General features: G+C 37.8%; 1 protein-coding gene and 2 pseudogenes across 3 annotated transcripts; 1 reads left to right on the top strand and 2 right to left on the bottom strand.

The window, feature by feature from the left end:
- The first annotated feature begins 49,155 nt into the window (after nt 1-49,155).
- On the top strand, nt 49,156-143,945 carry SCAMP1 (secretory carrier membrane protein 1). 3 transcript variants are annotated; one of them, XM_045197910.3, is made up of 9 exons: nt 49,158-49,361; nt 76,432-76,509; nt 98,055-98,153; nt 98,701-98,809; nt 100,985-101,113; nt 107,554-107,713; nt 121,490-121,591; nt 124,907-125,024; nt 140,096-143,945. In XM_045197910.3, exons 1-9 carry the CDS (start codon nt 49,305-49,307, stop codon nt 140,258-140,260), a joined length of 1,017 nt encoding a protein of 338 aa, XP_045053845.1. In that variant the 5' UTR covers nt 49,158-49,304; the 3' UTR covers nt 140,261-143,945. The 3 variants fall into 3 exon arrangements, with proteins under 3 accessions (XP_045053846.1, XP_045053847.1, XP_045053845.1); XM_045197911.3 differs by lacking the exon at nt 76,432-76,509 and having other exon boundaries at nt 49,156-49,361; XM_045197912.3 differs by lacking the exon at nt 121,490-121,591 and having other exon boundaries at nt 49,157-49,361.
- LOC112307591 (small nucleolar RNA U13) lies at nt 107,890-107,979 on the bottom strand (annotated as a pseudogene).
- LOC139440439 (DNA primase small subunit pseudogene) lies at nt 133,935-137,793 on the bottom strand (annotated as a pseudogene).
- Nucleotides 143,946-144,179: the final 234 nt, after the last annotated feature.

The raw sequence follows: 144,179 nt of genomic DNA, 5'->3' as shown, positions 1-144,179 counted from the left end.
TAGAGCATCATCTTGATATGCCAGGGTTGTGGGTTTGACCTTTGGCCAGGGCACACACAAGAATCAACCAATGAACGCCTAAGTAAGTTGAACAACAAATTGGCATGTCTCTCTCTCTCTCTATCAAAACAATAAATTTTCAAAAATGTATCTATGCTATGATTACAACTACATTAAGTTTTGAATTCATAGTGACCATAAGTAAAAGGAAAGTTAAGAAGTAAAATAAGAACCACTGCCAGAATAAGAAGCAATAGTTTTCAAGCATGTACAACTTTGCCCCACAGGGAACATTTGGCAATGTCCAGAGACATTTTCGGTTGTCACAAATGGAGGAGTGCTACTGGTATCAAATGAGCAGAATCCAAGGATGCTGCTAAATACCCTACAATGCACAGGACAACAAAAAGTGTTTTGGCACTCCTCCCAAAAACAAAGAATTACCTAACCCAGAATGTCAATAATGCTACCACTGAGAAACTCTGGCAGAAGTGAAACAGAAAAAAAAAAAAAAGCCCAGAATTTTTTCTTTCAAAAGATCCGTTGTTTGCTTAATAAAAGGAAGAAATAGGAAGGAAAGAAAGAAATGGAAAAGCCCCTGCTGGTGTGGCTCAGTAGTTGGGGTGTCGTCCCACAAAACAAATGTTCATCGGTTTGATTCCTGGCAGGGGCATGTGGCTGGGTTGCAACTTCTGTCCCCAATTGATGTTTCTCTCCCTCCCTTTCTCTTTCTCTCCCCCTCTCTCTAAAAAAATAAAAGAAAGACATGGAAAAGAAAGCAAATAAATGTGATGGACGGTGATCTCAGAGAAGATGATGAAAGAATTAGAGGCACAAGTATGTTGGAAATCAAGACACCTCATTTCTAGTCCCATCTCCACGTTTAACTGGCAGTGTGACTTTGGCAAATCACAGACTCTTTGAGACTCAGCTTCCTCACTGAGTGATATAGGGAATATAAGGAATATAAGGAATTGATCTAGCTAACTTGTCTAGTTACCTTGTCTTGTCCCCGAAAAGATTCTACAGTGTCATCTTGGATAGTTAAGCAGACTCAGAAAAAAGATAATTAAGCTTTAATGATCTACATGTTCTGGCTACTTTTAAATCTTGGACTTCCTTGCTATTATGGGCATTTTATAGGATTTCTCCTTTTGTTAACACTTTTTAAAAGATTTTATTTATTTATTTTTAGACCGAGGGGAAGGGAGGGAGAAAGAGAGGGAGAGAAACATCAATGTGTAGTTGCCTCCCACGCGTCCCCAACTGGGGACTCGGCCGCAACCCAGGCATGTGCCCTGTCTGGGAATCGAACCAGCAACCCTGTGGTTCGCAGGTCAGCACTCAATCCACTGAACCACACCAGCCAGGGCCTTTTGTTAACATTTTTGGTATAAAATGAGTTATGTTGCCAGTCTAAAGAACTTTCAGACCAAATAGGCTTTTTCTCAGACATTGGCAACAGAAAAAAATAACACACAGTCAATTTATCAGTGCTCCTCTTTACAAATTTTAAATTTTTTTTAATAAGAAAGAACACATAAGACTGGACTCTGAAAAATTCTGTGTTATGTGTCTAAAAAGGCAGGAGAATTATGTTAGAATAAAAGAGACATAAAAACCAAATGTAATATGTGAAACTTGATTGGATCCTGGATTTTAAAAAAACAATATAAAAGATATATTCTGAACACATAGGGAAATGTGAATATGAAATGTATATTAGATGACATTATTGAATTAATGTCACCTTTTAAGGTATTATAATGATATTGTGGTTATGTAAGATAAAGTCCTTATTTTTAGGAGATGCATACTGAAATATTTATGGGTAAAGTGTTGCCCTGGCTGGGTAGCTCAGGTTGTGGGTTCAATCCCCAGTCAGGGCACATCAAGAATTAACCAATGAATGCATAAATAAGTGGAACAACACATCAATGTTTTTCTGTTTCTCTCTCTCTGCCTCTCTTCCTCTCTACAATCAATAAAAAGAAAGTATCACAATACTGCAACTTACTTTCAAGTGGATCAGGAAGAAAAAGTCTCCTTAAAACATAAAAAATATACAAATATACCTTTTTTATACATGATGTCTACATCGCAGAAATGTCAAATAAGTTTTCACACATAAAACTGATCTAGAAACACATCAGAGGCATAGAGTCCATTACAATTGCAGCATGATGTGTTGACCAGGTTGGTTTTGAGGGGAAGAAGGTGAGACTCTATGGTCTACCGATATGCCATCTTATTCAACGATATGGGATTTCTCAGGGACATTGAAACCCTGCCCATTGGCATAGCAGCTAGAGCAGTAATGTGTTACAAGTGATAGTCACTACCAATTGGTTGCAGAGGTGGGACTTGAACTCCTTTCCCAAGTCAATCAAATAAAATGCTCATAGAATTAGTGTTTTATCTTTTAGGGATCAACAGGTTTTATTCTCTCTGCAGAAAGATAACTAATGACATCTACATTATCTTTCAAAACCTATCTCATATCTTAGCAAAGGCAGGAGGTAGAACTTAGAGATGCGAAGTCCAATATTACTCCCATAAGTGTCCCCACTGAATGATTCTAATAAATCACAGGAGTAGATAAATTATTTCGGGCCAATGTTAACCAATCTATATATCTCCATTTAGAATATAAATTTCTCAAGAGTAGTGACTGTATCTTACACTTCTCAGTGTCTCTCTATCACAGTGCCCCTATAGATTCAGTAAATGCTACTGGTGTTACTTTTTTAAAAAAGATTTTATTTATTTTTATTTTTGGACAGAGGGGAAGGGAAGGAGAAAGAGAGGGAGAGAAACATCAATGTGTGGAAACTCATGGGCCCCATACTGGAGACCTCACCCACAACCCAGGCATGTGCCCTGACTGGAAATCCAACCAGAGACCCTTTGGTTCACAGGCCAGCACTCAATCCACTGAGCCACACCAGCCAGGGCCTATTGGTGTTTCCTGCAATGAAAGTAAAAGAAACTGCTAAGTCTATCAACCCAGTGGAATTTTTGAGAGATAATAAAGTTCTTCATAATTGTTTGATCTTGCCTGGGTGAGATTCTATTGTTTGAAGAGTTTAGCAAAGGTTATAAAATTTAATTAACTCAGAGAGAGTGAAGAATACTTGAGAAGATTTTATTTTCTCTTCATAATTGCAATCGATGTGATAAAATTGTCCTCAAGCAGTCATTCCTGTCACATTAGCATATTCAGTTAGTTTGAATTCCCAAATGATGTATTCTCTCGTAGTTTCATGTTTCTTGACTGTTAAGGTTAATAAAAAGGGCCTACATTTATTAGAATAAAATTGTACTAAAAATATAATCTGACCCAATTAATAAAAGAAGCTCTTGTCTGAGGTGAGTGGTAATTCCAGTTGTAGGCAGCAGAGGTAGTTGTTTTCACAGAAAACATGAGGTACTAATTCCTCGTATTTGAGTTTCTCTCCTAATTATAATTTTAAATGTGAAAATCTTATAAATTATTGATCTCAAGTATTATAACTCTTCTTCTTTTTCCTCCAGCCCCTCTTTTCTAGCAAGTATGTTTTGCTATACATGTCAATACTACCAATAATTTTTTATTTACTCGGTTCTTAACGCTCCAATTGGGTCCTCAATTATTATGACAAGCATGAATATCCTAGGTTGGACACTAACATAATTATACTACTATTAAAAAATGACTATTTTTTTTGTTGATCCTGTAGGAGGACTTTAAATTAAATTTAACAAATATTTATTAACTAATCATAATGTAAAGGTACTGTGGAGGGTGGCATGGGAAAAATAAAGATGAACAAATGTCTACTTTAGCACAGGGGGTTTAAAGCAAGAGTCTGGGGGTAATGAATATAAGACATTTACCTCTGAAAACTATTTCATTCCAAATCCTCTTATGCAACTATCTTAGGACCGTAGTGACCTCAGATGAGACTAGTGTCAACGTTCAAAAGGACAGGAGCAAATCCATGTTGACCTATTTGGTCCTATCTTTCTTCCCATTACAGAGCCATTAGCTCTGTTTACTGCATAATGTGTGCGACCCTGGGTTTCTTAACTGCTCTCAACTTCAGTATCACCAACAGTACAATGAAGATAATCATGAATTTTAGAGGATTATAGTGGTGGCCAAATGAGATATGGAATGTGAAAGTATCTCTGCAGCATCTGTCACCTGCAGGCCCTCCGTGAATATTAGTTCTTTTTCTCTTTCTCAGTGTCTCCCTGTGACACATGAACGCAGTTGGACTATCTAGACGTTCGGAACCACAAGGGAGTACGGCAAAGATAAATGAGAACACTAGGCCAGTGATAATACTGTTGAGGCGCTGACTTCAAAATTTCCATGCAGGATAATTTTCTCTTATCTAATTTGTGTTCATTCCCCCTGCTCTCCTTACTCCTCGACCCCTACTTCCCCTCTGAGAGTCTCAACAAACATTCCAAGGCTCATCTCCAACTGGGTACCCTACTTTTGTAAAGTTTCGCTGTTAAGAAAAATAGTAATTTGGAGATAAAACACAGCAAAGCACATAAACGTTGATAGAAGGATAATGATTTAGATGGTACCATGAGAACTAAGACAGGAATAATAGAAATGTATTTCATTTTTCTGATATGTGGAAAATTGGGCATTTCCTAAGAGAGAATGAGAAACTCCCATCAGTTTAAGTACGGTAAAACTGATTTTTACCTGCGTCAATGAGTCAACGAGATAAAGCCGTACACAAATAGAATGATTTGTTTTTATTGCCCCAAAGTAGATATGAGAGTGTGCTGTCATATATTTGAAGCCTTAGGCAAGTCAATAAAAATAGCATATTGTTTTTACCCTCTTTAAACAGGGCGCAAATAAATAATTCAACCAAAATCTAGTGTCTGCTGCACTGATCATGCATTTAATTCAAAATAAATAGAGAAAATCCCTGGAATGTTATGCAACATGGACATTATATTGGGACTATATTGGAGAAAGCCTTTGTTTGTCTTGATGAAAGAAATTCTACAAAAGTTGAAGTAGCAAGTGCTAACATAACAATAACATTTTGGAATATGTTCACCAAAAACATACTTTCCTGGAGTATTTTTATTCAGTCCATTTTTTGTCTAACCAGATAATACTTCACAGTAAAAAGTATATGACCTGATTTTTTTTCCTGAACTCAAGAAAATACAATGAAACCAGCAAGTACTAGAGTTCAACAATATTAAAATAGTTAAATAGCTGGACTGGTATTGATTAATTATTCATGAAAATATGATTTTGTTGATGGTTTCACATTATTTAGTATAGAGTTTAGTTTCCTGTCTGAAAGTTACTATTTCCAATTAGAAAATCTCACTCCAAATATGTTTGTATTTTTGTTATATAGTAGCAAAAATTACCTGAAATGGCTGGAGGCAAAAACAGAATAACTCTCTGACCCCAGAAAGTCATGACATTTCAATATAATCTAATGAGTACAGTGAATCAGTAATGCAGAATCATTGTCGACTATTTTTGCTCTTCTCCCTGGCACTAGAGTGAAGAGCAGAGCATTTGTGGAATACTGAGTATTTCCAGCAAGAGCCAAGATAATTTAAATTTTTATTGCTACATTTAGTTCTTGGCTTTAAACAAACTGAAAAAGAAGAAACCTCACAAAAAGTAATTTACTAAATCATAGTATAAACCAAACCATGAACAATCCAACTGCAATATTTGGCTTTCCTTGGGCTCCATTTGTGTTGCTAAGACATTGGACAAGTCTAACTGACAAGCAATATTTTGCCGAATACAGTTCCAAATGTTCGGTTGGCAAGGCTGAAATAGGAAGATAGAGCCTGAAGCTATCTCCTTATTTTGTAACTAAGATGCTTTTGCTGGACTTACTTCCCTATTGCTATTAATTGACCTTGGGGTAATTGACATTGGTTCCAAATTCCTAGTTCACAGGCTAATCAGTCTGGTAAGGCTCCAATAAATCTGTCAGACAGTTTAGGTCAAGGACCACAAAAAATTCTATGGCTCCTTAAAGGAGCAATCAGTGACCCAACATGTTGGTCATCAGGGTAAACACACGCATACACGCACACACACACACACACGCACACACAAACCCAACAGTGGTTTTAAATATATCATAACCTTTTCTTCGTGTAGTTAAATCTTACATTTGACTCCTCTTCAATGAGCATCTAAAATACCAAAGAATATAGTAAATCTATTATTTTAAAAATCCCTTAAAATGTGTTGAATTTTTTTTTGCTATATATAACAGAGTGCTTGCTGTGTACAGTGAATATAAACTATAATAGCATCAGATAAATATTTACTGAGTGATTACCCTATGCCAAGCACTATTTTAAGTTTTTCTTCATATGAATTAGTCCAAGTAATATTTACCACAATCCTACAAGCATGTAAGGTATGGTTCCTTCTCTTAGGGTTGGGCAAGAAAGGTCCCACTCTGTTCTTCATATGGCTGTGCCACTCTCCTCGGGACAAGGCAATGTGCTCACCTAGAACTTGCTACCTCCTTTCTTAACCACTTTGGATACGCGAGGTCTTGGCATTGCCTGACTAAATGACTATGACCACTTCAGGGACTGTGTGACCCTTTCCCCTTTGTTTATCCTGCTTAGAGTGGACTATACTACCTTCACAGTAACTGTAAGACCTTTGATAAACTTTGAGAGTTTGTCACTCACTTCTCTTTGATGCACTTTCTTCACGCGGCTTTTGGCCCACCATTATCTCTTGGTTTTTCACTGAATGAACCTGCTTTCTCTCATTTGCTATTTCCTCCTCCTACCACCAACATCTGAAATTTCGGGGACCTCAGGGCTCAGCCATCAGTCTTTTGTCTTTGCAGTCCGTTACTAACAGACCCTGTAAATACAGGCAGAGGCCTCTAATAAGTCTGTGTGTAGACAAACCAGAGTCCCCTTAGAAGAGTCCTAAAGTGAAGGGCTCAAAAACATAGCTTAGGAGAGCACTTAAAGAAACTAGGTATATTTTTAGTCCGGACGAGAAGTGGCATTGGGTGATATAATGATTGTATGTGTTTAAATACCACTTTTAAAGGCTTCAAGGTAGAAAAGGGACTAAGGTTTTTTTCTGCATGTCCACAGTGGGGAGAATCAGGACAAGTGAGTGGGAGTTGGCGAGTGGAAAGATCAGATAGATACAGGGCTTTCTAGACATCAGAGCAGGAACGGCTTGTCTTGACAAAGAAAAAGTGTCCTGGCCCTCAGATCATGTGGTCATGGGTCAGAGATGTGGAGCTGGGGCGAGGGGCGGGAGTAATCAGTAAAAATCCATTTCAAGCATCAGAAGGACAGTTAGACTATATAATGTTTGAGTCTGCTCTAGTTTGAGGAATCAAAGATTAATTCTTACCTTAATAAAAATAACCCTGACAGTCATCACAATTCCAGAAGAGAAAATTAAATCTGGCTTATGGTAAGTTAAACCCAATGAAAATACAGAAGTTTTGTCATTGCTTTAACATTCACATTTTATTCTGTCCTCTTTCATTTTCAGGAATGAATTCATATGACACAAATCTATAAAGGAGTGCAGTAGAGGTGAAAATATCACAGGACAGCCAAGTAGTTTGACTAGTAAACTCATTGAGTTGAGACAAGTATGAAAACTCATTACAATCTGAATTTCTCACACACCTTAGTTTCTCCTCCCCTTTAAACTTTCTAATAGAAAAAGTTGAATTCACATTATTGGCGACTCCTCTATTTGTCCTTGCTTCAATAAAAACAAACAAATTAGAAATACCTCCTTTTCCACATTTATATTAATCTAGAATGGTGTGATCCCTCAGAGTTTACTTTCTGGTTTCTCAAAAGACCAAACCTTGAAAATCTCACTCTTAAAGCCATAGGGAATATGTCTATTTCTACATTATTTGGGCAGGTAAATTGAAAAGGAATGGGTTTTGATTTAACACCTGTTAAATTCTGTAGACTATATATCAAAGGTGTTGCAGAAAAAGTAAATACAGCAATAAATTTCTATTTCATTTCATATTTTAAGATAATTTTGCTGATCATTGTATTATTTGTTCATTAATAAAATTGAACAAATTTAGAAACTCACCTGCTTTTATCTTGTGCATAAGATAAGTGTGCATAAAAAAGTGGTGCATTTTTCTTTCTCTAATGCAACAGTCTTGCTAACCCATTAAAGACAGAAAAAAAAATTTTTTAAGTCATCAAATCTCAAATAAGTCACAGGTAAAATAACAGTGATTGTTGAGCACCCCTTATGGTGTGCCTGGTGCTTTATATACATTATTTTCTGTTATTAGAAAACTGCTTTTATTTACAGATGGTGCTTAAAGAGTTTTAGTTACTACTTTTCCAAGGTCATGTAACTAGTAAGTTGCAGGGCCCAGATTCAAAGTCTGGTTTCTGTTACCCCATCCAGCACTCTTACCTACTATGTTGCACTCCCTATGAAGCATGATGGGGCAGGGGCGGTTTTTGCCTATCAAATATCCATTTTCTCCCTCTTTCTTATTGTAACAGAACACTGAATTTTAACTGAGCATGTTGCTCAGCCAAGGCTGCTTTTCAGCCTCCCTTGCAGCTGACAATGAGCATGTGACTAGAAAATATGTAAAATATGTGATCTGTAAATGGAATGTTTTCTGGAACTTCTCTCTCCCTACCCCACCTTTGCTTTGAGAAATGTGGATGTGATGGCTAGAGCTTTAGCAGCCATTTTGACCCATCTGAGGACTTTGAGGGTGGATGCCAAAGCTGGAGGTGGAAGAGAATATCCTAATGCTCCCTCGGTACATCATGCCAATGTCATGTCATCTCTGGTTTGCCCACTCAACTGCTTTTACACAGTCAAAAAACAAACTTCCATTTCCTTGTAGCCAGATAATTTTACTTCTGTTACGCATCTTATATCATGCTTGGCATCTTTTCATGAAATTAAATTTGAGTCCTGCTGCCTCCTTCACACTCTTGTGCCTCATCTCTAATCTCCTTCCTTTAAAATTTCACTTATAATCCAAGTTGTCTATAAAGCCTTCGCAAACCACATTTCCTCTATGGTGAATCTCAAATGCGTTGACAGATATTTATAATTGTTTTTAACTTTATTATGAAAAATTTCTAACATGTACGAACTTAATATAATGAAGAACTTTTTAAATAAAGAGTGTTTCCTTATTAATTATTAGGGTTGATTTGGCTTCACAGACTGAGTTCCCCACATCTTTCCATGAGCATCTTTGTGCAGCTCTGGGCTCATATTAAGAGGAGGCCTCTTCTAGATATTTAGAGATAGACAGTTTTAATGTATTTTGGAAATATGCTATTGTTTTATGCATATATACCATATACATGTGCATATATGTATATATATGTGTGTGTGTATGTGTGTGTGTAATTAAATAGTTCCTACTATCCAGTTTAATGGTACCAAAAATGTTAGATGAAGTAAGATATTATGAAAATCGGCCCTCATTAAACCCAACTGGGTGTGGGTCAATCACATCTGAATATAAGAGTACTATTTTAGAAAATGCTCATGTTGGTGAATAAGTAGAGGTAGCGTGATATTGTCAAGATACCACATGAATTAGAGTTGAAGAAATGCTTCCAAATCCTAATGTGGCCACTTCACTTTCCTGGGCCTTCATCCCCTCACCAAAAAGACAAGAGAGCTGGACTGGGCCACACTGTGTTGTGTGATTCTTGTTTGAATTTCTGCAAGCGGAGAAAAATATCAGTGATTCCAACTCCACTGATTCTACATTTACAAACCGGTATGGGTCACAAGATCTTGCTTGTAAAATGGAGGCTTCAGTTTAGCTAATTTCTAATGTTGTTTTCAGTTTTGCGTTATGTGGTTGCACCTACTTTTGTGTACGTTGATGTTACTTTATAATTTAAGTCAAGAGAGGTAATTGGTCTTGTAGAAGGACAGTTAGGGGATCTCATAGAAGAGACACTTAACACTGCTGTAGATAATGCTGTTAGGTGTTTCCTTCCCCTTCTTGCTCTGAGAGCCTTTTCAAACATCACCTACTGCCCTTGCATTAGTCTAACATGAGATTAGCCATCAGGACTGAGGTGACGTGGGGAGATCACTGAGTCTGATGCTGGGGAAACAATGATAAACCTGGGGGACCAGCCCATGTCTTCATGGAGCTAGGAGTCCTGAAGTTGTCCCCATGTAATTTCCTTCAATGTCAGGCTAGACCCACATGCTTTTTAAAGGGTGACAGGCCTGTGGAATTTCTTCACAGACAAAACTTAGAAGTTAAGGTAACTAATATGAAGCATAGTGTTAACTATTAGTTTTTTAAAATCTTTCTGTGTACTGTATTATGCCAAAACTGCTTCCATTTTTGCAGGTGGAAGAATAACATAGAGACTTCTTTAAAATGTAGGATGCTGGGCTTAAGACTCGCAGAGTCTGACTAAGTTGGTCTGAGGAGTCTTTGTTTTCAGCTAGCACTACCAGACATTCTACTGTTGATGCTCTGTATTCTAAAACTTTGGTAGAAACTGCTATCAACTTTTTTGTGCCACATATTTTTGTTATGGATTTATCTTTTGTTAAATAAATTTGAATTTGATTACATATAAACCATGTTCATAACAGTAAATATTATTTAGTTACTTCCTTAAAATATACCCTCTTAATGTGGGGACATGTGGGGTACTCCCAGATCAGCCAACAAAACAAATGGCAACTCTCGTTACCACATGTTCTACAAAAATTGTTTAAATTTTATTCTGAATAGATAATACATTTTCCTGATTTAAAAATCAAAACAATGTTAAAAGATGTGTATGAGAAACAATGTGCTCACTCCTTGCCCGTGTACCCCTCATTCTCTCAGTTCTTTGGGTACATACATGGCTCCTTTATGTTTCTCTTCTGCAAAAGCTAAGTAGGTAATAGCCTCCTCTGCACCTTGCATTTTTAAGTTAACATGTCTTAAAAATCTCTTCTTACCAGTGCATAGAGTTTTTCTCTTGTTTTTAAAGCTGTACAATATTGTGTGGATGTGGCGTAATTTAACCAGTCCTCTATTGATGAATGCCTTGGTTGTTCCAATGTATTTCTACTATCACAAATAGTGTTTCAAAAAATAACCTTTAGGTTATACATAAAGTTACCATATGCCTTTCTTTAGCATTCTAGGCATATCACCAGGAGAACTGAAAACATATGTTCATACAAAAACGTGTATACAAGTCTTCACAGCAGCATGAGTCACAGTAGTCCAAAAGTGGAAACAACCCGAGTATCCACAGCTGATGAATGGATAAACAAAATGTGGTATGTCTTTACTATGAACTATTATTCGGACATAAAAATAATGATGCCCTGATACATACTACAACACGGATGAATCTTTAGAACATTATGCTAAATGAAAGAAGCCAGACATGAAATGTTCCCTATGCTATGATTCCATAGGGATGAAATGTCCAGAATAGGCAAATTCATAGAGACAGAAAGTAGATTAGTGGTTGTGGGCAGCTGGATGTGGGAAGAGTGAGAAGTGACGGCTAATGGGTACAGGATTGTTTTAGGGGTGATAACAATGTTCTAGAACTAGATAGTGCTTGATAGTTGCATAAACTTGTGAACATACCAGAAATCACTAAATTATACACTTTAAAATGGTGAATTTTATGGCATATAAATTATATTTCATTTAAAAAAATAACTTTGTACATATCATTTCATATGAGTATAGGAATTTTTACAGAATAAAATCCCAGAAGTAGAATTTATGGGTCAAAGTTCATGCACAATTTTAATTTATAATTTTCATAGATTTTGCTGCTTTTTTTTCCCTAGGTTTGTGTGCCAGTTTATACTCCCATCAACATGTATGAAGGAACTTATTTCTCCATAACTTTGCCAAAAGAGTGTGTTTATCAAGCTGATAGGTTTTTTTAAAAAGATATTTTGGCATAGTTTTAATTTGCTGCTCTGCTATTATGAGTGAAGTTGAGTTATTGCTGAGGTTTGGGGGGTTTTTTTGGCATATTTCCTACCAAACAAATTTAATTCATCGGAAATGCTTGCTTGTGCTGCCATGCTGTGCTACATCAGAATCTGTAATTCTCACGGCGCGAAGGAGCCTGCTCTGTTTCCAACACTCTCCATCAACCCCAATTTTAGTTCTACCCTACAGTTCAGTATATAATTACTCAAATTGCAATGAGTCTCTCTAGCAACAAATTGAACCCCTACAGAAGATGAACTAACTGACATTGAGAGAAAATAATAGCTGAATTTTTAGCTTTTGAATCTGAGCTTTGAAAACCAAACAAAAGGCTGCAGCCTTTGCAAATTACTGATTACACAATGATCTCTGAATCCTGACATCTGATCTTTTCCCAGGGTTAAATCAATGACTCCTAGCTTCTTTCTTCTAGCTAGGAACATAAACCATATAAACACTGTTCGTTCCTTAAGTACACTTATTTGTATATTCCTTCCATCACTGAAGGTTAATCATCCTTCTCTGTAATAACTTGGATCACAAAATGTGCCCACTTTCTGGGTGGAAAAATAGGCTGATGAGAATTCCAATGTTGAGATCAATGGAAAGTCTGTCTACCAATAATGTATGGCTATGTCAATTTTCAGTGGTAATACCGTAGACTTTACAATTTCAGAACAAGTGTTTTCTAACGTAATTTCTAAAATACTCTCAATAAAATTCATTTCTAAGCAGATACGTAATTTAAGAGTTCAGTCATATTTTACACAATTTTCTCTCAGCAGCATTTTCCCAACCTAGATCTGACATCTTAATATCTCTGAGTCTTAGAAAAGTTGTTGAGATTATAGAAACAAAAGCCAGAACTGGAATAATAATGAGTGCTAACATTTATGGAGCACTTACTACGTGCCAATGTGTGACAGGCTCTGTTCTAAGAACTTGATGTATGTTAACTCATTTAATTTTCACAGCAGCCTATGAGGTATAGATTATCCCCCTTCTTGCAGATAAAGAAACCAAAGCTTCGGGAAATTAAGCTCTTTACTCCGGGTCACTCAGGTGATAATAGGATTCCAACCTGGAAAGTCTGATTCCATTGCCCATGCTCCTAATCAATACCCTGTATTAAACCTCTGGGGCAACTTGATCCAACATCTATTTTAGAAGCACATTGCCTGAGGCCCAAGAGGTACAGTGCCATGCATTACAACTGCAATACTACTTTAGGGAAAATGGATCAAAAAATTCCTTATCACATCTTACATGGATTATGAATTAGCCCAGTCTGGTTGAGTTCAGAGAAGTGACATTATAATTCACTTAGGAAGCCATATATCTAGGCTTTAGTAAATTAAATGTACTAATTTAGTAAATTAAATAGAGACATGAGATTAAAATAAAATTTCAGATAATTGATGAATAAGTTTTTAGTATATGTATGTCCCATGCATTATGTGGGATTTAGTACTTGTACTAAAAAATTTTCATTGTTTATTTTAAATTCAAATATAATGGGACATCCTGTATTTTATCTGGCAACTGTATCTATATCTCTATATCTATGGATTATCTATATATCTATATAGATATATTATCTATAATGTAAAATGTTAATTGTGAGGGGGCCATGTAGTATTCTCTCTGGGCACTTCTTATTTTACCCAATTCTGTATCGCTTGAATTAGTTAAAATTACTGAGATTCTCAGAACCTTTCCCCAAACTCCCAGCAGACAGCTTGTGCCCATAGCTGAACCAGTCTTTGACCAGGGTAATAGGATTACCATGATTTGCTAGATTTACCCCAGGTAAGTGAATACTGGTAAAAAAAAATATTGGGCTATGCTTTTTTTGTTTGTTTTTTAAAGACTTCATTTATTCTTAGAGAGAGGGGAAGGGACGGAGAAAGAGGGAGAGAAACAATGGTCTCCGTTGTCTCCCATACACCCCCAACCAGGGACCTGGCCCTTGACCCAGGCATGTGCCCTGCGGGAATCAAACCAGTGACCCTTTGCTTTGCACCAGCCAGGGAGGGTTATGCTAATAATAGTAAATATTATTAAAGTTAATAATCATTAAATACCAGACACTGTTGTGAGAGCTTTAGGTAAGTTAATGCATTTAATTTTCAAAATAACCCTGGGAGGTAGGTACTATTATTGCATCCATTTTATAGATGACAACACCTGAATAACAGTGAGATTAAGTAATTTTTTAAAGATTTTATTTATCTATTTTTAGAGAGAAGGGGAGGGAGAGAGAAAAAGAGGGAGAGAAACATCAATGTGAGAGAGAAACATCCATTGGTTGCCTCCCATACACCCTCCAATTGAGTATGGAACCCACAACCTAGGTATGTGCCCTGACCGGGGAATCTGCAATGTTTTGATGTATGGGATGATGCTCCAGTCAACTGAGTCACCCAGCCAGGGCTCTTTATAAATCTTAGACAAGGACCTCACACTGTCACTTTGCACTGGAACTGGCAAGTTACGTACAGAGTTCTAATGGCAGAATTGTGTTGGAATGCACTGCCGTGCATCAGAGAAGTAAGGAAGAAGGTATAGTTGGACTAGACCTTATTGAAGAAGGAAGATTCGGACTGCTCAGTGTTGCCATGAGCTTGTTTCTCCAGCTTGGAATAAAAATATTTTTTCCAGCCTCCCCTCTCAAGAACAGACGAATAAAAAAAAAATCTTCACACAGAATTTGTATTAATGTGCAGTATTGTTGGGTCCTGCCTCTTGGTATGACAATTGGTCCTACCCACTCTTCCCCATGTCTGTCCTGGAACTAACCCTAGAGGGAAATTTCCAACAGCTTGCTTAAAAAATCTGATTTCAAAATCCATGAACAAGTTTTTATGTAGGAATAATTCTCACATGAACACAAATATCATTTGAATACAGTCTTCCTATTGCCTGAATACTTCCAGATAAAGTGCCAAGGTGAGATGCAAGCCCACATCTAGATTCATGGCTGCCCCATAAATAGCAACACACAAAACTTGCTGACTTATCTAGAGTACAACACCAAACCTTAAATTTTCATCTTCCCATGCCACAGTTTTCACAATTTTTTAATTTGTGAAGGGGAGGTGGCCATTTCTATATTTTCCCATCTTAGTATGCAAATCTTATTATGCCTGTTTTTCACTCAACAGCATGCTCAACAAATATGCCCATTAGGATGTCAATAGCTTTTAAGAGAAGTATGGAGTACCAGACAGCATAGCAGCCAGTAAAGATCTTTCTGAGGTAGTTTCTTTGAAGTTTAGGGGTGAGGGAGCTATCATTCGTCAAAGAGAACATAGGGATTTCCAGATGTAAATCACTGATGAATTTATCTCAAGGGCTATTAGGAAATGAATAGTGGAACCAGCACAAGCCATGTGCCCGGGAGGAAAACTTCAAGACAATAATTACCAAGATATATGAAAACCAATTGGCAACTAGCTCCATTGATTAAACTAATTAACTTAGCAAAAACTACTGCGAGAAAATAAAATTCAAATGTTTAATAGTGTAGCATTTTTCCTATAATTTCAGAATAGTTTTGAGAAGGAACATGTAAGTGCAATTTAGAGGATAGTACTCTATATAACAGAGTAGTGGAAGCAGCAATAAATGGTGTAAAAAGAACATTAAAAACTGTGTGTAATTCACGAGTCCATGCTTTGTATAAGTATGCCAGAGGGTACTCATGCTTTATGTTATATTTGAGTCTTAATTAAATTGTTGCTTCTTTTGAGGTTCTGCAACTGAATATTATAGAGTTGTCCCAGAATATTTTTCCTACTCAGGTAATTCAAATCTGTGCTAATAATATCACCCAACACAAAGAAAAAAGAAATGCCTTATATTGGAATTATTTTGTACTTTCACAACTAAACTTACCTGGATGAAGATCCTTTATCCATCCATCTATCCATTTATTTTCTTGCTCATTTGTTCACTCATCAAACACCAGGATGAGCCACTATTCTTTCCAGGCACTGACCTAGGACGTAGGGTTACAAAAGCAAATAGGATAAGGTCCCGTCTTCAGTAGTTTGCAGTGTGGTTGGAATAGAAATATTTGTAAACTAATGAATGCCATTAGTTGCTCTAGATTTTGCATTAGAAGTACCTAAAGCAAAATATAACCAGAGACATTGAAATTAAGAACAAACTGACAGTAACCAGAGGGGTGGGGGTGGGGGGATAATGGAGGGAAGAGGAGGGAGGGTTTTCAGGAACACATATAAAGGACACATGGACAAAACCAAAGGAGGGTAGGATCAAGGGTGGGAAGTGGGGATGGCTGGGGTGGGGGGGCAGTGGTGGGGAGAAATGGAGACAACTGTACTTGAACAACAATTAAAAATGTGAAAAAAATGTTAATAAAGAGTAAAGCTCTGGAGTTAAAAAAAGAAGAAGAAGAAGTACGTATAGGCTTTGGTGCGATAGGCAGGAGTAGAGAATGGGGAATGGCTGAACACGGGGCACTGGGAAGTCTAGAGAGGAGGAAATGTTGGAGGTTTGGCCTTTGCCCCTTTTTTTCCACTCTGTTCCCTCTGTCTAGGATACCCTTCCTTCACTTCTTCATTGGGCTAAGCCTTGCTCAAAACTTCAAAACATGGTGTATACAATTTCCTAACCAGTTATATATAAATGTATTTCAATTTTTAAGAATACAGAAATATGAAAGCCTTTCTTCACTCTGCTCCCCATTATTCTTCTACTTAGAAGTAACTCTTTTAACACATTGTATGTATGTTTTGAGACTTTTTCTGTACATTTATATGAATTCATATATATTTTCATTGGCATATATGCATATGTAAGTATGTACAAATGATAAAATTAATATTGTTCCACTTTTTACTTAATTTATCATGGATATTATGTCACTATGTACTTCTACATTAAAATCTAAAAATCAGGATTACCATGTTTATTTAGCCAATCCCCTATGGATAGAGATTTTTATAATTTTCTCCAAAATTTTCACTATTATGCATATTGAAATGACCACCCACAAATATCTTTATATACATTGTGAGTTTTTCTTGAGATCATATGCTTAACAGTGGAATAATTAATTTTAAATCATGATAATTATTGTCACATTGTCTTCCAAAACACATTTAGTAATATGTATGCCCATTAACTTGGTAAAAAACTTGTTGCTTGCCCACACATTGCCCAGCTGAGAATATTGTAAACCTTTTTTTAGACTTAATTTTTTGGACTAATTTTAGATTCACAGCAAAACCAAGAGGAAGGGACACAGATTTCCCATATACTCCCTAGGACTGCCATATATATGTAGTCTTCGTGATTATCAACATCCCCCACCAGAGTGGTACATTTGTTATAAACGTGAGAATGAACTCATGTTTATAATCACTCAAAGTCTGTAGTTTACACTTGGGTTGGGACAAATGCATAATACATATGTCCATCATTATAGCACCATACAGAGTATTTTCACTGCCCTAAAAACCCTCTGTTCTCTGTCAAGCCACTCCCCAGCACACCCCAAAAGCCCTGGTAACCACTGATATTTCCACTGTCTCCCCAATTCTGCCTTTTTAAGAAAGTCATAAAATGACATAGTTGTAAGGATAGAGTATGTAGCCACTTCAGATTGGCTTCTTTCACTTCATACTATGCATTTAAGTTTCCTCTATGTCTTTTCATGGCTCGATAGCTCCTTTCTTCTTAGTGCTGAATAAGATTCCATTGTCTACATATATCAAAATCTATTTATTCACCTACTGAAGAGCATCTTTACTACCTCGAAGTTTTGGCAATTATAAATAAAATTATTATCAACATCTGTGTACAAGTTTTTGGGTTAACATAAGTTTTTAGTTCCTTTAGGTAAATACCAAGAAAAGCAATTGCTGGATCATATGGTAAGAACACATCTAGTTTTGTAAGAAACTGCCTATCTTCCAAAGTGGCAATACCGTTTTTCACTCCCACCAGCAACGAATGAGAGTTCTTTTTGCTCCACAACTTCACCAGTATTTGGTGTTGTCAGTGTTCTGGATTTTAGCCATTCCATATAATAGGTATGTAGTGTTATCGCATTGTTGTTTTAATTTGCAGTTCCCTAATTACCTATGATGTGCATCATCTTTTCATATGCTATTTCCCATCTGTGTATCTTCTTTAATGAAATGTCTGTTAACATCTTTGGCTCATTTTCAAATATGATTGTCTTCTTTTTTTAAATATATTTTATTGTTTATGTTATTTACAGTTGTCCTAATTTTTCCCTCTTTGCTCCCCTTCACCCAGCACCCCCCACTCACTCAGGCAATCCCCACACCATAGTTCATGTCCACAGATCATGTGTATAGTTTCCTTGGCTACTCCATTTCCTGTACTGTATTTTACATCCCCACGGCTCTTCTGTAACTTCCTATTTGGACTTCTTAATCCCCTCACCTCTTCACCCATTCCCCCATACCACCACCCCATCTGGCAATCATCAAAATGCTCTCTGTATCCATGATTCTGTCTCTGTTCTTCTTGTTTGTTTAGTTTGTTTTTTAGATTCAATTCTTGATATGTATTTATTGCCATTCTGTTATTCATAGTTTTGATTTTCTTTTTCTTAAATAAGTCTCTTTAATGTTTCATATAATAATGGTTTGGTGATGATGAACTCTTTTAGTTTTTTTCTTGTCTGGGAAGCTCTTTATCAACTCTTCAATTCTAGATGATATCTTTGCTGGGTAAAACAATTTTGGCTGTAGGTCCCTGCTTTTCATGACTTTGAATACATATTTTCAATCTCTTCTAGCCTGCAAAGTTTCTTTTGAGAAATCAGCTGACAGCTTTATGGGAACTCCCTTGTAAGTATCTAACTGCTTTTCACTTGCTGCTTTTAAGATTCTCTCTTTATCCTAAACCTCTGGCATTTTTATTATGACCTGTCTTGGAGTGGGCCTCTTTGCATCCATCTTGTTTGGGACTCTGTGCTTCCTGGACTTGCACGTCTATTTCCTTCATCAAATTAGGGATGTTTTCTTTCATTATTTCTTCGAATACATTTTGAATTTCTTGCTCTTTCTCTTCTCCTTCTGGCACCCCTATGATGCAAATGTTGGTCATCTTGAATTTTTCCCAGGGGCTGCTTACACTAACTTCATTTTTTTTTTTTATTCTTTTTCTTCTTGTTTTTCTGCATGGTTGTTTTTTGCTTCCTTGTAACTTGTTCCATATCATTGATTTGATTATTGACTTCATCCACTCTACAGTTTTTTTCCCTGTAAATTATTCTTTATTTCAACTAGTGTATACTTTGTTTCTTACTGGGTCTTTTTTATGTTGTTGAGGTCCTCACTATGTTCCACAAGCATCCTTATAAACAGTATTTTGAACTCTGCATCTGATAGATTGCTTATCTCCCTTTTGTTTTGTTCTTTTTCTGGAGTTTTGATCTGTTCTTTCATTTGGGACATGCTTCTTTGTTTCCTTGTTTTAGCATCCTCTCTGTGTTTGTTTCTATGTGTTAGGTAGAGCTTCGATGACTCCCTGTCTTGGTAGCGTGGCTTAATGTAGTAGGTGTCCTGTAGGGTCCAGTGGCACAACCTCCCCTATCACCCAAGCTGAGTAATCAAGGTGGGCTGAGTACACTCACCTCTTATAGTTGAATCTTGATTGCTGTTGACATGTCAATGGGAGGGATTTACCCAGGCCAGTCAGCTGCAAAGATTGGCTGTGTCCACTGACCACCAACCTCAGCCCTCCATGGAGGATCCTGTGCAGGGACAGAGTTGTGGTGCTCTGACATGGTCTGTAGCTGGCTACTGGGTGCTCAGACTCTGGGGTTTCCTGGATGGTGCAGGCCAAGTTCAGCCTCCACCTTGTTCCGCCTGGGGCAACCCTGCATGAACTATAAAGCAATCTGAGATGGCTGTTACTTGTGCTGGGCTTGGAGGTTCCCAGGAGAAGCCAAGCTGTGAATCTAGGCTCACTGCTGCTAGTGCCAGGTCTTGGGCCACTTAGCAAGAGGTATGGGGCTGGAGGCTCACTGAAGCTGGCTGTTGCTTGTTTGAGAGGATTTAGGAAGTTTTGAAAATGAGCCAAGACCATATGGAAAAGTCACTGACAACAGCTTGGGTGGGCCCATAAGTTGAGTGGGATGGAATCTCAGGGGATCTCCAGGGTGGGGCTAACAGTGTTAACCCTGTTGATGGAGTCTCAGAAGTAGACCCAGCCTGCCTGCTCTGTGGCCCTGTCGGGGAAGGGTTCAGAAAAGGGACAATGGCCTATGTCTACCTTTCTGTCTGGGAGAAAATTTTCCCCCAGCTCTCACCTTGATGCCAGACTCTTTAGTTCCTCTTCATATGCCCCCAGTGCCTTTCAAGCTGCTACCCAGTCTGGAGCTCAGAGGGTATGAGTCCAAGTAAGTTTGTGTGTGAGTTCTTTCAGAGAAACTGCTTAGGACTCCAGAAGTTTCTTCTACCAACTCAGACCCCACTGGTTTCTACAGCCAGAAGTTATGAGGACTGATCTTCCTGTCACTGAAACCCTGGGCTGAGGGGCCCAGTGTAGGGTTGGGATGTTTACTCCTGAGATATCCTTCCCAAATTTTTACCCACCACACGTGGATGTGGGGCCAGCCCCTCCACATCTCCACCCCTCTTACCAGTCTGGATGGATGTGTTTTTTTTAATTCTGTAGTTGTCAGACTTCCACTCAACTCGATTTCTGATGGTTCTGAGTGATGGTTGTTCTATAGTTTAGTTGTAATTTGATGTGGCTGTGAGAAGAGGTGAGCCATGTTTACCTATGCCTCCATCTTGACTGGAAGCCGAACTTTGATTGTTTTATTTTTGAGTTTTAAGTGTTCTTTGTATAGTTTAGATAACAGTCCTTTATCAGAAGTGTATTCTACAAATATTTTCTCCCAGTCTCTTGCTTATCTTCCCATCTCTTGACGTTGTCTTTGGCAATGCAGAAATTTTAAATTGTAAGTCTAGATTGTCAGTTATTTCTTTCATGGATCATGCCTTTTGTATTGTACCTAAAAAGTCATTGCCATACCCAAGGTTATCAAGGTATTCTCCTAGGCTATCTTCTAGGAGTTTTATAGTTTTATATTTTACATTTAGGTCTATGATCCACTTTGAATTAATTTTTGTGATGTACAGTTTATGTCTAGATTTTTTTCTTTTTGCATCTGGATGTCTAGTTGTTCCAGCACCACTTGTTGAAACATTATTGAATGCATTATTGCTATTACAATTTTCAACAAAATATTGTATTAAATTAATTAAGAATAAGAAAAACAAAAGCTTTTATTTTACCATCATTTATTTCTTCTTTGATGCTCCTCCTTTCTTTGTACAGATCCAAGTGTCTGACCTGTATTATTTTCCTTTTCTCCAAAGAACTTCTTTAACATTTCTTGCAAAGCAGGTCTACTGGCAACAAATTCCCTCAATTTTTGTTTATCTGAGAAAGTCTTTCCTCTTTTACTTTTGAAGGATAACTTTGTAGTGTACAGAATTCTAAATAGGTAGGTTTTATTTTCTCTTAACACTTCAAATAATTCACTGTACTCTGTTTTTGCTTGAATGGTTTCTGAGCAGACATTCAATGTAATTCTTTTTCTTTAAAAGATTTTATTTATTTACTTTCAGAGAGGGGGGAGGGAGAGGTAAAGAGGGAAAGAAACACCCATCGGCTACCCCTAGCACGCACCCCAGCTGGGGACCAAATTGAACTGTAACCTAGGCGTGTGCCCTGACAGGGCACCGAACCAGTAAGCTTTCACTTTGCAGAATGACGCCCAACCAACTGAGCAACAATAGTGAGGGCGGCTGTAATTCTTATCTTTGTTGCACTATAGGCAAGGTGCTTTTTCCTCTGGCTTATTTCAGGATTTTTCTTTATCTGTGACTTCCTATGGTATGAATATGGCATGCCTAGGTCTAGTCTTTTTGCTTTTTGCTTTTCAATTTGGGAGGTTTCTATTGCTATATCCTCAAGCTCCGCGATTCTTTCCTCAGCTCTGTCCAATCTACTAATAAACTCATCAAAGGCAGTCTTCATTTCTGTTCCAGTGTTTTTGATCTCCAGCATTTCCATCTGATTCTTTCTCAGGATTTCCCCCTTTCTGCTTTCATTGTCCATCCCTTCTCTCATGCTGTCTACTTTACCCGTTAGAGCCCTGAGCATGTTAGTCATGGTGGTTCCAAATTCCTGGTCTGATAATTCTAACATCATTGTCATATCTGGTTCTGATATTTGCTCTATCTCTTCAAATTGTGTTTTCACCTTTTGGTATGCTTTGAATTTTTTCTTGCTAGCTGAACATTGTGTACTCTGTGAAAGGAACTGCTGTAAACAGGCCCTTCGTAATGTGGTGGTGAGATGTCGAGGGAGGGCAAGCATTCTGTAGTTCTAGGATTAGATCTGTTTTTTAATGAGAATATGTCTCTGGCCTGTGAACAGCACGTGTTTCTCAGTTTTTCTTTTCCCTCTTAGGTGGGACAGGATGGCTAGAGGAAGCTGGAGTTCGCTATTTCCTGTCTCCAGGATCAGTTAGGCTCTGATAGTATCCCAGCAGTTTAGGTTCTGGTTAACTAGTTTCCCCTGAGGGCCTTCTTAAGAACACAGTGCTCTGGCATTTCAACCTGGCTCCTTTTCCCTTCCTTCTGCCGGAGCATGAGGGGATTTCTCTCCAAAATTCACCATGAGAGCCTGATCAAGCTCTTGGGGGTAAAAGCCACAAAAGTGTGGGGTCTCCTATGACTGGCTCCATCTGAAGTTTTTAACTCTGAGACTTGTTCACATTGAATCCCCAGCAATTTGTCAATTACAATCCGGGTTTTCCTACCCTGGCACTGGTCCCCTGGTGGTTTCTGCTTGTGAATCTCTGCTTCACTAAGCCACTACTCCTTGTATTCTCTAGTTTATCTCTTTAACCTTGGGGGCTATGGTTTTCCCTGTGTCCTCTTCTCTTCTGGTTCCAAGAAGAATTGTTAATTTTTCAGTCTGTTCATTTTTTCATTTGTGGTTATGAGGCAGGAGATAGCCAAGAAGGAGGAAACTCTGGAGGTGCCCCAGGGCTAAGATAAAGGACATCGATGTAGGACAGAGACCTTGATCTAAGACCGGTTGTTCCCGCTTTCTGGAAAAGCGCTGAATCATGGTGAATCATGACTGCACCTGCGCAGAAGATGCTGCATGACCCCTGCTTCACTGTAATAGCATTATAATTAATTAACATTGTGGGACCCCCTCCCGTGGTGGCCAATCAAGGAAAATCATGGGAGATCACATGCGCAGTAGCTTTAAAGTAATATAACTACTTGTACATGTCCAATAAAACTCCACCAAAACTAGCCAGGAAATATCCACAATATAAGAATAGAATCCCTCTAGCTCATGAGGTCAATTCCTGCTCTGAGTTGACCTGCTCCCATGTTCTGTGGAGTGTACTATCACTTAATAAATCTGCTCTCTCTCTTTCTGCTATAAACTCTGTGTGTGCAGTTCAATTCTTTGTCTGTGATAACCAAGAACCTGGTTAACTGTGCCCACCTGTGACGGGATGGAGTGGTGTCTTCCAAGCTCCTTACATGCAAAACCAGAAACCAGAAGTAGAATATTTTAATATTTTTATTGTCAGATAAGAGTAAAACTTATTTTAATTTCCACTTCCCTCACTTCTGGTGAGATTAAGTATCTTTCATAGACTCCTTTGAATCTACCCTTAAAAGATGAATCAGTGTTCAGCAGAGAGAAAAGTGTGAGCAAAAGCATGGATCGATTCACTGTCCACAGGTCCCAGGGTGTTTTAGGGGGACTGAAATTGCTTAGGATAGAGGAAGACAGGGTGACTTTAAGAAAAATGAGGCTTAGAGAAGTAGAGAGGTGTCAGATGAGAAGACCCGCAATTCCTCTTGTTTGGACTTTATCCTGTTCCACAGTGCAGAGCTACTGAAGGGTTTTAAACAGGGCTGCAAGTGGTCAAATTTGTTTTTCAAAAAAAAAAAGTAATTTCTCAGCTGTGAGAAGAGTGAAATGGATGACAGCACAGAGGCTGAAAAAAGAGATCAGATCTGAGGGAACTGCAATGGGAGGGCAGTGGAATGGCCGGAGGAGGGGTGGGGGCAGGTAGGAGGGGGAGGAAGACAGAAGCCATGCATGACACCACCAGCAAAGTATGTGTGAAGGTAGGAAAGTGGGAGGCCAGTTTGAGAGTCAGTTTTCTATCTGAGTGTTGGTGCTCTAGCAAAAAAAAAAAATTACAGAGTGGCTCCATTTAAATTTCAGTGAGGTTTCTACAGAAACAAATATTTATTTTTTAAAATCAGAAAAAATGCGAATTTGCCTAAGAGAGAGACAATGTTGTCAGAAAAAAATAGTGATAAATGAATCTGCAAGGAAAAACAATAGAAAGATAAAAAAAGAAAAATATTTTTTAAATGGATGAAAGAAAGAAAAAGGCAAATGACATGAAAGAAAAACTGAGGAGTTTTAATATTTACTCGTTTATATTTTCTTTTACATACATTAGCATTATTCTTTGAAAACATAGAACACTAATTTAAGGAAGACAGTAGATTCTGAACCCCAAGTTTGATGAAAATCTCAAAAATGACCCCTATATAAACCCCCATTGTTGAATTCTCTTGGGACCCTGAGTACAAATCACCATGCAGCACTCCCTTACCCTCTAGACACTATTTATATAGAGAGAAATCATTACCCCTATTTTATAAAGTGGAGTCCTGAGATATAAAAAAAGTTATCTATACATGTTACCAATTAGATATTTGATTCTGTTAGTTATTTATTATTAGGCATTTATTCATTGCTGGGGTAATTTTTATAGGAGTTCTGAAATCCTGCAACATGCCAGTTCTCTTTCCCCTGGACGTTTGCCCCCTCAGAGTGCCTTAGACACAGCAATCACTGTGGCTATTTCTTTAACTCTGTGCGTGCCAACTTTTAGATGAATAATGATTTATTTTGAAATCAGTGATACCTTTTTCAATGTATGTCTGTGAAAATCATCTTTGGTTGAAGGATTCTATGGAAAACATAATGCTTTGTTATTATCATCTTCATAAAACTGCTATGGAATAAAAATATTCATATAGCAATGAATTATATATTTATTATATAGCAATATATAATAGCAATATACAATTGCTATTATATATTGCTATATAATAGCAATACTGGGTATTTCTATCATTTCAATTTTATAATTTAATGTTTGAACAGTTAGCAGATATAGAGAAGCATGCTATGCTCTGAATGTTTGTGTTCCCCCAAAATTCATACATCGAAACCCTGATGCTGGAGGGATGGTCTAAGACGGCAGGGGCCTTTGGGAGGTGCTTAGGTCGTGATGCGGGAGCCCTCCTCAATAAGATTAATAAGATTAGTGCTCTTATGGGAGAGATCCCCCGCTTCTCCCACCATGTAAGGACACAGCCAGAAGTCACCAGCTATAAACCAGGAAGAGGGTCCTCATCAGAAGGTAGTCATGCAGGTGCCTTGATCTTGGACTTTCAGTTTCCAGACTGTGAGAAGTAAGTTGTTGTTGTTTATTAGCTGCCCGGTCTGGTGGTAGTAGCAGCCCAAATGGACTAACACAAGCACAGAGAAAAAATAATAATCATCCATATTCCTACCATCAATAACTAATCACTATCATCATATTGGCATCTTTTCATATTTTTTAAAGAAACATTAGTCTCTTCTCATACCTATTATAGGGAATTCAAACAATAGAACTGCACAAAGATAAAAGTTCAAAAATCAGTAATACCTACCATTCAGAAATAACCATATTAGTTTTAGAATAATATTGTGTACATCCTTCTAAGCACACAGACAAATAAAAGAAATACTTTCATAAATATGAGATCATGCTATTATCTCAAACATATTAAACTTAATCTTATTTGAATTTAATAATAAAATAAATAAAAATTGAGAGAAACTGAAGGAATTGTTGAATTTGAAAATAATATTTCTTTACCACAAGATATATTATTTCCTGCAGAATTCTAAATAGTCTAAAATGTTAAAAGGTTAGATTAACTGTGCTTTAAAAAAAATAAAAACACATTTCAATAGGATATATCATCAATGACTTTCTCCTTTAAAAGATAAGAAATGAGAATTTTCATACTTTTCATCTCTTCATCCTCCCCCAGTTCAAAACATTACCTTCTATTTTATAATCATTATTCTCATACATTTAGCAGGCATGGCTAATGTACTAAAAAATCCTCTGTCTACACCTTTGCCCATCTCAATATTTTTTCTACATGGGAGAAGCTGCTTCTGAAAACTCTCTCTCCCACTGTCAACTCCCAACCAAAGCCTTTCAACACAATCAACAGGTCTAGAATTTCCTTCTTTCCCCATCTCCCTAATAAGGTCCAGGAGAGAGGTAAGTGGAAAAAATGCCTAGAGAATGAGTAACTCCAGAGTTTTACTCAGCTTGTGGGGACAGGGAAAGAAGTTATGAACACTCATACATTAATAAGTTTGACTCTCAATGAGTTTTTGTAATGCTACAATTCTCTGGAATGACAGACATGAACATTAGAACTCAGATGATACAACTGGCTTCTGAGAACTTAAAGAGAAAGTGGTGGCAGGAAGTCCAGAGAGAATAGAGTCAAAAGGCAAGGAATGATGGGAAGGATATTTCCCATGATTCCAGTATTAGAGCCTGGCAGAGCAGCTGTGCCTGTATCTCAGAGGAGTGTAGCCAGTCTCTACTCATCTCCAGGTTTCCTACTCAATTAAACAGAAAGTTCAGTATTTAGAGCTGAACATCTGGCTTGACAGCAGGGAACAGTGTTGATGGTAGTTCAGAGGAATTGCTGTGTTTGCAGCTGTTTCTTCTTGATAAAATAATTGTTGTTTCAAATGGGAAATTATTATGTAGAATTGGAATCAAATGAAAAAGTGGTGTCTTACCACAGCTTAATTTAGTGGTATATAAATAGGTTTTGGGAAACAAAGGCAAAACATTAAAAAGCAAGATCATTATAAATGGTGGATAAGTACTTTTCTAAAGAGGAAGAGGGAACAATACCAGGGAAGTGTGACATGGGAGAAAAGGCTTGGGTCACATGTCAAATAGATGACTACACACATTTTCTAACCCAACTGAATAGAAAACACACACACTTGTTTAATCTGCTTTGCCCAGACTATAGGCCCAGTTGTTTATTGGAAGGCACAGAAAAGCTGGTTGAAACAGCTATGTGTATGATTTTAAAATATTTCAAAGTTTCTTGTGCCAGTTAAGAACAATGTAACAATAGCCAGAGGGGAGTGGGGAGGGGATGGTGGGGAGAGGGGTTTACAGGAGTTACTATAAAGGACACAAGGCCAAAATCAAGGGGGAGGGTAGAAGTGGGGGAGGGAGGTGGGATTGGCTGGGATGGGGTGGAGGGATGGGGAGAAACTGCAGACAATTGTAACTGGATAACAATAAAAAAATGTATATAAAAATAAGCATATTGAATAACTACTTTAAATTAAATATAACTACTTTTGATTTTATGTATATAAACTCTGATGCAACTCTGATGTATAAATATTTACAACTCTCAAAAAAAGAAAGAAATTAATAAATGAGTGATGCTTTTTTTTTTTTTTGCCTGCATCTGCAAAGAGCAAGTGAGAGGTCCTAGGGTGAGAAGGTAGCCTGTGGAGCCTCAAAAGAACAGTCATTGAATGAAAGAAACAGAGCCCAGGAAGGAGATTTTGGAACATACTGGATGTCCTGATTTTTCTCTTCCTATGATACTAAGCCATGGTAAAGACCCTAAACTGGCTATACATTGAAGATGTGTAGCTCCTATGTTGCAAGAACAGAACAGACAAGATTACATTAGATAAATTTGGGGTAGCAAGAATTTCAGAACCTGGAGAGCCCAGACATAGAGTCTAGATGTGATGCAAACTGTTTCCAGGCACTGTTGTGGCTCTGCTGGTAACTCGCCCTAGAGTTCCCGTATCAGGGTCTCACTGGACCCAGAGAATTCCTGTACCTTGTGTCTCCACCTTGGTGCATCCCAAAGAGGATCAGAAAGAAGTACCCAGAGGTCTTGCTCACTTGAATGTGTCTTTAGTTTATACGGCTGGCATTTCATTTTGAGTTTTGATAACATTTACAATAGAACAAGTCACAGTTTGTCAGTTTCCTTTGTTATCATTATCATTCTATTCCCAAACCCAGTCTTAGAGTTGGCCCTGAGACACCGAAAACCTCTTTTATATTTTTAGCTTGTGATCAGCGTAGATCCAAAATCATATGTACCCCTTATTTCATTTGTTAATAATCCCATTTTTCCCTGTTCTTTCCATATTGTTTGGGCTTCTTGATATTGCCCTTTTCTCCTCAGTGACAATTAATGGAACCCCAGGTCTTGGTCTTTAAAACTGGAGGCACATGTAACTGCTCCCTCTTTCAGCAGCTGGTGAAAAAAGCAGATAGTATTTTGCGGTATAAAACTGTTCTTACAGAAGTTATTTTCATTGGGAAAAAATCATTTCTTTCTTAAAGGGTCTAATAGTAAACATTTGAGGCTTGCAAGCTTCGTGGTCTTTGTGGCAACGACTCACCTCTGGTGTTATAGCACGAAAGCATCAAATGAATGGATGTAGTTGAGTTACAGTAAAACTTCATTTACAAAAACAGAAGCCCAAGTAGGCAGTAGTTTGCTGAATTCATTAGCTGCCAACTTCAGTTAGAAATCTGGATTTGAGATTGTTGCTGTGGCCTGTGAAAGCAATCCTTAATCCTTAAAAGGTTATAAACTGGTTGCCTTACTTAATGTGTTGCCCTAGTAACAAATACTTAAAATGACATCCTTGTTTTCCAGAAGACATAAATGCTTGTGAATTTTTCTTGTTGAACAGAGGAGGTTTATTGGCCTTCTCTTCTCTTTCTCATGCATGAAGTAAAAGAGAATATGTCTCAGGTTAGGGTCTTGAGAAGCAAACAGTGTGGCAGAGCTTTGAAAGCAAGTTGCTTTATTAGGAACAATACTTGTGAAAAGTAGGGAAAGATGCAGGATTGGACAGAGAGAGAAGCGGAACTATTATGCAGGTCCAAAAACTTCATCCAACCTGGCATGGAACTCTGGGAGAGTAGTATCCCAAGAGGCCAAGACTTTATACCCCATCTCACTCAGTCACCAGAGGCAAAGCTACGCCAGGAAGAGAGAGGCTTCAGGCAAAGTAGGTCTCTGGATAAAGCTCATAGCTAGAGGCTGCCTGCTAGCTGCAACCCCCCACTGCAAGGCATCAAGTACTTTATTTAAGGGCAATATGGAGAGAGAATCTCCATATCTACCACAGACAGCTGGATTTTTTATTTCAACAAAAACTCTGAGCGTGTCTCATCTAAGTTAACACCTGTAATGGAGTAATAGCCATAAAGCCATTGAACATGTTAATTTCCTCCTTTTTATTCTGTTTTTAACTTTTTATATATAGAAATACCCCCATTTCATGGAGGAAAGAAAAGACTGTGGAGCACAAACATCATGATGAAGAAATATCTGGGCATCTTTCTTCTTTCTGCTCTATTTCTTCACTTGCCTTTCCTAACTAGTTATCATTCATTTCCTATTCTGCCTTCTTCCATTCTGCCCTCTTACCTTCTTGTTTCTCTGTTCCCCATTCACTGACTCCTTAGATTCTACCCAATGTTGTTGAATAGCTTTACATATAAAGCAGAGCTAGCAATGGAGAAAAATTTCACAAACTACATTCAACATTTCCTTGTCTTTCATCATTATGCATAATGCTCCATGAATATTCATGTATACTTTTGTGTGAACATATGTTTTCAATAGTTGTGCTTATATATCTATGAATAGACTTGCTTGGTTATATATAACTCCACGTTTGGTCCTTTGAGGAACTGCCGAAGTGTTTGCTGAAGTGGCTGCACCATGCTACGTTACCGCCAGCAACGCATGAGGGTTTCGTTTCCTCCACCTTTGTCAACACTTGCTATTGTCCATCTTTTTATTTATAGTCATTCTAGTGGATGTGAAGTGATATCTCATTGAGGTTTTGATTTGTATTTCCACAATGACTAATTATAAGCATCAATTCATGCTCTGTTTCTTTTAGTATAACTTTTTAGAGTAATTTTTTCATGGTTGCCTGCCTACTAAGATACTAATTGTAGTAAACTCTAAGTAGTATCTTAACTTACAATGACCAAATTTGGATCAATAGCCCTGACCAGTATGGCTCAGTGAGTTGGGTATCATCCCACAAAGTGAAAGGTCACCAGTTAGATTCCCAGTCAGGGCACATGCCTAGGTTGTGGGTCCAGTCCCTTGTTGGGGTGCTTAAGAGAGGCAACAGATAGATGTTTCTCACATCAATATTTCTCTCCCTTTCTCCCGTCCTTCTCCTCATTTTAAAAATAAACATTTTTTAAAAGTTTAGATCAATAGTAACTTAATTTCAGTAGTAAAGAAAGACTTTGCCTCAATAAAGCTCCATTCCCACCCCTTCCTTTGTGATATTATTGTCATATAGATTACATGTTTATAATTACATACCTATAGACACAATTTTATAATTATTGCTTTTGCAACTGTCCTTTAAGTCAGATAAAAGAAAAAGAGTTATAAGCAAAAATACATTTCTATGATTTCTTAAAATATTTGCCCAGTATCAGTAGTTACTTTTACTGATAAAGTTGCCTTTACCTTTACTGATGCTCTTTATTTCTTCAGGTGAATTCAAGTTATTGTCTAGTGTCCTTTTATCTCAGCCCGGCCTCCTTTTAGTATTTCTTGTAAGGGAGAGCCTGCTAATGAGAAATCTGAGGGTTTTTGTTTTTTAAAACTGGGAATGTCTGAATTTCCTCTTATTTTTGAAGGCCAGTTTTGTTGAATTCTTGGTTAACCATGTTCTTCTTTTAGCACTTTGAACGTATTATCTCATTGCCTTCTGGCTTTCAGTAGTCCTTGTACTTGCGAGTCATTTTTCTCTTGCTGCATTTAGGATTCTCTTTGCCATTGGCTTTTGACAGCTTGCCTATGATATGTCTAAGTTTGAATCTCTCTGAGTTTACCTTTTGTTGCACGTCTTGGATGTGCAGATTAATGTCTTCCATCAAATTTAGTTAGTTTGGGGCATTACCTCTTTCTCTCTGCCTCTTTCATTTTTTCTTCTGTTTCTTAGATTTTCATTATACACATGGTGGTATGCTTTATGATGTCCTGAAGGTACCTTTGAATCTGTTCATTTTTCTTCACTCTTTTTCCTTTCAGTTCCTCACACTGGATAATCACAATTGGCTGATTCATTCTTTATTCACTGATTCATTCTTCTGTCAGCTCAAATCTGCTATTGAACCCCCTGAGCATGATCAATAAACATTATTTTGTTAAAAATATTAATATATACAAGGTCTGTCTGGAAAAAGTCCCACCGTTGTTACTATAAGGAGAACGGTTTGCATGACATCCATGTAACCTGGCAGCCAAGGAGAGTGGACTGGAATGCGCATGCGTGAGCAATGATGGCTTGACTTTAATAGTGGGTGAGGGTAGACATTGAATGAGCATGTGTACTGTGTGGTCATCACATGCAAAATGACTGAGTGAGTACAGCAACAATCTGCATCAAACCTTGTGATAAGCTTGAGTATTCCCCTGTGGAAACTATTCAAATGACTCAGAAGGTTTTGGGGGATTATGCAATGAGTGCAGTGCAAATAAAAGTGTGGCACAAATGCTTCAAGGATGGTTAAGAATCTGTTGAAAGTGATTCATGTTCTGGAAGGCCTGCAATGAGCAGAACACCTGAGAATGCTGAATGCATACGGGCTGCAATCAACAAAGATTGGCAATTGACAGTGCGAGAACTGAAAGCTGATCTGGGGATTCTGAAAACTACTGTGTGAGATTTTGACACAGGATCTTGGCATGAAACATGTCGTAGCAAAATTTGTTCTGCAGCTTCTGCTACCAGAACAGAAGGAACATCGTACTGCAGTTAGGAGAACTGTGTGAGGTTCCAAGGTGCCTACTTTGAAGGGGACTGAGGCATTATTGTCCTGTGTACAATGTTTCTTGTATTTTGTATCTTCTTTAAAAAATGTCTCTTTTTTCACACTACACGACTAGATACTTTCTGGATAGACCTCATATGTAGCCCTGGCTCGGTGGTTCAGTTGGTTAGAGTGTTGTCCCGAACACCAAGAGGTTGTGAGTTTGGTTCCTGGTCAGGGCACATACGTAGGTTGAGGGTTCAGTCCCTAGTTGGGGTATGTATGGGAAGCAACTGATTGATGTTTCTCTCTCTCTCTCTAAAATCCATAAACATATCCTTAGGTAAGGATAGAAATAGTTAATAATACATGTACCGTATAAACAGTGAATACTCACTTTTTTCACATTGCCATGAAATATTTACACAAAATTAATCATATTTTAGGCCTAAAGCAAATAGTGCAAAGGGTATTATTTGTATTGGCTACAACATCAGATCACAAATGCAGTTAAAACTAAACACTTTGAAACTAAAAAAAACACTCTCCTAAGTAACTATTGGGTCCAAAAAAATGAATTTGAAATCGAAATAACATATTGTTTAGTCATTAATAATAATGACAATGCCACACTTAAAACACATGGGAGTGGTTCTTATATTTAGAGGACAAAATATAGATGTAGATAATTTTGTCCTGACTGGTGTAGGTCAGTTTGTTGGGCATTTTCACACAAAGTGAAAGGTCGATGGTTTGATTCCTGGTCAGGGAACATGCCTGGGTTGCGGTTCAGTTCCCAGTTGCAGAGCATGCAGGAGGCAACTCATCGATGTTTCTCTCCCTCTCTTTCTCCCTCCCTTCCCCTCTCACTAAAAATAAATAAAATCTTTTAAAAACAATAATTGTATTATTGCAAAAATTTTCAAGTAAATAACTAAGTACCTACATCAAATCTAGGAACAAAATTGCAAAATAAACTTAAAGAAATATAATTAATGAAAATTGGACACATTAGTGAGAAAATAAAACAATCTATAAATCAAAAAATGTAGTTTTTAAAAAGTTATTATTTTATTTTTGGTCTTCAAAATGGTTGTTTAGAAAGATTATAAAAGAGTCAAAGAAGCTCTTTTCATAGACAAACCAGGACACATCTATAGCCTTACGAAGGCTATACGCTACTATAATTTCTCTCTCAACATTCAACAGTTTCAACTTGATATTTCTTATTTTGTGCACACATATATTGTTTGAATAACCCACAGAATGTCAGCGTGCCTGTATTTTCAGACACCTCTAGCGTAGAGGGAAGTTCATAAGCATTTCTGCAGCAGAATAAATGAAACATTGTCAGGAAAGAAGTGCTGTTTGAAAAAGAAAAACATAAACGTGTTTCTCACTCCAACCAGGGGTTCTGGACTTTGGACTCTCTAAGAACTCACTGAACTTCTGGACAAGTAAGTCAGAGGAGAATTCAACAAGCTTAATTATAATCACATTCCAGTAAAACTGGTGTCTCAAGAAAAGTGTTGAAACTGGAAAACTATTTAGGACAGTGGTGAGTTGTCTCTGCATTCTTGGACACAGGAATTTATACTTAAACCTGGATCCTTCCTTCTCTTTGTTCTGGGTGTGGCTGCTTTGGTGAAGTTATAAAATCATTTTGTTGCAAACAAGTACCTAGCCATTGTTCTTATGGACGCACTGAACAAAGTGCAAATGTTTCTAATTAAGATATTACTTTTCTTTAGAAATCTAAATTGTATGTCTTTCTAGAATGAGGCCACTACAGAGTTAGGAGGGTAAAATCTTTCTACAAATTCTAAAAGAATTGTTTTTGAGAGACGAGAGTGCCTTTTTATTCGGTTATTTCCTCACAGGAAAGCATGAGACGGGGATCGTGTGAGGGGGCACACAGGTCTAATTTCTTCCTTTCCGCACGCAGAAAGAAAGACTGTGAAATGCAAATGCACCGGATTGTCGCGGCCTGCCATGTACTGAAGTTAAAGACTCATTTGTGACGCCACTTGTACTGAATGAGCCAGAGGTTGGGAAATATACTGTTGGGTTGGCCAAAAAGTCCCTTACATTTTTTCTGTATGATGGCTCTAGTATTGCTTAGTTGTCTTACTTTCATTGGAAACATTTCTGTTAGTGTATTGTGACAGCTGTCATATCAGTGTACATTAAAAAAACACTTATCAAAATTGGTGAATTTTTGTGTAGCCATTTTAATAATCAAAATGGAAGACAATGAGCAAAATTTTCAGCTTATTATGCCTTATTATTTCAAGAAAGGTAAAAATGCAACTGAAACACAAAAGAAGATTTGTGCAGTGTATGGAGAAGGTGCTGTGACTGATCGGACATGTCAAAAGTGGTTTGCAAAGTTTCTTGTACTATTGATGTTTTGGCCAAATAATTCTTTGCTGTGGGCCTGTCTTATGCATTGGAAGATGCATTGGAAGCACCCATGGCCTGTACCCTGGAGAAGCCAATAGCAAGAGATAGCTGATATACTCAAACTATCCAAATCCGTAAAGTTATTGATGAAAATGAAAAATGTCTTTTATTTTATGGAGAAAACCATAATGGACTTTTCAGCCAACTCAATACTTGTTACTTTGCATAGGTGAAAGTGGCCAAAGGATCTCTGAGGGTGAGGGTGGGGAATTCTCTGCTGAAGAAAATGGTAGCTCCAACATCGGTTTCTTGGAGAAAGAATAAAGGTGGCCTTAGATTAGAGGAAGGGACGACTTCATCCTTTCTCTCCATTGGTGGCAGTGGCACCGGACTCTGGTCAAGGAGGACATGATAGAGACACATAACCACGGACAATAAGATAACATTGGCTACTCAAGACGTACTAAGGGCTAAAGAGGGCGATGAATGCAGAGGATCCGTAGTGCAAGGCAATGGCTGCTTGACTCTAGGACCAATATCTAAATGTCTATTTTATATATTTTTTGTATTTTCCATATTTCCTTTAACATTTTTAAGCCTTCAGTAAAATTCTGAGCACTACAGTCCAATGTTCTTCATGTTGTGGGGAATTAGGAATGGTCCTGCGTCTACAGCTGAAACATAGTGTAGGAATGTGAATTTTGCCCTGTTCTGCCCTCTCCCTTGAAGTCCTCCTGGTGGTAGTTGTCAGAAAGTTGAATGGGCGTCCTGGCTGAGCAATGTCTGTCTCACATGTCAGGCAATAAGCTGAGTGCAAGTGAACACTATTGCCAGTGGGAGACAGCTTCCCAACCAATATGCAAAGGGAGGAAACTGTTTAGGAGATAGGACATATTCTGATATTATATAGAGGGGACTGACTATCTAGCCAGTAGATATATTAGTTGTAGTATGTCAGTCACCTAGAAAGAGTCATTCATGCCAGCTAGACTATCTTTGCAATTAAATTGTAGCAGCTCGTGGTACATTATAACTGTGACAGAAAATTCAATTGAAAAAATAAATTATCCATGGTTAATAGTTAAATATAAAATAGTGAGATTATTACCATCCCAAAAATGTCTAATATTGAGGAGCATATGATAAAAACATAAAATTCAGTTTATACCAAATGAAAACCAGATTTTAAATGAATGCAGCCTGCTTCCCATAAATTTCCCCTACAATCTCATCGCCAAGATTAAAGGGACATGTTGACCATCAAGACATGAAAAAATATTTTATGTTAAAAACAGGAGTGGTTTGGCATCTCTTTGTTTATGGGGCAAAGGTACAAATTCTTCCTGTTTCTTGGGAAAATTCTAGAGCTTTCAAGATTGTTAGTAACCCTGTGTTTTCTGTGATTTTTTTTGTCATGTCGTGATTCTTATTAGGCTGCTTAGTAGTCTTCAACACATACGGAGGGGATTATTTGCTGACCGAAATAGCACAATGGGACACAGGTTGACCTGCAAAGTACAGTAGTTCTTCACAGGCACAGATATTTTTAAAAGCTCTAATTGGAGATGGGCAGCTAGGAGGGAAGTGCATATACAAAAAATATTTTTTTGTTTTCACCATCAATGCTGTCACAAACATGTTGCAGTTCACTTATTCTGTATGTATATGTGTACATATATATCTGCAAATTTTGACAATTAAAGATCCTATTTTGATTTGTAAAAAAATTATAGCTTGTTTGGACACAGTTGTAAATTTTACATTTATTACAACAAATTATATGTACACTTACACTTCACTTAATGAACCAGAAGAGGGATTAGCAAAACGCGGCCCGGGGGCCATATTTACCACACCCATTTTTTACATGTTATTTACAGGCCTGGTGTTAGTCAAACTACCACGTCTGAGGGCACACTCCCCAAGACTGTTATCACTCTGACGCCACCAGCAAGGTTGGGAGATTACCAAGACCACCCTCAGGTTTAGTAATTCACTAGAAGGATTCATAGAACTTGCTGAAAGTTATCATACTTACAATTATGATTTATTACAGGGAAATGATACACACTAAAATCAGCCACAGGAAGAGAAACATTGGACACAGCTTTGGAGGACTGCTAATGCGAAGCTTTTGTTGCCCTCTCCCAATGAGTAATGACCCATTAACTTCCCAGCATTGATGTTTGAGAATATGCATGAACTGGCATTCACAGTGTTATTGAAGCTTCATTCCATAGGCATAATTGATTGACAGATTGATTGATTACCCAAATGGTTGAACTCAGTCTCCAGGTCAACTGACAACATATGACTCAAAGCCCCTACCCTCAATCACATGGTTGTTCTTTCCACTGTGGCCAGCAAGAATCCTAAACAAAGACACTCCTACTAGTTATGACACAGATCATCTTCCAGAAACACTCTGTACCTGTTGATCAAAAGTAAATTAATTACACATTTAACATATAATTAATGCCAAAATCAATGTTTAGTCCTAAGACATTCATGGGCAAATCATACTGGAAAAAGGATGGTAAGTAGGACAGCTCTTTGCTAGGGTTGGATTTAAACCTCTAAACCTTGTTTTGCATTGAGTAGGGTGATTAAATTTTGGGAAAGATCCAGTAACAAGGCCTTGTCATACCTCAGTAAAATTTTACGAAGGGCCTCCTTTCAGCAAGGTCACTGCCGAGAACACAATTCTCCAGTCTTTTACACATCTGTTCCAGATCATGTGGGAGGAAAAAAATGGTGATTTACAAGCTAAGGCACAGAATTATTTGATTCAATGAAGTTTTTTCCAGATCTGTAAAGTCAATTTTTTCAATTCTAAGTCCTGTGAAGATTTGGGCTTATTTACACATATTATTAAAGCCAAAACTAAGCCATATTCTTTCTTCTGAACTTATTTTTAAGTTGTTAAAGTAATGCATGATCATTAAATAAATGGAGAGTAAGGTAGAAAAGGAAAACAAATAATCTATTGTTTCATCTATTTTCTAATTTTAGGTCTTAAAATGAAATTGTACCTTTACTCTTTATATTCTATATATCTTTCCTTTTCCTATTTATTATTATACTTATTCTTACAACTTATTACACATTTTTTAAAACATCAACTTATATAGTAATCCTTGCACAGATTTAGAATTGTTGATTTAACCATTTGACTTTAGTTTTCTATGTTTTTCCTCAAATGATGTTTTTGTTTCTTTGTTTAGTGGAGTAATATACCAGAATGCCATTCCAAATTTTTTAAGCATTATCTTTGGTTCTTTTTCTAAATTAATTAATTTATTTTTATTCAGTTACAATTGTCTGCATTTTCTCCCTATCCCTCCACCCCACCCCAGCCAGTCCCACCTCCCTCCCCCACCTCTACCCTCCTCCTTGATTTTGTCCTTATGTCCTTTATAGTAGCTCCTATAGACCCCTCTCTCCACTATCCCCTCCCCACTCCCCTCTGGCTATTGTTACAATGTTCTTAATTTCAATGTCTCTGGTTATATTTTGTTTGCTTATTTCTTTTGTTGATTATGCTCCAGTTAAAGGTGAGATCATATGGTATTTGTCCCTCACCACCTGGCTTATTTCACTTAGCATAATGCTCTCCAGTTCCATCCATACTGTTGCAAAGGGTATAAGCTCCTTCTTTCTCTCTGCTGCGTAGAATTCTATTGTGTAAATGTACCATAGTTTTTTGATCCACTCATTTGCTGATGGGCACTTAGGTTGCTTCCAGTACTTGGCTATTGTAAATTGTGCTGCTATGAACACTGGGGTGCATAGGTTCTTTTGGATTGGTGTTTCAGGGTTCTTAGGGTATAATCCCAGTAGCAGAATTGCTGGGTCAAAGGGCAGTTCCATTTTTAGTTTTCTGAGGAAATTCCATACTGTTTTCCACAGTGGCCGCACCAGTCTGCATTCCCACCAACAGTGCACTAGGGATCCCTTTTCTCCACATCCTCTCCAACATTTGTTTGTTGATTTGTTTATGTTGGCCACTCTGACTGGTGTGAGATGGTACCTCATTGTGGTTTAAATTTGCATCTCTCTGATGGCTAGTGATGCTGAACATCTTTTCACATGTCTCTGGGCCCTCTGGAGAAGTCTTCCTTGGAGAAGTGTCTGTTCAAGTCCTTTGCCCCCAAAATTGTTTTTTAAATTTAGATAAGTTGATAGGGTAATCCAGAACCTTTCTTCTAATGGATATCAATTGCTTATATAATAAAACACATGTATTTACATCAGTTAAATTTCATAATCAATCAAATGTTTCTTATTTATAATTTTCTTTACCTTGGCAAATACTAAGACATATTTAATACTATGTTTCATTTGAATGTTTAGTCAAGTGAGTTTACAGAAAGTTTGCACATGAGCAAGAACAAAAATCAGTAAATAATCAGTTGTCCAATAAATATCAGTGAGACTTCTCTTGGTCAGTGTGGTTTGGCCTGAAACAGACAGTCACAGGATTAGAGGATTAGAGGCTGCCTTTTCTGATTGTGCCACCCAGAAGGCATGCAGTGTGATATTAATCTCAGCTCTGCCTCCCAGCTGCTGGCTGGGATGCCTCCACCATCTCCTCCTGATGTTACTGCTTTTCTCTGCAGGTTATTTTATCTGACCTCCCTCTTCTTCCACTGGAAGTGCATGGTGTTGCCCCCTGTTACCCTTCCTGACCCCTCTCTCCAGTCTCTGAATATTGGTGAGGTTCTCAGTTGTGAAGTAAGGTATTTTTTTTCTTCATGCAAGGCAAAGCTGTCTGTTGTCAATTCCTTGCTGTGCTTCTTGTGGTAATAGCTCTTTATTTAGCTTCCTCTGTATTATAGCTTTTTTCTCCCTAGGAATTTGGCATGAGTTTCTGAGGGATGGACCAGAAGGCAATCAAAGGACGCATCTCACACTGCATATCCAGAATTGTCCCTCCTCTCGGACCCTAGCCTTTGTCCACAGAACAAGCCTGGCTCTCCTATTTCCTTTTCTGGGACCAAACTCTTTCCCCACTGATCATATTGCCTGTGAGGATATAAAGGAAGAGTTTCTCTTCCCCATGGCTTCAGGGCCTCAGACTTAGAGGCTGGCTGTCAGCATCTCCCACTGTCCCTCCCATGATGTTCCTGGGTCCTCTAGAAGGTGTTCTCTGGTGAGCCTGTCTACAAGCTACCCTGACATGGTTAGACCTGTCTGAGTTCTCAACTTCTCAACTCGAGCTACTGCTCTGGAGCCCTGGCTCCACTGATTAAGAAATTATTGGACTTGATTATTTTGGTGTTAACATTAATTTTTAAAATCTCACATTGCTAAATCTCCATTATTTTACAAATTCACTTGTGTACCAAACCACAGTTTGTTTAATCAGGACACTGGTCTAATACTCTCATGAAAATGTGATTAATTTATTCAGAACTTTGCCTGACAAAGTAGATGTTTTCTGTTCTTATTTTATCATCACTTATCTTCCTTTGCCCTTTATGGTAAAAAGTGGGTGACAAAGCAGGCAATGGAAAGGCAAAAGATATTTTTAGGTTTTTTTTAATACAGAAGTTTCATTGCTTTTTAAAAATCTTTTTAGAAACTTTTACTACTGCTTTAATGTACTATGATACAATATAGCATTATATGGCAAAAATTCAGAACACATGGCAAAAACTACTATTAACAAAGCAAGTAACACACTGAGGTTTGATGGGGGGAGTGGTGGGAGGAAGATGGAGACAATTATACTTGAACAACAACAACAAAAAAAACCAAAACCAAAGTGAGATTAGAAAAGCCATTGGGTGAGTGTAAATCTGATGTGAAAGAAATTCCTTTGGCTTTATGTACATCCATCTATCCATCTATCATTCCTTCCATCTGCAAAGTCATCCATTACCCATCCATCCGTGACCTATCCATCCATGCAGTCATTTAGTTTCCATCTATGCCACATGTTGGGCTGAGCATCAGGGATGTGGAACTGATCGAGGTATGCTGTGTGCCCCAGAGTAATATATAATGTAGAGGGGGACAGAGGTGTGCCAAGGGGTATGATAGACGTCATTGATACCCCAGGTGACATTCTTTTGGCCACTTCTGACTTGATGTGGTAGAGAGTAACCATGTATGTTGATGGCTTCTCACTACTAGTGTCCCTTGAATATCTCAGCTTTACTGCCTCAGGGATTTCCCTGAAGCTATTCTACTGCCTTTGTGTGTGTGTATAATTAACACTCTAAGAAAAACCCCAACCAGAGGGGTTATAGGAGTTGGTAGATAAATGCCTCTGGCTTCTCATCCTTCAAAGGACAATTGTAGGGAATGTTTTACATGGTTCCTCAGAGATCCCCCCTGGGATTTGAGCCCCAATCACCTGCAGTTGTCAATTGCTTAATAATTCCTCCTTTGTTGGTTTTCCCTATCTACCCGTCTTGTTTTTCCCTCTTCCTCACTCTGGCTTCCTGGGAAACACCATCCAAATACACTACTTGTATCCAAGTTCCTTGTCACTTTCACCCAAGTTCCTGCTTTGGCAGAACCCAATTTTCATATTTCCAATACATAACAATGATTTCTATAGATAATAAAGATATAAACAGAGTTCTCTTATTCTACAGAGGATGGAGCAACTTATTTCTTGGGTAGGAGTTTCCAGGAAAGACTATAGGTCAATTGCAGGAGCCAAAGAAAGGGAGAAAATTTAAATTTGTAAACAAGATTCTCCAATTTCTTTATTTTTATTTACTTATATTTTTATAATCCTCACCTGAGGATATATATTTACTGATTCTGGAGACAGAGGAAAAGAGAGAGAGAGAGAGAGAGAGAGAGAGAGAGAGAGAGAAGTGAAAGATGTCAGAAAAACACCAACCAGTTACCTCCTGCATGCTCCTGAGGATGATGCTCCAACCAACTGAGCCACACTGGCCAGTTTCTTTAACTACAGTTCAATATGGGATATGCAGTCCTGAGATGATATAAGGAAGGCTAATTTGTGTATCTCCTGTTATTTGAGTGAGTTTTATATGCCTGAACCCTCATGGGCTCTTGGGAGGAGTCAGTGATGAAATAATTTGGAGCTAATGCCCAGTCCTTGGACTAAGCAGCTTGGAGAACAAATATGAACAGGTCTACATTTGACCTTTGAAACCTTTCCCTGGACCAGGCAGGATGCTTTGAGGTAGGAGAATGTCAAGAAACTCAGGGTTGGTCCAGGGATAATGGTTGTGGTATGGGATAAAAGGACAGTTTGCTTGCAACACTGCATGGTGGCTTTCTACTGTCTTGTAACTGAGCTCCCAGGGCAATGTGTGCCAGGTTCCATGAAAGAGGGGCTGTGAAAATATAAAGACTGTGTCAAAAGGAAAAGTTGTGATTCATCAAAACATTGTGAGAAACTAAAATCATGAGAACTCCCCTGTGGAAACCCATTCACAGAACCCAGTGCTTTGGCTAGGACCTCTGGAGGGTATGAAGTCTGAGCAGGTCCATACTGGTGTTAATGGGATGAACCACGTCCTCCCTCTGCCCCAGAGCCTAAGCTTGTACCAAGAGGCAGGCAGAACCATCAAAGTTCCAAATGGAGGGAAACCAACTGTGGCAGCTGTCCCACGGACTGGTCAGATGAAAGTTATACAGTAGAGATGGGTAAGGGGTCTGGCTCACAGACCCAGGGACTATGAATATGGTCATCCACATCCCTGTCACTATTTCTCCCCAGTTATTTGGTTCAGACATTGGGTTACAATGGCATACTTAACCCACAAGACTCCAAACAACACTTGTCTAAAAAAATCCTAACAACCTCAAATTCTCTCCTTGGGCAATGACCAAGCTTAATGTAGAATGCAACAAGAAACAGCACACAATCCCATATATGAGGTATCTATTGCTCGTAATAATTCTTAAAATAACTTTCAGGTTCACATCACCTTTCTGAGTTCACTGTTTTTCATTTGTAACATGAAGATAATAGTACTTATCATCCAAAGGTATGTCACACATGAGAAAATGTCTGCTGAGCCCCCAGCATCTCAGCACCTGACACATGCCTGGCACTTGAGACGTGTTACATGTCTCTACTCTCCCCTCCTGTAAGGTAGGGAAGACAACAGTCATTTTAAATAAATCTGATTTCTTTTTTATAGAATTCTCAGCATTAAAGTAAACAGGGTGCATCTGAAAGTAAGCTTTCTTTTTTAAAAGACCTAATAATCAGGTTTGGGGTATTTCTTTTGAGGGATAAGAAAATGAGTTAGATTCCTGTGATTATTTCCTCTCTTATAAGAGTCCCCTGAAGGTTTATGCATAAATTGCAATTTAAGAATTGTAAACTGTTCTTACTTGGAAGACTTTTGTGAAATTGCATAGACATAGGTAATATCAAGTATGATTATATAATTTATTGTTCTTAAAACAAACAAAATCCATTCTCTGAAATTGTATCTAGAAAAAAATGACATAGTCTGTCTTCTGTTTCTTTACATAAAGTATCCAAAGTAGTTACAGGACTGTAATCCTTGTTTTATTATATTTATATAGTACTATATAATATATGTGACTATATTTATATTTTACCATTACTATTTACTTTATGCACTGTATTATATATTACATATGTACACACAATATAGTTTATGTTATATATTATATAATTTATGTATTATACTATATACTATTTTACTTTTTCTTGTTTTTAAAGTTATTTTTTTATTTATTGGTTTTAGAGAGAGAGGAAGGGGGAGAGAGAGAGAGAACATCAATGTGAGAGAGAAACATTTGATCAGTTGCCTCCTGTACAGGTTCCAACCCATGTACAGGATTGAACCTATGACCTAGGTATGTTCCCTGATGGTGGATCCAACCCACAACCTTTTGGTGTATGGGAAGATGATCCAATCAACTGAGCCACTTGGCCAGGGCCTATTTCTTTTTTTTTTTATAGCAGTTTAAATATGATCACTGATAAATGCCTCCTTAATATTTAGGTATACATATACGTGTGTGAGTGTATAATGTACATGGATGTACAATAATATATTTCTGTCTTGCAAAATAAGGATAATCTTACCATAATGTTCATATGGAGACTGTTCTAGGAAATAAAATGAGCTTTATAGTTCTTGCATCTCACTGGCCCATACTATTTGAAATTCTTCCATGGTCTTTCTATAAAGTCAGTATTTAGAATTCAGAATTTCAGTCCATAAGAATTTATTATGGCAGCTGTACAATTCTGTTTGTATTGACTAATAAATTGGTTGCTCTTAATCTTATATTTGGGTTTACTCTGACCAAAGATGTTATGTGGCAATCTCTTTTATAAACAAAGAAATCTTAACAGTAAACACAATTATTTCTTGAGTACCTTCTTTGAGCAGAATGTTGTGCTAAGCTCTGTGAATAATACAAAGATAAAATTTCTCCCTGCCTTCAGCAGAGACAGATACATTCATTCATTCACTCCAAATATTGTGAACTATCATATATGCTGGGCATGTACTAATAAATTTATAACCATAGGAAATGGTATGTTATGAATTCTATAGCAGAGATTCAAATTGTTTTAGATACTATGGGAAAGGAGAGACAAATGTGGATTAGGGATAGCCGGTATGGATTTATTCAGAACATGTTATTTGAAATTGGCCATGAAGGATTGATTGAACTTTGACAAGTGGAAATTGAAAGGGAGAAGGACATTCTTGGTAGGGGGGACTCTACGTGAATGTATCGACTTAGGTAAGATGAAACTCAAAATATACATTTATTTTGGTTTTATTTATTGTGTTCCTGCACTACAGAATACTTTTTAAAATATCCTCATCTGAGAATATGTTTATTGATTTTAGAGAGAGAGGAAGGGAGAGAAAGAGTCAGAGAAACATCAAAACATAGATATGATGGAGAAACATTGATCAGTTGCGTTTCACACACCTCCCCACCGACTGGGGATCAAACCCATAACCTAGGCATGTGCCAAGACGGGGAGTCGAACCCTCCAACCAGCTGAGACACCTGGCCAGGTCCTGCACTACAGAATACTCTTATCTAATGAATCATAAAAGAATACCACTATGGGGTAATTATCTGAAGGATACTCAGACCATTCAGCCTTTTGAATAGCATATAATCACATGGGAAAGGGTGATTATTTATTTATTAGTTTTTTTATTATGAGATATATTTATTAACAAAGTCTATCTTTTTAAAAATATATTTATTGATTATGCTATTACAGTTGTCCCATTCCCCCCCTTCACTCCACTCCATCCTGTCCACCCCCTCCCTTCCACATTCCCCCCTATAGTTCATGTCCATGGGTCATACTTATAAGTTCTTTGGTTTCTACATTTCCTACACTATTCTTACCCTCTCCTGTAAATGTTAAAGGGATTTATCTAAGAAAAAGAAGATAAAAAATATGAACAGTAAAAATGACAGCAAACTCACAGTTATTAACAACCACACCTAAAACAAAAACAAAAGAAAACTAAGCAAACAACTAGAACAGGAACAGAACCACAGAAATGGAGATCACATGGAGGGTTATCAATAGGGGAGTGGGAGGGGGAGAGAGGGGGGAAAGGTACAGAGAATAAGGGTGATTACTTTAGATACAGCTGGTTGGGCTGGAGTTGGCTTCCGTGGTGAGCTTGGAAGGCGCTGAGCTGGATGATGGGTGGTGGTGTGATCATCTTACAGTTCTGCAGGTCAGAAGGCCAGCATGGGTCTCATTAGGCTAAAGTATTGCTGTTAGCAGGGCCTGGCTCCTTTTTAAAGGCTTTAGGGAAAATCATTTTCTTGCTCATTTAGGTTGTTAGCAGAATTCAGTTCCTCATGGTTGTAGAAGTGATGTCTTCATTTTCTTGCTGGTTGTCAGCTAAGGACTATTCCCAGCTTCTAGAAACCACTTACATACCTTGGCTCATGAACCCCTTCCTCCATCTTAAAAGCCAATTACTTTCCTGCCTTCCACTATTAAGGACTGACTCATCTGATTCCATTGGGACCACCTGGATAATCCAGGCTAATCTCTCCTTCTCAAAGTCTTCAACCTTAATCACATCTGCAAAATCCCTTTTGTCATGTAAAGTAACATATTTGAAGGTTCCAGGATTAGAGTGTGGACATTTTGGGGAGGGACCCTTATTTGGCCTCTCACACAGTGCATCCATCTCCTCTCATACTTCCCAGAAGTGTAGCAAGTGGCAGAACAGAGAGCCACCTATGCTCCTGTCAGGGTGTCCATAGGCACCAGTAACGGCACTCACAGCAGCAAACCTGGAGACTGGGTCTGCTGAGAGGGATGATAGATTTTAGTTCCAAGTCATTAGTGAACCCAGAGTCTAATGGACTTTTTGAGGTAAGAATTGTAAATTTCTAACTAGACATTTTTTCAACATCTACTAGCTGTATGCTGGCCAGTATAGAAAACAGGAAATTCAGACTATAGCCCCTGCCCAGTGGATGCACAAATAGAATTTGTCAGACTGAGACAGAACCAGCAGGAAAACAGTGTGAGGCATGCCCTGAGGAAAAACAAAAACAAAAACAAAAACAAAATAGAGTTAAGCAGGGGCGAGCCACTATCACAGATGAAAAGAATGTTAGAGCGGTCCAGAGAGCCCGAGGCGTCATTTAGTCACGTCCTATACCTTTTAGGGAGCTTCTTGGGAATGGACCCTACCCTTGTATCTAGTCCTCCGCTTTATCCCCCACGTGTAAAACATGGTTTACTGCCTAGTGGGTGTTCAGTAAATGCTTGCTGACTCACTAACTAGGTGGAAACTTGGGTCAGAAAGGCAAATTGGTATGATTTAGGTCACATAGTTGGTTTATGGTAGAGCTGGATCTAGAAACTAGTTTTGATTTTTCATTCTTTGTTCTATCAAATTTAGGAGGCAGCTCCTGGAAAATGAACTACTTCAACAAATGAAGCCTTCTGTATGCTGATTTTCTGTCTACCTTGCACATAGCATCTCTTCTTCCCATATAAAATATTGCTAACAAAATCTATCAAATTAATGTCTGAAACATGACTCAAGAGACGAATTCTGTTCTCAATTCCTCTATTCACTGTCTTCACGACTGAGGCAAATTACTTCACCTGTCCAAACTCAGTTCTTCATTTGTCATGAGAAAGGCTAAGATTCCTCTCAGGTCTATCTCCCGTGATTCTACATTTCATGAAAGTTAATGAATTAATAAGCTTACCCATGGTCTATATGTCTGCATATCTTTATATCAGTGTTCTTTCTTAAGGTGTGGTCAGAACATCACCTTTATCAGAATCACCTGTGGTGATTTTGCAATTGTCAATTGCTGATTTTGCAATTGTTAAAAAATTAAATTTGATTAATTATTGTTGGTTTTGAGGGATTTCTATTAGGTCATGCTTCCCAACCCTTTCCACCTCAATAGCAATGGTACCCCTAAAAAGTAATTATATCTGTGTGGTTTACTGGGGTAAGAAGCCTTAGACTGTCTCTTTGCCAATGCACATTTCACAGAAAACTCTGCCGTAAGTATCACTGAGGGAGAAAAACAAGTTGCAGAAAAATACAAGTATGACCCCAGTTTTTGAAGACAATGCCAAAACTCTGTACAAGTGTATAAATATGCCTGCATGAATATGTATTATATATTGCATATGATATGTGTTACATTATGTGAGTGTAGATATACAATATTATAAGAATATTGAAAGGGACATACCAGGGTAATGTAGGGGGAAAGAAGTAAAGACAAAGGATAAAAAATTTTTTTGATTTAATGTTCACTGTACTTCTTTAAAAAGTGAAAACACCATATATATTCCATGTATCTATTTATGCATTGATGTAAAATAATGTATTTGTATGTATAAGGACATTTTAAAATAAAATAAAAAATGCAGATCCAGGGCCTCTACCTTAGATCACTTAAAGAAGAATCTCAGGAATAGGAGATTTGGAGAGGTGGGTACCTGCCCCATTAACAAGTATTTCAAGTGATTCTGGAACAATGAAGTCTGTAAATTTTTGCATTAGGTGCTAATGTCACTAGCTATAAACACCGTATTTGGAAATATCCATCCTTCACTGTCCTCATCTGATTCTCTTTGTCCTGGAACATAGTAGATGCATAGTATATAGCTGCTGATTATTTGGGTCATTTGAAGGACAAGTGGAGGGTCTGCGGGCCACAGTGGTGAAAGATGCAGATCAGCTGGGCAAGATCAAACTTAGAAGAGATGAGGGAAAGCACCTGAGAACGGTGGGCTGGGCCCACTTGTCATTTTCAGACATTAAACAAATACTATGTTAGACACTAAATACATGAGGGCATTTTTCTGTCTCATTTCATTTACTTCTTAAATAACCCTTTACAGACCTACAGAGGTGGAGTAGCACATGTAGTATCACAATTGGGATTTGAACACGTAATTGGGTTTTGGAAGCTAAACAATCAACCAAACACGAGGCTGCTGCTGACAATTGGATGGTGAGCACAACAGATTGTTTGCTCTTTTTCATATCTAGAATCTTGCAGTTCTGCCATGATCACCCCTGTCTATTGTCACTTATTAGCTGATACCCCTAGTCGGCTGCGTGGAAGCAGCTTTTCATATACCCCAACCTAGATGCCGCCAAAGCCATATTACAAAAAATGTGATTTTTGTCCATCATCTCCAACTAGTGTTTTCATAGTAGGGGTAAAATATTAATCAGCTGACTTTGCATAGAATAGTGCATGCTTCCAAGAGGCCAAAGCAACTTCCAATTCTTAGGCATTTACCAAATGAAGATAATTCTGTCTCTTTGTATCTTCATTTGCTAGGTGTGTTTCTGTTAGTGCAGAAGGAAGATTCAAGTGAGGGAAAGAGATACTCTCAGTTCAGGGGTGAGGTAACGAACCATTCAAATAAATTCCTTACACCTACCTAATATTCAGTAACCTCATCCCTGTTGTTGGAGAGTGAATACGCAAAAACCAGAGGTGTATATTTTGCACCCAAATGTTTGAAAGTAAACAAAAACAGCATCTTTTTGTTGTCCACTAATACTAACTTGATCTTTCCACTTCTATCCCCTCTTGCCCCAAATCATTTCCGGAAAAGTGGCCATTTTGCAGATTCCAGAGGATGGGAGCAGGGGCTGGACCCTGGTACTACTGTTTCCCAAACCTCCGCGGAGCCAATCCGGATCGGTAGCTCCGAGGCTGGTCTCCGTGATTTGACAGAAACCTAGAGAAGGACCGGAAGACTGGAGGCTAGGATTCACAGGTGGGGTCCAGGGTGTGCAAAATTCATTTACTAGGTTTGGGCCCCTGGGGCCCCTGTCTTTGGTGACTGCTGCAGAAGTTCTCCGTTCCCCACGCCGAAGCGTGGTTAAATAGCCACTCCCTTCCCAGGTGGGTAGCCTGAGTCCCAGGCTGCCTTCCCATGTAGGGCAGTGGTAGCAGTGCGCATTCTTTTTGCTCACAAAATACCACCTCTTTCCCAAATCACATTCGGTCATAAGGGCCGGTTTTAAATTGATGACAATACAATCAGTTCATCTAAACGCGTTGCTGGTCAAGATGAGATGTGTAATCTCAGTCGGGCCCAAAGATCCGAGGACGGACGTAGCCAGTCTCCACTCCCGCCTCCCTCCGCCCATAGGTCCAATTGCGTCGTAGCCAAAGTCCGGAGCGCGGAATTAGGATCCAGAGGAACCGGACGGCTAAGGGAGCCGCGCCGCCGGCCTGGAGCCCGGCGCACCGGGCATGCTCAGTGGCGCGGCCGGCTGGGTGGCCCGGCGAGCTGTACCCGGATCTGCTCCGCGGCGGCTGCGACGTGAGCGCGCAGGGGGGCGGCGGCCTTCCCTCCTCTACCTCTCTGCGCCTGGGTCCGGTGGGTCACGCCGAGCGCAAGAGAGATGTCGGATTTCGACAGTAACCCATTTGCCGACCCGGATCTCAACAACCCCTTCAAGGTGAGCGTTGTCCCTAGCATCCCCCGCCGCCGCAACGCGCCGTTGTTTGTAAAAACAGACAAGTTCCTTCGCGCCCTCTGCTCCTGCTCTTCTGCTCTCAGCCGCCTAGACTTGGGGCTCGGGGCCGCCGCGACGGTTTTGGAGGTCGCGCCCGGGTCCCCTCATTTGCGGGTCTGAGCGGAACCTCCTTAGCTCCGCATCGGGCCTCCCTTCCCCAGATCCTCGACTGGGGAGCGACGCGCCCTCGCTCCGTAGTGGGCCCGCGCGCCAGGAGGTTTCCTGGCCGGCCTCTCGGGAGCGGCTGAGTGAGAGCCCTGGCAAGGTGTTGTCACCTGCCAGGCAAGTGTGGCTGGCCTGGCGGGGCCCCGGAGGCGGCGGAGAGGGGGCTCGCCCTCGGGTGGGGTTGTCATGGAGACTCGAGGCGGCGGCGAAGAGCTGCATGGGGTGATGGCAGAGGTGTGGAGGAGAGGTGAGGGCAGAGTACGCTGCAATTAATTTAAAAAAAAAGGTTGTGTTTTTATTTTTTAAACTTGTGTTGCGCCCAGGTACCACCAGCGGCGCTGCCATCCCCTCCTTACATTTAGGCTGAGGTTGAGGGTCTGATATCAAAGTTAAAAATAAACGCACCTGGAAAAGAATAGTGCACGTGGACGATCATCTTCCTACCGAACTGCTCTTAGGAAGGTAAACGTCGGGGTATTTTCCAAGCTTCTGGTGCGTCATCGCTTCTCTGGGCTGTATGAGGATACCATTTCCCACTTGAGCTTCTTTCCTTCTTGGAGTCTTCTTTATTCACACCTGGGGAAGGGCTTGGCCCAGACAGGAAGGCAAAGGAAGGAGACTAAGAAGTTCATCATCTGTGCTTAAATTCATGCAATATCTACGGAAATAATTGTTTAAAATACTCCAGGTTACTAAATGAACTCTGTTGCTTAGCACGCGAAAGTAGTTTCCAAATGTTAGTTGAAATTTATTAATTTCCCCTGGATATATGCAGTAGTGATCTTATTTCTTATTTTAATCTCATTTTTTGTAGTCACACAAAATGAAATAGTAACTTTAATTTGTGGTCACATAAGTGTCACTTCTGGCTTGTTGAATTTACATCACTCTTTACTCCTGGTTTTATTTTATTAGGAATCCTGGAAGAGGAAAAATATCTCCATTCTGATTATTGGCCTGATGGAGGATTACATTAATTAGATGACCCTGGTTATAATTGACAACTTGACTCTGTATGAATGTAGAATAGACCCAGTCACTATTCCTTTGCCTCTAATGTCACTTAAGAAAATTCTGTACCACTGGCCTGGAAATTTGAGGTTTTTACAGATGGTATGGTTGCACTTCAAGGAGATTTTTTTCCACCCAGAATTTTAATATTTAGCATTCTGTCATTCCATTTTGTAGAAAATCGGATTATTGAATCATAGACATTCTAAAGAGATTTTATAGCTTACCAAATGGGTTTTATTTTAAAATATTTTTAAAGATACAACATTAAGAACCTGTTAGTTTTTCCTAAGTCAGGTAATTCATTGATTCTGTTTATCCAGCATCTGACAGTGTAGCTGTCTATTTTCTATTTGGTCATTCCATTTCATAGCCCATTTACATAGCTGGTTCTGTCGTTAGTGTTTAACATTGTCTTCCTCTGAGCCCAGACTGCTCTTCTGTGACATCAAATGTTGCCATCTTTCTCTTCTGCCACACATAAAGTTGCTATAGTAATTCTAACCCCCAAAATAGTTTTAAATACTCATTCATTGTGGCATAAACTTACAAACTTTTTTGTCCTTTATAAGTAGATAATTCAGGATAATTTTGATTCAAGTTCATAAAATATTTCTAGGGCTGCATAATTTAGGCCTAACGAAGACTTGGTTGTACACACATTACTGTGTATGGTCTTTCCATGTTTTTGGTGACAGTCACAGCACAGTGTATCTGACTCTCCAATTGTGTCCAGCTGCCCTTCGTCTTCTCAAAATAAAGCTTTACATTTATAGCACATTCATTCTTTCTACTTTTGCCGTCGTTCTGTGTCCTCTCTACTTAAATGTAAAAAGTTTCTGCATTTGTCTTTGTATTACTTTATGATCATCTTTCTTTTCAAATATGTTCTTACTTTCAACATTATAAAATAAAGTTCGTATTTTGAAGATATATGGTATTCACATTTGGCAACCACCAAATTTCTTCTTCATTAAAAGCTACTTGATTTCCATTGCTTTTTCAGTTTCTTAAACATTTCTCTCACTTTTATGTTAGAAACACTTTTGTCAGCATCTTCACTTGACCCATGTCATGAAAATAATTTCTGAGGATAATGTCTTTAGATAATGTGACTACAGTATTTTACTTGATTTTATTAGCTAAGTTGTAAAGTTACTTGCTGGATTCAATTCATTTTTTGAATGTCTGCTTTATTCTAGTGGTTGTGATAGGCTCAGTTAATGAGTTTATAGAATTTGAATAGTTTTCATTGCGCATGAAGAAACTTGGAGTAACTGGAAATGTGTAGTAATCTGAAAGAAAATAGATTATTAATTATATGACTGTTTCTGATAATCCAGTCTTGAGTTGTAATAATGTCCTTTTAAAGCTAGAGGGGAAAAACATCATTTGTATGGTCACTGTATTTATTGAATAATTGCTGTGTGTCCCTCATTCTTTTCAGCTATTCTTTCATCTTTTTTAAAGATTTTATTTATTTATTTTTAGAGGGGAAGGTAGGGAGAAAGAGAGGGAGAGAAGTACCAATGTGTGGTTGCCTCTTGCCTGCCCCCTGCTGGGGGGGACCTGGCCCGCAAGTCAGGCATGTGCTCTGATTGGGAATTGATTCGGGGTCCCTTTGGTTTGCAGGCCTGCACTCAGTCCTCTGAGCTGTACCAGCTGGGGCAATTATTCTTCCATTCAAAAGATACTGAAGAAATATCTCTGTTTTTAAGGACATTAGCCTAACATGGAGACAAGCATACTTGGAAAAGTGAAATAAAAGAAGAGAGTTCAATAACCAGCAGAGAGATCAATAATATAGGCTCTTATAAGTCAGTGTAAGAGTGTGTAAGTTAAGTGCCAGAAGGAGTACCATTTGTTCAAAGAAGGGAACAATAAGTGATCAGAAAATCTTCATGCTTCTTAATACTTCAGTATATTGATATGGTAATTGATTGTTAGAAAATTGATTTTGGAAATAACATTCAGTGTAATTTTTAAAATAGAATCAAAATTTCAAAGTTGGAAAAGGAAAAATCTTAAGATGCATTTAGTCATATCTCATTCTATGGTTGAAAAAAGGCTCAAAGATATGATATTTTACATTTGGCAACCATCCTGATTTCTTCTTGATTAAAAACTGTTTGACTTCCATTGCTAACTTGCTACTTGCTCATTGTCTTATGTCCAGATGCAGGTAGTGCAAAATTGGTATTAGAACTTAGATCTCTTGACTTCAAGTCCACTGCTGATGGCACTTTATTTGGTTGAATTTTGTACGCCAAAATTCTTGTTTTGTATCATTGGGGTATTTGATCTTGGCTTTGTCCCTAACCCTCTGTGAGACATTGGAAAGTTACTTAGCCTCTCTACACCTCGGTTTACTATTCTGTAAAATAGGATAATGGTACCTTCTCCACAGGATGGTTAACAGGATTAGATGAACATGCATCTACCATGCAGTAAGTGCTCAGTGTGTGATGGCTGTAATTTGGTAATAATAAGTAGTATTAATAGTAATTCAAGAAATTATATTTAGTTATATATAACCATATTATTTTTAGCTTATTAATTTGGTGAAGTTTGTGTCCCTTTTGAATCTTCTACAGTGCTAGTAGTAGTTTTTTGGCAGGTCATAGTCATGAGGAATTTTTTAAAATGATTTTATTTACTTATTTTTAGAGAGAGGGGAGGGAGGGAAACAGGAAGGGAGAGAAATTTGATGGATCAGTTGCCTCTCCCATGCCCCCAACCGTAACCCAGGCATGTGCCCTACCAGGAATCCAACCAGTGACCCTGTGGTTTGCGAGAGGACACCCAACCCACTGAGACACAGTCAGGGCATACTTATGAGGAATTAAGGCCAAAAATAATTGGGTGGTTTGCCCAAAGTCACTGTGCTACACTAGATTCAGGCTGTCTGAATTCTAATGCTCTGTCACTACGTGTGCGTCCTCTCTAATTAAAGAACTCAACAGAATTGAGCACGATGTCCATTTTGTTTTGGCTTCAAAAATTAATTCTCTAATTTAAACTAACTCTGTCTCAAAAATGTCTTACAACTCAGCATTCTTATTTGTGTTATCTTTTGAGTTAAATAAGTTTAATGGTATCCTAAAAGTTTAGTTGAAGTTAAAAATTGAAAACTTTGTCATTAAAAAGTGACCCATGATTCAAAGATGTTACGCATATTGTTTTCCTTTACCTTAAATTAAGTTCATGTCACTCCTTTATCCATTTACAATTTAAGATTGGAGATTGGATACCACTAGGAAACAATTTTGAGGGTTTCTTCTGTGGTAGTCTTAACTTTGCAAACTTTTGTCTTTCAACATTAATTTGGACATAGTGGTAGTAGTCTATGGTCTATGGTATTTTACACTTGGGTCACCTGTGTGAATGAGTTCCCACTCTCTTTTTCTCAGGTTATTATTTTAAAAAAGCATTTGTTGAGCTGCTGGTTATATTTCATCAAATTAAGATGCATCCTTGTTTACCACTGTCTCAGTTAACTGTTGCTGTATAACAAATAATCCCAAAACATAGTGGCTTAAAGCAGTTTGCTCACTGTTCTGTTGTTTGAGCTAGACTTAGCTGGACAGTTTAGTTATGAATGCTATTGCCTCAATCACTCATGTGGCTTTAATCATCTAGCCCGGCAATTTTCTACTGGTGTGCTGCAAGAATTTTGCAAGAACATGTAATACCTGACTATTTAGTCAGGGGCACTGACCTTTTTTCCCTTAGGTTGTCAAAAAATGGCAACAACTAACACAACAGTAGCTGTCTGGTGTGAATGCCCTGTCTTGAACCATAAATATACAGGGTTTGACACAAATAACGCCCCTTTTTTATTACAAAATCTTTTATTACAATATCAATCATGTAATTCTGTAACATAACAATATCACTCTCAAGCATACCGTATAATGCTTTCGGTGAAATGTTCAAATTAAAACTCTAAATTACTACATCCATATAGTAGTACTCGACCAGCCATACTCAAAAGTAGGCCTTACTTTTGCTGGATCCTGTAGAGGTCGCATAACAGAGTTGCATCTTATTCGTCTCATCATATAATAAGGTTGCATCTGATTGGTTAATTCCTGGTACCAGAATCCTTATATACAAGTGTAGGCACCTGAATTTTTAAAAAGTCACTTTGGAGCAAAAAGGGAAGATAATTATTATTACTACTACTACTACTAGTATTATTTTTGGTAAATCAATCAAAATTATACCTATTTTTGCCAGATTGGCAAACAAATAATTTATTTTTTGGTATGCTACAGAATTTTAGTAATTAGTTTATTGTGCCATGAGATGAAAAAGATGGAAAATTGCTGATCTAGCCCTTTGACTGAGGCTGAATGGTTTAGGGGTGTCCAACCTTTTGGTGTCTCTTGGCTACACATTAAATACATTGTAACACGTAGTCATAAAAAAATCTCAATGTTTTAAGTAAATTTGTGATTTTGTGTTGGGCCGCATTCGTAGCCATCCTGGGCAGTGGGTTGGATACCCCTCACTAAAGTTACCTGGAACTGTCAGTGGGGGCAGCAGTTGGTTCTCTTTTGTGTAGCCTCTCTACTAGGAATAGCATAGGCGGTTTACATAGTGGCAGCAGTGTTCCAAGAGGGAAAGAGCTGAAGCTGCAAGGCTTCTTGAGTCATTTCACTTCTGCTCTATTCTGTTAGTCAAAACAAGCCACAAATCCAGCCTGGATTCAAAAAAGGAGTGGGAAGGATTAGATTCTACTTCTTGATGGGAGCATCTGTGTCTCTGTTGGTACAAACCTAGGAACTGAAAAAAGACACCCAGCATCAAATGGTGAGATAGGTACAGGGTAACCTCAGTACACACTTTCATTCATATAGGGGAGGGGTGGGAGACATGATTGCTGGTCCATAGAAGTCTGAAATCCCACCAGCCTGATGGTGTCATGGCCTCCTACTTTGGTGGCATTGAGTGTTCCTTGAATAGGTCCCACTTTTACTACCTGGAAATCTTTCCTTAGTCTGTTACTTTCTTCTCCTTTTGGCTCCACCCTCTGGGAGGTCATTTTCCTCTGTAATAAATAACCCCTTTTTGCAGCTGAGTAGCACTTTCAGTCAGCTTTTTACCCATTGAAAATTGGGAACCCAGAAGCCTCTTTAATTTTGAAACGTCTGTATTCCTTTTAGTTCAGACTGGTACAGCTCTTAACAATTTCTTGTTATCGGGGTTCAAACTGTACCTTAAAACACATCCATAACTCTTCTAGAGACAGTCATTTTTATGTAGAATAGAATGTCAGGATGCTTTGGGTTAACACTCTTAGATATTTAGGAAACCTTCTAGATTGAGCATCTCCTATGGCCAGTGAAAGCTCTCAGGCAGGTACAAGGGGAGGCTTCTAGTGTGGGTGGGGCATACCTCTTACAAGTGCTACATTGATAGAACTAGTATGTGAACACAGTTTTTTTAAAATTATATTTTATTAATTATCTATTACAGTTGACCTGATTTTTCCCCCTTTGCCCGACTCCACACAGTGCCCTCTGCCCCCTCAGGCAATACCCCCACCATTGTTCATGTGCATGGGTCATGCATATAAGTTCTTTGGCTACTCCATTTCCCGTACTATGTGCTTTATATCCTCATGGCTATTCTGTAACTACCTATTTGTATTTCTTAATCTCCTCACCTCTTCACCCATTCTTCCCCTCTCCCTCCCATCTGGCAACCTTCTGGTAACTAACTTCTCTTGCTTTTAAGAGTCTCTCTTTATCTTTAACCTTTGACCTTTTAATAATAATGTGTGTTGGAGGGAGCCTCTTTGCATCCATAATTGGGACTCTGCACTTCCCGGACTTGCATGTCTATTTCCTTCACCAAATTATGGAAGTTTTCTTTCATTTTTTCAGATAGAGTTCCAATTTCTTGCTCTTTCTCTTCTCCTTCTAGCACCCCTATGAGGCAAATGTTGGACCTCTTAAAGTTGTCCCACAGGCTGTTTATTATCCTCATTTTTTTGGATTCTTTTTTCTTGTTCTGCATGGTTGTTTTTTTGCTTCCTTATGTTCCAGATCATTGATTTGATTCTTGGCTTCATGCACTCTGTTGTTTCCCTGTGAATTGTTCTTTATTTCAAGTAGTGTATCCTTCATTTCTGACTGGATCTTTTTATGCTACTGAGGTCCTCACTAAGTTTCTTGAGCATCCTTATAACCATTTAGTTTAGCTCTTTTTCTAGAGTTTTGATCTGTCCTTTCATTTGGGCCATGTTTCTTTGTCTTCTCATTTTGGCAACCTCTCTGTGTTCGTTTCTACATATTAGGTAGAGCTGCTTTGAGTCCATGTCTTGGTAGTGTGGCTTAATGTAGTAGGTGTCCTGTAGGGTCCAGTGGCACAGCCTCCTCCATCACCCAAACTGTGTACTTGAGGTATACCCTTAGTGTGGGCTGAGTACATTCTCTTGTAGTTGAGTCTTGATTGTTGTTGGCAGATCAATGGGAGGGATTTCCCCAGGCCAGTGAGCTTCAAGGACTGGCTGTGACCACTGACCACCAACCTCAGCCCTCCATGGAGGATAAGCTATTCAGGGGCAGGGAGGTGGTGCTCTGACATGGTCTGTAGCTGTCCACTGGGTGAGTTGCCCCTGGGGTTTCCTGGGTGGTGCAGACCAAGGTCAGCCCCCACCTGTGTTTTTTTGTGGGCACCCTGCCTGAGCTGAAAAGCAATCTGAGATGGCTGCTACTTATGCTGGGCTTGGAGATTCCCAGGTGAAGCCAAGCTGTGACTCTTATCTGTCTGCTGCTAGGGCTCACTGAAGCCAGCTGTTGCTTGTTTGATACGATTTAGGAGCCCAGAGCAACCATTCTTATGGAAAAGTAGCTTAGGTTGGCCTGTAAATTGGGTGGGGCAGAGTCTCTGGGGATCTCCAAGGTGGGCCACACTGTTTTAGCCAGGTTGATGGAGTCTCAGGTAAGGCACCAGCCTACTGGGTCTGTGGGGGGAGGGCTCAGCAAAGGGACAATGGCCTCTGATGGCCTGGTGCCAGACACTTCAGTTTCTCTCCATGTGCCACTGGTGCCTTTCAAGATGTTGCCCCAGTGCTGGACCTCAGAGGAAGTGATGGGTTCCCCAAGAGGAATTGCTTAGGGCTCCAGCAGCCTCCTCCACTGACTCAATCTCTGCTGGTTTTTGCAGCCATAAGTTGTGGGGGCATATCTTCCTGGCACTGGAATCCTGGGCTGGGGGACCTGATGTTGGTCTGAGATGCCTCAATCCTGAGATATCCCTCCTGAATTTTTATCCACGTGGCTGTGGGGCCCGCCCATTCCACATCCATGCTCATCCTACCAGTCTGGATGGATGTAGTTCCTTCAGTTCCGTAGTGTCAGACTTCCATTCAACTTGATTTCTGACATTCCTGAAGGATGGTTGTTCTATGTTTCAGTTGTAATTTGATGTGGTTGTGCGAAGAAGCAAGCCACGTCTGCTTACATCACTATCTTGACCTGGTAGCCCTGAACACAGTTTTATTTTGGTCCCATGAATCTAACAATAATCATAATTGAGATGATGGTGATGGTGAAAAATTTTGAAAATAAACACTTCTCTTGATGATACTACCAAAACAAAGGTTTTTTGAAGCACAATTAATATTTAGTAGTGCTGAATGTAGATTCAGGAAATTTATTGTATATTTTCTTCATATGAATCACCAGTGTGATGTAGATCCTAAAATATATGTATGTATGTATATATAGGATTAATTAAACTAGTAATCATTTTCTAAAAGTGAATGTACAATGTTCTGTTCTGGCCTGTCTCTTGGGTATTGTCTTCAATTCCAAGTGCATATTTGAAGAGAGGTTTGGAAAAAATTAGGATGTGCCCAAATAAGAAGTCAGAATGCTTGGTGGGTTCTTGGTTGGTTGAGTGAATAGACCCTTTCTTGCTTCAGAAAAGAAAAAAGATCTAAGGCAGAGTTTACATGAAGGTAGATTTTGTCCTAATATAAACAATTTGAAGCATCTAGTAGAATATCCTGACAGTGCTTTTTTTTGGTGTGGAGTTCCCCAGCACCTGAAGGAATTAAAGCAGAATTTGGATGACCTTCAGAGATGCTGAGGTAGAGATCTTTGTGTCTCAAGGTTTTTACTACTTGAAAGCCTGTAATTGTTACATTTTTGTATTAGTGTGCACCATTGTGTGAGTGCATAAACTCTTATCTTTTAATCTATTGGATGTTAGGAGTCAGTCTATAATTTCATCAGGCTTCCTGTTCTAGGGGCCTGCTATGCTTCATGCCTCAGCTTTTGCTGAGGGGACAGCCCTAAGAGGTTGCTTACATGAAGGTGATCATGCCCTCTATTGTGTGACTCTTGCCACACCGCCTCGGCTGATCCTACTAAAGGTACCTGGCCCAAGAGAAGCCAGTCTCTCAGCTGATCAGGAGCAGATAAATTGCTTAGTCCAAAAATTTCACCCCAGTAAGAACAAAGATGTATATTATGGGGCGAGCCAAGAAGTCCATTTAGTTTTTTCTGTAAAATAAAAGACATTTTTCATTTTCACCAATAACTTTATTGATTTGTATATTTTGAGTATGTCGGCTATCTCCCGCATGGTATAACGTTCATTGTTCTCAATTAACATCTCAATTTGATTTCTATCAACTTCAACTGTTCCACCTGACCATGGAGCATTGCCCAATGAGAAATCTCCACACAAAACTTCACAAACCACACTTGACACGTTTGATCAGTCAGAGTACCTCCACACACTGCACAAATCTTTGTTTTTGCATTTCAGTTGCATTTTGATCTTTCTTGACTTAATAAAGCATAATATGCCAAAAATGTGTATTTTCTTCCATCTTCAATATTAAAATGGCTACACAAAAATTCAGCAAACTTGATAAATTTTTAAAAATGTACTCTGATATGACAACTGTCACAATGTAATCTAACAAAATTGTTTTGAATGGAGTTAAAGACAACCAACTGCTACTAGACAAACTTTTTGGCCAACCCAATAGTTAAGTGTGCTGTCTTTCTCAGAACTGAAAGCACAGAGAAGTCAGGTAGTTGTAGTGGGAATAACCGTGGAAAGACACCAGGGAAGAGCCTAATTATCTTAAATCATGAAACTGGAGTAGAAATCATCTGACCGGGGCTTCTGAGGTCATTTTCTAGAATTCCTTTCCTTTATTAGAACTGCCTTTGAACTACAAGAGATGTTTCCATGTCTTGAAGAATTCCACCCCCTGTGAAACCTGGCCTCTTTCTTTAAAATACCCTCCCCTTTCCCCAGCATTTGTTTCATTCAACCAGAATTGCCAAAAGGTAAATGCAAGGTAACATTTTCTTGCAAAAACAATGATAGAATTAAATCTGTATTTAGACTTAATACAGATTTAAATTATAGAATATAAGTTTACATGATAGAATTAAACCTGTATTTAGTTTTTTGTGGTAGAGATGTTTTTAAACCTCTAGGGGGAAATCTCCCAACTTTCAGTAGGTGTGGGAAGTAAAAGATGTGGAGGATGATTGCATTTGACTTTGTAGCAAGTCTTACCACTTGTATTTTGTTTCTTTTGTTCCTACTGAGGCAGCCTGTACCGTCCTATACCTTCTGACCTCACATGGTCGACCACTGTGGAGCCCCTGCTCCCCTTCCCTGAGTAACAACTGCCACAAAGTGGTCTCTGTAGACCTGTATACTCCTCCTTCCCGGTATTTGGTTTTGGGTGCTTTTAAGAATTAGTAATGCTAGTTCTTCAGTTGCTGGATGTTTGGGGTTGTTTCTGCCTTTTGACTTTTATGAATAATGCTGTCATGTGTGCGTGTGTGTGTATACATGTATACATACACATACAAATACATATTCAAAAATTATGAATATATATATGTGTGCAGGTGTTTGTTTGAACACATGTTTTAAATCTCTCGGGTACATGCCTAGGAGTGGAATTGCTAGGTCATGGTAGCTATGGTGAACTGCCGGACTGTTTTCTGAAATGGCTGCACCATTTTACATTCTTACCAGAGGTGTATGAGGGTTCTGATTTCTCTATATCCTTTGTCAACACTTGCTATTATCTGTTTTTGATCCTAGTGGGTTTGAAGTATCTCATTGCGGTTTTGGTTTTCATTTCCTTGATGGCTGTATGATGTCCAGTAAACTTTAATGTGCTTATTGGCTATTGTATGTCTCTGGAGAAATGTATGTTCAGATCCTTTGCCTATTTTAAAATTGTGTTGTCTTTTTTGTTAGTAAGTTGTAAGAGATTTTTATGTAATCGAGATACAGGCCCATTATCCAGGTATATGATTTACAGATATTTTCTTCCATTTCTTGATTGTCTTTTTACTTTCTTCTTAATGTCCTTTGAAGCACAAAAATTTAAATTTGGATTAAGTCCAAGTTATCTGTATGTTGTGGCCTGTATTTTGATGTTTTATTGAAGAATCCTTTGCTAAATCTAAGGTAATAAAAATTTAATCCTATGTTTTCTTGTAAGAGTTATATAGTTTTAGCTCTTACACTTAGGTTTATGATTAATTTTGAGTACATTTTGTTTGTGGAGTGAAGTGAGGTTGAACTTCATTTTTTTTTGTATATGGATATCCAGTTGGAACATTTGTTGAACAGAATGTTCTTTCCCCATTGAATGATCTTGGCACGGCACCCTTTGTTGAAAATCTCTGTATTCTTTTTAAATCTATTTCTTGCAAAAAAGATAGAATATTTTATCTTAAGAGCCTCTAATATTTCATGCACAACGGCTCCCAAATACCTGATGATTGTCCCTAGAGTATATATAATGTGAGTATATTAGCTTGACCAGCTTTCAGAATTACTAGAGCTAGTGTGCAACTGCTTCTAAATCTCTGCTTACTTTAAGGTCTTTTTAAAGAGTGTAATAATGGGTTTGTTTTAGAATGTAATTTTGAATACACTGTCAATATTACCAGCTTGATTTTTTCCTTTGCCTTAAAAGAAATGCTTCCATTTATTTTTCAAAATATAGATGAATTACTGAATATATTTTTGCATATAAGCAAAAATATTATAAGGTGGTGTGCATTTTGGGTATTGTGAGATCAAACATTGAGTACTGGTGGGATCAAACTGGAAAGAAGGGATTTGTAGTAGTTATACACTGATAATTTTAACTTGATTGATAGCTAAATAAGAAAAAATAAATTTGACATTTGAATGCAAGAGACTTAGTATATGTAGCTATTAAAGGTTTTTGCTTCTCAAACACAGTCAAAACAGTGCACCCCCAAATTTGGGAGGAAAATGGGGGTGCGTCTTTTGGTGTGAATGTAGCTTACATTTACTTTGGTGAAATATTATGTTATTTATGTTATTAAAAATTTTACCACATTTTTTGCTTCAGAAATTGTTTTCCTATTTTCCTCCTCTAAAACCTAGGTGTGTCTTATGGTCCGAAAAATACAGTATGTTGAAGACAAACATTTCTGTGTTCTTAGCCTGGTGTTAGGGGGATTAGAGGAAGGAGTAAATAAATGTTTGCAGACATTCGTCTTCCGCTAGTAGAGGGGAATAGGTAGAAGGGTGACTTTGGAACCAGACCAATTAAGTTTGGTTCTCTGCCTCCTAGGCAAGTGACATTAGCCTTATGTATTAAGTTTTTTGTTTTTGTTTTTACATTTATTATGGTTCCAGAAGTTTTTTCCCCCTTGACTCAAGACAAAGATGGGAAGCTCTTAAAATAATAGATGAAGGAAATATGGTGCAAGATTATTTTTGGTTGCAACATGGGATTGTTTATTCTACTATTTTATTTCATCCATAAATGGCCTATATTTTCTAAGGCAGACTCTAATTTTTATTAACTTTTAAACTTTTGGGTATTAACAGAGATAATAACAAAAACAAAACATACAAATTACTGGTTGTCTTACAAAGCTTAGGGCTTTTGGAAGCTATTATATATCACAACTTGACTTAGGGTAATAATAAGAACTCATTTTATTTTTATGACAAATCACCTTGTGATGTAAGTTTTGCTTAAATGTTGGAAAGTTGTGCACTTGGTTGTTTAATATTGGTGATTTTTGAAGAGGACATGTAGTGGGGTTTTTTGTTCTATTTGAGTGTAATAGTTTCTGAAGTTATGATTACTCTTAGAGTCATGGGAAGCTAGCAGGAGATGAATTCCTGGTCTCATAACTGGAATTCTGAACATCTTCCCTTCATGGAATGTGTTGCTATAGAGAATGCTTGGATTTGTTGGTGTCATGATTTTAAGTACTGGCCTTGGGCACTTTACTACCAAGTTATCAAGAGTAGATTATTTATTTAGCTAGAATTCGTTTCATAAGAAAGTCTTCTATGAACTATACATTTATCCTCAGGTGGAAAAAACTACATTTAAAAGTTAAGTGCTGCCCTGGCTGGTGTGGCTCAATGGATAAGCTCTGGACTGAGAAAGAAAGGGTCACCGGTTCGATTCCCAGTCAGGACATGTGCCTGGGTTGTGGGCTAGGTCCCCAGTATGGGGTGCACGAGGCGACCACACATTGCTGTTTCTCTCCCTGTCTTTCTCCCTCCCTTTCCCTCTCTCTAAAAAATAAATAAATAAAATCTTTAACAACAACAACAACAACAACAAAAAAAGTTAAGTGCTTATAATATGACCAAATTACTAAGACCTTTTAAAATTTGTTCATTTGTCCTTACTTGGCACATTTAGTTGTCATTGTTCTGATATTTTAGTATTTAATGTAGTAAAGGAGCAGATGACTTGATACTGTATATAGAGAGCGCTACAGATTCCACCAAAAAAACTACTAGAATTGATAAATTACATAAAGTAGCAGGATACGAAACAAACATCCAAAAGTCAGTTGCACTTATATATACCAATAATGAACTATCAAAAAGGGAAACTAAGAAAACAATCCAATTTACAACTGCTTAAAAAAAAAATCTAGGAATACATTTAACCAGGGATGTAAAAGACCTGTACTCAGAAAATTATAAGACACTGAAGAAAAAAAAATTGAGGAAGATACAAATAAATGAAACATATACCATATTCATGGATAGGAAGAATTAACATCATCAAAATGTCCATACTAGCCAAAGCAATCTATAGATTCGACACAATTCCTAACAAGATACTAGTAGTGTATTTCATAGAACTAGAATAAATATTCCAAAATGTATATGGAACCACAAAAGGCCCCAAATAACAACAGCAATCTTGAGAAAGAAGAACAAAGTTGGAGGAATCACACTGATATCAAACTACACTGCAAGGCCACGGTAATCAAAACAGCACAGTACTGGCATAAAAACAGACACACAATTCAATGTAACAATAGAGAGCCCAGAAATAAACCCATACTTTTATGGTCAATTAATATTTGACAAAAAAGGCAAAAAATTGCGATAGGGTAAAGAGAGTATATTCAATAAATTGTGTTGGGAAAATTGAACAGATAATGTGCAAAAAGATGAAACTAAATCACCTTCTTACACCATATACAAGAATAAACTTAAACTGGATAAAGACTTAAATGGTAGACTCAAAACAATAAAAATCCTAGAAGAAAACATAGGCAGTAAAATCTCAGACATTTTAGAACAATATTTTTTCTGATATATCTCCTCAGGCAAGGGAAGCAAGAAAAAAAATAAACCAATGGGATTACATCAAACTAAAAAGTTTTTGCATAATAAAGGAAACCATCAACAAAATGAAAATTCAACCCACTGGGAGAAAATACTTGCCAATGATATATCTGATAAGGGGTTAATATCCCAAAGTTATAAAGAATTTATAAAATCAACACACACAAAAAAGTCCAATTAAAAAAATGAGTGAAGGACCTGAATGGACACTTTTCCAAAGAGGACATGTAACTGAACAAAAAAAATGGAGGGTTGGCAGCCTGCTGCCACAAAAGCCAAACTCTTGAGGCAGATGCTGGTGCAAAAGACAAGAGGCTTTATTCAGGTGCTGCACGATTTGGGAGAATGGCGGAAACGTGTCTCAAAGTCTATTGCCTCAGCAAGACCAAGACAAAAGTCAGTGTGCAGAGTTCCTGCTCCAATTTAAAGTACAGTCCTTTAGAGCCGGCAGGCAGCTGCTAAGAGGTCATAATCCCCATCCAGGTAGTTTATCTTGTTCCTGGCTACTGTTTATTTTAGACTCCTTTATGGAGCCTGCATGTTGAGCCGCATGGCCACGGGCCATGTGGCTGCTGGGGCCTCAAGGTCAAGAACTTCTGGGAGAGTGTGTGAATGGAATAGAGAGGGGGGGAGAGGGAGGAGGGAGAGAGATCCCCTGGGATTATATTATCTTGGGTGTGGGACAGACCAGGTGTTTTCTCAGAATGACCAATCAACTACCTAAACTTTCACGTGTCTTCCTCCCAATCAATCCCTTCTTTCTCCAGGTTAGACTGACAAGCTCCTTAGGTCTAGCACCTCCCCTTGTGCTATGGTAATTTCTGTGTTGTTTGTGCCAGCCTTCCCCCAGTCCCACCCCCAGTCTGGTACTGGAAAGGGTGGGGGAAGGGCTTTTTCCTGTCCAATTATCTTCGTGCTTGGGCCCTATCCATTGATATTTCTAGCTTTCAGCACACTCAGTGTAAGAACGTCCCCCTGCTGCCATCTGCTGCCATCTTGGCCAATGGGAGAGACTCTGTGGCTTTCCAGTCTACTGGTAAAAGACATACAGAGGGCCCATAGACATGAAACATGCTCAATGTCACTAACCGTCAGAGAGATGCAAATTAAAACCGCAGTGAGGTATCACCTCACATATGCTCCTGTGTTACATAAAAACAGTGGGAAGCTTCTGTACAGGTCTCTTGTCTTTTTTTTGTAATTTTGAAAAACTTAGAGGAAATTTAGCTTTGTCTGAGTTATTGTATTTTTTGGTAACATCTGAATTTGCCCAACTGGATGAAAGTGAAATTATAGTAAAAGCCAGTCTTGGAAAAATTGTAATGCCTTGATCAGCAGAGCCCAATGGAAATATCACAACAGTAGATGACTTTTGCACTGGTAAGCTGATAAAAGAATGTTAGTAGTTGGCTTAAAATTTGTTGTCTTCTTTAGCAGTCAGTTATGTAGATGGTGAGAATTTACCCATCTTTGCAATTCCTGTCCCATAAATGATTTCACCAGTTATTCATTGTCCAGTCCCAAGTTTTTATAAATTTTAAAAGACCTAAAATACGCTCTTGGATTATTGAAAGCATAAGCCAAACTTAATATACATTTGTTCTCACATTAATCAAATCTGTAGGTGTGACGTGAACAGGTTGATATTTTTAGAAACTCATTCTGGTTTATAATAGATGGGGGAGTTGGTCAGAAGTAAGAAGGCTATTGGAATTTACATGTGAGAAATACTAGCAGCGTGATCTGGGGCAGGTGGTGAAGCAGATGGAAAGAAAGCTGAGGGCTGGAGCTGATAGCTTGAGGATGATATATGGTTGAAGGAATGTTTTTGTTTTTCTTTGCTCGTGTCCATTTTAAAGATGACTGAGACTTGAAATGTGGGTGTGAGGCATGCTGCTGAGAGGAAGCAGTTCAACTTAGAGAAAAGGATAACTGCTCCTGAGAAAATATGGAAAGAAGTGAAATTTAGTTATGGAGAGAGTCCCCCACACTACCCCTCAGCTAGGTTTTGCCAAGTTGGCATAAACTTTTGAACTAAGAGACGTAAAGGATAAATTAAAGACTAGAGTTATATTTGTATTGCCCCCCCTCACTTTTTGAAGGGGAGGAGAAAGAAGGGGAAATGAGGTAAACAGTGACTGAGGAGCACTTTTGGATCAGTAAGTGTGCTGGGGGTCAGTATGTACACTAGGGAGAAGTATTTGTTCGTACTTACCAAAATCTTTCTCTTGCAGCAGATTTTATTTAAATATAGTTAATGGCAGCAAGATCTTTACATAGAGTTTTAATAGAATTCAAAATGATAAAGAATATTGGTTTCACCTGTTCTGGTTTTAAGGCATGAAGATGTATGTGCTCAGGTTACCTGGTTCCGGGGTGGAGGTTTATCTTGTGGGAGGGAAGGAAGCCCAACAGTCAGTCCCTGCCATTCTACTGAACCTGCCTCTGGGAGCTAATGAACTGTCTCCTCAGTCCACTCCTTCCTGCCCTTCCACACCCTTCCACAAGTAGTGGAAGCCATTTTCATGTGAAATCAACTTGAGCTGCACATTCCGTGAAGGTTAGAGGGTTGGTCTCTGTCACCCTCTCTTCTCACTTCTTCCCTGCTCACACTTCCTCCTCCTTTGTCCTCCACCCTGAGGCCCTTCTGAGGACCTGCAGGACAAGGTGGAAACTCCTATAACACCAGTCTTTCCTAACTAGAATAGCAGTACCTCTGCGGGCCCTGTTTTTGCTTTGGTGACTCATTGGCACCTCCAGTAATTGCCATTCCTCTCACATGCTATACCTACTGCTCTTTCTTCTGATCACCTTCTTATGACTTAGCATCTATTTGCCTTTCTACCACAACTAGTGTTGGGTTCTTCTGCTGCTACTAATCTTTGTCTCATATTCAAGCACTTCAAAAAATGGGATCTAATTGGATTGATTAGTCATTATCCAATATAGAGTCTCTTCTGTTGGGGTCTTCCAGACTCTCTTACGTGCATCTAACAATGACTGCCTTTGACATGGATGTCAGTTCCTCATTCTTTACCATTTGGTTAAGGCAATAGGGTCACGTGACCACTGACACAAAGGTTGGACAAACAACTGCTCTGCTTGCTTTCCTCAGAAAGTGACTGTGGGTGTTTTATGGCCTATTCATTAGGTGAGATGTGCTATACTTTCTTGATACTTTAGTTAATCATAAATGGAGAGCTTTTCTGTTTCATCCTTAGCTTGGTATTGGTGGTAATGATGAGAACAGTCTCAGGTATCACTATTTTCCATGTGCAGAGACTGCATTAAGCATTTTACGTGTAGAAGTGCATGAGCAATATGATATATTTTGCTGTTGGAGAAACTGAGTCACATAGAAATATGAAGTGCTATGTTCAGTTTACAGTTTTTCAGTAGTGAAACTGGGATTTGAATAGAGACAGTCAGCTTTCCAAACAATAAAGACTAACAGTCTATAGCATAAAGTTTCAGAGCTGCAGCTGACCAGGGAGATCATCTGTCAAATTTCCCCTGTTTCATTGGAGGGTTTGCAGAATAGCCTTGGACTAACTGAATTAATCCCGTTAAAATATTAAGATACAACTTTAATGTTTATACATAGTCAGATCCAAATAGGATATTTAAACTAAAGAATGTCTTTACTTCTTCAATGTTAATAAAATACAGGAGCCCAGTATATTTCTTCAAGTTAGTACAATAAGACTACCTCAGAATGTTTTCCTTGTTAGGAATGCAAAGTCTCAGGCAGAATCTCAGACATTCAGGTATATTGAGAGAGGGGCTCAGCAGTTGGGTTTTAACAGGTGATTCCAGTGCCTACTAAATTAGAGAACCACGGCCATAGGATCATCCAAGTTATCAGTTGAAACAATTTTGTTTTGATTGTGTGGAAGAGGAAGCACAAATTTTCCTGTCAGAGTTTTGGAATCACTAATAAACAATCAGCTCAACCACTGTCTTTTCTTGATAAAGTTGTGAGTGTAGTAAATTCTATTTTTAGTATATCTGACGGAAAGAGTGTATATAGGCATTGGAAAGTCGTGACTTTATATTTTGTCTCAAATGTACACCAATTGACCTTATGGAACTTTATTGACCTTTTTAAGGTCATAGCTTCAGTCTCAAAAAAATGAGACAATACCCTCCACCAGGGACAGTTATATCAAAGATTGGAAATAATATAAGTAAGTGCTGGTTACTTAATTGGCATTAGAAAATCATTGTTACTTAAACAGTTAGCTTTGTCTTTTCGCTCAGTTTAGAGGCTATAGCTTATTCAACATTATTTATACTTATTAAAATCCATTTGAAAGGTTAATTATGTTTTATTAAATTTTCTCTTTTTTGGAAAGGGAGGGAGCGATGGGGGTGGGGGAGGGAGAGACAGACAGACAGACATTGATTTGTTCTTTGCCTTATTTATGTATCATTGGTTGATTCTTGTGTGTGCCCTGACTGGGGATCAAACCTGCAACCTTGGCATGTATTGGGGCAACTCTCTAACCAGCCGAGCAACCTGGCCAGGGCAGGTTATTTATGTTTTAATTCCTAAATCATTCTTGTTTGTCTTGTACATACTCTACTGCTTTGTCACCTAATACTACATTAGGAGAAATTCTGACCAACTAGAAGTGAATTTATTTCATTTGAGGCAATGATATTTTTAAACAGCCAGTTAACTTTCAGCCTGAATTAACCTTTTCTGGAATCTAGAAGGAAAGTGTATTCTAGTTATAGTTGTAAAAAGTAGAAAATTAGAAGAATTATTTCATTTGGGGTTAATCTAGAACCCCAAATGAGTTCTGAGTTCTGCCTTCCGTAGGATTAAAAAAAGAAATAATTTCATGTGAATTTTAGGACACTTGATAATTGGATATGCGTATTAGTAAAATGAGAGTTGGGATTCATTGGACTCAATGTACTCGTGAGGCTGGATTCATCTTTCTGATCCTACATTTTGTGTCCTCGCTTTTTTCTTTTTGAATTAATTTTCTTCTATAATTATGGAAAACATTTTCATGGTTCCAAAGTAAAAAACTATAAAATAAGTTACACTCAAACAAGTGTAACTTCCAAACCTATGCTGTGACCTCACTGTTCTCTTCCTCTCCCTATAGGTAATAATTTTTATTAGTTTTTGTTTATTTTTACTTTTATTCCTTTTTCTTTTTATTTATTTACTTCATTGAGTTTTGGGGAGTGGCATTGGTTAATAAAGTTATATAGGTTTCAGGTATACAATTCTACAATACATCACCTGTATACTCTATATTGTGTTCACCACCCCAAGTCAAGTCTCCTTCCATCACCATTTATCCCCCCATTACCTTCTTCTACCCCCTCCATTCCCCTTCCCCCATCAATCACCATACTGTTGTCTCTGTCCCTGAGTCTTTCTTTTTTTTTCCTGATTAATCCCTTCAGTCTTCTCACCCTGCCCCCATCCCCTCTCTTCTGACAATTGTCAGTCTGATCTCTGTATTGAGTCTGTCTCCACTTTGTTAGTTTATTTCATTCATTAGATTCCAGTATAAGTGAAATCATATGTACTCGTGTCTTTCTATGACTGACTGATTTCACTCAGCATAATACTTCCATGCCCATCCATGCTATTGAAAAAGGTAAGAGTTCCTTCCTTTTTTATGGCTGAGTAGTACTCCACTACATAAATGTTCCACAGCTTTTTTAACCACTCATCTATTGATGGACACTTGGGCTGCTTCCAAATCCTGGCTATTGTAAGTAACGCTCCAGTGAACACAAAGGTGCATATATTCTTTCAAATAAGTGTTTCTGGTTTATTCAAATATATTCTCAGAAATGAAATCACTGGATCAAAAGGGAGTTCCATTTTAAATTTTTTGAGGAAGCTCCATACTGTTTTCCACAGTGCCCATGCCAATCTGCATTCCCATCAAGAAGCAGAAGGGTTCCCCTTTCTCCACATCCTTGTCAGCACGTGAGGTAATAATTCATTATGGTTTTATTTTGCATTTCTTTCAAGATTAGTGATGTTAAACATCTTTTCATATGTCTACTGGCCCTCTGGATGCCCTCTTTGGAGAAGTGTCTGTTTAGGTTCTTTACCCACTTTTTAAATTGGATTGTTTGTTTTTTGGTGTTGAGTTATATAAGTTCTTTATAAATTTTGGATATTAACCCCTTATGAGATGTATCGTTGGTGAATTCAGTGGGTTGTTTTTATTCACTTAGTTGATTGTTTCTTATGGTGTACAAAAACTTTTTAGTTTGATATAGTCCCATTTATTTTTTTCTTTTGTTTCCCTTGCCCAAGGTGATATATCAGAAAATATATTGCTCTGAGAAATATCTGAGATTTTACTGCCTGTGTTTTCTTTTAGGATTTTTATTGTTTTGAGTCTACCATTTAAGTCTTTAATCCAGTTTGAATTTATTCTTATGTATGGTGTAAGAAGGTGATTTAGTTTCATTTTTTTGCACATTACCTGTTTAATTTTCCCAACACAATTTATTGAATACACTCTTCTTACCCTCTGTATGTTTTTGCCTTTTTTTGTCAAGTATTAATTGACCATAAAGGTGTGGGTTTATTTCTGGGCTCTCTGTTGTTACACTGAATTGTGTGCCTGGGTTTATGCCAGTACCGTGCTGTTTTGATTACCGTGGCCTTGCAGTGTAGTTTGATATCAGGAAGTGTGATTCCTCCAACTTTGTTCTTCTTTCATAAGATTGCTGTTGTTATTTGGGGCCTCTTATGGTCCCATATACATTTTTGGAATATTGGTTCTAGTTCTGTGAAATACACCACTGGTATCTTGTTAGGAATTGTGTCAAATCTATAGATTGTTTTGGGTAGTATGGACATTTTGATGATGTTAATTCTTCCTAACCATGAACATGGTATGTGCTTCTACTTACTTGTATCTTCCTCATTGTCTTATAATTTTCCGAGTACAGGTCGTTTACATCCCTGGTTAAATTTAGTCCTAGGTTTTTTTTTTTTATTTTAATTTTTATGGTTATTCAATTATAGTTGTGTGGGGGTTTTTTTAAGCAATTTTGAATTGGATTGTTTTCTTAGTCTCCCTTTTTGATAGTTCATTATTGGTATATATAAGTGCAACTGATTTGGGGGTTTTTATTTTGTTTCTTGCTACTTTACTGAATTCATTTATCAGTTCTAGTAGTGTTTGGGAGGAATCTTTAGGGTTCTTTATATACAGTACCATGCCATCTGCAAATAATGACTCTTTTACTTCTTCATTTCCAATTTGAATGCTGTTTATTACTACTTCTTGTCTGATTGCTATGGCTAAACAGACTTCTCTGTCTTGTCCCAGATCTTAAGAGAAACACTTGTATTTTTTTGCCCATTGAGATGAGTTTGACTGTGGGTTTGTCATATACAGCCATTATTATGTTGAGGTATGTTCCCTTTATTCCCACTTTGCTGAGAATTTTAATCATAAATGAGTTGTGTTTTTTACCAAATGCTTTTTCTGCATCTATTAATATGATCATGTGGATTTTATCTTTCATTTTTTTTATGTGGTGTGTCACATTTATTGGTTTGCCGATATTGTACCCACCTTGCATTTCCAGAATAAATCCCTCTTGATTATGATATGTGATGTTTTTAATGTATTGCTACATCCAGCTTGCTAATATTTTATTGAGGATATTAGTATCTGTGTTCATCAGGGATATTGGCCTATAATTTTCTTTATAATGTGTTTCTTTGGTTTTGGAATTAGGATAATACTGGCCTCATAAATTGAGTTGGGAGTCTTTCTTCCTCTTGAATTTTTTGGTGTAGTTTAAGAAGGATAGGTATTAGTTCTTCCTTGAATGTTAGGTAAAATTTACCTATGAGTACATGCACTCCAGGACTTTTGTTTGTTGGGAATTTTTTTTTTTAAAGATTTTTATTTATTTATTTTTTAGAGAGGAGAAGGGAGAGAGGAAGAGAGAGAGAAACATCAATGTGTGGTTGCCTCTCATGTGCCCCAAACTGGGGACCTGGCCCGCAACCCAGGCATGTGCCCCGACCGGGAATCGAACCGGCAACCCCTTGGTTCGCAGGCGGGTGCTCAACCACTGAGCCACAGTAGTCAGGGCTGTTGGGAATTTTTCGATTAGTCCTTCCATATTACTAGTTGTCTCTTTGTGTCCTCATTTTGGTAGCCTCTTTGTGTTTGTACGTGTTAGTTAGATCTGCTATGACTCCCAGTCTTCGTGGGGTGGCCTTATGTAGTAGGTGGCCTTATGTAGTAGGTGTCCTGTGGGACCCAGTGGCACACTCTCCTTCATCACTTATACTGGGTGCTCCAGGAATGTCCCTGTGCGGGTTATGTGAGCCCCCCTGTTGTAATTGAGTCTTGATTTCTGTTGGCCCATTCATGCGCAGGCTGGCTGGCTGAGGCTCAACCCTGACCACGATAGCATGGGAGCTGCTGTGCAGGTGCTGACCACAGGAAGTGGAATTCACCTCAGCTGGGATTTGGACTGGCTAAGATCTCCCTTTGGATATGTTGTTTGTGAAGCTTTTGAATCCTGCTCTGATGTTGTCTGAAGCTGGTCTCTGAGTGTGTTGGTTCTGGGCCTCCTGGGAGGAACAGTGATGTATGGCAATATCAGACAGTGTCCGTGCCTGGCTGTCAGCCATTTGTTTGGAGCTACAAGCAATCCACAGTTTGTGGCTGCTTCGCTGGGCTTGGCTGCACGCAAGAACAATGCTGCACACCAAATCCGTCTTTTACTAGCACCAGCTGGGTGCCGGGGCAGGGCAGCAAATATCCACCATACCCTGACAGGATCCCCCTTTGCCTGGCTCTGCCTGCCTCTGCCTGTCCACTGCCTGTTAGGCTCAGTCACTGAAAAAGCTTCTAGTGGAGTCAGGATGATGGGCCTCGTGGATATTCCCTGAGGGAGAGGAGCCATTCAGGCTTCAGGGAATGTAGTGGTTGTGGTCCCTGCCCCAGAGCCACAAGACTCAGTCTGTCCTGGATTTTGCTCTGACCTGGGAAGGTCAGAGCCACTAGGAGTAAGGAGGATGGGGCCTCTGGAACCTGGTGGTTGGGTTACACTCAAAGTTAAAGTTACATTCAAAGGAGTTTAGCTTCCAAGCCTATGCTATGTCCTTACTATTCTGTTCTGCACCCTTTAGGTAATCATTTTTATTAGCTTTTGGTTTAATTTTACTTTTTAAAAATAAGTAAACACAAACAAATTTATTTTTATCTTCCTTTGTGGATAAAAGGTAACATCCTGTTCACACTGTTATTTTCTGCACCTTTTTCACTCACCCCATGGTAGTATATATATCTCCTTATACTATTTTACAACTGTGTCATACTCAGCTGCATCGTATTTTATCATGTAAATGTACCATGGTTTATTCAACCAGCTTCTCCTGCTAGACATTTAGTTTGCTTCCATTTATTGCCAGTATATATTTGGAATAAATTTCTAGAAGTGAAATTGTGGGTAAATTATAAGTGCAGATGCGGTTTTGCTAGCTATTGCCAACTTTCCCTTCCTACAGATTGTAACAATTTCTGTTCCTATCAGTAATCTATGAGAACCCTTTTTTCCTTACCGGTTTGTCAACAGAGTGTGTCAGACTTACAGATTTTTGCTAATTTGCTAGTTGAGAAATGATTACATCAGTGTAGTTTTTTTGACTGGTAGTTCTCTTATGAGTGAGCTTAAACATCTTTTCACTTACATTTTTGAACCATCACCATATCTTCTTGCTTTTTTGATATATATATTTCTTAAGGAGGTATTTTTTGGTTATTAAGGCTGCTACTACAGGGTGTGGCACAAATAACGCCCCTTTTTAATTACAAAATCATAAGCATATAATTCTGTAACAGCAATATCACATTCAAGTACACCATATAATATTTTAGGCGAAATGTTCAAATTAAAACAATAAATTATTGCACCCCTATTATTATTACTGTACCAACAACATTCAAGCAGGCCTTGCTTCTTCTGCTGGACCCTGTATTTTGAAGAATTAATCTTTAGCTCTCCCAGTCAACTTTAATCAGTCAAAAAACAGTATTACCAGTTATGCATGATTAAATTAAAAGGACCTATGTGCCTATTTCTTGTATTCAAATAAATCACAATCTAATTTATGAAAAAAGACTTGCATGAAGATCATTATTGTTCAGTGAAATAAATGTTAATGGAGATAAATACCAAGCTCTGTGGGAGCACTGAGCCTGGGATGGAGTGACTTGAGTAGCAGGAAGATATTAAGAAATCATTGGTTAACATATTAGGTTGTTTTTGGATTGAGTTTTTAAGAAAAAGGAGGACATTGCTAAGCTGACTCTGCTTGGAAGAGTATTTCTGTTAGAGGAAACCACGCCAAAGATGGTGTCTGAGGACTCACAGGTCATCCCGTCTTGTGGGTTGTGGAGGGGTGGGTATTGAGACTGCATCTGGACCATCCAGACCTGCTGAGTCTCCACTTGCTGGCCGTAAACCCAGTTCTAAATTAATTGCAGCGGTACCAGCTCTTAAGAATTTGATTGCACTGGCCAGGTGGCTCAGTTGGTTGGAGCATTGTCCCGTACATCGAAAGGTTGCAGGTTTGCTTTGTGGTCAGGACACACACCTAGTCTGCAGGTTTGATCCGCGGTTGGGCCATCTACGGGAGGCAAGCAGTCAGTGTTTCTCTTTTTCTCTTTTCCTGATTAAAATCAATAAAAACATATCCTCGTATGAGGATCAAAACCTTTTTTTTTATTAAAACATTTGTTTTTTATATTTTTCTCCTGAGATACACATCCCGTCTTGACAATCTTCCTGCTCCCCATTTTTAGTAAACATGGGAGGGGAACCCAGTGAAGTAAAGTGATTTTATTCCCTCCTTCCATTATTGAAGAGCAAGCCTAAAGCCTTTATTTTTTGTCTGTGCTGTACTCTTAATTTACCTTACGTTTTGTTTTTTGCCAAGCTTGAGGTTCCTTATTCAGTGACTAGTTTCATTTGGTTAAGGCAGGAGGATCTGGCAACATGAGAGTGGTTATGAGAAAGTTAATGAGGCTGGAAGGGAAGGCAGGTGCTGGGTTACACATAGGTCAGAGCCTTGTGTCTCATTTTGAGGAATTTGCATTTTATAGTTAGTGGAGAGCCTCCAAAAATTTTGAAATAGATGAGGGGGAAGAGAGGGGTTGAAGGAGGGGAATGACCAGTTTAGCCATTCATTTTTGAAAGGTAACGTTGATGACCATTGAGGAGATGGATAGGAGAAGGTATGCATAGTTGAGAGCAGTGGTCCCCAGACTAGCAGCCACACATCACTTGAGAACTTGTTAGAAATATATTTAGGTGTTACCCCAGACCTATTGAATCAGAAGCTGTCGGGATAGGGTGCAGCAGCCTGTGCTTTATTGGATTCTGCTGCATGCCAAAGTTTGAAAGTAGGAGGCTAATGAGGCTACATTAAAGTTTGTGAATGCTTTTCACATTAATTACGTTGTTGATTTTGTTGAGATGTTCATTATGTTTGTGTTTTACATTCACAGTCAAGAGAAATAGAGTATTTAGGATTTTGTGACTTAGTTATTTACTTGAAGGCCTAATATTAAAAGATTTGAAAAGCTGGGAGTGGCAATACATTATACTTGGGAAGGGGAAGACAGACCAGGATCATGTGGGGGAAAAAAAATTACAGTCAGTGAAAATATTGGAGTAGAATAAAACAAGTGAGAGGTACTTAATCTTGAATGTTCGATGTTCCCTGCACATGACATTGGTTTGTAATGTATTACTGAAATCTGTAGTAGGGAAAACTGATTGAAAATATAAAAAGGGGGAACATGAACTCTTTGTAGAGCCCAAAGGAAAGGGTGGTGGGTTATCCCAAAATTTGCTAAGATGCTCTTGTGCAATGAATTCCACAGCTGTTAAGAGTCGGTCTACTTTCAGTCTTTAAATAATAGCTAGCAGCTGATTAGCATCTAACCCAGTTTTCATTTGGTTTTCTTTGAGGGTGCCAGGACTGTGGGGTTAAATTTCAACTTTGTCGGAATGGGACTGAGTAAATCTGATAATCATCTATTTTTCTTCTGTTTCCTTTGCTAGGTGACCAAAAATACAGATAAAGTAAATGCTTTGTAAATATCAAAATTGTATCTTAAAGGATGAGTAATCTTTTTTTGTCCTTAAAATTTTATTCCAGGACCCATCAGTGACACAGGTGACAAGAAATGTTCCACCAGGACTTGATGAATACAATCCATTCTCAGATTCTAGAACAGTAAGACTATTCTTAATTAAACTACTTTTAGATGTTAAAAGTGAAATTAAATAACAGTTATATTAGTATGCTTTCTTTTTTAGTTGAATGGTTAAATTTATGTAAAACAAGCTTTTAGTATTTTATTTAGCTTAGCAAGTTAATTTTTATTTTAATTTATGACTTACTTTTAAAAGGTTTAATTTATTTATTTTTAGAGAGGAGAAAGGAGGGAGAGAAACATCAGTGTGGGAGAGAAGCACTGATCAGTTGCCTCTCACATATCCCCTGCCTGGGGATGGAACCTACAACCCAGGCTTTGGCCCTGACTGGGAATCAAACTGGTGACCTAGAAGATGCCTAACCAATGAGCCACACCCATCAGGGCTTATTATTTGCTTTAAACCTCACCCAGGGATGTGTACTGATTTTAGAGAGAGAGGAAGGGGGAGAGAGAGAAGGAGAGAGAAACATCAATGTGAGAGAGAACTGATATGAGAGAGAAACATCCAACAGTTGCCTTTTGTATGTGCCTTAGCGGGGGTGGGGGAGGGTCAAACCCGCAATCTAGGTATGTGCCCTGTCAGGGAATCAAACCCACAAACTCTTGGTATTTGGGATGATGCTCCAACTAACTGAACCACCTGGCCAGGGCAATTTTTATTTTTTGAACAGGAAGAAATATTAGGAGTAATTGAAAATTACTTTTGCCCTGGCCAGGTGGTTTGGTTGGAGTGTTGTCTTGTACACTGAAAGGCTGCGGGTTTGATCCCCAGTTGGGGTACATGCTTGGGTTGCAGGTTCGATTTCCAGTTGGGGCGTGGGTAGGAGCTCCATGTTTCTCTCTCACATTGATGTTACCCTCTTTCTCTCTGAAAAACAAATAAAATATCCTCGGGTGAGGCTAGAAAAAACTTACTTTGATCTTAGTGAAATACTACTGCACATTTTCCTATATTTCTACAAATTAAATTGCTAATAATCCCTCTCATATGTAAATCTTACTGCAAAACTTTAAATAGGAGAGCTAGGTGTTTTTTCGGTTTGGTTTTTTTGTTTTGTTTTTTTGGAATACAGGTTGTCTTAATGGTAATGTGGGGTAATGTTTTTTTACAATGAGAGAAACCTGTATATGAACTGTACCATGAATATCTGTGTGATTGCCATTTGAGTTATGTTATTCTGAATAATACTAGCTCTGCTGGACTAGAACCTCTGGAACTTTATCTGGCCTAGAAACATATTTTTCTCTCAGAATTTAGTATTGATTTATAAAATGTAGGAGTATGGGAGAAAATCCTTGTAGAACAGAGGTTCTCTACCCTGGAAGTATATTAGAAATACGAGGGGAGCTTTATTATAGTATCCACTAGGGCCCTAATCTCTTATAGTTAGGGCAGTTTTTTGTTTGTTTTTGTCTTAGCTCTTTTATCGTGAACCAGTTTTGAGAACTATTGAGGCGTAGGTACTGTTGAGAATTCTTCCTAAAAAATTCTCTGGTAAATAATTTTGTCTTTTGTGTTTGAGTCTTTACTTAAATATCATACTCATGAGGTCCCTAATTTTAAACAGTTGTTGGCTCTTGAAGTGTCAGTCATCCCCTTAACAGTGTTGGAGTTCTTCAGTTGTGTGCTTGGATGTACACATCAGTATGATGATTCTTACTTGATCACCTTTTTCTCATGTATGTTTTTCATAGTCTAGAAAATAATTCCCAGAGATTATGTAGGGTTTCACTTGGAATTTTTTTCAATTTTGTTACATTAACTTTTTATTTTTTGGAAGAGCTTTGTACACAGTGAACGCATTACAATAAGAATGAATTTTTAGATTTCACTTTGTTATTTCAAAGCCGTCGTTTAACACCCTTTGATTACGTGTAGCAACTGTGACCTAAGCAGGGCTCACCAAACTGTTCATTGAGCAAGTAAATTTCAGATCGAACCCTGTGAAATGGCCAATAAGTGGATCAATTTTGACAAGTAAATATGGCAACTTCATCTGGGATTGGTGAAGATGGGATCAAGACTTTTTAAAGTTTGCCGATAAAGAATAAAAACAGGTTTTCATATAATTTGGGGGGAAGATTTTACTAGCAAGAAGTACATTTAACCGTGACAGGAGCAGTTTCAGATTATTGTTATCAGTGATAGCAGTATTCTTTATTAAGTTGTCTACTTGTGCCACGCGCTTTATCTGTATTATCTTATTGAATTCTTATAACATTCAAAATGGATATTTTTAAAGGTCATCCAGTTTGTAAGTGGCAGAACTGGTTTACTAACTCATCTATTTTATGTAAAACTTTGCCTTTTCCATTTTCCCAGTACTGATGCCTAAGAAATAGAAGATACAGTCCTTGTACATGAAAAATTTCTCACCTAATTGAGATTTAATAATCACAAATGATATACATCCAGGAAAAATAAAATATAAAAATGTAAATTATGGCCCCGAGTGTTGAGACTTTACAGTCAGGGAGGGTTTAAGCAGACCGCTGGGCCATGCGGTAGTGAAACACGGACGCCGTGTCAGAACCAGGACGGCTGTTGCGAGAGTGAGTGCTCCTCTGCTCAGCTTCCACTGAACCTTTCATAGGGAAAAAAGCACAGTTGAAGTAATAAAAAATTAAAATTTCTTTGTTTCTGATAAGCCTGGTTTGAGAAATTTGTCTTTTTTTTTTTTTTTTAAATGACTGTGACTATTTTCCAAAACAGATTAGATGTACTTGGATAGTTGATTTAAGTGTTATGTTAGAACTTGTTCCAAATATTATTTTAGTTGATTGGTAGTATTCATATTCAAAATGAAGCTTCTGGATTGTTGCATAAGGGTGGGTGAGCTACTTGAAGTTGACTAGGAAGATCCTTTAGCAGAATGAATATATAACATTGCTAAGATATAGAAAGTTTCTGCTTTTTTTTTCCTTCTTTTTTTTAAGTTAGATTTCCTTTTATATTTAGTTTTCTGTTTGAATGGCACTTTAAGGTATTTAAAGAAGGCACCAATTAAGTATTTGAATAATTTGAATAATTTATATATTTTTAAAAGAATTTTTAAGATTTTATTTATTTATTTTTAGAGACAAGGGAAAGGAGGGAGACAGGGAGGGAGGGAAACATCAGTGTGTGGTTGTCTCTTGTGCGCCCCCTACTGAGGACGTGGGGACCTGGCCTGCAACCTCAAACCAGCGACCCTTTGGTTTGCAGGTCAGCACTCAGTCCACTGAGCCACACCAGCCAGAGAAATAATTTCTATATTAATTCAGTCTATATTATAAATTCAGAGAAAGGAGTCGTCACAGTGTAAACTAAGTCAGTCTGTTGGCAGTATAACGAAAGGCTACTGAACATTTGAAATGGGCTAGTCTGAATTGAGATATGCTATAAAAATGGATGGTAGTCTTGAGTTATGAGATACTGTTTTTTGTTTGAATTAAAGTGCATTTCCCTCTGAACTTATTTCGGACCTGGTGGGTAGATTTCCTGGCCTACCCTCTAAAATTTAATATATAAATTGCTAGAAGAATTAGTTCGCCCTTTAGAATCAGTATGTATTTATGAAGAATGTTTCCCTTTTAAATCAGATAACAGTTGAAAATGTCTACTGCAGTTTGATTTTCACTAATTTCAGCCACCGGTGATGGCATTCATGGCTTTGGACAGGATACCTTCTGGTGGGTATTAAAGTATAGGAATAGGGACACCTCTCTGTGTGGGGAAGTGTGGCACTGCTGATATAAATCTTTAGTGACATTTCTGAGGGCCTTAGTTTACTGTCATATTGATTTTCTTCAGGGGTAGGCTACCTTCAGTGATGGGCCTTTTCTGCTCTGCTAGTTGTTGCCATATATGATTTCTGTCATCTATACAGTGAGATCTGCACTTTCTGGCAGAAAGAAAAACGAAGAGAAGAAAACGCCAAGACTGGTATGCCCACACGGTCATTTCTGGCCATAAGGGAGGGACATAGATAATTGATTTATGTATGTAAGAGCTGCCTCTAACTAAGATAATTCAGGATGTAAAGTAGACTGAGATAAGATCTGGATTCTAATCTAGGCCGTGCCACTAATTAGTTGGTAACTAACTTTAGGCAAAGAATCTAACCTCTTTGGACATCTTTGTGTGTGTGTGTGTGTGTGTGTGTAAAAATGGAAGCAGGGTGGAAAATGTTGAGGGAAATAATTTCTAATATCAGTTTTTCTTTTAAAAATGGATAAAAATTTTAGCTTCAGGTACTGACTGAATATAAGTGTGTTTAGTAGTTTACCTATCTCTAACACTGTTAAAAACATTTTCTGTACTGTATGGCCTGTCTTTATTTCTTCTTCTTGTGCATTTCTTTTATTTTCTTTTCTCCTTTGCTTCTTACTGTCTTGTCTTTCTTGGAACTTATTATCTGTCCTTTCTGAAACCAATCTTCTTTGTTTCTAATCTCAATTAATGGTAATTGTTGCCTTCCATCCTGGTAGGGTCATTGGCTAGAAATACCTGAGTCCTCCGGCTCAAAACAGCTTTTTTTCCCACCTAATCAGTCGCCACATCCTGTCACTTATACCTCCAGGAGATATTACCTGTCTGTTCTTTTCATTCCTACTAAATTGTCCTAATTCAGGTACTCCTCTGTGGAATAATACAGTGGCCTGTCTACTTACCTTGTTTTTGCACTGTGACTAGGATTATTTTCCTAAAGCAGAGGTCTAGTGTTAGGTCTGTTCTCCTTAGAAATGTGTGTATTGATTATGCATTGCCTATTTAGTAGTGTGGCAATGTGGGGCCCTACATGACTTGACCTCAGATTGCCTTTACATTTTTTTAGTAGAGCAGTTTTAGGTTTACAGAAAAATTGAGCTGAAAGTATAGAGTCCTCATGTATTGTATTTATCTCCTAGAATATATATCTATTTAGTGTTATCCTGTAATGCGCCATTTACTGCAGTTGAAGTCATCTGCTAATACCCACCCTTGCTGGGACCACCCCCCCCACACCTTTTATCAGCCACTGCATAGAGTCAAAAGAGACTGTGTGGGGACATAATGGCTTCCCTAGGTTATCCTCACCTCTTTGAATGGGCCAAGATGAAGCACTCATACTAGATGTATTTTCTATTGCTGGGTAACAAGTTACTACAAACACACATTTCTTACTTCACAACTTCTGTGGAGCAGGTGTCTGGGCACAGCTTAACTGGGATATTTACTCAGGGTTTCACCAGGCTGGCATCAAGGTGTTCTCTGGGCTGTAGTCTCATCTAGAGGCTTAACTGGGGAAGAATCTTCTCCCAAGCTCATTCAGGTTGTTGACAGAGTTAATATCCTTGAGATTGTGTGACTGAGGGCCCTGGCTTTTTGCTGGCTCTCAGCTGGAGACTGCTGTCAGTTCATGGATGCCATCCACAGTTCCTTGCCACATGGTCTTCTTCAACATGGGCACTTATGTCATCAAGTCTGCAGAGTGTCTCTCACTCTAGATGAAGTCTTACATAATGTAACATAATCAAGAGGATGGCATCCCATCACTTGTACCATATTTTGTTGGTTAGAAACAAGTCATGGGCTTGCATCTGCTGGGGAAGGAGGGTATTCTATAAGGGCATGACATCAGGAGGAGAGAATCATTGAGGTTCACCTTAGGGTCTGTACACTACATTGAAATAAGAATATGTGACTCCATTACTCTTCACACCCACTTAAAAGGGGCAAAGTGGGCCCTGGCCAGGTAGCTCAGTTAGTTAGAGCGTTATCCCAATATACCAAGGTTGTGGGTTTGATCCCTGGTCAGGGTACATACAGGAGTCAACCAGTGAATGCATAAATAAGTGGAACAACAAAATGATGTTTCTCTCTTTCCCTGCCTTCCTCTCTCTTTCTCTAAAAATCAATAAATAAAAATTAAATAAAACAAAAGGGCAAAGTGGAGCTCCCAGAGCACCTATCCCTTTCTACCCAAAACATGTGTTCTGGTCTAAGTTTATTAGGACTTACCTTATCATGCCCTTTATTTCTGTTTATGTCAGTCTCTTTTCGAAGCCCAGTCTCTAAAAGTAGCCCCAGGATACTTTTAATCCCCTGATTTTAATCCTCATGATGCTCTGTACATTCCTTATTCTGTAATCTTTTTATTTCCTTAATTTCTGAATCTTTCCATCATGCTTTCTGGGAGTCACAGTCAATTTTCATCAAAGTTCCATATATTCTTAACCTTGTCTATGAATGTTTTGTGTTTTGCTCTGTGGAAACTGGCCTGTTTATAAGGACACTCTTCCCTTGCAACATTCTCAAAAAGTAGCTGCTTTTTCCCTGGCGAGGTGGCCCAGTTTGTTGGAGTGTTACCCTGAACACCAAAAGGTTGCTGGTTTGATTTTCTGCCAGGGCACATACCTAGGTTGCAGTTCGATCCCCAGTTCGGACACATGGAGGAGGCAACCGATCAATGTTTTGTCTCTCTCTAAAATCAAGGAACATATCCTTGGGTGAGGATTACCTCCTCCTTAACCACCCCTGCCCCCGCCCCACCAAAACAAAGATCTAGCTGTTTTTTCTCACACAGTTCTCAGACGACTGGCCATAAAGGTAGGGTAGATAACTTTTTTTATTATTATTGATTATGGTATTACAGTTTTCCCAATTTTTTTCTCCCTTTATCCCCCCTCCACCCTGCCCTCCCAACCCTCCAGCATTCCACCCCCCCTTAGTTCCTGTCCATGGGTTGTATGTATAAGTTCTTTGAGTCCTCTGTTTCCTATACCATTTTTTATCTCTCCCCGTCTATTTTATGCCTACTAACCATGCTTCTTCTTCCCTGTACCTTTCCCCGCTATTCCTCCCTTCCTCCTCCCCTCTGAAATCCCTCCACGTGATGTCCATTTCTCTGATTGTGTTCCTATTGTAGTTGTTTCCTTAGTTTTTGTTTTCATTGTTTTTCTTTTCTTTTAGGTTCATTTGTTGATAGTTGTGAGTTTGTTGTCATTTTGCTGTTCAGAGTTTTTGATCTTCTTTTTCTTAGATAAGTCCCTTTGACATTTCATATAATAAGGGCTTGATGATGACGAACTCCTTTAACTTGACCTTATCTGAGAAGCACTTTATCTGTCCTTCCATTGTAAATGAAAGCTTTGCTGGATAGAGTAATCTTGGATGTAGGTCCTTGCCTTTCATGATTTAAATACTTCTTCCCAGCCCCTTCTTTCCTGAAAGGTTTCTTTTGAGAAATCAGCTGATAGCCTTATGGGAACTCCTTTGTAGGTAACTGTCTCCTTTCCCCTTGCTTCTTTTAGGATATTCTCTTTATGTTTAATCTTGGGTAACTTAATTATGATGTGCCTTGGTGTGTTCCTCTTTGGGTCCAACTTCTTTGGGACTCTCTGGGCTTCTTGGACTTCCTGAAAGCCTATTTCCTTCACCAGATTGGGGAAGTTTTCCTTCATTATTTGTTCAGATAAGTTTTCAATCTCTTGGTGCTGTTCTTCTCCTTCTGGCCCCCCTATGATTTGGATGTTGGAGTGTTTCAGGTTGTCCCAGAGGTTTGTAAGACTCTCTTCACTTTTCTGAATTCTTGTTTCTTCATTCTGTTCCTGTTGGATGTTTATTTTTCTCTTTTGTTCCAAATCATGGTTTTGAGTCCTGGTTGCCTTCCTGTCACTGTTGGTTCCCTGAATATTTTGCTTTATTTCACTTTGGGTGTCTTTCATTTGTTTTTTTCATTTTTTGGCCAAGCCTAATCAGATCTCTGAGCATTTTGATTACCAGGGCTTTAAATTCTCCATCAGATAGGTTGGCTATCTCCTCATTGCTTAGTTCTCTTTCTGGAGTTTTGCTCTGTTCTTTCATTTGGGCTGGGCCATATTTCTTTGTCTTGACATACCTGAGAAGTTGTAAGGGGGCGAAGCCTGAGGTATTCACCTGGGCAGGGCAACCCTCTTTGCTGCATTGCAGTGCTGCCTGTGGGGGAGGCACCAGAGAGGGAACAATCCAGCTCGCCTGCTCCTCTCTAGCGCACTTTCCATCAGACTCTCGTGTGAGACTGGGAGTGTCTCCCACCACAGCAATCCCGTATCAACTCTGAGTCTCAGTTTCCCCTTCAGTCAGCCTGCCTCTGCAGCCTGCTGTCTGCAGAGGCTTCTCTGAGTCAGCCCATGCAGTCTGCCACCTTACTGGTCTGGTTGTTCTGATTGACTTTTTTCTTTAACTCCTTGGTTGTTGGAGCTCCATGCAGTTTGATTTTCTGGTACTTCTCGTTGTTTATCGACTTTAGGTTGATTGTTATCCTCCTCTTGGTTGTGCAAAGAAGGGAAGGGTTTCTATCTATGCCTCCATCTTGGCTGGAACCGGTAGGGTAGATATCTTATTTTCCATTGCTGCTTCTGGACATTCTTCCTTTTTCCTGTCTAAAAATCTCCACCTTTGAATCTCATGTCGTCAGATTATATTTGGGAACCACCACTCTTTGTGGTTATCATCTGTCTATTGATCCCTGATTCTTATTACCCCTATTTCTTTTTCTAAACATTTCTTAATTTTAGTTCTTGATTCACCACGACTCTTTTTGACACTACTCTTATTTTGAATACATGGTGGTGGTCTTCCCAGCAGTCTGCCTCTCAGTGCCTTGGCTTCATTTCTTCCATTGATTTTTGCCTTCCATGGGATCTCAAGTCACTCAGTCCCCTGGTCATATCCTAGACTCATTGTAGTCACTTATTCTTCCATAATTTCAAGTTAATGCATCTTTTTACTTATTACTCTAGTGCCTCAATTTCAACACATGTTTAAACTTCACCATGACCTCTAGTTTGTTGATCCTACTATGCCTTGCCCTTTATTCAACTCTTGTCTTCTCTCAGCAAAAATTCCACATTCAGTCATTGTAATCACTCCTTTGCATGCACCTTCAACTACCTTGCCTTTTCTCTCCCTCTTACTTTGACATAATCCCTTGGCTAAAACCCAAGCACTGGTTAAATACAACTCTTTCTATTCTCTGCCGATACTGTAGCAGCTAAGTATGGTTGGAGAAACCATGCTGAAGGGTCTCACTTTCAGGTCATGACCAGCTCTGAACGGTGTTGAATATTCTAGTAATTTAATTGTCCACTCCCTTCTTCCTCTCTTCTCATCTTTGTTATTTAAAAGAACTTTAACCTTCACCTGAGAACATGTTTTCATTGCTTTTTGGAGAGATAGGATGGGAGAGAGAAACATTGATATGAGAAAGAAGCATCTGTTGATTGCTCCCATACATGCCTGGACTGGGGATTGAACCCATAACCTAGTCACGTGTCCTAACCAGGAATCGAACCAACTCCCTTTTGGTTATGGGTCAATGCTCCCACCACCTGAGCCATACCAGCCAGGTCCTCTCTCCTCATCTTTAAAATCTCTTCCCCATCCTCACTCTTAGCTGATGATCTTGCTTATTTTACTGAGAAAACAAAAGCATTCAGTAGAGAACATCCATAGACTTCCAGTGCCACATCTACCTACTAGTGTTTATACCCATATACTCTGCTTTCTTGACTCTTATTCATAGATGAACTATCTGCGCTTCTGTCTAAAGCCATTCCCTATATTTGTGCTCTAGATTCTGTACCCTGTCACTTAAGAACTTTGCTAAATTGCCCTCTCTTACATCATTACTTTTTTCACTTTCTATTGGATTGTTCCTGTCATAAAAACATGTGTTTTCTTCCATCTTAGAAAAAAATCACAAAAAATCTGTTCATGTATTTTAACAGCTTTTTTGAGATATAATTAATATACCATACACTCATTTAAAGTGTATAATTTAGTGTTTTTAGTGTAGTCATAGAGTTGTGCAAGCATTACCAAATTCTAATTTTAGAATATTTTTGTTCCTCCTGCTCCCAAAAGAAACTCTGCACCCTTTGGCACTCACTTCACATTCCCACCTCCTCTTCAGCTCTAGGCAACTACTAATTTACTTTCTGTCTATAGCTTTGCCTGTTCTGAACATTTCATATAAGTGGAATCCTACAATATGTGCTCTTTTGTGTCTGCTTTTTTTCACTCAGCATAATGTTTTCAAGGTTCTATTATGTTGTCATATGTATCAGTAAGTACTTCATTACTCTTTAATGATTTTTAAAAAGATTTTATTTATTTATTTTCAGAGAGAGGGGAAGGGAGACAGAAAGAGAGGGAGAGAAACATCAATGTGTGGTTGCCTCTTGTGTGCGCCCCCTTCTGGGGACCTGGCCCTCAACCCAGCCACATGCCCTGACTGGGAATCAAACTGGTGACCCTTGGTTTACAGGCTGGCACTCAATCCACGGAGCCATGCCAACCAAGGCTCTTTTTAATGATTTTTAATGATTTTTACCACATTTTATTTATTCATTCATTAGTTGGTGGGCATTTAGATAGTTCCCAATTTTTGGCTGCTATGAACATTTGTGTACTATTTTTTGTGTGGACATATGCTTGTATTTCTCTTAGATATATATCTAGGAGTAGAGACTTCTGGCCAAGTTGGAGGCATAGGTAGATACACTTTGCCTCCTTACACAACCAACAGAAGGACAACAACACATTTAAAAACAAAAAATAACCAGAACTGTTAGAAAATCAAACCGTATGGAAGTCTGACCACCAAGGCGTTAAAGAAGAAACAATTCATTCACACTGGTAGAAAGGATGGAGACAGGCAACTGGGTTGGAGAGGAAGTGTGGCCAGGTGGCTGGAGGACTTTTGGTGTTATGTCTAAAAACTATTGCCCAACTCAAGGCCATAAAAACTTGCTGCTGTGTTTTCTTCTAAGAGTTGTATAGTTTTAGTGCTTACATTTAGGTTTATGAGCCATTTCGAGTTAATTTTTATGTGTGGTATGATATAGGTGTCAAAATTCATTCTTTTGCATCTGGATATTCTACTTGTTCTAGCACCATTTTCTGAAAAAACTTTTTTCACATTGGATTATCTTGGTGAAAATCAGTTGCTGATAAATGTAAGGATTTCTTTTTGGATTCTGAATTTTATTGTGTTGATATATATGTCTCTCCTTATGCCAGTACCATACTGTCTGATTACTGTAACTCTGTAATAAGACTTCATCTTAGTCTAGTTTTCCTTTCTGTCAATTTCTGCCATCCCTTTACCAGAAAAACTTTCTCGCTTCCCCCATTGCTGCAGAACTCTGAGGAGCTGTCTGCTTGTTTTTTTCCTCAGTCCTTTCTTATAAAAGACACTTAATTAAACAAGGGTTTTGCTCCCAACAGTCTACCAAAATGTACTTGTCAAATTAGGCAATGACTTCCCCATTGCCTAATCTGATGGTAAATTTTCAGTCTTAATCTGTCACCAGCACTGACACTCAATCAGTATCTCATTTGTGGAAGAATTTCTTCATTTGCTTTCAGAACACTTGAGCTTTTCCTTTTCAGTCTCCTTTGCTGGTATCTTTCCTATTCCTTCCCTTTTACCCCCAGTACTGGGGTGTATCAGGAGTTAGGCTTTACTGCTCTTCTCTATCTATGCTCACTCAAATGGTGATTTCATTCAGTCTCACAGCTTTAAATACCATCTCCAAGCTGGTAACTCCTAACTTTACATCACTATCACAGACCACTGCTCTGAACACCAGACCCATATATTCAACTGCCTACTAGACATGTCTATCTGGATGTCTTAGAAATTGCAAATTCAGCATGTCAAACTGAACTGAATCCTCTGCTCATAAACCAGCTCATTTTCAGTCTTCCTTACTTCTGTCCTACAGGTTGCTTAGGCCAAAACCCAAATGGTGTTTTCCTATTTCCACTTCCTTATATCTTACACCATTTTATCAGGAAATCCTGTTCGCTCTCCCTTAAAAATACATCCAGAACTGACCCCTTATTTCCGTGGACATGACTTGTCTTAGTTGTGATCATCCCTTGCCTGGTTTCCTAACTATTCTCTCTTTATTTAACTTGGCAGCCAAAGTGATAACTAAAAAAAAATAAAATAAAGTCAATCATTTCAGTCTCCTGCTTAGAACTTTTCACTAGCTTTTGCTCTTCATAGTAAAACCAAGAGTCCTTAAAATAACCTATAGTTTGGTCCTTAAAATCTCTGTTATTTATCTTCTTACACTTTTTTCCCCTCGTGTATTCCTATCCCACACACTGATCTTCCTCATATATATCAGGCATTTTCTGACTTTCCACTGACTATTCCCTCTGCCTAAGGTGATCTCCACCCCCCACCCCACCCCGCCCAGATATCTGCAAGGCTGACTTTTTCACTTCCTAACCACCTTTGTAAAATTATCTCCACTTCACCTTTAAGCACAATCCCTTGGTCCTGTTCTTTTTTTGTTTTTCCATGAAATTTATTGTTTTCTTAAGATAATCTACAGTATATTTGTTTATTACATTATTGTTTATCTTCTATTACTAGAATGTAAGCTCAGTGAAGTTAGGAATGTTTATTTGTTTTGTTCATTAATGTCTTCCAAGTGTCTATAACTGTTTGTGGTACACAGTAGTTGATCAATAAATGTTTGGTGAATTTAGGAATGAGTATTCATGGTCATGCTTCCATTCCTTTCTGAGCTTTTCTGTAATTGGAAACTCCCATCCTTGTATATCCCTTCATTCTTTCCATTATGCATCTCCACCCCAATTATTCTCATCTTTAAAAGCCTTATTTGAAAATGGTTAACTATTCTGATAAAATTATTTCTGTTTGTCTCAATTCTAACATTAGTATGTATCTTTTTCACCACCCTTAAAAACAAGGGAATCTGTGTTAAGCACAACACAGTCAGTTCTTGTCTGCTCAATCAGAGACTGAAAGTTGCAGAAAGTTTTAGGTTTCTTTTGGCAGTCTCCACTGCGTGAAAAGGATAGGGCAGTGGTTCACAGAAGCTGTAAACTTTGTTGCCTTTGAGGAGAGCTCTCACATTTCAAGGTGTCTAAAAATCACCCTGGGGAGCTTACTAAACATGTGAGCTTGTTAAAAATGCAGATCCCTTCTTCTCAACTCTTGGGTTTTGAGTCAGTATGCCCACCATGGGGCCCAGAGCCTGCATTTTCAATAAGCACCAGTGATTTCTGATTCAGGAGATCTATGCACACATTAAGAAACATTGCTTTAGACTCACGGTTGACTTAGGAACGTTATTAATAGGTTCACAAGTGGAAGAGAAAGTGCAGGAAAAAAGCAAGGAGAAATTTTCTTAAATAGGTGTTTAAAATATGGAAGAAAACCAAGAAGGAGAACATACATTTATTTATACATGAGGAAGACAACTGTGGGAACTCCATGCCTTAAAGGGATCTTGAATATTCAGTCATTTATTTAATAATGCACTTGGAATTTCTAGTGCAAAGAGTTCACTATATTATAGAACAGTCCACCCACTATTGTATTACCATGATTGTTATAATGTTTTTAATTCTACTGAGCTAAAATATGTATCTTCCTATAACTTTTACTTATTGTTCCTAGTTGAATTCTCCAAAGCCACACAGCAGGCAAACATAGTAAGGTAGTTTATGTTAAAATATAAAACAATTGGAAACAACCTCAGTGGCCATAAGTAGATGACTAGATAAAGAAAATTGTGTGTGTTTCTGTACTTATGCACACATATATATGCATATACACATATAACGGAATATTATTCAGCCACAAGAAAGAAGGAAATCTTGCCATTTGTGACAGCATGGATGGACTTGGAGGGCATACCTTTTATTCTCACTCGTATGTGCATTGTATGGTACACCTGAAACTAACCTAATGTTATCTGTCAGTTAGACTTCAATGCAGAATAAATAAAAGAAAGTATAGCCCTTAACTTTCACAGAGATGTTTTAAAATAGTCTGTTCCTAACTGGTGAAATTTCATCTACTAAGGGAGAAGGATTTACAGCTTTGCTCTGCCAGACTTTGTTTTTTATTCTGCCCCAAAGTTGCTGTCCTCCTATTCTCCTGACTTGTCTGTTGTTTTCTCTCTGTCTCCATCTCTGCACCTTCTGCTTTTCTCAATACTTAAGGTTTCCCCCAGGGTCCGCCAGAGCAGACATACTTTCAGAGTTGTTGGGGAAAGACCTTGTCTTACTCTGGTACACTCAGCTGTACTAGTGTTCTCTTTTTTGTATAGGTAGGTTGACTTTCCTCCCAGATCTGGAGTTTTGGTGAGTGTGAAATGAAGATGATAGACACAGAAGTGTCCAGTGAGGCAGAAAGATACTCCTCCTTGCATCTCAGATTTTCCTTCCGGTATAATTTTTCCTATTTCTAAATAGAAGTTTTTTTGTGGGGTCTGTTGGTAGTAACTCTTTCAATGTCTTTATTTATCACCTTGGTTCTCAAATGTAATTCTATGGGGTTTAGGAATATACATTGACACTTTGTCTCATCAGTTCAGCACATTTATGTGGGCTTCTATTGTTGCTGTTGAGAAGTTAGCTCTCAGTCTTATTGACATTCCTTTACGTAGGCTTGTGTCTTTTTTCTCTTGCTGTTTTTAAGATCTCTTGTTCTCAGGATTTGCTTTCTTATAATGAGGTATCTAGGTGTTAACGTATTTTTCATTTGATTTGGGCTTTGGAGTTTTCAATCTGAGAATTAGTGTCCTGACATTGTTTGACTATTGATTCTCCCTCATTGTCTCTGTTCTCTTCCTGTGAAAGTCTTCAGTTTTTAGACTTTCTTACTCTCTTGTCGTCTCTCTTAACCTCTCATGTTTTCCTTTCCCCCCCTCTTTCTGCCACATTCTGTGTGGTTTCTCTAGACCCACTTCCATTTTTCTAATTATCTCATCATCTTTGTCTAGTCTGCTGTGTAACTTATTAAATTTATAATCTTAATTATTACAGTTTTAATTTTTAGAAGTTCCATTTGTATCTTTTTAAGATGATGTTTGGTCAGTTCTTTTGTTGATGAATCATGTATTTATTACCTTCTTTCATGTCTTTATTAAACATACCTACTTTACATTTTGTATCTGATTATTCCAGTATCACGTGTCTCATTTTGTAGTGCGCAAGCCTGTGAGCCTGTGCTTGCCTGTGACTGTGCTCATGGTGGCCAGTTTCCCTGTGTTTAAGTCGTGACTCAGAGTTTCTTGGAGCTTTTTATCTGTGAAGATTTTTTGAAGCCTGGTTTTAAGTATGTTCCACTACTTTTGCCAGATGCCTGAGGTTACTGTCAACCTGGGATTCCTTGAAATGGAATTTTAGCTTTACTCATTTTGTCTGTATGGGTAGAATGTGAAAAGTCTGCAGGTTTGGTAGGTTTATGATTCTGTATTCTCAGGGAAGATTTCTTTTTTCCCCCCCTTAATCCAGAATCAAGGGCAAGACAAGCAGATATTCCTACGGTTTCTTTCTGTGAGGCTGCTATTTTTCTGTCCACTAAGAGTGTTGCTTTGTAGGGAGACCTGGCTTTATGGAGGGATCTCAGATTGATTTTAGCTTGCATGCTTTTCCCAAGCTTTTCTCCACCTTATTAAAACCCAGTGGTTTTGTGAATGGCATGGCATGAAGGCTCTTCTTTGTTTGGATTTGCAGGGGGTTTTGTTGTTGTGTGTGTGTTTTTCTGTTATCCCAGGATTTTTCTGTCAGCTTAGTTATACTTAAAATATTATTTAAATAAAATTTGACCTAACATTTTTAGGTATTATATATGGGGGGTTCACTACAATCTATGGTCTCCTCTGTTGCCAGAAGTGGAAATCTTGGGTGGGTTGTTTTATTAATTTCCTTTTTACTCATATGTGCAGAAGTGAACAGTTGGAATACATCTAGGGGGTATCATCAGAATAGGTCTTTAATAATTATGGCAACAGCTGTACTTGGCTTGAGGTGGCTAATCAAGTATGTTGTAGCTGAAGAAAATACTACATGCCAGAGCTGAACAGAGATCTAGCTAATGTCTACAGGTTTGAAGAAATTCTCAGGATAACAGCAATCCCATTAATATCAGTGCTCACTTGTGGAGATTGGGACTTCTCCAAAGTTTCTCATTGTTGCCACACCATAGCAGCTGTGATCTCAGATCTGTCAAATTACTAGTTCTGACCCAGCTTTCATCCTTACCTACTAATTTATTGTTACTTAATTCTTCATTTATTACTCAAAAGAGTGAAGAATTTGTAGTAAGGTATCAACTAGGTGAATTTCCTTTGTGCTTTTTCTAAAGTATGTTCCAACTAACTTTGTCAAGCATTTTATTTGGTCATTGTTTTGTTGTCACTCCATATTAAACCAAGACAGTGAGACTTTCGGGCCATGCTTTTCTAGTTGCAGAACAGTTAGGACTTACTAGTTTCAGTGTTTCTGCCTATTAATATGAGATACTGGGGTAGAACAGGGCATTTATATTTCTTTGGGTAACAATATATTATAGTGGAGATAAAGTGTAAGAAAAAACTTTTATATCCTACTCTCCAGTAATAGTCACTATGAACATTTGATATATTTTAATTGTTTTTTAAATAAAAATTGGGATGACAGTGTATATGCAGTTTTGTTTTATAACTTTTATCACTTATTATTTTTTAAACATTTTATTTATTTTTAGATAGAGGGGAAGGGAGGGAGAAAGAGAGGGAGAGAAATATCCATGTGTGGTTGCCTCTCACGTGCCCCACACTGAGGACCTGGCCCGCAACCCAGGGATGTGCCCTGACTGGGAGTTGAACTGGTGACCGTTTGGTTCGCAGGCTGGTGCTCAATCCATTGAGCCACACCAGCCAGGGTGCTTTTATCACTTATTATAGGTATAAGCTTTCTCTATTTTATTATTTTTCAGAACTTTTAAATGGATGCATAATATGTTCTATGAATGTATCACAATTTATCTAAACATTTTGCTGTTGTTGGACAGTTGGGTTATTTCTAACCTTTTTTTTCTTTTTTAAAAATATATTTTATTGATTATACTGTTACAGTTGTCTCATTTCTCCCCCTTTGTTCCCCTCCACCCTGCACACCGCCTCCCACCCACTATCCCCTCCTTTAGTTCATGTCCATTGGTCATACATGTAAGTTCTTTGGCTTCTACATTTCCTACACTATTCTTAACTTCCCCTATTTTCTACCTACCATTTATGCTACTTATTCTCTGTACCTTTTCCCCCTTCCTCCCACTCCCCTGCTGATAACCCTCCATGTGATCTCCATTTCTGTGATTCTGTTCCTCTTCCAGTTGCTTGCTTAGTCCTTTTTAATGTTTTTGTTTTAGATTTGGTTGTTAATAACTGTGAGTTTGTTGTCATTTCACTATTCAGAGTTTTGATCTTTTTCTTAGATAAGTCCCTTTAACATTTCATATAATAAGGCCTTGGTGATAATGAACTCCTTTAACTTGACCTTATCTGGGAAGCACTTTATCTGCCCTTCCATTCTAAATGATAGCTTTGTTGGATAGAGTAATCTTGGATGGAGGTCCTTGCCTTTCATGACTTGGAATACTTCCTCCCAGCCCCTTCTTGCCTGCAAGGTTTCTTTTGAGACATCAGCTGATAGTCTTATGGGAACTCCTTTGTAGGTAACTCTCTCCTTTCCTCTTGCTGCTTTTAAGATTCTCTCCTCATCTTTAATCTTGGGTAATGTAATTATGATGTACCTTGGTGTGTGCTTCTTTGAGCCCAACTTCTTTGGGACTCTCTGAGTTTCCTGAACTTCCTGGAAGTCTGTTTCCTTTGCTAGATTGGGGAAGTTCTCCTTCATTATGTTTTCAAATAAGTTTTTAATTTCTTGCTCTTCTTCTCCTTCTGGCACCCCTATGATTCAGATGCTGGAATGTTTTAATAAAGATGTCCTGGAGGTTCCTAAGCCTCTCCTCATTTTTCCGAATTCTTGTTTCTTCATTCTGTTCTGGTTGAATGTTTGTTTCTTCTTTCTGGTCCAAACCATTGATTTGAGTCCTGGTTTCTTCCCGTCACTGTTGGTTCTCTGTACATTTTCCTTTATTTCACTTAGCACAGCCTTCATTTTTTCATCTAATTTGCGACCGTATTCAACCAATTCTGTGAGCATCCTGATTCCCAGTGTTTTGATCTCTGTATCTGATAGGTTGGCTATCTCTTCATCACTTAGTTGTATTTTTTCTGGAGCTTTGATCTGTTCTTTCATTTGGGCCATTTTTTTTGTCTTGGTGTGCCTGTGATGTAGTAAAGGGCGGAGACTCAGGTGTTCACCAGATTGGGACAACCCACGTCACTGCATTGTGATGCTGTATGTGGGGAAGGGGTCCGAGAGGTGACAATGCTGCTTGCTCAGCTCCCTGCTGGTTTCCAGTCACTTCCCCTGCACCCACAAGCAAAATGGGCTCTTCTGGTACTGATCCCAGGTGTGTGGTTTTGTGTATGTCTAGGCCCCTGTGGGTCTCTCCAATGAACTCTCCTGTGAGGCTGGGAGTTTTTCCTACCACCACGACCCCCACAGGTGTTTTCAGTCAGAGGCTTTGAGGCTTTATTTCCCTGCTCTGGAACCCTGGGTTTTGTGGTTGGTCTTGCTCCCCAGTTGTTCCTTCCGGTTTATCTGTACAGGAATGTGGGATCGCCTGCTCCTCCAGCCACTCCCTTATCGAGAGTCCTCTTCACCCTGGCTGCCATCTCCACCCCTCCTGCTGGTCTGGGTGAATCTTTCTCTAATTCCTTGGTTGTTGGACTTCCATACAGTTCTCTCTTTTGTCACTTCTGGTTGTTTTTTGTTTTTAAATTTGTTGTTGTCCTTTTGGTTGTGAGAGGAGGCGCAGTGTGTCTACCTATGCCTCCATCTTGGCCAGAGGTCTAGTTTATTTCTAACTTTTTGTTCTTATAAATAATGCTATAGTGGGCCTTCTTAGCATACACATATTTGTGCTTATCTTAGATAATTGCCTTATGATGTTATTCATGGGTCATAGGTTATAAATACTTCTGTGGCTCTTACACATAACACCAAATTATACTCCAGGATTATTGTATGAACTAGTGTATGCTTCCTCTATCAGTGTGTGAGAATACCCACTTACTGCATCTTTTCCAAAATGTGGTAATCTTATATTAATAATCATTTAAAAATAATTAGGTAAAATTTGCATTTCTTTGATTATGAATGAGGTTGACATTTTTTATTTTCCTTTTATATGTCTTTTATAAGTTGCCTCTTAAGGGTTTTATAAAATGCATTTTCTCCATTAACATATTCATCTATTTCTTATTGATTTGTGCATAAGAAAGGTAGTAAAGAATTGACTGGTATGTATTGCTTATTATTTAAATTTTGTTTTTTAATCTTATGAAATACTTTTATCAATGTTCTAAATTTTAATGTAGTCAGATATATTACCTTTTCATTATGATGTCTCTCCTTACCCCATCTTAATGTTTAGAATGGCTTTTCTCCAACCCAAGGTCAGATATTCATCTCTGTTCTGTGTACTATACTTCTGGTGTCTTCATAGTTTTGTTTCTTTTCTTTCTTTTTTTTTCTATATATATATATATTTTTTTTTTTTTTACATTGCACATTAATCCAATTGGAAGTTATTCTGGATGAATACAGGATCTTATTCCCCACCCCCACCAAATATTTAAATATTTGTTCTAACACCATTTATCTTTTTTGTTCCTGTTAATTTGAAATGCTGTTTTGGTCATATGCTTTAATTTTTATGTATACCATCATTGTGTATGTACTGTCATTCCACATTTTGGTATTTCAGGCTTTATATTTTTCTCACCTGTGGTTGTGAAAATAATGTCACTGTTTTTGCACTTCTTGATTACTACTAGCGAGGTTAAGTTCATATTTTTATTGGCAATTTCTTTTTTCTTTGTAACCCCTGTACAGGTCTTTTGCCTATTTTTCTATTAGTATTTGTATTTTTATGGATTTGGAACAATTCTTTATGTGTTCTGGGTAGCAATATTTTGTTTATATTCATTATAAAAAATTTTCCCTAGTCTGTGATGTTACTAAATTTCAATGTAGTCGAATCTGTCAGTCTTAACTTTATGGTTTGTGCACTGTCTAATCTTAACTTAACAAATACTTATTGAGTATGTATTATGTTCCTGTCACTGTTTTAGGTACTTGAGATATATCATAGGCAAAAGAATGTTGAGTTCTAGAGCTTACATTCGAGAAGCTCCTATGTACCTTGAGTTCATAAAAATACTCACTTATATTTTTTTCCTAAAAGTGCTTAAGTGTACTGACTTTTCCCTTTTGGTCACTAATTCACCTGGAATTTATTTTTGTATATGGTGTGAAGCAGGAAATCTAGTTTGATTTTCCATGTGGGTAATCAATTATCCCAGGATCATTTACTGACTGATACGTTACTTCTCCGCTGTTTTGTAGTGTCACCTCTGTTGTCTGTCAGGTTACTGTATTTGTGTGGGTTTGTTTCTGTGCCCTTTCTGTTTATTGGTATATTTCTGGATCTTTGGCATCTGTACTATGCTCTTAATTACTGTATCCTTAAAATAAGCTTTGATATCAGACCTGACTTTTAATTTTTCTTCAAAATTGTTTGATCTATTCTTAGCTGCTGTTTTTTTTCATATATGTGTAAGAATCAGCTGTATTCCACTTTGTCTTTGGTTGTGGCTGGCTTCCTTTTCAGACCTGCCATTTGCTGTTTCAGGATATAATACTACCGTATTGGTGGTGTCTTCCAGTTTGGATCTTTGAACTTCCCTTTGCAGCTGCTACTTACTGGTTTTTTTCCTCTTCCCTTCTGTCTTCTTTTTCTTAGTGTCATTTTAAAAAGTACTTTAAACATGTATTTTTAAATTTAAGGCAGTATATTGGGGATGGAAAGGGAAATAATAGAAAAATATATAAGGCAAAAGGTGCAAATCCCTCTGATAGCAGTTTGCTGAGACCTCCCAGATATTTTCCTAAACATGTACAAATGTGTGTTTACAAAAGTAAAAATTGTTCATATGCATACTGTTTTATAGTGTGCTTTATTTTGTTTAATGTTAAAAAAGGCATTCTCCTACAGCTCTAACACATTCTTTTAAATAAGGACTGAATCATATGTAAATTACACAGTAATTTAACCAGTTCCCCTTTGATGGGCTTGTAGATGTCTACCTACTTTTCTCTCTTGCAGCCTTCAGATACTGCTGACCCTCATCGTTAAAGCAGAGGTTGTGCAGTTTATTTTACATCCACCTAAGGTCTCCCCTCTTAACTCTTTTCAAGGGGTATCGGTGGAGTTCTGTCAAGAGATAGCCTATTAGGGAGGGCACTGGCATGTAGCTTTCTTAAAGGGTAAAAGATGATAGTTAACCTTGGTGTAAATCCTTTAGTTAGTGGTATGTGTACTTTACTAAAAAGAAACACTCGAAGTTTTTTGTATTTTTTTTAAATTTACATGCGGCATGCTAGAGGGGAGTGTGGTGTTAGAGGTAGACCCAGATTGAAGAGTACAGAAATGAATGAGAAAATAGAGATGGAGAGCTTAAGCAAGTCTTTGCCACACACTTAACTATGAGAGGGTAGGAGAAGAAGAGAGGCAGTTCTTGGCATTTGCTTTTTGTTGTAGTTATGCCTTTTAAGGAAGTTAAAGTTGGATCTCTGTTATGTAATTTGCCCTTTTCTTAATCTTTCTAGCCTCCACCAGGCAATGTGAAAATGCCTAACGTACCCAGTACACAACCAGCAATAATGAAACCAACAGAGGAACATCCAGCTTATACCCAGATTGCAAAGGTTAGTTTTGTACACGTGTAAATTCATATTGGAAATTACAGTATCAGTATCATTTACTTCCAGTACAGATGGAGTTACAAATCAGAATTTCTTAGCCATAGCCTTCTTTTATAAGATATTATAAATTCTTGCACTGGGAATCTTACATACCATTTAACTCAATTTATAAGAACCAATTCAATTGCTCTTTCCTCCTCATCTGTTTTCTTCAATTCTTCTCTTTGTTTCTCTTACTCATTCTTATAGGCACAGAGGACACCTGAATTTCATTCTCCCAATTACCTTAGGACTCTTACTGCTTTCTGTCCTAATGTGTCCAACATTCCCATGAAGGTTTTCATGACCAAAATGGGTCAAATATCTATATGATATTTTCTGAAATTGATCTTCAGTGAATTCCTATATTTTGGAAGAGCACTTTGTGTTCTTTGGAAGAATGCTTTGAATTAGCTTTGTAACATAGTAGAGGGAGAGGTAGAAGATAGCATATCAATGTTACAATATTTTATATTTATGATAGCCTATTCACTTATGATTTTTTGTTTAGGAACATGCCTTGGCCCAAGCTGAACTTCTTAAGCGCCAGGAAGAACTAGAAAGAAAAGCAGCAGAATTAGATCGTCGAGAACGCGAAATGCAAAACCTCAGTCAACATGGTAGTATCCAAGATGTTTGAAATAAAAGTAACCTTTAAACACTTTAAATTATGCCTATACTGGCTCTAGGTTATTTGGTTTGTGAATAAAATTCTGCCGTATTCTATTCTAGTTTTCTATTTTAGCAAGGAGATCAGACACAACAAATTTTCTACTTGATTCTGTGTAGCTCTTTAATCTTGGCTGTTTTGCATAGTCTTTTGATAAATTAGAACACTGTGAGCCTTATCACACAGAAAGTGAATTTGAATATGACAATTTTGGTTAATTCTAAGGCCAGGAGCCTTTGATTATGCACTTGGGCTGTCTTTGTGTCTAATGAAACTTCATGAGTACATGGGAGTGTGCCCTACATTTGACTCTTCTGGTTTAGTTAGCCTAGTTTCAAATTTTCTTTCCTTGTCTTCACAAGTATGTTGTATCTGTCAAGTCATGTGGTGACTCTAGGAAGCTTAGGGTATTTTGATGATGCCAAAGAAATAAAGAAATGCTAAATTATAAGGTGTGAAATCTATTCAGGCTGTGGCAACCAAAGATCTCTTCAATGGAGTATTTTAGGGAAAGCTAGCAGTCTCTGGGTAAGAAGGGATAAGAGAGATAGGCAGTCATTGTTAATGTGTCTGGGATAGTGATGGGATGACAAGGCTAGACCAACAATAATAAATGATCTGCTTCTTCCTTATTGTGAATGTGTAAATCCGGGGGTTCCTGAGGATACATTTATCCTGGGCCTTTTTCTTGTTTGCAACATCGGAGACAGCGTCTCTAAAAGGAGAAACTAAATGTGTAATTGAAATCAATGTTTCCGAAATACCTGTAACTAAAATCTGTCCTATTTCCTTAGTGTTGACTAATGCAAGTTATTTCTATGAGAGAGATTTTAGTAAAGGTTGTAATGAAGAGTGGGAAATTAAGAGATTTCCAGTGTGTTATATATTTAACCCTCAGTACAGTTCTGTGAAGGGTGGTTGTTACTGTCATTTTTCAGATGTTAGAAACAGAGTCTTCAGGAGGTTGAGTTGCCCAAGGCCTCCGAGTCAGCACGTGGCTTGGCACCTCTGGTTTTAGAGCCTTTTTCTTTAATGCTGTGCTTGGCTTCTTCTCAGGTAGTACGAGACTTGTGTGAGAAATGTATGAGCTCCCTGAAACTTGAAAAGATGACAAACAGTGGGGACATGTTGGGGAGAATCAGAAATAGATCATGCTTTTTTCTGCTATGAAAATTTTCCTGGTCTATAAAATATATGTAAAATCTAATTTTGAAACTTGTAGGATATAATATCTAAAATAAGAAAATGGCCTTTAGATGTTAATTTTGCTGTCTATTTTTAATGTTTGACTTCCTGCTTTAATTTTAGTTTGATATTTCTACCACTGGTTCCCTATTTTCAACCTAATTTTTTTATATAGATACATTTTTTTCTCTCAGTTTGAATTTTTTCCTCTAGGTTTTTTATGGTGTTTTAACTCCTTAGCTTCTTTTTCATGACTGTTTCTTGTTTTCTGATAGTTTCAATTTTCTTATGTGTATTTTGGGTATTATTTTTTTTGAGACTTGGGGATTTCTGGATTTGTTACTTTGGTGTTGGTTAATCTTGTGTTTCTTCATGGAGTTAATAGCAGAAAACTTGAAAGATTCAAAAGCTGTGTCTTCCCTTTCCGCATGGGTTAGGAATTATATTTAAAGATTTGAGACACTGAGGAAGAAATTGTGGAAGTTTAAAAACTAAATGGCATACACAGAGAGCCAGACTCTGGGAACTTTGAAATAAATTCGTTTTTAGGGCAGAGTCACAAGCAATAACATATATTAGTCAACACTAAGGAAATAGGATAGATTTTAGTTACAGGTATTTCAGAAACATTGATTTCAATGAATTTTCAGAGTGAATATATGTGTCCCTATGTTCTTTTTTCTTTTGTTTCAACTGTACATAAATGGTTCCTGATAAATATTATATGACACTGGAAAATTATTTTACCATCTAATGTTTTCTAAAGTGATTCTGGGAAAATTTTTAAAGATACAAAGATTGGCTTTCAAAGTTGTCCAAGAATGTAGAGATACAATGTTATATTTGTAAAACAACAGATAATGTTCTTTATTCTGAAAACAAAAATAAGAATAGCTCATATTTGTTCTAATATAAGTAACTCTTTTTAAAAATTTTGCAGGCAGAAAAAATAACTGGCCACCTCTTCCTAGCAATTTTCCTGTTGGACCTTGTTTCTATCAGGATTTTTCTGTAGACATTCCTGTAGAATTCCAGAAGACAGTAAAGATTATGTACTACTTGTGGATGTGTGAGTATAGACTGAATTATATATTTGTTCAACAAACTTTATATTTTATTGTCAAAATCCATGTTTTTTTGGAACTCATATATTAAGGGTGATATTATTAATTGGGCTTTTCCTATAGATCTTTTAATTTTCAGAGTGAAATATATATTTGGGCACTTCAAAATTATACTATATGTGTCAATCTAAGTTTTTAGCTGAGGGAAACCTGTATAGTGAGAACAGGCGTTCTTTTGAGGAAAAGACTCCTCTGTCACATAGGTAGAATTTTGCAATAATCTGTTTTCCTTGAAAAATTTTATCTGGGCAATATTTTCTGTGAAAAAATTATGCATACTACTTTTATGCAAATGAAAGTCATTAAAAATTCTGTTATGCATTATTTTTGCATAAAAATGCAAAATAGAATGCAAAAAGGGGCATAAAGTAATTGTAATATTATGAACTGATTTTTCTTATAGCTTTGAGTATGATTTACACTTCATTTTCAAGTGAGGATGAATAATTTCATTATTCAAAGTAGTTAATATAGGATGTTTATTGAACAGGACATTAGGACGTATATTTTAGGTTGTGATACATTCCTTTGAATATAATTACAACTCATGGAATACTAAAAGTAAAATGGCAAGCTATTAATAGTTTACTGTATGTACTCAGAATTCCCACTTACTCTGTTTCATTTTCTTTTTCTTTTCTTTTTTTTAAAGATATTTTATCACTGTGAAATCTGTTTTGGTGGGGATCAAGAACTGGGACTTCTAATTTTTTTTAAATCTTCACCTGAGTTATATGCTCATTGATTTTAGAGAGAAGGGAGAGGCAGAGAGAGAGAAAAAGAGAGAAAGAAAAACATCAATTAGTTGCCTTCCCTGACTGGGGATGGAACCTGCAACCTAGGTATGTGCCCTGACCTGGAATTGAACCTGTAGCCTTTCGGTGCTTGTGACAGCGCTCCAGCCAATTGAGCCACACTAGCTAGGGCTTTGTTTCATTATCATTCCAAACATTTAGTATCATTTAATATCATTTTGTCAGTAGGAGAGGTAGCTGTCACAACTTCTCACCTGCACAACCTCTGGGTTAATGGATAATTTGTAGGTTGTATTCTTGATGGGGGAAATTTGTGTGTTTTTCCTGTATGATTGGGCAACCTTTCCCTACCCCACCCCCCCTCCAAATTTATGAAGTAATTTTCTCAAAATCTTTTAGGAACATTCTTCACATATGTGAAGTTGCTCTGAAATGTGAAAAGTGATTCCTTATGATAGTATATTAACCCTCATTTTTAGTTTATTTTTGAGATTTTTATTGTTGATCTAATATCTTCCTGAATCCCTAGTGTCAGTATCATATATTGTTAACATTAAAGATTTTGATTTCATGTGTATTCATGCTAACCAACTCATATTTTATTTAACCAATGTAATCATATAATATATGCAAATATATATAATAGTTATTTTTTAATGGGTGGAAATTGGCCTGGCATTTTAGATATAAGTTCTTTGGCTTAGTGGAAAACATATTTTGCTGGTGGAGATGGGGGTTGGGAGAAAATTCCATAAGGAATTTAATAAATAGGTTCCAGCCAAGATGGAGGTGTAGGTAAAAATGCTTCACTTCCTTGCACAACCAAAAGATGGATAACAACCAATTTAAAAACAATAAACAACCAGAACTGCCAGAAAATCAAACTGCATGGAACTCTGCCAACCAAGGAATTAAAGAAACATTCATCCAGACTGGTAGGAGGAGCAGAGATGGGTAGAGATGGGAGAGGACCTGGTAGCAAGGCGGCAGACTAAGGCAAGGCGGGGCTGGCTGACTGGGAAACTAAATATTCAAAACCTCTACCTGTAAAATACTGTGGGGGTGTAGCAAGAGAAATTACCAGTCTCGCAGGAGAGTTCTTTGAAAGTGGATCTAGAGTGGAGTGAGTTTCCTCTCTAGGAAACTAGGAAACAGAGAGGTATTGTTTCCTCTCTGACCCCTCCCCCAAAGACAGCACTGCAACACAGCAAAGAGGGTTGCCCTGGCCTGGAGAATACCTAAGGCTCTGCCCTGGTACAACCTAACAGGTGCTCGGAAACAAATAAATATGGCCCAAATGAAAGAACAGATCAAAACTTCAAAATAGAACTAAGTGACAAGGAGATAGACAACCTGTCTGATGCAGAGTTAAAAACGCCGGTAATCAGGATGCTCACAGAACTGATTGAGTTTGGTCGCAAACCGAAGGAACAAATGAAGGCTATGCAAAGTGAAATAAAGCAAATATACAGGGAACAAACAGTGAAGGGAAGGGAACCGGGACTCAAAGCCATGATTTGGAACAAAAGGAAGAAATAAACATCCAATCAGAACAGAATGAAGAAACAATTTAAAAAAATGAGGAGAGGCTTAGGAACCTCTGGCACAACTTCAAGCGTTCCAACATCCGAATCATAGGGCTTCCAGAAGGAGAAGAAGAGGAGCAAGAAATTAAAAACTTATTTGAAAACATAATGAAGGAGAACTTCCCCAATCTGGTAAGGAGATAGATGTCTAGGAAGCCCATAGAGTCTCAAAGAAATTGGATCCAAGGAGGAATGCACCAAGGCACATAATAATTACATTACCCAAGATTAAAGATAAGGAGAGAATCTTAAAAGCAGCAAGAGGAAAGGAGAGAGTTACCTACAAAGGAGTTCCCATAAGACTATCAGCTGATTTCTCAAACCTTAACAGGCAAGAAGGGGCTGGGAGGAAGTATTCCAAGTCATGAAAGGCAAGGACCTCCATCCAAGATGACTCTATCCAGCAAAGCTTAGAATGAAAGGGCAGATAAAGTGCTTCTCAGATAAGGTCAAGTTAAAGGAGTTCATTATCACCAAGGCCTTATTATATGAAATGTTAAAGGGACTTATCTAAGAAATAGAAGATCAAAAACTCTGAATAGTGAAATGACAACAAACTCACAACTATCAACAACTGAACCTTAAAAAGAAAAACAAAAACTAAGATAACAACTAGAAGAGGAACAGATTCACAGAAATGGAGATCACATGGAGAGTTATGAGTGGGGACAGAGATGGGGAAAGGGAGAACGGGGGGGAAGGTACAGGGTATAAGATGCATAATTAGTAGGGGGGGTTAAGAATAGTATAAAATACACAGGGGGGTTAAGAATAGTATAGGAAATGGAGAAGCTAAAGAACTTACATGTATGACCCATGGACATGAACTAAGGATGGGGGTGGAATGTTGGAGGGTGGGAGGGTGCAGGGAGGAGATGAGATAGAGGGGAGAAAAATGTTGGCATGACTGTAGTAGCATAATCAATAAAATATACTTAAAGAACAACAACAATAAGGAATTTAGTAGAGATTGAATGGGGAAGACAATTTTAAATGAATGATTAACTTTACCAATGCTGATTCTTTCAAAATAGATCTATTTTTGCTTAGAAATATATAACTTTCTGAGGTTCTTAGCAATGATATAGTTGACTATAGTATTTCCTAATCTTGTTCAGTTGACAGATCTGTTAACTGTATTTAAAGAGGGCTCAAGATTCCAGTTAAGGTTCTGATTTGAAGAATTATGTGGAACAAAGTAAGATCTAGTACCAGCTCAGTATTGCCTCCAAAGTTCATAGAACAGAAGCTGTTTAAGTTATTTTCAAGAAGTGTCAACCTTTTACTGACTTTGGAATTGACTAGTGCTTTCACACTGTAATTATAATTATAATGAGATTAAATTTTTTGAGGATTTACTTTATGCAAAGCACAGTGCTAATCACTTTTATATACATTGTTTTTAAATCGTAATTGGGAACTAAAGCATAGAGAAAATGAGTAACTTGTCCAAGATTACATAGGAAGTAAGGCTGGAGTTGGATAGTTTGACTCCAGAACCCAGGATCTAAATTTACATGTTATACCATCTACAGAGTGACAAAATGAAGAAATAATTGACATTTTAAACCCAAATACGATGCAGATATGCTTTCAATGGTACCTTGCTTGAAGCATAGAAATATCACTGTGAAGTGAATCTCAGCCTCTTTGCATGTACCTTTGCTTTAAAAGAAACAGAAAAAATAAACAGGCCAGCTACATTAAATGCCATTTAGTGAAGAAGATAATATACTATATTATAAAGCTGTTTATGTTAGGTGTTTGTATTGTAATGTAGAGCTAACAAGTAGAATATTGTTGCGATAGTTGCAAATTTAGGTCCAGATGCAGATTTAGGTGCAGATTTGAGTACTTAAAGCAAATTGAAATTTTATATCATGAATCATTCAACTTGCAAATCATATAAACAAAATGGCCTAAATATTTCATTAGTGTTCTACCTACACTTGGAGTGCAAGAAGTGGATTGGAATTGTATTGGAATTAGCAACACAGAATCATGCATTTCATGTTACCTCGCCTTTCTGTGTGTATAATCTCTGTGAGTGGACCAGTTAGTAAGTAGGCCTAAATATTTTACCGTTCATTGGAGTGCAGATAAATGACTTTTTGATTATAGTTGTTCGTTACTATGAAAACATTTACAAAAAATTTTTAATAGATTACACAAACTTAAATTGCTATTTTTTAAAAAAGCCTAAACCTGGAACAATTTTTGTGAACTTTAAAGTACTCATATCCATATATTGTCTTTCTTGAACAGATTAGTAGATACACTTTTAAAAATTATTTCTCTCTGCCCTGGCCAGTGTGGCTCAGCTGATTGGAGCCTCATCCTGTGGACTGAAAGGTCGAATGTTTGATTCCTGGTCAGGGCACAAGTCTGGGTTGTGGGTTCAGTCCCCAATTGGGGTGCATGCAAGAGGCAACCGACTGATGTTTCTGACATCTATGTTTTCTCCTCTCTCTCTCTCCTTCCTCCTCTGTCTAAGCATGTCCTTAGGTGAAAAATAAAAATTATTTCTATGAAAGTTGATATTTGAGTTAGAATGTTCTGAATATTTAGTACTTTTTTAGGCTGTTAGATGCCATTTAATGTTACAGAATAATAATTTTTTACCTCACAATCTTTTGAATTCTGTTTGTAAGCCCTTAACAGAACTTTTATTTTGAGGCAAAAGATTTTGATTATCTTTGTTAGTAAGCTACATTTCATGAGAGTTAGAAATCTTAATGGGAATAAAGTAATTAGTAAGAGTCATTCTTGTGTAATAGAATGAAATGGAATTTAAGGCTGTAAGAGCTGCATTTCTATAGGTGAAAAATTAAAACACAGAGAGATTGATTAGCTCTACAGAACCTAGATTTTTTCCTCTGGAGCTTTTTCTCTTACTCCAGAGATTGTGTGTTTATCTAGTTGTCAGATGAGAGCAAATTAGATGAGGCATCCTTGAATGTCTGTCTTTGTTGTGTTTCCTTAATTATTAACTTCATTTGATTAGTAATTTAAAGAGATTTTAAAGTTTGTTTTTATGTATTTTGAGATTGTTTTATTATTTAGATTCACTAGGCTTTCCATTTGTTTTTAATTCAAGTAGTAGTTTGTATATTTTTATTGTATTGATAATTTACATTAAAAATTATTTGAACTTTTGAAAGAATTTATTTCTTATAATAAACTCAGCCAGTGAATACATTTTTGAAAGTGCTTAAAATTATTAATTATAATGGGTAAATGTGGTTCTTTAGGATTGTAGTGTAGTTGTATGTTACTCAGATTTTTTATTTTTGGTCAGGGAAAATAATTATTAACAACATAAGAAGAGTTTGCCAAGATCTATTTGTGTTAACTAAAGAAAGGTCTGCCCCCTGAGCTAAAATACGTCATAGTGTACTTTTTTTTTCTTTAATAAGTTTAATCCTCTACCAAAACACAGTGTGTACTCCAGGACTTTGAAAAAATGGACAACTCAATGAAGATGAATTAATAATTCTTACAGATTGACTATATACTGTATTTTTGAGTCCAATCATTCTAATTTTACTGCTGAAAACTGTCATGACGAGGTTTCACAGGGCACTTCTCTTCTGTGTATAATGCGCTCATGAAGCTATCTGCGGCCCCGCTCTGTGTGAACGTAGTTCCGAGTGTAGGGTCTTTTCCCTCCTGGGTCCTGGTTCTTTTCCGGGCAGGCACTACTTTCTTTTTAGGCATTGGATCAAGAGAATATCACATGTTTCCTTCTCAGGAAGGAGGCCTTTCAGGTAGTGCTTCTGTGGTTTAGCTGTGTAATTGCCCTTTAAGAAAGGGCCAAAAGAATTTTTGCCAAACAGTGCATGTGTTAGGGCCACTTGTCCTCTCATTACTCTGTTTTCAAATCAAATGTGTAAGAAACAGAAATGTTTTGAAAAATAGTAAGTGAAAACGTATGGTAGAATACATTTACTCTTGGAAAGTATTTTTTCATTTATAATTTTTGTTGAATGAACTCATAAATTGAATGTAAACATTTCTTTTTTTGTTTGTGTTTTGATTCCACAGTCCACGCTGTAACACTGTTTCTAAATATCTTTGGATGCTTGGCTTGGATTTGTGTTGATTCTACAAGAGGAGTTGATTTTGGATTGAGTATCCTGTGGTTCTTGCTTTTTACTCCTTGTTCATTTGTCTGTTGGTACAGACCACTTTATGGAGCTTTCAGGTAAAATGTGTGTACTTTATGATATGCTCTTTAAAATCTGTGAGGTAAATAATTCGTGGTACACCTTAAAGGGAGAATTGACACGTTTTCATTAAAACTTTTTTATTATTGTATAAACCTTCATAAAAGTCTGTAGAGCACATGCCTATGTATTCATTGGGTTTTTTTTTCCCCCATGTCAGACAGGTAATATGGCAATGTCATAACAAGGTTTAAGGGAGGCATATCTCACACAACAGCATGAACACCCAATTGTACAAAAGGATCTCATTAGGTTTTTTAAGTCATGAAATCCCATTTTTTCCTCCCCAGAAAAATTAAACATGAAAATGAATGAATGAAAAATGAGAGCAATCTTACATCTTAATATTTGTAAAAGGTTCTATTCCATATGATACAATTAACTGTAAGAAAAATTTTGTTCTCCTTTGCCTATCCTTGGGGTTTTTTTTTCAATTTTTCAATTATTTTATTGTTGTTCAATTACAGTTGTCTGCATTTTCTACCCACCTCTCTACCCCACCCCAGCCAAACCCATCTCCCTCCCTTGCTTCCACCCTCCCCCTTGGTTTTGTCCATGTGTCCTTTATAGTAGTTCCTGAAAACCCTTCTCCCCACTATCCCTTCCCCCCTCCCCTTTGGCTATTGTTGGATTGTTCTTAACTTCAACGTCTCTGGTTATATTTGTTTGCTTTTTTCTTCTGTTGATTATGTTCCAGTTAAAAGTGAGATCATATGGTATTTGTCCCTCACTGCCTGGCTTATTTCACTTAGCATAATGCTCTCCAGTTCCATCCATGCTGTCGCAAGGGGCTTGAGCTCCTTCTTTCTCTCTGCTGCGTAGAATTCCATTGTGTAAATGTACCATAGTTTTTTGATCCACTCATTTGCTGATGGGCACTTAGGTTGCTTCCAGTACTTGGCTATTGTAAATTGTGCTGCTATGAACATTGGGGTGCATAGGTTCTTTTGGATGGGTGTTTCAGGGTTCCTTAGGGTATAATCCCAGCAGCGGAATTGCTGGGTCAAAGGGTAGTTCCATTTTTAGTTTTCTGAGGAAATTCCATACTGTTTTCCACAGTGGCCGCACCAGTCTGCATTCCCACCAACAGTGCACTAGGCATCCCTTTTCTCCACATCCTCTCCAACACTTGTTTGTTGATTTGTTTATGTTGGCCACTCTGACTGGTGTGAGATGGTACCTCATTGTGGTTTTAATTTGCATCTCACTGATGGCTAGTGAGGCTGAACATCTTTTCATATGTCTCTGGGCCCTCTGGAGAAGTCTTCCTTGGAGAAGTGTGTGTTCAAGTCTTTTGCCCATTTTTTTAATTGGGTTGTTTGTCTTCCTGGAGTGGAATCCTGTGAGTTCTTTATATATTTTGGAGATCAGGCCCTTGTCTGAGGTATCATTGGCAAATATGCTTTCCCATACCTTTGGTTCTCTTTTCATTTTAATGCTGTTTTCTTTAGCCATGCAGAAGCTTTTTATTTTGATGAGGTCCCATTTGTTTATTCTTTCCTTTATGTCCCTTGCTTTAGGGGACATATCAGTGAAGATGTTGCTGCGTGGAATGTCTTGAGATTTTCCTGCCAGTGTTTTCCTCTAGGACTTTTATGGTGTTACGACTTATATTTAAGTCTTTTATCCACCTTGAATTTATTTTTCTGTATGGTGTAAGTTGGTGATAGAGTTTCATTTTTTTTCATGTAGCTGTCCAGATCTCCCAACACCATTTGTTGAAGATGTTGGGCATATTTTTGCTCCATTTTATGCTCCTGCCTCCGTTGTCAAATATTAATTGACTGTTGAGACTTGGGTTTATTTCTGGGCTCTCTGTTCTGTTCCATTGGTCTGTGCGCCTGTTTTTATGCCAGTATCAGGCTGTTTTGATTACAGTGGCCTTGTAATACAGTTTGATATCAGGTATTGTGATCCCTCCTGCTTTGTTCTTCTTTCTCAAAATTGCTGCAGCTATTTGGGGTCATTCATGGTTCCATATAAATTTCTGAAATGTTTGTTCTATATCTGTGCAATATGTCATGGGTACTTTAATAGGGATTGCATTGAATCTATAAATTGCTTTGGGTAGTATGGCCATTTTGATGATAATTCTTCCAATCCATGAACATGGTGCATGCTTCCATTTGTGTTTTCCTTAATTTCTTTCTGCGGTGTTGTGTAGTTTTCTGAGTACAGGTCTTTTACCTCCTTGGTTAGGTTTATTCCTGGGCACTTTATTTTTCTTGTTGCTATAGTAAATGGGATTTTTTCCCTAATTTCTGTTTCTGGTATTTCATTGTTGGTGTACAAAAATGCCTTCAATTTCTGAATATTGAGTCTGTATCCTGCCATTTTGCCAACTTCACTTATCAGGTCAAATAGTTTTTTGGTGGAGTCTATAGGGTTTTCTATGTACACTATCATGTCATCTGCAAACAATGACAGTTTTACTTCCTCCTTTCTAATTTGGATGCCTTTATTTCTTTTTCTTGTCTGATCACTGTAGCTAGAACTTCCAGTACTGTATTGAATAAGAGTGTTGAAAGTGGACACCCTTGTTCCTGATCTTAGGGGGAAAGCTTTTAGTTTTTGCCTGTTGAGTATGATATGGCTGTAGGTTTCTCATATATGGCCTTTATTATATTGAGGTATGCTCCCTCTACTCACACTTTGCTGAGTGTTTTTATTATAAATGGGTTCTGTACTTTATCAAATGCTTTTTCAGTGTCTGTTGATATGATCATGTGATTTTTGTCTTTGCTGTTGTTTATGTGATGTATTAAATTTATTGATTTTTTAATATTGTACTATCCTTTCATCCCTGTGACGAATCCCACTTGATCATGGTGTATGATGTTTTTAATGTTTTGCTGGATGTGGTTTGCCAATATTTTGTTGAGGGTTTTAGCATCTATGTTCATCAGCGATATTGGCCTCTAGTTTTCTTCCTTTGTTGTGTCTTTATCTGTTTTTGGGATTAGGATGATGTTGGCCTCATAAAAAGAGTTTATGAGTCTTCCCTTTCTTGGATTTTTTGGAATAATCTGTGAAGGATAGGGGTTAGCTTTTCCTTAAGTGATTTGTAAAATTCTACTGTGAAGCTGTGTGGTCCAGGGCTTTTGTGTACCAGGAGTTTTTTGATTACTGCTTCCATTTCACTAGCTACTTTCCATCTGTTAGGCTTTCTTCTTCTTCTTAATTCAGTTTTGGAAGATTATATGTCTCTTGAAACTTGTCCATTTAACCCAGGTTTTTAAATTTCTTGGCATATAGTTGTTCGTAGTAATTTCTTACAATCCTTTGTATCTGTGGTATGGGTTGTACTTTCTCCTCTTTCATTTCTGATTTTATTTATTTGGGTCCTCTCTCTTTTTATCTTGATGAGTCTGCTTAAAGGCTTGTCGATTTTGTTTATCTTTTCAAAGAACCATGTCCTGGACTTATTGAATCTTTGAATTGTTCTTTTAGTCTCTATGTCATTTAATTGTGCTTTGATCTTGATTATTTCCTTCCATCTACTGGCTCTGGGCTTTGTTTGCTGTTGTTCCTCCAGTTCTTGTAGATGTAGATTTAGTTTGTTGTTTTTGAAATGTTTCTATCTTTTTTAGGTAAGACTGTATTTCTATGAACTTCTCTCTCAGGACTGCCTTCACTGTGTCCCGTAGGTTTTGGGCTGTTGTGTATTCATTTTCATTTGTTTCCAGAAACTTCTTGATTTTGTCCTTGATTGCATTGTTAACCCATTCATTTTTTAATAACATGTTATTCAGTCTCCATGAAATTGATTGTTTTTGAGTTTTTTCATTGAGGTTGGTTTCTAGTTTTAAGCCATTGTAGTCCGAGAAAATGCTTGATTTCAGTTTTCTTGAGTTTGTTGAGGCTTGTTTTGTGTTCTATCATGTAGTCTATCTTTGAAAATGGTCCATGTACATTTTAAAAGAATTTGTATATTGCTTCTTTGGTGTGAAAGGTTCTATATATATCAGTAAGTCCATTTGATCTAAAGTGTCATTCAGTGCCACAACATCCTTGTTGATTCTTTGGAAGATCTATCCATTGTTAAAATCCTCTACTATAAGTGTGTTGCTGCCTATATCTTTCTTGAAGTCCTCCAAGATACTCCTTATATATTTGGGTGCTCCTGTGTTGGGTGCATATGTTTACACTGTTAATGTCTTCTTCATAGATTCTGTTCTTGAGTATTATGAAGTGTCCTTTTGTGTCTCTTTTTATGATTTTGTCTGATGTAAGTATTTCAACCCGGCTTTTCTTTCCTGTCCATTTGCTTGGAATATTTTCTTTCAGCACTTCACTTTCAGTCTCTATAGTTCTTTTGTTCTTAGGTGTGTCTCTTGTAGGCAACAGATATGTGGGTCATGATTTCTTATCCATTCAGCTACCCTATGTCTTTTCATTGGAGCTTTTAATCCATTTACATTTAGGGTTATTATTGGTAGGTACTTACTCATTACATTATTCCCCTTTGCACCCCTCTTTCACTCTTTTTTATCCTCTTAAAGCAGTCCCTTTAGCATGTCTTGCAATGCTGGTTTGGTGGAGGTGTATTCTTTTAGCCTTCTTTTGTCTGGGAAACTCTTTATTTTGCTTTCCACTTTTAATGAGAGCCTTGCTGGGTAGAGTAGTCTTGGTTGCAGGCCTTTGGTTCTCATTACTTGGAATATTTTTGCCATTCCCTTCTGGCATGTTGTGTTTCTTTTGAGAAATCAGCAGCTAGCCTTATTGGAGCTCCCTTCTGTGTTACTTCTTGTTTCTCCCTTGTTGCCTTTGTTCTCTCTTTGTCTTTGAATTTTACCATTTTAGTTATGATGTGTCTTTAGTTATGTGTGTCTTTAGTTATGATGTGTTCATCTTGGTTGGGGCCCTCTGTGCTTCCTGGATTTGTGTGACTTGTTCTCTCATCCAATCAGGGAAGTGTTCTCTCATTACTTTTTTAAACAGGTTTTCTGTACTTTGTTCCTCTTCTCTTTCTGGTATCCCTATTATATGGATATTGTAACTTTTCATGTTGTCCTGCAGCTCCCTTAACCATTCTTCGTTCTTTTTTTTGTCCTTTTCTTGCTATTTCTGGAAATTTTTTTCTACCTTGGCCTCTAGCTCGCTGATTTGATCCTCTGCTTCATCTAGCTTGCTTTTAATTCCTTCTACTGCAATATTTAATTCAGAAATTGTATTCTTTATTGCCTCGTGGATCTTATTGATAGTGTCTGTGTCCTTTTTCATGCTGATGTAGTTTGCAGTAATTTCCTTGTAGCTTCCCCGTAGTTCTTTGCAATTCTCACTGAACTCATTGAGCTTCCTTTTAAACATTGTTTTGAACTCAATATCTGATAGCTTACTTGTCTCTATTTCATTTAGCACTCTTTCTGGGGATTCATTCTCTCCTTTTGATTAGGGGTTGTTTCTTTGCCTCCCTATTTTAGGGGAGACTCTTCCTGTTTGTTTCTGCTTCTCAAATTGATCTGCTTTGACTCCCTGTCTTTGTGGTATGAACTTGTATGGTGGGAGACTTGCAGGATTCAGTGGTGTAGTCTCCTTGATCTCCTGAACTTGATGCTTTTGGGATGCCCTTTATGTCGTTTATGTTGGCTCTCTGGATGTTGGGTTTTGATTGTTGTTGGGTGGGTCTTTGTTGGGTCCTTACCTCCAGATGGCTGAGTGAGGATCACTCTACACACCATGTCTTGTATTCTGTTGTGTAGGTGCTGACAGAACAAAACCACACTGCCTCAGAAACAAACCCACTGCCCCGTAAACAAACCCGCTCCTGCAAAAATAACTCCCACCTACAATCCCAATATCAACAGCACATGAACTGGTATTAATAAGGTATCAAGAGATTAAGACTATTATAAGAAAGGAGAAGTAAATATGAAGTGACCTACTGAAAGAAAAATGATTTTGAGAGGGTAGTGAGAGGAGCCCTAATAAAAGTAGAGAATTGGAGCAATGCAAAGAGAGAGAGTAAAATTTACATTGTAAATAAAAAATGGAATGAAGGCGGCAGAATGGAGTAAGCAAAGGGAAGTGTATAGTATTAGGTTTAAACAGAAACTTAAAAAAAAATAAAGTGAAAGAGAAAAAAATAAGTAAATAAAAGAATAGGAAACAAATTGGAGTCAAAGATCCACCGCAGCACTATCAATAACAAAAGAGCTAAGGTTAATATAGGTGGGATGGGAATAAGAGGGAAAAAAAAGAAAGAAAAGGTTAAGAGATGTCTAGAGGAAAGGGAAGTTATTTTGAGATGATAGAGGGAGAAGGAATACTAAGAGTGAGGAATGAAAACCAGTCTAAGACAGGGAAAAATTAAAACTTGAGATGAAAAAAACAGCAAGATGAAAGAAAAAAAGATTCAAAAGAAAAAACAGGCTAAGACAGGAAAAGGTTAAAATTTGAGACAAAAAAGAAAACAGGCAGGATGAAGGCAGAATGGAGTAGGAGAGGGGAATGGTAAAATTTGAGATTTGAAATTCAAGAATAGTGAAGATCTCAAGATAAAATTGAAAAAATGCAATAACAACTTCCCTATCTCCAACTAAAGAAGCAAAGATTGCTAAAGGTGGAGATAGAACGTAGGTATTCTAAGAGCAGGAAAAAGAATGTGAGATGACCATTGACAAGAAAACTGGTTTTTGAGAGGCTGGATGTGGAAAAATAGTGGGAGTGTGGAATGGAAACAAAGTTGTACCAGGAGAGAAAACAAAATTTAAAACGAAAATAATAAGAGGAAAGATATAGGTAAAATGGAGTAAGAGAAGGGAGGAGCAAAATACAAGAAATAGAATAGATTTTAATGCAAAATCTAGTGACTTAATATGCACAAATTGGAAGGACAAGAAATGAATGTTAAACTATTCAGGAAAGAAAATATTGCAAATCATGGAGAAGACCACATTGGATTTTGTCTTGGTAGCACCTAGTATTTACCACTGTTTTTTCTTTCTGCATCTGCCTCTAGTGATGTCAGATGTCCCAGTCTGGCCTTAGGCAGCCTATTGGAGACTACCAGGGATCTACTGTCTGTGGCTGACTCCTTCACCTGTTGATCTAGTCACTGCACTGAGCAGTCAGGCCTAAGCACCACAGGTGGGGTATAGTACCTCCTAGGTGTGGGGCTATTGCTTCCCCTCAGGCTGATGCCACTCAGAGGTGAGTGGTCTGCCTGAGCAAGATGGCTCCTGCAGTGTGGGGAGTGACTCAGCACCGGGATCCTCGCAGCTGCTCTCTCAGTTCTTTCCCCAAAGCATCCGGCCCCAGTCTCCTCAATCGTCTCTAGGCCACTCTGCCCCGCCCCCTCTCTTTGCCAGAACCCTGGGTCAGCGGCTGCATATGAAAAATTTATGCATTGGCCCTTTAAACACCGCTTTGTGTATCCAGCTGTCCATCTCTGGCAGAGAGAAACCCGGATACTTTCCACAGCTGGATGTTATCTGTGTACTTTTGGGGCTCTGGTGCTGCTAGCTGGGGAGCCCAGCTTGGGGTTTAGACACCACACTTATCTGGGGGATCCCCTGGCCACTGAGATATCTCTCTAGCACTTTAGCTCTCCCGTGGGGGCCCAGCCAGTCCTCTTGTGTCTTCTCCACATTCCCTACCAGTTGTGTTGTGTTGAAGCTGTTCTTCTGTCTCTCCATGGTCATAAGACTTCTCTCCTACTAGTGTTCAGTTGTTTATTCTGGATGATTTCTCCACAATTTAGTTGTAATTCCATATTGGTCTTGGGAGGAGCTTAGTGTATCTTCCACTCACTCCTCCACCATTGCATGTACCAGATTTCCTTTATTCATTCAGCTACTGCAGAACATCTTGGTTGCTCTGTTTTTGGCTATTACGAGTAAAGCTGCTGTCAACATCTGTATGCACGTTTTTGTGTGGACTTAAGTGTTTTAGTCCTTTGAGTAAAGAAATCTATAGAACCAGTTGGGACACACTGACATCTTGACAGTATTGGCTCTTCCTCTCCACAAACATGGAATATCTCTTCATTTATTTATTCCTTTGATTTATTTTATCAGAGATTTGTTGTTACATGTTGTTGTTGGCTCCAGCTGCTGGTGACCCTATGAATGAGTGATGTCCACAGTGTCCTGTCCTCAACAGCCCTGCTCAGCTCCTGTAGTCTTATATAAGTGGCTTCTTTCATGGAGTCAATTCACGTATTTGGTCTTGTTCTTTTCCTGCTGCCTTCTATTTTTCTCAGCATTATTGTCTTCTGTAAAGAACTCTGCTTTTTCAAAGTGCCTGAAGAAGAGTTTTGTAATTTTCTTCATGTTAGATTTGTGCCTAAGTATTTCATTTTTGGGGTGCTGGTGTGTTTTTTTTTTAATTTTTTATTTATTGATTTGAGAGAGTGGAGGGGGAAGGAGGGGAGAGAGAGAGGGAGAAGGAGAGGGAGAGAGAGAAGGGTTTGTTCCTCCATTTATTTATGCATTCATTGGTTGGTTCTTGTATGTGCCCTGACCTGGGATCAAACCCTCAGCTTTGGTGTATGGGGGTGATGCCCTAACCAACTGAGCTAACTGAGAATTGTGTTTTGAATTTCAAATTCCACTTGTTCATTATTGTTCTATAGCAGCTATTTTCAACCTTCTTCATCTCATGGCACACATAAACTAATCACTAAAATTCTATGGCACACCAAAGCATATTTTTTGCTGATCTGATAAAGAAAATAGGTATAGTTTTGATTCGTTCACACTGTACTGCTATTGTTGTGTTGGCCATTGTCATTTTTTTATTTCACAGTCTAAGGAAAAAGAGGTCAGTGCCCCTGACCAAGTAGTCAGACATTGCATGTTTTAAAAATCCTTGTGGCACACCAGTTGAAAATTGCTGCTCTGGAAGAAAGCAGTGGATTTTTTACATTAATTTTGTCTCCTGCAACTTTGCTATAATTACTTATTAGTTCCAGGAGGGTTGTTTTTTGTATGTTCTTTTGGATTTTCTTCATAGACAATCATGTCAACTGTGAACAAAGACAATTTTATTTCTGCCTTCCCAGTCTTAATATCTTTTCTTTTCTTTTCTTGTCTTACTGCATTAGCTTGGAGTTACAGTACAATGGTGAAAAGCTGTGATGTAAAGCAGGTTATACTTGCCTTGTTCCTGAAGTATATGATACACATTTACAACTAATCCACATTCACTTTTAAATAACACTGTACCACATCTTAGGTAGTATGAGTACCTTATAATACAAAATAATCCTAATTCCTCCCTCCTTTCATTTTCATCATTGTTGTCCTTCATTTCACTTATACATAAGTATACACACACAAGCATATATAATCAAATATAGTGTTGCTGTTATTTTGAACAAACTGTTAGATTAACTAAGAGTAAAAAATTAAAGTTTTCATGTAGCAGGTCTGAGTCACCTGGGTGATTTGATATTTCACCAAAAAACTCTGCATGAGATGTGATGCATGAGTGGACACGTTGCTGTGATGAAGCTGCCAATCACCAGTTGCCCACAGCCTTGGCCTTCTGAATCATCCAAGTAGTTTCTGTGGGGGAATGTTCAAACTTAAAATTTGAACGTTCAAGCAAAATTTGATGCAGATTCATTGCTGTACTTTCTCAGTCACTTTGAATGTGACACCCACACAGTACACATGCTCACACAACAGTGTCTACCACTCCCACTGACTAGTACAGTGAAGTTGTCATTGTTCACGCATGTGCATTCCAGTCCACTCTCCTTGGCTGCCAGGTTACATCGATGTTGTGCAGACCATTCTCGTTATATTAACAATGAATAGACTTTTTTTTTCCTAAAGAACTTCTTTTAACATTTCTCGTAAGGCAGATCTACTGGTAACGAATTCCCTCAACTTTTGTTTGCCTCAGGAAGTCTTTTTCTTCTTCACGTTTGAAGAATAATTTTGTAGGGTATAGAATTTTAGGTTGGTATATTTTTCCCCCCAACACTAAGTATTTTACTGTACTCTCCTCTTGCTTTCATGGTTTCTGAGGTGTCAGATGTAATACTTACCTTTATTCTCTATAGTTAATGTGGTTTTTTCCCTTTCTTTGTATTTGATTTTCTGTGGTTTGATTACGATTTGCCTAGGTGTAGCCCTGTTTGGTGTTCTCTGATCTTCCTGGATCTGGTGGTATCTGACACTAATTTGGGGAAATTCTCAGTCATCATTCTTTCTAATATTTCTTCCATTCCTTTCCTTCTTCTTCTGCTATTCTTGTTACATGTATATGACACCTTTTGTAGTTGTCCCACAGTCCTTGGTATTCTTTAAAAAAATTTTTTTTTCTCTATGCTTTTCAGTTTTGAAGGTTACTGTTGAGAGACTGCCAAGCTCAAGATTGTTTCCTCCCCATGTCCAGTCTACTAATAAACCCATTAATGGCAGTCTTCATGTCTTTTACTGTGTTTTTGATCTCTAGCATTTATTTGGTTCTTTCTTAGAACTTCCATTTCTCTACTTATATTTCTAATCGGTTCTTGCTTGCCACTTACTTTATCCATGAAAGCCTTTAGCATACTAATCAATGCTAGTTGTAAATTTCTAACTTGCTTTTTTTTCATTTTAATATGCCTTGTAATTTTTACTTGTGCCTGTGCCTCTGGACTGTTGACTTCACCGGTGCTTCTCAGTGCCCCCTCTTCCTTAGATGGGACAGATGGCTAGAGTGGGAGTTTGGTATTTCCCTTTACCCAAGTAGGTATTAACCCAATAATAAAGCCAAAGTGAGAGGCAACAAGCATTTGAGATAAAAAAGAATAGCTATTCTGGGAAGCACTGATTCAGGCAGAAACTCAAATAGTGTCCCAATTAGGAGACAAAGATAAGGGGTATTTATGAGAAACGGAAGGGAACAATTACCTCCATAGAAGGAAGGCATTTCTGTTGGTGCAGATAAGCTAACCTAGTGATGGTGATTTTAAACAATGTGAATTTTCAGTCTAGTAGTCAAAATATCTGCTTTCTTGTTATCTTCACAAACAGGTCTTTGGAGCACAGTGTTGTTTTAGACCCAGTCCAAAGGTTATTTTGCCCTGTTTCAACATTCCAAAGGTTTGAGGCATAAGATGTGCAAGACAGTCTGTTTAGAATGACAGCTCTGACTCCATTTCAAAGTGGCTCCATTTATATTGTTTGTTTTGGGTTTTTTTTTTTTTTTTTTTTTTTTTTTTTTTAACATAGGCTAGGCTCTAATAAGACCCCAGCACTTTAGGCTTTTGCTAACCTAAAGAATAGAGTTAAGAATAGAGTGATCTGGAGTATTTCCAAATGGTTCCTTTTCCCTTCTTCCTGCAGCTAGCATAAGGGGATTTCCCCCCAATATTCTCTGATTCTCTGAGAACCAGGTTGAGCTCTTGGTGGTGCTAAAACTCACAAACGCATGGGACTTCTCCCATGAGTAGGTCTCCCTGCTCTCAGAGTTGTCCACTTAAGCCTCCAGCAATTTTTCCTTCTGTGGCACTGGTTTCTGTGAAGGCTTTTTTTGCTCATGGGTTTTTGCTCTGTTAAGTTTTGATTTTGTATTCATCTGTCTGTCTCCCCAATTTTGGGGTATCAGTTTGCACTGTGACTTCACTTATCTTTTAGATCTAAGAAGAGTTGTTGATTTTTCAGTCTGTTTAGCTTTTTACTTGTTGTCAGGATAGGTTGGCTATTTCTAAGCTTTTCTAGGTATACTTTTTTAAAAGCTTTCTCTGGGCAGTAGACAGTATTTATGTCTTGTTTCTTTATAATATACTTCATATCCATGGAGATATTATATCTTTTATATTGGAATAGTTTGTTAATTGAAATTATAAGTTAAATATGATTGAACTGCAACACTATTTTAATATCTTGACATAGACTATGAACCAAAAAGTCAGTTTAATTCTTTTATGTAAAGAGATTTGATTTTAAGTTTAAAATCATATTTAAAGCTCAGGAATTGATATTATGATAATAATAGAGCAGGGTGTCAAACTCATTTTCACCAGGGGCCATATCAGCCTCACGGTTGCCTTCAAAGAACTGAATGTAATTTCAACTTAACAGTTAAGGAGTAGTTACATTTATATAGTCTTAAAATGATTTGGGCCCTTTGAAGGCAACGTGAGGCTAATGTAGCCCTTGGTGAAAATGAGTTTGACACCCCTGTAATAGAGTTTCTAAGTGTGATGTAAGGACCCTTGGGGTTCTCCTTTCAGGGATCTTAAGGAAAATAGGGAAAAAAATCTTTGTGTTCTGGGCTTTGGCAAAGATTTCTTAGATACAACAATAAAATCAAGATCCATTAAAAAAAAAAGATAAATTGGAGTCATAAAAGGGCAAAACTTCTGCTCTTTAAAAGATACTCTTAAGGGAATGAAAAGACAAGCCACAGACTGGGAGATAATCCTGCCAAGCATATATCTGATAAAGGATTTGTATACCCAAACTCATAAAACTCAACAATAAGGAAAATAACCCAAGTAAAACCTCGGAAAAATATGTTAACAGTTTATCAAAATTGATAGATGGATGACAAGCACATGAAAATGTGTACAGAAACATTAGGTATTAGGAAAATGCAAATTGAAATCAAATGAGATACCATAATATACCTGTTAGAATGGCTAAAATTTAAAGGATTGATCATACCAGCAGTTAGATGTGGAGGAACTGGAACACTTATAACTACCATTGGGAATATACAATGGAATAAATCCTTTGGAAAACACTTTGGCAGTTTCTTGTTTTTTTTTTTAAATCCTCACCTGAAGAGAGCAAGGTGGGGGGTGCGGGAGAGCACACAAGTGAAACATCAATGTCAAAGAGAAACATCAATCAATAGGTTCCCTTCCCTCCCTTATGCGCCCTTACCAGGAATCAAAACCACAACTTAGGTATGTTCCCTGACCAGGGATTGAACCTGCAACCTTTTGGTGTATGGGACAATACTCCAAATAACTGAGCCACCCGTCCAGGGCTGGCAGTTTCTTAAAAAGTTAAACGTATATCTACCATGTGTTCTAGTCATTCCACTTCTAGGTAGTTACCCAAGAGAAAAGGAAATATATGTTCACATGAAAACTTAAACATGAATGTTTATAGCAGCTTTACTTAAAATAGTAAAAAACTAGAAACAGTCTAAATGTCTATCAACAGGTGAATGAATAAAATTGTGGTGTATCCGTACAGTGCAGTACTACTTAGCAATGAAAAGGAATGAACTTTTGACATGTGCAACATGAGTGAATGAATTGCAGAATAATTGGGCTGAGTGAAAGAAACATGAGAAAAAAGTGTATAGTGTATGATCCCATTTACATAAAACTAAAATATGAAAGCTATAGTGACAGAAAACGGTGGGGTGGGGAGGAAGCACAAGGAAACTTTGGGATATGTTTACTGTTTTTATTGAGAAGGTTCACAGGTATATACATATGTCAAACCATCAAATTGTACATTTTAAATATTTGAAGTTTATTGTATGTTAATTATAATTCAGTGAAGCTATTTTGTAAGAAAAACAAGAGGAAAACAAATTTTTGCCAAGATGTTTTGTGGTACAGTTGGAAATTGAAAGGACAAATTGAGGTTGCAATAATAAAAATATCATCTAGTATTTGAACAAAGGGTTCACATAAACTGTTGTTTATAATTTCAAGCCTCAGGTAGTTGCCACAGGTATTTTTAAAAATATGTATTTTTAAAATTGTGAGTGTCAGTCTGCATGTGAATGTAAAGGTATTGAGAAAAATGACATTTTACCTTCTTCCCTCCCTTTTTTTTTTTTTTTACGAAAAGGAGTGACAGTTCATTCAGATTCTTTGTATTCTTCTTCGTCTATATTTGTCAGTTTGCTGTACATGTTCTACAGGCGGCAGGATTTCACAACTGGGGCAACTGGTAAGTCACTTAATTACTCTAGTTAATCCGTTCATCTAGTATATTTATGTAATTTTTGGCTTCCTAAAAATAGGTGACAGACAGACCCTGGCCGGATAGCTAAATTAGTTAGAGTGTTGTCCCCATACACCAAGGTTGCAGGTTCCCTCCCCAGTCAGGGCACATACAAGAATCATCCAATGAGCGCATAAATAAGTGAAGCAACAAATAGACATTTCTTTTTCTCTCTCTTTCTGTCTCTCTTCCTCTCTTTCTCTAAAATCAATTTAAAAAAATTATTTTTAAGTGGTTAACAAAGAAAAGCCAGATTAGCAAAAGTAAACAGAAGTAAAAATTACACTTTTTTAGTATTTAAAACTTGTCTAAGGCATAACCTTTGGACAAACCCTTCTATTTGAAAATTATGATGGAAAAATGTTAATTAAAAACAGCACACTGTATCTAGTTTAAATAAAATGTATATGTAACAAGCACTAAGAGGAAGAGTAAAAAGGAGACCGAGGAGTGATTAGATAGATAGGAGGGCTAAGGATAGTGGAAGGGAAAGAAAAGAAATTCAAGGATTTCAAGGAAAAGGGGACCTAATGTGTGTAAAGTACTGTTTTTAGGTATACAAACATGTTTTCATATACACGCGCATATGGACACCTATCTTGAAAAGTGGAATCACTGCATACACTTATACACGTTTTTTTTTTTTTATTGAATATATTGGGTTGACAGTGGTTAATAAAATTATATAGGTTTCAAGTGTACAATTTTATAACACATCATCAGTATGTTGTGTTGTGTGTTCACCATCCCATCTCAGGTCTCCTTCCATCACCATTTATTCCTCCCTTTACCCTCTTCTACCTCCCTCCACTACCCTTTCCCTCTGGTAATCATCATACTGTTGTTTGTGTCTATGAGGGTTTTTTTTTTCTTAATCTCTTCACCTTTTCCACCCAGCCCTGCGATCCCCCTTGTTTCTGACAACTGTCAGGCTGTTCTCTGTTTATGAGTCTGTTTCTCTTTTGTTTGTTAGTTCATTACATTCCACATATGAGTGAAATCATGTGGTATTTGTCTTTTTCTGACTGGCTTATTTCACTTAGCATAATGTTCTCCAGGTCTATCCATGCTGTTGCAAAGGGTAAGTTTTCCTTCTTTTTTATGGCCGAGTAGTATTCCATTCTGTAAATGAACCACAACTTTTTTATCCACTCATCTACCGATGGACACTGGGGCTGCTTCCAAATCTATACATACATTTTTAAACATTATCATTCTCAGCATGGCGAAATAGTCACTCAGTGGGGTATCCTCAGAAATGGACACTCTTTGGACCCAGACTAGGAGATAATAGCCTATTTATATATCTGTTCGTGCATTCTATAGCAAACATTCCTTGAATGAGACGGCAGGTAGAAGAGTACACATCTCTAAAATTATTCCTCTATCTCTTCTTTCTTTTATAACTGAGGTGCCTGCAGTTGAGTTCCTGTAAGCTGAAAGCCTGCACAAGGCAAATTTACTGCACTGTGTACATAAACTGAAGTGAGCATGAAACTGTGGAGTATATTGGGGACTACGTTTAGTGTGCTACTACCGAATCCGAGTAGTGACTGGCAATCACATCTCCCAATGGGCATATATATATATATACCTGCAGAGACTTTATATAGGTATTTTAAATCAGTTCTAGGAAAAAGTAGTATTCATTATCATTTTAAAAGATTTTAGTCTTTGACATTTGAGGGAACAGAAATGTTTTAAATGTTTAATTATAAAATACTGCTTATCTTAACAGCACAAGTTTTTTTAATTATGAAATTAATGTCTTGCTTTTTAGCACAGACTTAGAAAAAGTGGTAAAATTGAGCACAGCAGCATGAATAGTAATGAAATAGCACAGGGATCTGCTAGTGAGGGTGCATAAGATGGCCAGTTTTAAGGCAGACCTCATGTAATTCGGATGAAAAAAACCCTCTATTTTGAGTTAATTGTAGATTCAGAAACAGTGATAAATAATGCAAAGAGATTGCAAGTACCCAGTTTTCTCCAATTGTAAAGTCTGGGTATAATATCTTGGTAAAACTGGTAAAATATCAAAACCGGGATCTTGACATTGATGTAGTCAAGGTAGAGAACATTTCCATCACCAAAGGGTCCCTCATGTTGCCTTTAACAGTCACATTCACTTCTCCTCCTGCCCCCACCCCTCCTTAACTGCAGCAATCACTGATCTGTTTGTCGTCTCTGTTATTTTGTCTTTTCAAGAATGTTACATAAGTGGAATTGTACAGTGGAGATTCATCCAGGTTGTTGTGTGTATTTGTAGTTCGTTCCTTTTTATTTCTGAGTAGTATTCGATGGTGTGGATGTACCTACCACAGGTTGTTTAACCAGAGTCGAAGGACTCTGGAGTTTCCAGTTTGGGGGCTATTATGAATAAAGCCACTATAAAGATTTGTGAACAGGTTTTTGTGTGAAAATAAGTTTTCATTTCTCTGTGATAAATACTCAAGACTGTGATTGTTCATTCATATGGAAGTTGCATGTTTAAGTGTTTTTTAAGAAACTGACAGTTTTCCAGAACGGGTGTATCATTTTACATTCCCACCAACAGTGTATGAGTGATTCAGCCTCCGCATCCTCACCAGCATTTGGTATTGTCGCTGTTTTTATTTTAGCCATCCTGAAAGGTGTGTCGTGATTTCTAACTGAGGCTTTTAGTTTGTATTTCCCTAATGACTCGTGATGTTGAATACCTTTTCATGTGCTTATTTGAGATCTTTGTACCCTCTTGTTGAAATATCTCTTCATGTCTTTTGCCCATTTTCCTATTTATTTTTTTTTCTTTCTTTTTTCCTTTTCACTGTTGAGCTTTGAAAGTTCTTTATGTATTCTGGATGCTAACCTTTGTTGGATATATGGTTTGAAAATAATCTTTTTTATAATTAAGCAGAACTTAAAGTGAACTTCAAAAGAAAGTAATAATGAACACCTAGGCCTAAAAAATATACAATCTGGTGGCACACACTTAGGGCTAGAGTTTGAAGTCTGGGTTTGAATTCAGACCATGCCATTTATTAGCTCTGAGACCTTGGGCAGGTACTGAATATCTCTGTGACTCAGTTCCTCACCTGTAAAGTAGGGGTTAAAAATAGCACTTTCTTACAGGGTTGTTGTGAGAATTAAATGAGTTAACATGTATAAAGAACATGAACATTGCTTGGCTCATAAGAGCTGAATATGTTAGTTATGTTATTTTTTAAAAAGTGTGCATTGATTTATTTGCCTAATTATACTTTCCTTTTTATTACTTCTTAGTGGTTGGATTTCATCCCTTACTGGTCTCAACCAAAGTATTCCTGTTGGAATCATGATGATATTCATAGCAGCACTTTTCACAGCATCAGCAGTCATCTCCCTAGTTATGTTTAAAAAGGTGAGTGAACTTTCACATCTGCAGATTTTTATAGTGAAGCTCATTTTCCCATTTTGCTCTCACTGTAGTATAGCCTCAAGCCATTTTTTGTTCTTGTGCAAGTTGGTCCCTGAGGATTATTCTGTATAATTAAGTTATGCACAGATATATTTTAGGAAATTACATCACATATCACATTTTTAACTTCCTTTAAGAAGGAAATATTTTGAAATCCTGTCAACTGAAGTTTTTTTCAATTGAAGACTTAAACTTATTTTTAAAATTTAAAGACACTAAATTATTTATCTAAGAGTATAAAGTGAGCTGGTGACAGGTTCAGGCTTGGTTATGACATGAATTTCATTTTTAGTGGCTGCCCAATTATCTGTACTTCTTCCTGTAGAATTCCCATGACTGGTCTCACAGCTTTAAAAAAACATCATTACATAGGGTAGGAGAGAAATCAATGGTTTTGTTTATGTACAGTTTAATTGTGAGATATATACACATATATATTTGATATTCTACATGTGTTCAAACATGATATAGTAACCCTGGGAATAACATCTATATTTTAAAATGATAAAAGACTTGGTGGATCTCATTCTAAAGAAATAAGTCTATACATTTTTTTAAAAATTTTTTAATGCCCAGTAACTTGAGAATATGTACAAAAAAATGCATAGAAATAATTGTACATTACAATTAAGAATACTGCACTCTTGAAATATTTACTTATGCATTTGCCTTTGTCCTTCTAAAAACTCTATGAAGGCTGGATAGTGTTTTTTTCTGTCCAAATTTTGTTACTCATTTCTTTAAAAACCTTTTATTTCTTTTTTGAACTGCACACACATACTATTGAGACTCAGCTTTCTAAAGTTACTAAATCCTAAAGTTTTTTTTCAGTCTTCCTCCTCCTTGAATTCTGTTGTCTTCTGTACTACAGACAGCTCCTCTTCCTCAGTCTTCGTGATTGTGTTCTAATTCTCTTGCCTCTGAGGCTATTCTTTCTCTTTTATTTATTTCTTTGTCCAGCTCATTGGTAAGTCTTCTTCAATGCAACCAGTTCTCCCTTTTGTGCTCTGTAATCTTTTTTTCCTGGGAATTTCAACCTCCCTCATTGTTTCAGTGTCTTTTTTATCTGGGTGACCTGGAATCGTGGTGTTGGACGATGCTTTGCATAAACATTCAGTTGCATCATCAGGCGACTCTTTGCTTCACCAGTAGATTGGTGTCATTGTCTCACAGTAATGCATCATAAACTCATTATTTTCTTCTGAGAACTCGCTCTTCTTCCAGAGGTTCTGATTCATAGTCAAGAAACATTTATTAAGACTACATACTGTATGATTCTGTTTATATGAAATGTTCAAAATAGGCAAACCTGTAGGAATAGAAAGTAAATTAGTGGTTGTCTGTGGCAGGGGGTGGGGTGGAGAGTGACTGCTAATGGTTATGGAATTTCTTTCTGGGGTGATGAAAATGTTCTAAAATTAAGTTGTACAGAGGATATAGTCACAACACTACAGTATATTAAAAACCATTGAATTGTACACTTTAAAAAGGCTAAATTGTGTAGTACACAGATTTTATCTCGGTGAAACTACCTTTAAAGGAGCATTTATTAAATACCTACTATAAATGGGGTGGTAGTAGGTACTTTCTCAGATGATTCTGGTTAACATTTGGGTCAGCACTTTGACTACTTCAGTCAGTGCTTCCATTACTTTTTTAATGGCTTTCCTAGAAACTTTTATACCTTTTTTTTTTTTTAATTATCTTTGTGCCTTTTCATTCCCAACCTCAGTGAATCCAGAATTTTTTTGACTGATCAGTCATACCCTGTCCCCACTTTCTTCAGTTCATTTGATATATAGTTACTATATTAATCTTAAAAAAAAGCCCCAGACAAACCCAGCTCTGTGAAGATTTTTGAAGTCGACATGGGGAGGGGAGTGGGGTTGAGGTGATTGTGGGAAGTAGGGCTAGTCCCTTTCATAGCTCCCGTGTCAAGACTTCCTATTCTACTCAAACGGTACTACTCAGTTCCTTCAAATACCTCACGTATGTTCCCAGGTCTTGTTCATGCTATGCTTCTTAACTTTCGGGGTGCTTCAGCTTCTTCTTCTCGACTAGTGTCCTTTCAAGAAGTTGCTCAAATCTTCCTGCCTCTTCCACAGAATCTTCCTCTTACCCCATGTCTTAGGGATTGTGTCATCCTCTGTGTTCCTGGGGTATTTGCTCTGCTATACGTGGCAGGATCTGGGCACAGGCCACTTTATGTCCCTTGTAACACACACTTTCCTGCTGCCCAGCTTGTTAAGCTCTTCCAGGGGGAACATGTTTGTACCATTGGAATTAAATGAAAAGAGCAATGGCTTTGGAGCCACACAACACAGGTTGAAATTCTGGCACCTTCATGTACAGCTGTGGGAACGGATGCATGCTCTGTAACTACTTACACTCTAAGCTCCATGAGAGCAGGGGCCTAGTCTGTGTGCTTTCAGGCTGTATTCCCCCATCTAGAACAGTGACTGCCAGTGATTGGCATGTTATAGGTACTCAAATATATGTTGAATGAAGAATAGGAATAACTGCAACTTTTATTGGTGTGATGAGTAAATTAAACAATGACTGTAAATTGCATAGCACAGGGTCTCAATTAAAATTAATTTTCACCCTGGCTGGGTGGCTCAGTTCATTTGGAGCATCGTCCCATACACCAAAAAGTTGTGGGTTTGGTTCAGTTCCCCGTCAAAGCACTTACCTAGATTGTGGGTTTGATCCTTGGTCCTGGTGCATATGGGAGGCAACCAGTTGATGTTTCTCTTGCTCTTCCTTCCCTCCCTTTCTCCCTTCCCTCCCTTTCTCCCTCTTCAAAATCAGTAAACATATCCTTGGGTGAGGATTAAAAAAATACTTCTTCTCTAGTCTTTTTGACCTCTTTATCATTTTATATTTAGGGTCTGGTTTGATGTGTACTTTTGTTTAGTAGGTGCCTGTTCAATCAGAGAAACAAAATAGAATGAAGATATTTATTGAAAGGAATAGGCTTATGTGGTGGTTGCGGCTGGCTAGGTTAGCCTGAAATCTGCAGCGTAGGCAGTCGGAAAGGATTGGAAGCTCTCAAGTAGAAGATGAAGCTGTAGTCCACAGGTGGATTTCTTCTTTCTCAGAGAAACCTCAGGTCCGTTCATAAGGCCTCTAACTAATTGGATCAGGCCTACCCAGATCACTGAGGGTATTCTCTTCTTCTCAGAATGAACTGATTATGCGTGGTAATCACATAAGCAAAATACCTTCACTGTAGCCTGATCATTGCAGCATCTTTCTGTGCAATTTCTTTATGATTCCGGATATACCTTTGGGAGTGCTTTACAAAACTAGAAATGTAATAAGTTTAGAGTACAGCAGACTGGTTTATGGTATGTTGCAGATTTTATTCATTTGTTAAAACAACCACTGAAGAGTATGTGTATGTGCCTGGGACTGCACTATAAGCTCAAGGAGCTCACATTTTGGTGTGGAAGAGAAACAAATGAATGGATACCACAATCCAGTGATTTAGTGGCTATGATAAGGCCAAGTATAGGGAGCACACAGGAGGGAAACCTAACCAAGTTTTGGAGATCTTTTTTGGTAGGGAGGTCTTTTTGTATTGCCTTGGGTGAGGTATCCTGATGAACAGGAGTATCTAAGTAAAGGAATAAGGCAGAAGGGAGAAAATAAGTAGGTAGCAGGGATACCATTTTCTTACCTAGTTGCAGGGAATAGCATGGCATGTTCAGATAATTAAAAGTAACTGAGAATAGATGGGAAATAAGCTTGGTGTAGAGAGAAAAGTGGGCTGGTTGGTGGTGGGGGACAGGTAAAGATGAGGCTGAACACACAAGTGTCATTATATTCTGTAGAGTCTTGTGACTTAGGAAACCTTGTTAAGAAGTCTGGATCTTCTCCAAAGAATGGTGGTGAGCCATAGAAGAGGTACAAAGAGGAGTATAATTTAATTGATCTGATTTGAGCTTTAAAAACACGATTCAGGAATAGATTTGGGATTTGTGGGGCACAGATGTAGTACATGGAGAAATTAAGACTGGTAGACAAGCTAGGAAGCGGGCTAGTAATGATGGTGGCCTAAACTAAGAAAGTGGCGGTGTAAGTAACTGTAGTAAGGGGAAATGAGCAGGTAGTGATTGATTCAACTTGGGCCTGGAAATGGAGGGTGAGGGGCAGACTCAAGGATGCCACCCGGGTTTTTAGATGGTGGGGTCATTCAGGAAGAGAGTACAGGAAGAAGAACAGATTTGAGCATCAAGATGTTTTTCACTTTTTATGTGGAGAGTTTAAAATTCTTGTGGGGCATTAAAGTATAATCACTTGGTAGACTTTTGGACCTATAAGTTGGGAGCAAAGGAAAAAGCTTTAGGCTGGTTTTCTAAACTTGGAAAGTATTGACTTCTTGATGTAAATGAAGCCTGGAAAGTGGATGTGCAGTGAGAAGAGAGCATAGGGTAGAACACCCCCAGCATCTAAGAATCTGCTGAGGGAGGACGTGTGAGGAGAGGTAGCCAGTGCCCGTGGCAGTGGGGAATGTGTGCGCAGATGATTAATGGAGTCAGAGAGTGGAGGAAGTGTTCATCCTGCGGCTGTTGAGTGACTGCCACGTGGCAGCACTCTAAAGTCTTTGACCTGCAGTGTTTCCTCGCAAGGAACACGGCTCCCCAGGACCCAGTGCATGAAAGCACACGTTTTAGAGCTGTGCTTGTTGTATGTCAGGCATTCAAAAGAAATATGACTACTTCTCAAATAAATATATTGCTATGGAAATTGTGCAGCATACTCTATTTTGGTTGACCATTTTTTTCTTTTACCTCATGGTTAAAGAAGTTCCTAGTTACCTCTTTTTTTATATTTGTTTACTTTCTTTCATTCTATACAAGTTCCTAAACTTCTCTGAATCTCATATTCTTTATCTGTGAAATAAGGAATTTAGATGAGATAATTTTCTGTATGACTTTATGAAGTACAATCAGTGGGGATAATAAAAGCTAAAATGTAATTTGAGGCAGCTTTCATATTTTTAATGGTATAGATTTCTCTTCCTTTGATAGAAATTTGATCCAACAAAAACACCTGATATTTTTTCCTTTTTATTTCATTTTCCACACTTAACTCAAAATGGCTGTTAAAAAAAATCCTTTGGAGTTATGTAGCTGTCCTTTGTAACCACTAGAGGTCAGGCTCTTCATAAACAGTTAATGCCCTCTGAAAGTTGTCTGTGCACGCAACATTTTTACTCTAGAATTGTTGCGTTTCATTGGGTGGTTCTGTGTTTCCGTCCCCAGTTGGATGTGTTCTGTGGTATACAGCTACTTCAGGTACAGTGACTCCGTCTCTGAGAGCCTTGTTGGCATTCTGACGTCCTGCACGGTTGGAGTGCGTGATCCGTGGTGTGTAGAGTTCCCGGTATGAGCACTGTGGTAACTTAACGTTGTTTCTCCCATAGTGTCACCTAGAGATTTTTTTGGCATTTTGAAAGTATTTTAGAAAAAAGTTACTTCTTTAAAAAACAAGTTTCCCTAAGTGCTTAAAAATTTTTTTATATACCAAAATATCTATTCTGCAAATACTCTTTTATTTTGTTGGAGGGTATAGAATTTGGCTATACTATGCAGAATAATGACCAGTCTCATTTATTAGTTAAATCGGTTTTTATAGTAAATGTTTTGTGATAGTAATCTATTATGTATAAAGAGATAATCTGCTTAGATTAAATGTGACTTTCACTTTCTTTGAAAACATTGTAACTGTTGCCCCCCTTTTGGGGGGCTTAATTTTGGCTCTAGGACGGAAGGCTGGTAATTTCACTGTGCGGATGTTCGGTAGTCACAGATGGGCCCTCCTGCCGTCCTCCCTTGCCCTGTTGTCTGCAGTGACTGCACTGTTTTACATCCCCACCGGCAAGGGTTCCAGTTTCTGTATGTGTTTGCCAACACGTATTTTCCATTCTTCTGATTATAGCCATTCTAGTTGATGTGAAGTAGTTACGTTCACTTTTTAAAAAATCTATCTCTGAGATCATTACAAAGTAAGCACTTTACTTTGTAACGCAGATATAGCCTGTTAGAGCAGTATTGCGCTTCTTTGATAACATTTCAATAATGAAGATAATTTTAGGCCATTTTTAATTCCTAGCAAATAAACAAATAATTATCAGTGGTTTCTACCACAAGTGTTATGTCTCTTAGAGGGTATGACAGTGAGTGAATATGAGCTGTTCCCCTCAAGGAACTAAAAGCATGTGGGTTATAAGACATGTAGATAAACCCCCCAAAAGAAGCGGCATAATACGCATGCAAAGTGTAGGAGGTGCTCACTATAGGGAGAGCCGTAGTTAGTTCATGCAGAAAGAGGACAGCACTATTTGAGATAGGCCTCCAAGGATGAGTGGGATTTCAATAGCATGAAACCAGAGTGGTTTTCAAGAGGTTACAGAAGGGGCGTCTGACCCAGATCTGTGGGTGAAAGGGTTTATAGAGGATTTGTAGGAAATGATTAATTGAAAAAATTGGGCTTAAGGATCCATAAATTTTTTAAAAACTCAAGAATAAAAATATTTCAGAAACACTTGTTTGTATTTTCCCAGCTTTTAATAAAAAAGGTAAAATAATTTTAGTATGGCAGGGATTTTACATTAATAATAGCATGAATTCTTGAAATGGTGTTCTATAATCTTTAATGGAAACGTGTTTGGATTATTTTGATAAAATAAAGTGCCACGGTTCTTTATTTTCCATACATATATTTTTTTGTGGTACACTAAAATATTTTGAAGATACATTAAGGAAACAGGATAATTTTAATTTTTATTAGTGCAACACATTTACATAATTATTTCATATCCTGAGGAAAACTCCCAGAGGCAGAGCAACAAATAATTGTTTTATGGAAGGCGAATTGGAGGTCCTGAGTGGTAACAGTACTTGAGCATTGTACACTGAACACTTCCGTGGTGGTTTCCCTCTAGGTGGCTCTGTGGGTCTGTATAGACGCAGACTACTGAGAAGTGCGTGCTATTACTATCTTTGTTTTGCCTCTGTGCTCTATGGGGCTATAAATTTCATTTTAAGTATTAAACTAAGAAGCCCATAAATATGTCACATCAGCTACTCAATACACATTTGAAAAAGGAAATAACAAAGCGAATTAGAACAAATGTTTATTTATTGCATGCCTATAAACTTGGGGAAAGAGGGAAGAGAGAGGCAAGTGAACCTGTAATTACATCGGACTGACTTGGTCCAGTAAGTAGAGAAGGTTTATTAGATTTCTATAATGCACTTCATTTTGTAGAATCTAATCATAAGTACTCATTGTGAGATAAGTTCTTGGACACAGGGTTAGTAATTTATCCCTGTTTTTAATGTTCCATAGAAAACGTGGTTTCAAAAGAGCAGTAAAAACAGTTACTTCTGTACTAAGGATAGTGCTGTGGTTACTAGAAGAAAAGACCTTTAGGGTTTACCAGTATGTGTACTTGTCAGTCCTCTCTTTTTCTCCCTCGCCTTTTCACACCTGGACCCATGGTAATATGGATCCATGGTAAGGTGGTGCGTGTGCTTGCGCCACCACATCAGAAGAATTCTGGACAACTTGGGTATTTTTATTTTTAACATGCTTTCTTCCCTTGACATCTGTAGAAGAGTCTCTGGTTTTTCCCCTTCCTTTCCTAAGCATTCCTTTTTGTTGTGGGTACTTCTTAAATATTGGTGCCTTTATTTTGTGTATGTGTGTGTGTGTGTGTGTTTCAGTTTTGCACAATAGTCTTTAATACTTTTCTTAAAAAATTGAAAAGATAAATCAGGGCATTTCATTGTGCTGACTGCATTCTATAACCTGAAAGATTTTTGAAAAAGACTGTGTGGCTATAGAGAAAACAATGTAAATAAAATGCAAAGGCAGGAAAGTACCAGCCTGATAACTTGCTTTCCAGTATTTCTCAGAAGATAAAATGCAAACCAGAATGCTGTTTTATTTAGGTTGGTTGTAAAGCCAGACAAAAGAAACCTGACACTTCAGAATACATCACACAAAATCAAATATGAAAGAAATGAAAACTTGAAAATTAAATTTAAGTATCCGGATATATAGAAAGTCCCTATGTTTTGACACGTATACCAGGTTTTATGTTAGTGAACTTGGTTATTTTTTTCTAAGCTGCTCCTTTACTATATAGACTAACCAACCATTCCAGTGGTTCTCTAAGGGAAAAGTTAGGAACTATAATTTGCAACAGTTGTAAACAATACTCTGCTAGGCCCTAATATTATCTAGTAACTCACATCTTTGGAATTAAAAGTAGGTTTAAATGCTTAGTTTAAAATAATTTTTACAAGATGGGCAGTGGGATGTTGCCTGACCTATAAAAATATCCATAAGCAAAGAAGTGATTGAATATACACTGCAGGTATAATTAACTTAAGTGGTCTAAGACTTAAGGATGAAGCCCTCATTCACTTATAATATTCACCCCAGAATTACGGAGGGTGTACCCAGTTAGGTGAGATGAAAGCCTGGGGCATGTTATTGCGCAGTTACCTCAATATATGGCAACTGGTAAAAGTGAGTATTTATATCAGAAATCTTAAAATTATCTCTGTATAATATTAAATTTTACAAATTTATCTTCAGTTCTCTTATTCCTCCCATTTTTTGTTCCTTCCAGGAACCTGGACACTCTCCTTTGGTGATCTTAGGAATCTTTTCAACATAATTACTTACCAAGAGAAAGAAATTTTGCTTTGAGCATTAAAATGCATACATGGTTCTGCCATGTTTATTAAATGGCTCTTGAAGTATTTGATTCTTAGTTGAAAGTACAGGTTATCCACATTGGTTGGAGGGGAGTTACTATCTTCAGAAGTCATTTTATAAATCACTCTTCTTGAGAAGTTCTCCTTGAGATTTATCCAGGTTTTCACGAAACTGTTCAAAAACTTTTACTTAAGGACCTAGGCTGGTCTTTTTATAATCTCTGATTTTATGTTTGATATTGGATTCAGCTTTGTTCTCTTTTTCCTCTTCATTAATGGAATTGGCATCTAACTCATGGCGGATGGAGCTTATGGTAGGAACAGTAAGCCGGTCAAACTGATCCACTTTCTGTAAACCAGTAGGCACTGAAAGTCGGCCTGTTTCAGGGCAAACACTAAAAGGGCTGCTCAGCAAACGACGGATTCCTTTGCTAACATCCGTGTCCAGCCGTGGAAAGCAGTGCCGCAGTGTGATCTCCCACTCAAGCCTGGGTCCACACTTGCCATTTTTGATGTCATTCAGATATCTGGCTGAATTCTTCAAATGCTCCTAACACTGAAGTGAACTGTGATGCTTTGGAAGCTTTGTTGAGGGTCATCATGAGTTGTTTCAGGAATAAGAGCTAAAATGTCACTGCAGCTTTATGTCCAAGAATATCTTGATCAACCAAGGCATATTTTTGAAAGTACTAATTTATTATGTATATAGATTTTCTGACAAAAGGGTAAATTTCTTCACTTTCTTTTTAATATCTTGACCACCTTTTAAATAGGCATATAATAAATATTTGTTCTAACTTGCGTTATTATTTTCTCTTTCAAATTTGTACTGAGTGGCTGTTACATGTATTGATATGATTCATAGTTTATGCATCTTGTTAACATGTTATTTAGCTTCCTTGTCTTTGTGTTTTTCACTGTTGTTTTGTGATTGAGTTCTAGTTTCATAGCATTGTGGTCAGAGAAGATGCTTGATACGATTTCAGTCTTCTTAAATTTATTGAGACTTTTTTGTGTCCTAACATGTGTCTATCCTAGAAAAGGTTTCATGTGCACTTGAAAAGTGTATATAGGCTGCTGCTTTGGGGTGAAATGCTCCAAAGATATCAAATAAATCCATTTGATCTAGTGTGTCATTTAAGGCTAATGTCTCCTAGTTGATTTTATGTCTGGAAGATAGAATTGAAGTCAAGGGGGTGTTAAAGTCCCCCTATTATGACTGTATTTCTATTGATCTCTCCCTTTATGTCCATCAAGATTTGCTTTACATATTTTGGGGCTCCCAGACTGTTCTGTGGAGGACAGTTTTCTGATTTATCGCAGACCCAGGAGTGAACACCTCTTTTTCCAGAATATACCCAGAGGCAACACTTACATCCATAGTCCTCCTTAAAAGCACAGTTGATGATGTATATGGCCCTCACCACGAGGGTCTAGCACTTAGAATATATGTCTGCAGAACTACAACATCTTCTCATATCATCGTAGTCTCTCATGTCAATGTCAGACACCAGTTTTTTTTTTTTCTTGAGCCTGGAAAGCTCCAAGCTATACTGTATTATGTTGATTGGATCTGTGGGAATATACCATGCATATATCAATCTTGTATGTATTCTTTTTCTGCATCTCCTTTACAGATCACTCTAGTTGTGGAAATATTGGTAGTGAATGTAAATATCATTTTTCAACGTGAATGAAAATTACTGGTGTTGAAAGTAATTATCACTCCACCATAGTTGAGTAGTAGTGGGCGTGGGGAAGGAGCCTCCGGTAATAAAGCTTAAGCAACTCGGCAGCTCAGCAGGGTCAGACGCCTCCCTGGAGCATTGTTCCCAGATCTGGAAGGATTACCTCAAGAGTTGGCAGGAACCGCACAAGAGCCTCTACTTTGTGTTTTTCATGGAGAGTTTCATTTATGTCAGAGTTGTAGTTACCATTTATGTGCCAATGGTTTCCAAGTCCATGTCTCTAGCCTACTCTTCTCTTGAGCTCCAAACCAAATCTTCACCTGCCTCCTGTGGCAGGCCTAGAGTAGGTACTTACTAAACATTTGTAGAATCTATGACTTTATAATCCAGCCTAGCATCTCTTTCCCTCCCTAAACCAGCCCGGCCTCTCTATTCTCTTTTTGAAATGGCAATACAGTATCCAAACTTGACTTGACTGTCTTTGACTTATTCTTTCTTACACTTGATATTTACTCCATAATTAACCAGTTTCTATCCAGGTTTTGGAAAAGGACTGACTTTGGTGCTCTACCCCCATCCACCAAACCTACTTTGATTGCATTTCAGTCAGGCTTCCAATTTAGACCCAATCACAGTTCAGTATAATTACAAGTTCACTTTTCTGTTTCTTCCTCTCCCCCCCCCCCAAGTTTATAGGCATATAATAAATATTTGTTCTAAATTGCTGTATTATTTTTTCTCAAATTTGTATTGAGGAGCTGATGTTATACATATTGATGTACTTCATGGTTTATGCATTTTAATAATACATTATTTAGCTTCCATGTCTTTGCATGTTTTTCAGTGTTCTTCTTGTGATTGCTCTCTAGTTTCATAGCATTGTGGTCACAGAAGATGCTTGATATGATTTCAATCTTCTTAACTTTACCGAGACTTTTTGTGCCCTAACATGTGGTCTGTCCTAGGAAACGTTCCACATGCACTTGAAAAGTGTGCATATTCTGCTGCTGTGGGGTGAAGTACTCTGAGGATGTCAGTTAAACCCATTTAATCTAGTGTACTGTTTAAGGCAGCAGTGTCAAAATTATTTTCACCAGGGACCACATCAGCCTCGTGGTTGCCTTCAAAGGGCCGAATATAATTTTAGGATGTATAAATGTAACTACTCCTTAACAGTTAAATGAGAACTCGGCACTGCTGCCGGGTAGAAACAAGGTACCAGATGGGATAAAGCCTTGTGTTTGCCACCTGTGGTTTAAGGCCACTGTTTCCTGGTTGATTTTTCTGTCTGGAAGATCTATCCATTGAAGTCAAGGGGGTGTTAAAATCCCCCCTGCCCCCTTACTATGACCGCCTATCTATTGATCTCTCCCTTTATCTCCATCAAGATTTGCTTTACATATTTAGGTGCTCCTATGTCGAGTACATAAATGTTTACTAGGATTATATACCCTTTATCATTATGTAGTGTTCTCTTTGTCTCTTACTATAGCCTTGGTTTTGGTGTCTTGTTTTGTTGGACATAAGGATTGCTACCCTAGCGTTTTTTTCCTTTCCATTTGCATATTTTTTCCATACCTTTACTTTTAGCTTGTATGTATCTTTTGATCTGAGGTGGGGCTCTTGTAGACAGCATGTATATGGGTCTTGTGTTCTTATTCATTCAGCTACCCTATGTTTTTTGGTTAGCGCATTTAAGCCGTTTACATTTAAGGTGATTATTGAAAGATATGTATTTAGTGCCATTTTATTGTTAGATTATTTTCCTCTGTTTATTCTTCTCCTTATTTCTTCTTTCTGCTTCTTTCTTCTTCCTTCTAGCAAGCCCTTTAACATTGGTTGCCACACAGGTTTGGTGTTAACAGCTTTTTCTTGTCTGGGAAACTCCTTATTTCCCCTTTGATTCTAAATGATAGCCTTGCTGGGTAAAGTAGCTTTGATTGTAGGTCCTTGCTTTTTATCACCTTGAATACTTATGCCATTCGCTTCTGGCCTGAGTTGTCTCTGTTAAGAAATCAGATGACAGTCTAATTGGTGCTCCCTTGTATGTAACTACCTGCTTTTCTCTTGCAGCTTTTAGGATTCTCTTTTTGTCTTTAAGCCTTGACATTTTAGTTACGGTGTGTCTTGCTGTAGGCCTCTTTGGGTCCTACTTGTTTGGGACTCTCTCATCTTCCTGGACTTGTGTGCCAGTTCCTTCACTGGATTAGGGAAGTTTTCAGTCAACATTTCATCAAGTAGGTTCTCAATCTCTTGCTCACTCTCTTCTCCTCCTGGTATTCCCATGATGTGATGTTGTTAACTTCAGGTTGTCCCAAAGGTTTCTTAAGGTCTCCTCATTTTCTTAAAATTCTTTTTTCCTTTTGCTGCTCAGCTTGGGTGTTTTTTTCTACCTTGTGGTACAAATCACTGATCGATCCTCTGCTTTATCTAATCTACTGTTTATTACTTCCAGTGTAGTATACTACATTTTTTATTTTTGACTGATCCTTTTTTTGGTTTCTCTGTCTTTTTTCATGCTGTTGAATATCCTTCTAATCATTACTCTAAACTGTCTCTGATAAATTGCTTGCCTCCATTTCATCTAGTTCATCTTCTGGAGAATTCTCTTATTCTTTCATTTGGGGTCTGTTTCTTTGTCTTTTCATTTTGGCTGCTTCTTTGTATTTGTTTCTATTTATTAGGTAGATCTTCAAAGACTCTGGTGTAGACCTATGTCTGATGCTGCCTGTGACTGGCCCTGGACGACCTCTTTGGAGCTATAAGTAATCCACAGCTCGTGGCTCCCTCTGCTGGGCCTGTTTGTGTGCAGAAAGGACCAGGCCTCTCACCACGTCTGGCTTTTACTGGCACTGGGGCTGTGGGAGTGTTAGCTAAAGTCTCAGATCTGCCTCTGCCTGCAGGCTGTCTGTTAGACTTTATTAGTAAACATCTTCCAGCTACACTCCTGACTGGCAGGGCCTAAGCACCACAGGATGGGGCAAGAATGATTCCTGGGGGCAGCACTATTGCTTCTCCTCAGGCTAATGACACTTGGAGAGGAATGCTTGCCTAAGAAGGATGGCTCCTGCAGTATGGGGAATACTGCACAGGGATTCTGGTGGCTGTTCCTTCAGTTCTCTCCCCAGAGCCATCAGCCCCAGACTCTGCACACATGTCTGTAGTCTACTCTGCCTTCCCTCTGCTGGAGCCCAGGGTAGGTGGCTGCAAACAGAGTTTTGTGCATTGACTCTTTAAGAGGCTCTCTGCATCTCCAGCAGTCTCTCCCTGGTGGATAGAAATCCTGCTTCTTATCAAAGCCAGAATTTATTTGGGTTCTTTTCCCAGTTCTGGTACTCCAGGCTGGGGAGGCCGGTTTGGGGATTAGACCCCACACTTCTCAGGGTGAACAACCCTAGCCACTGAAATACCCCTCCTGTGGCCAGGGTGCCTGTGGAAGCCCAGCCAACCCTCTCACACCTCCTCTACATTTTCTACTAGTTACGTTGTGTTGATGTGGCTTCTTTTTTCTGTCTGTGGTTATAAGGCTTCCTTCCAGCAAGTGTTCAGTTGGTTATTCAGGATGATTTTTCTATAATTTAGTTTAATTCCAGTTTGGTTCTGGGAGGAGGTTTGTGAAGCTTTCACCTACTCCTCCGCCATCTTGGGTCCCTCTCCAGATTTGAGTTTATGCATCTTAAGACATATGCTAATAGAGCATTTTTGAACCCTGCTAATGAAAGTAAATCCCAGGATTTAGGTGATGAATAAGTATGGACAGATAATTCACAGAAGTGGGTTTTTTAATCCTTTAAAAGTTGACCATACACAGAAGGTTAAATGGTTTACAGAGTGGACAGCAGAAGTATCTTTAAGGACATAAATAGTTCTTGGTATAGTAAATAATAAAATGATATCATATATGATTATAATATGGTCAGTCATATATATGTAGCCAATACAGAAATAGGAAAGGCATTATTTTCTTTGATTTGTTGAGGGAGTCATTAATGTTTTAAAATCAGAATGTGTCTTGTTATGTTAAACCATTTTCTTGTAATGCTAAAATATCTTAATTAGAAATAGCAGAAAACAAAGCTTTTTTCTTCTCTTTTTAAAGAAGTTTTTATTTATTTATTTTAGATAGAGGAAGGGGGAGAGAGATCAATTTGTCGTTCCACTTATTTATCCACTTTGTATTGTTCCATTTATTTGTTGTTCCACTTATTTATGCATTTATTGGTTGCTTCTTCTTCCTGCCCTACCCAAGGACTGAATCCATGCCTTGGCAATTGGGACAATGCTATAACCATCTGAGCTCCCCAGCCAGAGTCAAAGCTTTTTCATTTGGTCAAGTGCTTCAAATTATTTTGGTTTCACATAAGATAATTATCTTTTCTGCACTGGAGATTAAAAGGAGAAACCTGTGTTAAGAAGATATTTAAATACAATATTATGTGCCAGTGTGGTGGCTGATGTTCTGAATCTTAGGTATCATGCCTAGAATCTATTCCTTTTTTCTGAGTAATGCTGAGATTGACTGGAGAACTGTTGAAAATGAATGTGTAGATGACCACTTATTTTCTCCCGCTGTTTTGTGCCTCTGTAGGTACACGGACTATATCGCACAACGGGTGCTAGTTTTGAGAAGGCCCAACAAGAGTTCGCAACGGGTGTGATGTCCAACAAAACTGTCCAGACAGCAGCTGCAAATGCAGCTTCCACTGCAGCAACTAGTGCAGCTCAGAATGCTTTCAAGGGTAACCAGATCTAGAGAATCTTCAAACAATACACTGTTACCTTTTGATGGTACTTTTTTCTCCAGTTACTGTATTCTATAAATATTTTTATGTTTAAAACACACAATACACACAGCATGTATATCTCTTATTCTCTTGTGCATGGGTGAAAACCAGAAAAACTTCTTGTCTTATTATTTACCTAACAGTTTCTTAAGATTTTAGTGCCCCTTGCAGAAAAAAATATTACCTGCTAAATAAATATTCTCCATATTTTTTGGAGGATGAGTGTTCAGCGAATTGTTTCAGTGGTGAGACGCTGAAATTAACATGGTAGTAATTATTAAAAATGCATTTAGTACTAGCTGCAGCCATTCTTTCAAGAATCTTATACGTAAGGGTTCCACATCGGAGCAGTAAGTCGTTGCTTCACTTCTCTTTCCTTATTTATACTGAAAGACATAGGCCATCAGAGACTTAAGGATTTTTAAATTGGCTTGCTTTTTAGCAGTTTCAGTCACCAGTGAAGAGCCTGTGTGCATTCGTAGTAGATAATGTAAATTTTATCTTTTTATTTTCTTTTTTTAGAGTAGTTGATACTTTGATATCAATCTCTGATCTTGCATGGGTACCACGTTTCTTAAATGAAAAGAATTAGTGTTTTGGGTTCTGCACTGCTTATGGTTGTAGGATTGGGAAGTTGTTTGTAGAATTATAGAAATGATTTTCTATAGTAGTTTCTTTTAAATAAGTTTATTGGGGTACAATGAGAATATAATATGCAGTGTATTACCCAAAAGAAAAGGTAGAAAAATTGATGGAATAGAATGTAATGATGAGAATTCCTTTTTTAAAAAAAAATTTCAGTATTCATTATCATAGTAAAATATTACTGTATGGAACTTTGGTATATTCCTGTGGCTACCCTCTTTAATTGAACTGAGACTGTATTTGGCAGCTCTTTTTTGGGGTGTGTGTGTAATTTTTAACAGAGGTGTTAAAGTCTAGCCTAACTCCTTGTCCATAAAGAACGTACAGTATTTAAGGGATTTTTTTTTTTTAGCCTCTCGTATCTAGTGGCATTAAAAATAAAAAGACCCTGGCATACACATACTTGAATCCCTACTGCATCTCAGTCTTTCAAGTTTTGAGACTGACTATATTAAAAATTTTTAGTAGTAGAAAAAACAAAACATTTAACTTGTACCAAGCAAGAAAATACACAGTTGAATGCATTAATTATGAATATAATCACTTTAAAGTTGTTTTTGTGCAGCACAGGAGTTCATTCTTATACTTTTGGGTTGAAAGTTTGAATTGTGTTTAATACTGATTAAGAGACCCAGGACATTTGTAAAGTAGCGATACTGTGTTTTTGAAGTCATTAGCTAATTTAAGATTACAGAATAATAGGTAGTGATTTATTCAATTTGATTTTACGTAAGGATCATTTATTGGATCATATTATTTGAGACTGCACATCCCTTTAAAAAAAAAAATCAGATGGGCGCAAATGGTTAAATCGCTTTTCCTTTCCTCCCCAAATCTGCAATGGGCTGGAATTATAAGTTCTCACTACTCATGGAAGAGGCTCTGCATGGCAGTGCTGCCCGGTGGCTCGGATCCATCCAGGGGGTGTTTACATTTGATTTATTTGGGACTTTACTGAAGTAATGTACTTGGAATATATTTCTTTTATTTTGATGAAAATAGGGTTCAGAGTATGAATTTAAAGCTGTTTATGACTATTTCTCATCAGTGATAATCTCCACCTACTTTCTCAACCAAATAAGCCAGTTCAAGTTTTTCAGAATCTGTAATCTTACTGAAAATGTTTCATCTGTGTGCTTTAATTAAGTGTGGACTTTACATTCAAAACATTAACCACAAAATACAGCAAGAACACTATGTCCGTTATTAATTTATATCGCAAATCCATTTTCATTTTTCTTTAAAGTACAACTAAAAGATGTAGCGTAGAGACTTTTGAGAAATACTGAGATACTTTCCTTCGGCAACAGAAGTGTCTGTACCCATTCAGTAGAAATCCCCATTGTTAAATAGCAAAGAGTGATTACAACCCACAGGAGTTTTTTTGTGTGGATGGGGAACGTGTTGTTATAAATTCAGTTGTTTGGGTTAATAAAAGCTTATGAGAGAATTGTTCTTTAAAAACATAAATGTGCATTAAAATGATGGCAATGCTTACAGTTTGATAAGGTGTAGGGGGTTTAAATTCTTGTATTTTCTATTCCCTTAACAATAATTAGTAAACAGTCATGTTTTCACTCAGCAAAAGATAGGCATTTGTTGAAGTGTTTTATATTTATTACCAACATTACCCAGGATCAGAATCATGAAATGGTCTTCACAGGGTAAGCAAGCACCCAGGTCATTTTTCAGTTTGCAATTGAGCTGTGGCTGTTTTACTTAAAGCTGAAGTTTGAACACTGGAAAATCATGGCTCAGCGATGTGCGCTTTGGGACTTGGACGATTTATCTAGGGATGTGTGTGTGTCTCGTCACGGAGCAGCACCGTGCTGCCACCGCGGTGACGCTCGTGGGGCAGTACGAACACCCTCCATCTGTCCCTCTGATGTTGCATGTGGTCGGTGGTTCGGAAGTTTGTATATTTATTGTATTAACACAGAGTGTTATAAAATAAAATGTTTAGTGGATGTTTGTATAATTTTAAATACTTTATTAGCACTTCAGAGGCAGAAATTGTGCTGATGGTTTAGTGTATATAGAAATTCCACATTTGAATTTTAAAAAGTAATCTGTAAAATTCTATCATGTGCTAAACAAAATAAACATATAAAAGATTAGATAAAAACTCCCAGCAACGTAAAACGCCAGTGTTTCTGTTGCATTAGACCTCTGTAGGTAGTGGAACGTGAGCTTCACTCACATGAAATATTTTGACCACTCTAAGGTCAAAATACACAGACTGCCCAGAGATTCAAAATGAAAAAATGTGTTTCGTGGCTGAGGATTCAAAATGAAAAAATGTGTTTCGTGGCTGAGGTTTTTCCCGGTGGGTAAAATGTGTGCGTCCGCGCTAGTACGGCATCGATTCAAGTGCACGGTGTTCTGTTCCCGAACCTTGTCACCTGTTGCTGTTGTATGTGCTGATGGTAGTACCTGTTTGATTTTTTACTTGGTTATTTAAAGAGGATGTTAAAATTTAATATAAAATTATGTTAATGGTGAATCTTATTTTGATAAATATGTGTTCAGTTAAAATAGGAACAGCATTTTCAATTTTCTGGGTGTTAGCTAAAAAAAAAAATAGTGACTTTGGATATATATCTCCCTCATGTGGAGATAATGTATGGTTTGCATTTTAGAGGGAATTTATGTCACATTTTTTAGCTTCTGTAAATTGTTTGTAGTAGCATAATGCTTTTACAGTTATTGCCATATCTTTTTCTGAAAACACTGACATTATTAGCATTTAATTTTATCCTTATTAGTGAAATCTGTGTTTAGACTGTTAAAATACAGAACTCGTTATCATTTTACATACATTTTCCCATTGGAATTGCCATGACTGTCAAGCACCATTTCACTGTATCTCCCTCCATTTTTTCCTTAAGGAACGTGTTTAGAGGAGTTTGTTGATTCCATGTGATTAAGACCTTTAGGAGTGAAATAAAAGTGGTTAATGTAAAAAATATTTGAAGATGGTTAAAAATAAAAAATACCTTATTTGATAGATTTTGAAGTACCATGGTATACATTTATTTAGAGTAGAATAATGTTTAAAAACATTAGGGTTGTATTAAGTGCTTATTGAACTAACAATTGTATCTCAATGGGTAAATATGGAACGTGAAGTATTTCCATTAGAGAATTAGGGTACATTTTACAAAAACAGCATGCTTTTTGTATTGATTGATATTTTAAACCTTATTTTATGGCTTTATCACAGAAAGAAGTCTGTAGAAATTG

The sequence above is a fragment of the Desmodus rotundus genome, chromosome 1, assembly GCF_022682495.2.
Source record: "Desmodus rotundus isolate HL8 chromosome 1, HLdesRot8A.1, whole genome shotgun sequence".
Lineage (NCBI taxonomy): Eukaryota > Metazoa > Chordata > Mammalia > Chiroptera > Phyllostomidae > Desmodus > Desmodus rotundus.
This window is presented reverse-complemented; position numbering and strand designations above follow the sequence as displayed.

Bases quoted from the DNA above. Each gene is read 5' to 3' on its own strand.
- SCAMP1 (XM_045197910.3), top strand. From the start codon at position 49,305: ATGTCGGATTTCGACAGTAACCCATTTGCCGACCCGGATCTCAACAAC. The intron at 49,362-76,431 runs GTGAGCGTTGTC...ATTTTATTCCAG, and splicing joins ATCTCAACAACCCCTTCAAG to GACCCATCAGTGACACAGGT. The intron at 76,510-98,054 runs GTAAGACTATTC...TAATCTTTCTAG, and splicing joins CATTCTCAGATTCTAGAACA to CCTCCACCAGGCAATGTGAA.